Source organism: Coregonus lavaretus (genome assembly GCF_964263955.1).
Source record: "Coregonus lavaretus genome assembly, chromosome: 34".
NCBI classification, from domain to species: Eukaryota; Metazoa; Chordata; class Actinopteri; order Salmoniformes; family Salmonidae; genus Coregonus; species Coregonus lavaretus.
Window position 1 is genome coordinate 14,514,097 of NC_140021.1, and position 130,180 is coordinate 14,644,276.

The following is a 130,180-nucleotide window of genomic DNA, read 5'->3' on the forward strand; positions in this document are numbered from 1 at the left end:
CTCCAACCAGTCCAGATGTTACCCTGAGTAATGAACAGTGCAGGGAGGCCATTTTCCTAATGACACATTCTTCTGATCAGAGGTAGTAGGTGTGGTGAAGTTGTCGGAGCCAGAGACTTGCACCGAGGGTCAGGATAAAGATGAGTCTGTGGACCCTTGCCTTTTGGCTGATCCATTTGTAGTTTCAGGGTGGGTGAAAACAGAGTTGGGTGCTGTGGAATCGGTGAAGGTAACCAGAAGTGGTTTTGTGATAATTGTTTGTGTTTTTGCTGGTCATAGGGAGCAGGCGCTCCGCGTTAAACAAAATGGGGACAAGAGATGTGAATTGTTTTGCTTTCAAGAAAAGGGCATCATTGAAAGGAGTGATTAGTAGCGGTAAATGTGAAGGTGAGGATTCCCAGTGTTTGTGATGCTCGTCGTTTGGTGGGCCACAGACAGGGTGGCGTGAGTGGTGAAACAGAAAAAGAGTTGTTGTCTCTTTTGAGTTTTGATGTTGAGTCTTTGCCCGACAAAGTAATGTTAGGATATATAAGTTATCCCGTACAAGCTTTTTTGCCAAATACATTACGTTGTTACAGGTGTCAAGCTTATGGGCATGTGGCAGCAGTGTGTAGGAGGGAGGTTCCTAGGTGTGGGAAGTGTGCAGAAGGACATGAGACAAAGGAATGTGTAGCATTGGGGAAAGTAGTGGTATATGTTAATTGTAGGGGAGCCCATGAGGCTGGGGATCAGAAATGCCCGGTGCGAGAGAGGCAGGTTGAGGTTTCCAGGGTTAAAGTAGTGCAGAAGTTGTCATATGCTGAGGCAGTGAAGAAAGTAGAGGACGATGGGTCAAGATCCTGAGAGGAATGGTTTGAGTAGTAGATCTGTAGCAGTACAGAGGGATAGGCCAACAAGTTATATATGCTTCAGTAAGATTGGATTTTTAGCATTTATAGCAACGGTTATTAACTGTACTGCAGGGATGGTAGTAGGTGTGGTGCCACATTCTTTGCCACATTCTCCTCCCTGCTGAATCCCCCCCCCCTCTCTCTGTGGATGACTTCGTCAACCACTTTGAAAAGAAGGTTGACGACATCCGATCCTTGTTTGTTAAGTCTAATGACACTGCTGGTCCTGCTCACACTGCCCTACCCTATGCTTTGACTTCTTTCTCCCCTCTCTCTCCAGATAAAATCTTGCGACTTGTGACTGCAGGCCGCCCAACAACCTGCCCGCTTGACCCCATCCCCTCCTCTCTTCTCCAGACCATCTCCGGTGACCTTCTCCCCTACCTCACCTCGCTGATCAACTCATCCTTGACCGCTGGCTATGTCCCTTCCGTCTTCAAGAGAGCGAGAGTTGCACCCCTTCTCAAAAAACCAACACTCGATCCCACTGATGTCAACAACTACAGACCAGTATCCCTTCTTTCTTTTCTTTCCAAAACTATTGAGCGTGCCGTCTTTAGCCAACTCTCTTGCTATCTCTCTCAGAATAACCTTCTTGATCCAAACCAGTCAGGTTTCAGGACTGGTCATTCAACTGAGACTGCTCTTCTCTGTGTCACGGAGGCTCTCCGCACTGCTAAAGCTAACTCTCTCTCCTCTGCTCTTGTCCTTCTAGACCTGTCTGCTGCCTTTGATACTGTGAACCATCAGATCCTCCTCTCCACCCTCTCCGAGCTGGGCATCTCCGGCGCGGCTCACTCCTGGATTGCGTCCTACCTGACCGGTCGCTCCTACCAAGTGGCGTGGCGAGAAGCTGTCTCCGCACCACGTGCTCTCACCACTGGTGTCCCCCAGGGCTCAGTTCTAGGCCCTCTCCTATTCTCCCTATACACCAAGTCACTTGGCTCTGTCATATCCTCACATGGCCTCTCCTATCATTGCTACGCTGACGATACACAACTAATCTTCTCCTTTCCCCCTTCTGATAACCAGGTGGCGAATCGCATCTCTGCATGTCTGGCAGACATATCAGTATGGATGACGGATCACCACCTCAAGCTGAACCTTGGCAAGACGGAGCTGCTCTTCCTCCCGGGGAAGGACTGCCCGTTCCATGATCTCGCCATCACGGTTGACAACTCCGTTGTGTCCTCCTCCCAGAGTGCGAAGAGCCTTGGCGTGACCCTGGACAACACCCTGTCGTTCTCCGCTAACATCAAGGCGGTGACCCGATCCTGTAGGTTCATGCTCTACAACATTCGGAGAGTACGACCCTGCCTTACACAGGAAGCGGCACAGGTCCTAATCCAGGCACTTGTCATCTCCCGTCTGGATTACTGCAACTCGCTGTTGGCTGGGCTCCCTGCCTGTGCCATTAAACCCCTACAACTCATCCAGAATGCCGCAGCCCGTCTGGTGTTCAACCTTCCCAAGTTCTCTCACGTCACCCCACTCCTCCGCACACTCCACTGGCTTCCAGTTGAAGCTCGCATCTGTTACAAGACCATGGTGCTTGCCTATGGAGCTGTGAGGGGAACGGCACCTCTGTACCTTCAGGCTCTGATCAGTCCCTACACCCAAACAAGGGCATTGCGTTCATCCACCTCTGGCCTGCTGGCTCCCCTTCCTCTGCGGAAGCATAGTTCCCGCTCAGCCCAGTCAAAACTGTTCGCTGCTCTGGCACCCAATGGTGGAACAAGCTCCCTCACGACGCCAGGACAGCGGAGTCACTCACCACCTTCCGGAGACATTTGAAACCCCACCTCTTTAAGGAATACCTGGGATAGGATAAAGTAATCCTTCTACCCCCCCGCCTTAAAAAAAAAATTAAAAAAAATAAAATTGTAAAGTGGTTAACCCACTGGCTATAGGGTGAATGCACCAATTTGTAAGTCGCTCTGGATAAGAGCGTCTGCTAAATGACGTAAATGTAAATGTAAATGGATGGAACATAAGTTGCAGAAAATGGAGGTTGTGGTGGCAGCTGCAGAGGTATTTAGGTGTACGAGACTTCACGTCAGAAAAGTTACAGGGTGTGTTGAGTGGTGGTGTCCCGTCCTTTCAGGCTGTTGGCCTGAGGTAGGACTAGATAGATTTAAATAGTGGAGTAGGGTGGTGGATATTTAGTGAGTGTAGGGTTAGATGGTAGGGTATTTATTAATTATTCTGTTTATTTTTTTAAGCAAACATTTATTGGATGCCAACTGCCATGAAACCTCATTGAAGAAGACCCAAATAAAAGCTGTGATGTGCTGACCAAATTTCCATGGTTCATGGATGTGAAGGGTTTGGCAAGCTCTTCAAAGTCAACATTTGAATGTACAGTCATGGTCAAAAGTTTTGAGAATGACACAAGTATTGGTCTTCACAAAGTTCGCTGCTTCAGTGTTATGAGATATTTTTGTCAGATGTTACTATGGTATACTGAAGTATAATTACAAGCATTCTATAAGTGTCAAAGGCTTTTATTGACAATTACATTACGTTTATGCAAAGATTCAATATTTGCAGTGTTGACCCTTCTTTTTCAAGACATCTGCAATCCGCCCTGGCATGCTGTCTATTAACTTCTGGGCCACATCCTGACTGATGGCAGCCCATTCTTGCATAATCAATGCTTGGAGTTTGTCAGAATTAGTGGGTTTTTGTTTGTCACCCGCCTCTTGAGGATCGACCACAAATTCTCAATGGGATTAAGGTCTGGGGAGTTTCCTGGCCATGGACCCAAAATGTCAATGTTTTGTTCCCGAGCCACTTAGTTATCACTTTTGCATTATGGCAAGGTGCTCCATCATGCAGGAAAATACATTGGTCGTCACCAAACTGTTCTTGGATGGTTGGGAGAAGTTGCTCTCTGAGGATGTGTTGGTACCATTCTTTATTCATGACTGTGTTCTTAGGCACAATTGTGAATGAGCCCACTCCCTTGGCTGAGAAGCAACCCCACACATGAATGGTCTCAGGATGCTTTACTGTTGGCATGACACAGGACTGATGGTAGCGCTCACCTTGTCTTCTCCGGACAAGGTCTTTTCCGGATGCCCCAAACAATTGGAAAGGGGATTCATCAGAGAAAATGACTTTACCCCAGTCCTCAGCAGTCCAATCCCTGTACCTTTTGCAGAATATCAGTCTGTCCCTGATGTTTTCCTGGAGAGAAGTGGCTTCTTTGCTGCACTTCTTGATACCAGGCCATCCTCCAAAAGTCTTGATAAATAAATGTGTGAGTAAGATATGACTAAAATGTCACACCCTCAGTTAAACTAATAATGTATGACTAATTAGTAGACTAGAGCTTAGAGAGTTAATCAAAAGTGTTTATATAAGATGCATATTTGCCCAGCAACAGAGTATTTGTGTCTTGTATTTAGGCAAGCAGAAGTGCAAAACGATTGAAACCAATAACAGGAGACTGGTTCCCAAAACACACAGGGAAAGGGGACTGAAAAAAGGCTTGCAGGATATTGTGAGGACGGCGATAACTAAAAAATGCAGCCTGCCCGAGCAAGGAGTAGACTATGATAAGAACGTGTGTGTGTGTGTGTGTATGTGTGTGTGTGACCTGATGGTCAGGAGAGCAGAGGAAAATCACATGAGCTAAACCCAGGTGTGAGCTTACAAGATGTGTACGTTGGAAAAATACAGCCCGCCTAAAGCGGGGTGGGATTTTTCCTCTGACGTGTGTATATAAAAAGATTGTACGACCATTTTGTTGCAGAGCGCTCTCATGAATAAACATGCTGACCATTGCAGAATTGGGTCTTTGTTTAATTTATTCAAACTAAGAGATTTACAACCTTTTGGGAATTATTCAAAGATTTAAGAAGTAGTTGACTTCAACCATTGAGATAACAAAATTCTCATGACAGCTTGGTCCTTCGAGCTGGATATCAATATCCGTCTTCTGTCGTTCTGGGGGACACCGAAAACCGTGGAAGGGGCGGATGATACATCCGTATAGACAAAGACCTGCCCTCTGAGATTGGGGGATCAATACAGGCCGGTGACAACCTGGAAACGACAGAAACGGTGACTATATCCAACCAAAATTGAGCTGCAAGAATAAGGTCAGTAATCTTTATTCATTGGATTTTGGGGGAAGTGATCTGAACTTGCAATAATACTGCTGTGATTCTTGTAAAGGGCAGAGAATGATTACCAAAATCTAGTAAGTCTTGCCATCGTATTTGTAGACGCTTATCTAGAGAAAACCCAATGCGCCAGTATTCTAGATAAGTATAAAATACGAATGGTATAGCAAAAGGAAGCTATAGCAAAAGGAAGGGGGGTCCGAAATTGACTCCAGGTAGAGAGGCCATTACCGAACATAAATTAGCCTTGTGTTGAGTTCAATCTAGGATTGTCAAGAGTACACAAGAAGGAGGTAAACTTCGGCGTTTTTTAGATGTTTATCTAGAGAAAACCCATGCGCCAGTATTCTAGATAAATAAAAAAAACGGGGGTGAAACTTCAAGGGAGGAGAGTGTGATAGTGAGACGGTCAGGGACTGGTGAGACGGTCAGGGACTGTCAATAAATATCAAGGGAGGGAATTAAAATAGCATGTGTGAGATATAGAATATTTATAAGTCCTTATAAACAATCAGTAGATTAGCAGTAACTCCATCCGTTTCAGTGAAAACTGGAGCCTTACAAACTCCGGGTTACCGATAGTGTTAACCAATAATCTTGTAAGGTTGTATAAATGTGAGACTTAATATTTGCTCAAAAGTCACATCTAAGAATAAATAAAAAAAGACAGGGACTGAAATAGGTCGCGTGAGAAAGAAGGTTAATATAAGTGAGTAAATTTGGACGGTTAAGATCACTAGAAAAGAGGGAGAACCCATTCCTGTTGTATGAGACTGTCAGGAATTGTCAAGTGTCACGGTTTCGGCCGAGGCTGCTCCTCCTCCTGGTTCGGGCAGGCTTCGGCGGTCGTCGTCCCCGGAGTACTAGCTGCCACCGATCTATGTTTCATGTTCGTTTGGTTTGGTCTTAATGTTGTACACCTGTGTCTAGTTAGTCCTCGTTAGTGTTCTATTTAGTTCTCGTTGTGTGTGTCTGTGTTTGTGTGTGATTGCGCTTCTGTTACGTGTTGGAGCTACTATTTCCCTCCAGTGTTTTGGAGTGGTTACTTTGCACATGTTTTGTGCGCCGTTTATTTTGTCGCCTGTGTGCGCCTTGTATTCGCCTTCAGGCTTATTGTGCATTTGTTTTGTGTGAATATTGCACTAAAGCCTTTGGACTGAGCCTCTGCGTCCTGCGCCTGATTCATACACCACACCCACCTTCAGCACCCTATGACAGAATCACACACCATAATGGAATCAGCAGGATCGGCAGAGACGCCTGTGTCGCTCGAGGAGCATATCCGTGGGCAAGATGGCCAAATTAGACAACTGGAGACCGCTCTACAGGAGGTAATCTACACCTTGCACCGATGGGAGGCCAGCCGGGTACCCACACCTCCACCTACCCTGCCCACCCCATCGGTCGGTCCACCAGTCCTAGGTTCGGAACCCAGGGGGATTCGGCTCTCGCTCCCGAGGGCGTATGACGGAACAGCTGCCGGGTGTCAGGGGTTCCTCCTGCAGGTGGAGCTCTACCTGGCCACTGTACACCCGGTGCCCTCGGGACACGAGAGCGTTTCCGCCCTCATCTCCTGTCTCACGGGCAAGGCGTTGGAGTGGGCTAACGCTGAGTGGAGGAGAATGGACGCCAACACCATTACCTACGCAGAGTTCTCCCGCCGCTTCAAGGCCGTGTTCGACCATCCACCTGAGGGCAAAGCGGCGGGGGAGCGTCTAGTCCATTTGAGACAGGGGAGGAGGAGCGCGCAGGCGTTCGCTCTAGAGTACCGGACTCTAGCGGCGGATGCAGGGTGGAATGAACGGGCTCTCATCGACCATTTTCGATGTAACCTACGAGAGGACGTTCAACGTGAGTTGGCCTGCAGGGATACCCATCTTACCTTCGACCAGTTGGTCGATATGTCCATCCGTCTGGACACCCTGCTGGCCACCCGTGGACGTCCCGAGGGGAGTCCGTCCATTCCGCCCTCCGGCGCCTCCGAGCCGAGCCCTATGGAGCTCGGGGGTGCCGGCGCTAGAGAACGGAGTAGGAGGAGCCCGAGGGGGCCTGTCTCCTGCACCAAGTGCGGTCGTGGAGGGCACACTGCGGCCAGGTGCTGGGGAGGGTTCTCCGGGGGAGAAGACAACAGGCCACGCACTGGGGGGGCCTCCCAGGTGAGTAGACGTCCCACTTACCCAGAGCTTTCTGTTGCGCACTTTTGTATACCTGTTTGTTTTCCACAGGTTGCACCTCATTCCCAGCATAAGGCGCTCGTAGATTCAGGCGCAGCTGGGAATTTTGTTGATCGGAAGTTTTGTTTTGAGTTAGGGATCCCTCTCCTACCTGTTGACAAACCTTTTCCCGTTCATGCCTTAGATAGCCGCCCGTTGGGGTCGGGGTTGATCAGGGAGATCACAGCGCCACTTCGGATGTGTGTGCAGGGGGGTCATGAGGAGACTATACAGCTGTATCTGATCGACTCTCCTGCGTACCCAGTGGTGCTGGGGATTCCCTGGTTAAGCACCCACAACCCTGCTATTTCGTGGCAACAGAGGGCTCTCGATGGGTGGTCTGCTCAGTGCGAGGGGCGATGTCTGGGTGTTTCCGTGGGGGCGACTTCGGTGGAGAGTCCAAACCAAGTGCCCGCACTGCACATTCCGCCTGAATATGGGGATTTAGCTCTCGTGTTTAGCAAAACTAGGGCGACGCAGTTGCCTCCTCATAGACAGGGGGATTGTGCGATTGATCTCCAGGCAGGAGCAGCGCTCCCACGGAGCCATGTGTATCCTTTGTCTCAAGAGGAGAGAAAAGCTATGGAGACTTACATAGCCAAATATTTGAGACAGGGATACATTCGGCCCTCCACTTCTCCCGCATCCTCGAGCTTCTTTTTTGTGAAAAAGAAAGATGGAGGGTTGCGCCCGTGCATTGATTACCGTGGTCTCAATCAGATTACTGTGAAATACAGTTATCCACTCCCTCTGATTGCGACCATGACGGAGTCATTGCATGGAGCGCGGTTTTTCACAAAACTGGATCTCAGGAGCGCGTATAACTTGGTGCGCATTAGGGAGGGTGACGAATGGAAGACAGCGTTTAGTACCACGTCAGGTCATTTCGAATATCTCGTCATGCCATATGGGTTGATGAATGCTCCATCAGTCTTCCAATCCTTCGTAGATGAGATTTTCCGGGATATGCAGGGACAAGGGGTGGTCGTGTACATTGATGACATTCTGGTGTACTCGTCTACCCGAGCCGAGCATATAACCCTGGTGCGTCGTGTATTGAGGAGGCTGTTGGAACACGACCTATATGTCAAGGCAGAGAAATGTCTGTTTTTCCAGGAGTCGGTCTCCTTTTTGGGTTATCGGTTGTCTGCGTCAGGGGTGAGAATGGAGGTGGATCGTGTGTCCGCTGTGCGTAATTGGCAAACCCCAACTACTGTAAAAGAGGTGCAGCAGTTTTTGGGCTTTGCGAATTACTACCAGAGGTTTATCCGGGGTTTTGGACAGGTGGCAGCTCCCATCACGTCCCTTCTGAAGGGGGGTCCGGTGCGACTGCAGTGGTCAGCCGATGCGGACAGGGCCTTTAGGAGACTGAAGGACCTGTTTACGTCGGCTCCGGTGCTGGCGCATCCGGATCCCGCATTACCCTTTCAGGTTGAGGTAGACGCGTCTGAGGCTGGTATAGGGGCCGTTCTCTCTCAACGGTCCGGCACGCCACCTAAACTCCGCCCCTGTGCTTTTTACTCTAAGAAGCTCAGCCCGGCGGAGCGTAACTATGACGTTGGGGACAGGGAGCTGTTAGCTGTAGTTCAAGCACTTAAGGTGTGAAGGCATTGGCTTGAGGGGGCTCAACACCCTTTCCTCATTTTGACTGACCATCGGAACCTGGAGTACATCCGGGCAGCGAGGAGACTGAACCCTCGCCAGGCTCGATGGAGTATGTTTCTCACCAGGTTCGTATTTAAAATCACGTACATCCCTGGGTCCCAGAATGGTAAGGCAGATGCGCTGTCCCGGCGGTATGACACGGAGGAGAGGTCCGTTGAGCCCACTCCCATACTACCGGAGTCTTTCCTTGTGGCACCGGTGGTGTGGGAGGTCGATGCCGAAATCGAGCGAGCGTTGCGTACCGACCCCAGCCCTCCACAGTGTCCTGAGGGTCGGAAGTACGTTCCGCTCGAGATTCGGGATCGACTCATTTACTGGGCTCACACGTCACCCTCCTCTGGACATCCGGGTATCGGCCGGACAGTGCATTGCCTTAGCACTAAATACTGGTGGCCCACTTTGGCTAGGGATGTGAGGGTTTATGTCTCCTCCTGCTCGGTGTGCGCCCAGTGTAAGGCGCCCCGACATCTGCCCAGGGGTAAGTTACAGCCCCTACCCGTTCCACAACGACCATGGTCCCACCTCTCGGTGGATTTTGTAACAGACCTTCCCCTCTCTCAGGGGAATACCACCATCCTGGTCGTTGTGGACCGGTTCTCTAAGGCCTGTCGTCTTCTCCCTATGTCGGGTCTTCCTACTGCCCTACAGACTGCTGAGGCCCTATTTACCCACGTCTTCCGGCATTACGGGGTCCCCGAGGATATAGTGTCTGATCGAGGCCCCCAGTTTACCTCCCGGGTGTGGAGAGCGTTTATGGAGCGTTTGGGGGTCTCGGTTAGCCTTACCTCGGGGTACCACCCGGAGAGTAACGGGCAGGTAGAACGTGTCAACCAGGATGTGGGTAGGTTTCTGAGGTCGTATTGCCAGGACCGGCCTGAGGAGTGGGCGCGTTACATTCCCTGGGCCGAGATGGCCCAGAATTCTCTCCGCCACTCCTCTACCAACCTAACCCCTTTCCAATGTGCATTAGGTTACCAGCCGGTTCTGGCACCGTGGCAGCAGAGCCAGATCGAGGCCCCTGCGGTGGATGATTGGATGAGGCGCTCGGAAGAGACGTGGAACGCTGCCCACGTCTACCTGCAGCGGGCCGTCCGTCGTCACAAGGCGAGCGCCGATCTCCACCGCAGTGAGGGGCCGGTGTACGCACCCGGAGATCGAGTCTGGCTCTCTACCAGAAACCTACCCCTCCGCCTGCCCTGCCGGAAGCTGGGTCGGCGGTTTGTGGGGCCCTTTAAAGTCCTGAGAAGATTGAACGAGGTGTGTTATAAGTTACATCTACCTGTTGAATATAAGAATATTAACCCCTCGTTCCATGTGTCTCTTCTCAGGCCGGTGGTAGCTGGTCCACTCCAGGACAATGAGATAGGAGAGACTCCTCCGCCCCCATTGGACATCGAGGGGGCTCCGGCATACACCGTTCGGTCCATCTTGGACTCCAGACGCCGGATGGGGGGTCTCCAGTATCTCGTGGAGTGGGAGGGGTACGGCCCGGAGGAGCGGTGCTGGGTGCCGCGGAGGGACATCCTAGACCCATCTCTCCTGTCGGAGTTCCACCGGGACCATCCCGCGCGCCCTGCTCCGCGTCCTCCTGGTCGTCCCCGAGGCCGGGGTCGGCGCACGGCTGGAGCCGCGCGTCAAGGGGGGGGGTACTGTCACGGTTTCGGCCGAGGCTGCTCCTCCTCCTGGTTCGGGCAGGCTTCGGCGGTCGTCGTCCCCAGAGTACTAGCTGCCACGATCTATGTTTCATGTTCGTTTGGTTTGGTCTTAATGTTGTACACCTGTGTCTAGTTAGTCCTCGTTAGTGTTCTATTTAGTTCTCGTTGTGTGTGTCTGTGTTTGTGTGTGATTGCGCTTCTGTTACGTGTTGGAGCTACTATTTCCCTCCAGTGTTTTGGAGTGGTTACTTTGCACATGTTTTGTGCGCCGTTTATTTTGTCGCCTGTGTGCGCCTTGTATTCGCCTTCAGGCTTATTGTGCTTTTGTTTTGTGTGAATATTGCACTAAAGCCTTTGGACTGAGCCTCTGCGTCCTGCGCCTGATTCATACACCACACCCACCTTCAGCACCCTATGACAGAATCACACACCATAATGGAATCAGCAGGATCGGCAGAGACGCCTGTGTCGCTCGAGGAGCATATCCGTGGGCAAGATGGCCAGATTAGACAACTGGAGACCGCTCTACAGGAGGTAATCTACACCTTGCACCGATGGGAGGCCAGCCGGGTACCCACACCTCCACCTACCCTGCCCACCCCATCGGTCGGTCCACCAGTCCTAGGTTCGGAACCCAGGGGGATTCGGCTCTCGCTCCCGAGGGCGTATGACGGAACAGCTGCCGGGTGTCAGGGGTTCCTCCTGCAGGTGGAGCTCTACCTGGCCACTGTACACCCGGTGCCCTCGGGACACGAGAGCGTTTCCGCCCTCATCTCCTGTCTCACGGGCAAGGCGTTGGAGTGGGCTAACACTGAGTGGAGGAGAATGGACGCCAACACCATTACCTACGCAGAGTTCTCCCGCCGCTTCAAGGCCGTGTTCGACCATCCACCTGAGGGCAAAGCGGCGGGGGAGCGTCTAGTCCATTTGAGACAGGGGAGGAGGAGCGCGCAGGCGTTCGCTCTAGAGTACCGGACTCTAGCGGCGGATGCAGGGTGGAATGAACGGGCTCTCATCGACCATTTTCGATGTAACCTACGAGAGGACGTTCAACGTGAGTTGGCCTGCAGGGATACCCATCTTACCTTCGACCAGTTGGTCGATATGTCCATCCGTCTGGACACCCTGCTGGCCACCCGTGGACGTCCCGAGGGGAGTCCGTCCATTCCGCCCTCCGGCACCTCCGAGCCGAGCCCTATGGAGCTCGGGGGTGCCGGCGCTAGAGAACGGAGTAGGAGGAGCCCGAGGGGGCCTGTCTCCTGCACCAAGTGCGGTCGTGGAGGGCACACTGCGGCCAGGTGCTGGGGAGGGTTCTCCGGGGGAGAAGACAACAGGCCACGCACTGGGGGGGCCTCCCAGGTGAGTAGACGTCCCACTTACCCAGAGCTTTCTGTTGCGCACTTTTGTATACCTGTTTGTTTTCCACAGGTTGCACCTCATTCCCAGCATAAGGCGCTCGTAGATTCAGGCGCAGCTGGGAATTTTGTTGATCGGAAGTTTTGTTTTGAGTTAGGGATCCCTCTCCTACCTGTTGACAAACCTTTTCCCGTTCATGCCTTAGATAGCCGCCCGTTGGGGTCGGGGTTGATCAGGGAGATCACAGCGCCACTTCGGATGTGTGCGCAGGGGGGTCATGAGGAGACTATACAGCTGTATCTGATCGACTCTCCTGCGTACCCAGTGGTGCTGGGGATTCCCTGGTTAAGCACCCACAACCCTGCTATTTCGTGGCAACAGAGGGCTCTCGATGGGTGGTCTGCTCAGTGCGAGGGGCGATGTCTGGGTGTTTCCGTGGGGGCGACTTCGGTGGAGAGTCCAAACCAAGTGCCCGCACTGCACATTCCGCCTGAATATGGGGATTTAGCTCTCGTGTTTAGCAAAACTAGGGCGACGCAGTTGCCTCCTCATAGACAGGGGGATTGTGCGATTGATCTCCAGGCAGGAGCAGTGCTCCCACGGAGCCATGTGTATCCTTTGTCTCAAGAGGAGAGAAAAGCTATGGAGACTTACATAGCCGAATATTTGAGACAGGGATACATTCGGCCCTCCACTTCTCCCGCATCCTCGAGCTTCTTTTTTGTGAAAAAGAAAGATGGAGGGTTGCGCCCGTGCATTGATTACCGTGGTCTCAATCAGATTACTGTGAAATACAGTTATCCACTCCCTCTGATTGCGACCATGACGGAGTCATTGCATGGAGCGCGGTTTTTCACAAAACTGGATCTCAGGAGCGCGTATAACTTGGTGCGCATTAGGGAGGGTGACGAATGGAAGACAGCGTTTAGTACCACGTCAGGTCATTTCGAATATCTCGTCATGCCATATGGGTTGATGAATGCTCCATCAGTCTTCCAATCCTTCGTAGATGAGATTTTCCGGGATATGCAGGGACAAGGGGTGGTCGTGTACATTGATGACATTCTGGTGTACTCGTCTACCCGAGCCGAGCATATAACCCTGGTGCGTCGTGTATTGAGGAGGCTGTTGGAACACGACCTATATGTCAAGGCAGAGAAATGTCTGTTTTTCCAGGAGTCGGTCTCCTTTTTGGGTTATCGGTTGTCTGCGTCAGGGGTGAGAATGGAGGTGGATCGTGTGTCCGCTGTGCGTAATTGGCAAACCCCAACTACTGTAAAAGAGGTGCAGCAGTTTTTGGGCTTTGCGAATTACTACCAGAGGTTCATCTGGGGTTTTGGACAGGTGGCAGCTCCCATCACGTCCCTTCTGAAGGGGGGTCCGGTGCGACTGCAGTGGTCAGCCGATGCGGACAGGGCCTTTAGGAGACTGAAGGACCTGTTTACGTCGGCTCCGGTGCTGGCGCATCCGGATCCCGCATTACCCTTTCAGGTTGAGGTAGACGCGTCTGAGGCTGGTATAGGGGCCGTTCTCTCTCAACGGTCCGGCACGCCACCTAAACTCCGCCCCTGTGCTTTTTACTCTAAGAAGCTCAGCCCGGTGGAGCGTAACTTTGACGTTGGGGACAGGGAGCTGTAGTTCAAGCCCTTAAGGTGTGGAGGCATTGGCTTGAGGGGGCTCAACACCCTTTCCTCATTTTGACTGACCATCGGAACCTGGAGTACATCCGGGCAGCGAGGAGACTGAACCCTCGCCAGGCTCGATGGAGTATGTTTCTCACCAGGTTCGTATTTAAAATCACGTACATCCCTGGGTCCCAGAATGGTAAGGCAGATGCGCTGTCCCGGCGGTATGACACGGAGGAGAGGTCCGTTGAGCCCACTCCCATACTACCGGAGTCTTTCCTTGTGGCACCGGTGGTGTGGGAGGTCGATGCCGAAATCGAGCGAGCGTTGCGTACCGACCCCAGCCCTCCACAGTGTCCTGAGGGTCGGAAGTACGTTCCGCTCGAGATTCGGGATCGACTCATTTACTGGGCTCACACGTCACCCTCCTCTGGACATCCGGGTATCGGCCGGACAGTGCATTGCCTTAGCACTAAATACTGGTGGCCCACTTTGGCTAGGGATGTGAGGGTTTATGTCTCCTCCTGCTCGGTGTGCGCCCAGTGTAAGGCGCCCCGACATCTGCCCAGGGGTAAGTTACAGCCCCTACCCGTTCCACAACGACCATGGTCCCACCTCTCGGTGGATTTTGTAACAGACCTTCCCCTCTCTCAGGGGAATACCACCATCCTGGTCGTTGTGGACCGGTTCTCTAAGGCCTGTCGTCTTCTCCCTATGTCGGGTCTTCCTACTGCCCTACAGACTGCTGAGGCCCTATTTACCCACGTCTTCCGGCATTACGGGGTCCCCGAGGATATAGTGTCTGATCGAGGCCCCCAGTTTACCTCCCGGGTGTGGAGAGCGTTTATGGAGCGTTTGGGGGTCTCGGTTAGCCTTACCTCGGGGTACCACCCGGAGAGTAACGGGCAGGTAGAACGTGTCAACCAGGATGTGGGTAGGTTTCTGAGGTCGTATTGCCAGGACCGGCCTGAGGAGTGGGCGCGTTACATTCCCTGGGCCGAGATGGCCCAGAATTCTCTCCGCCACTCCTCTACCAACCTAACCCCTTTCCAATGTGCATTAGGTTACCAGCCGGTTCTGGCACCGTGGCAGCAGAGCCAGATCGAGGCCCCTGCGGTGGATGATTGGATGAGGCGCTCGGAAGAGACGTGGAACGCTGCCCACGTCTACCTGCAGCGGGCCGTCCGTCGTCACAAGGCGAGCGCCGATCTCCACCGCAGTGAGGGGCCGGTGTACGCACCCGGAGATCGAGTCTGGCTCTCTACCAGAAACCTACCCCTCCGCCTGCCCTGCCGGAAGCTGGGTCGGCGGTTTGTGGGGCCCTTTAAAGTCCTGAGAAGATTGAACGAGGTGTGTTATAAGTTACATCTACCTGTTGAATATAAGAATATTAACCCCTCGTTCCATGTGTCTCTTCTCAGGCCGGTGGTAGCTGGTCCACTCCAGGACAATGAGATAGGAGAGACTCCTCCGCCCCCATTGGACATCGAGGGGGCTCCGGCATACACCGTTCGGTCCATCTTGGACTCCAGACGCCGGATGGGGGGTCTCCAGTATCTCGTGGAGTGGGAGGGGTACGGCCCGGAGGAGCGGTGCTGGGTGCCGCGGAGGGACATCCTAGACCCATCTCTCCTGTCGGAGTTCCACCGGGACCATCCCGCGCGCCCTGCTCCGCGTCCTCCTGGTCGTCCCTGAGGCCGGGGTCGGCGCACGGCTGGAGCCGCGCGTCAAGGGGGGGGTACTGTCACGGTTTCGGCCGAGGCTGCTCCTCCTCCTGGTTCGGGCAGGCTTCGGCGGTCGTCGTCCCCAGAGTACTAGCTGCCACGATCTATGTTTCATGTTCGTTTGGTTTGGTCTTAATGTTGTACACCTGTGTCTAGTTAGTCCTCGTTAGTGTTCTATTTAGTTCTCGTTGTGTGTGTCTGTGTTTGTGTGTGATTGCGCTTCTGTTACGTGTTGGAGCTACTATTTCCCTCCAGTGTTTTGGAGTGGTTACTTTGCACATGTTTTGTGCGCCGTTTATTTTGTCGCCTGTGTGCGCCTTGTATTCACCTTCAGGCTTATTGTGCTTTTGTTTTGTGTGAATATTGCACTAAAGCCTTTGGACTGAGCCTCTGCGTCCTGCGCCTGATTCATACACCACACCCACCTTCAGCACCCTATGACAGAATCACACACCATAATGGAATCAGCAGGATCGGCAGAGACGCCTGTGTCGCTCGAGGAGCATATCCGTGGGCAAGATGGCCAGATTAGACAACTGGAGACCGCTCTACAGGAGGTAATCTACACCTTGCACCGATGGGAGGCCAGCCGGGTACCCACACCTCCACCTACCCTGCCCACCCCATCGGTCGGTCCACCAGTCCTAGGTTCGGAACCCAGGGGGATTCGGCTCTCGCTCCCGAGGGCGTATGACGGAACAGCTGCCGGGTGTCAGGGGTTCCTCCTGCAGGTGGAGCTCTACCTGGCCACTGTACACCCGGTGCCCTCGGGACACGAGAGCGTTTCCGCCCTCATCTCCTGTCTCACGGGCAAGGCGTTGGAGTGGGCTAACGCCGAGTGGAGGAGAATGGACGCCAACACCATTACCTACGCAGAGTTCTCCCGCCGCTTCAAGGCCGTGTTCGACCATCCACCTGAGGGCAAAGCGGCGGGGGAGCGTCTAGTCCATTTGAGACAGGGGAGGAGGAGCGCGCAGGCGTTCGCTCTAGAGTACCGGACTCTAGCGGCGGATGCAGGGTGGAATGAACGGGCTCTCATCGACCATTTTCGATGTAACCTACGAGAGGACGTTCAACGTGAGTTGGCCTGCAGGGATACCCATCTTACCTTCGACCAGTTGGTCGATATGTCCATCCGTCTGGACACCCTGCTGGCCACCCGTGGACGTCCCGAGGGGAGTCCGTCCATTCCGCCCTCCGGCGCCTCCGAGCCGAGCCCTATGGAGCTCGGGGGTGCCGGCACTAGAGAACGGAGTAGGAGGAGCCCGAGGGGGCCTGTCTCCTGCACCAAGTGCGGTCGTGGAGGGCACACTGCGGCCAGGTGCTGGGGAGGGTTCTCCGGGGGAGAAGACAACAGGCCACGCACTGGGGGGGCCTCCCAGGTGAGTAGACGTCCCACTTACCCAGAGCTTTCTGTTGCGCACTTTTGTATACCTGTTTGTTTTCCACAGGTTGCACCTCATTCCCAGCATAAGGCGCTCGTAGATTCAGGCGCAGCTGGGAATTTTGTTGATCGGAAGTTTTGTTTTGAGTTAGGGATCCCTCTCCTACCTGTTGACAAACCTTTTCCCGTTCATGCCTTAGATAGCCGCCCGTTGGGGTCGGGGTTGATCAGGGAGATCACAGCGCCACTTCGGATGTGTGCGCAGGGGGGTCATGAGGAGACTATACAGCTGTATCTGATCGACTCTCCTGCGTACCCAGTGGTGCTGGGGATTCCCTGGTTAAGCACCCACAACCCTGCTATTTCGTGGCAACAGAGGGCTCTCGATGGGTGGTCTGCTCAGTGCGAGGGGCGATGTCTGGGTGTTTCCGTGGGGGCGACTTCGGTGGAGAGTCCAAACCAAGTGCCCGCACTGCACATTCCGCCTGAATATGGGGATTTAGCTCTCGTGTTTAGCAAAACTAGGGCGACGCAGTTGCCTCCTCATAGACAGGGGGATCGTGCGATTGATCTCCAGGCAGGAGCAGCGCTCCCACGGAGCCATGTGTATCCTTTGTCTCAAGAGGAGAGAAAAGCTATGGAGACTTACATAGCCGAATATTTGAGACAGGGATACATTCGGCCCTCCACTTCTCCCGCATCCTCGAGCTTCTTTTTTGTGAAAAAGAAAGATGGAGGGTTGCGCCCGTGCATTGATTACCGTGGTCTCAATCAGATTACTGTGAAATACAGTTATCCACTCCCTCTGATTGCGACCATGACGGAGTCATTGCATGGAGCGCGGTTTTTCACAAAACTGGATCTCAGGAGCGCGTATAACTTGGTGCGCATTAGGGAGGGTGACGAATGGAAGACAGCGTTTAGTACCACGTCAGGTCATTTCGAATATCTCGTCATGCCATATGGGTTGATGAATGCTCCATCAGTCTTCCAATCCTTCGTAGATGAGATTTTCCGGGATATGCAGGGACAAGGGGTGGTCGTGTACATTGATGACATTCTGGTGTACTCGTCTACCCGAGCCGAGCATATAACCCTGGTGCGTCGTGTATTGAGGAGGCTGTTGGAACACGACCTATATGTCAAGGCAGAGAAATGTCTGTTTTTCCAGGAGTCGGTCTCCTTTTTGGGTTATCGGTTGTCTGCGTCAGGGGTGAGAATGGAGGTGGATCGTGTGTCCGCTGTGCGTAATTGGCAAACCCCAACTACTGTAAAAGAGGTGCAGCAGTTTTTGGGCTTTGCGAATTACTACCAGAGGTTTATCCGGGGTTTTGGACAGGTGGCAGCTCCCATCACGTCCCTTCTGAAGGGGGGTCCGGTGCGACTGCAGTGGTCAGCCGATGCGGACAGGGCCTTTAGGAGACTGAAGGACCTGTTTACGTCGGCTCCGGTGCTGGCGCATCCGGATCCCGCATTACCCTTTCAGGTTGAGGTAGACGCGTCTGAGGCTGGTATAGGGGCCGTTCTCTCTCAACGGTCCGGCACGCCACCTAAACTCCGCCCCTGTGCTTTTTACTCTAAGAAGCTCAGCCCGGCGGAGCGTAACTATGACGTTGGGGACAGGGAGCTGTTAGCTGTAGTTCAAGCCCTTAAGGTGTGGAGGCATTGGCTTGAGGGGGCTCAACACCCTTTCCTCATTTTGACTGACCATCGGAACCTGGAGTACATCCGGGCAGCGAGGAGACTGAACCCTCGCCAGGCTCGATGGAGTATGTTTCTCACCAGGTTCGTATTTAAAATCACGTACATCCCTGGGTCCCAGAATGGTAAGGCAGATGCGCTGTCCCGGCGGTATGACACGGAGGAGAGGTCCGTTGAGCCCACTCCCATACTACCGGAGTCTTTCCTTGTGGCACCGGTGGTGTGGGAGGTCGATGCCGAAATCGAGCGAGCGTTGCGTACCGACCCCAGCCCTCCACAGTGTCCTGAGGGTCGGAAGTACGTTCCGCTCGAGATTCGGGATCGACTCATTTACTGGGCTCACACGTCACCCTCCTCTGGACATCCGGGTATCGGCCGGACAGTGCATTGCCTTAGCACTAAATACTGGTGGCCCACTTTGGCTAGGGATGTGAGGGTTTATGTCTCCTCCTGCTCGGTGTGCGCCCAGTGTAAGGCGCCCCGACATCTGCCCAGGGGTAAGTTACAGCCCCTACCCGTTCCACAACGACCATGGTCCCACCTCTCGGTGGATTTTGTAACAGACCTTCCCCTCTCTCAGGGGAATACCACCATCCTGGTCGTTGTGGACCGGTTCTCTAAGGCCTGTCGTCTTCTCCCTATGTCGGGTCTTCCTACTGCCCTACAGACTGCTGAGGCCCTATTTACCCACGTCTTCCGGCATTACGGGGTCCCCGAGGATATAGTGTCTGATCGAGGCCCCCAGTTTACCCCCCGGGTGTGGAGAGCGTTTATGGAGCGTTTGGGGGTCTCGGTTAGCCTTACCTCGGGGTACCACCCGGAGAGTAACGGGCAGGTAGAACGTGTCAACCAGGATGTGGGTAGGTTTCTGAGGTCGTATTGCCAGGACCGGCCTGAGGAGTGGGCGCGTTACATTCCCTGGGCCGAGATGGCCCAGAATTCTCTCCGCCACTCCTCTACCAACCTAACCCCTTTCCAATGTGCATTAGGTTACCAGCCGGTTCTGGCACCGTGGCAGCAGAGCCAGATCGAGGCCCCTGCGGTGGATGATTGGATGAGGCGCTCGGAAGAGACGTGGAACGCTGCCCACGTCTACCTGCAGCGGGCCGTCCGTCGTCACAAGGCGAGCGCCGATCTCCACCGCAGTGAGGGGCCGGTGTACGCACCCGGAGATCGAGTCTGGCTCTCTACCAGAAACCTACCCCTCCGCCTGCCCTGCCGGAAGCTGGGTCGGCGGTTTGTGGGGCCCTTTAAAGTCCTGAGAAGATTGAACGAGGTGTGTTATAAGTTACATCTACCTGTTGAATATAAGAATATTAACCCCTCGTTCCATGTGTCTCTTCTCAGGCCGGTGGTAGCTGGTCCACTCCAGGACAATGAGATAGGAGAGACTCCTCCGCCCCCATTGGACATCGAGGGGGCTCCGGCATACACCGTTCGGTCCATCTTGGACTCCAGACGCCGGATGGGGGGTCTCCAGTATCTCGTGGAGTGGGAGGGGTACGGCCCGGAGGAGCGGTGCTGGGTGCCGCGGAGGGACATCCTAGACCCATCTCTCCTGTCGGAGTTCCACCGGGACCATCCCGCGCGCCCTGCTCCGCGTCCTCCTGGTCGTCCCCGAGGCCGGGGTCGGCGCACGGCTGGAGCCGCGCGTCAAGGGGGGGGTACTGTCACGGTTTCGGCCGAGGCTGCTCCTCCTCCTGGTTCGGGCAGGCTTCGGCGGTCGTCGTCCCCAGAGTACTAGCTGCCACGATCTATGTTTCATGTTCGTTTGGTTTGGTCTTAATGTTGTACACCTGTGTCTAGTTAGTCCTCGTTAGTGTTCTATTTAGTTCTCGTTGTGTGTGTCTGTGTTTGTGTGTGATTGCGCTTCTGTTACGTGTTGGAGCTACTATTTCCCTCCAGTGTTTTGGAGTGGTTACTTTGCACATGTTTTGTGCGCCGTTTATTTTGTCGCCTGTGTGCGCCTTGTATTCGCCTTCAGGCTTATTGTGCTTTTGTTTTGTGTGAATATTGCACTAAAGCCTTTGGACTGAGCCTCTGCGTCCTGCGCCTGATTCATACACCACACCCACCTTCAGCACCCTATGACATCAAGATTACATTGTGGGGATAAATTCCTCCGTAACAGTATGAGATAATTCTGGGGGACTAGTCAAGACTACTTAAACAGGAAGGGGTGATTCCAGGTGTTGTGTGAAACTGTTTTGAATTACATATAGAAAAGGAGTCAAGGGATAGGAGAAACCTCCATTATGTGACCAGGTGGAGGGAGAGGTATGGTTTTGAGGGACGTCTGGACGCAGACAAACTCGAATCCATGGTAAAACAGATGCACAAGGTGTGTAAAGGCAGAGCAGAGAGAGAGCGAGTGGAAGGGCTAGATACGGCCAGGGTGTGGCTCTCTGAGTTTCGAAAGAGAGAGGAGGGTCAGAGAAGGAAAAAGGAAGTTATGCAGAAGGAAAAAGTAAGTAAGAAAGGTTTAAGACAGAACCCACAGCTCCCCCTGTAGAACGGTTTGGATCCAGATTATACCCCTCCTTGGCAGATTAGGCCTGGAGGGAAGATCCAGACAATGAAGTAGTGGTGGTGAGGGGAAGGGTGCCACAGCAGGCTGCCGCTGTGGAGTCTCCACCCCCTTACCAGAACCAAGGGGAAGCTGAAGCAGAAAAGGAAGAAAGTACAGTTGAGGTTCTTAAGAAACTTTTGGAACAACAGCAGCAAACCCAATTGGAATTGCAGAAATTAGAGAGAGAGAGAGAGAGCGAGAGACGGAAAGAGAAGGCTAAGAAAGTAACTAGAGTACTAGGGTACAATAGGGGGGTCAAGGGACCGAAGGGTGGAAGACCCAGGTCACTGAGGAGACTTGAACCCCACAACAAAAGTCCAGTTAGGAGCTGAGCTCAGGAGGGAGTCAGTATGAGTCAGGAGATGAGAAAGTAGGAGGGGGCCAGTACCCAATGATAGCCTTACCTAATCTATTGGCAGGGAATGAAGGGGCCCCAGCAACCTTAGATGTATACAGGCCATGGACACAGAGGGACGTGGCCCGAGCGGTAGAAGGAATGACCCACCCCAAGAAAGGACTGGGCTGCCGTTAGAGGCCAGTGGGTTCCATGGGATGCCCAGAGGGCACTTTTGCCATGGGCTGATCAGGGAGAGTATGTTGGGAAAATAACTGAATTGTGTAATAGCCTCAGAAAACATTACCATCGTCACGCAGACTTCTCTAAAGTACATGAGTGTAAACAAGAGGATGGTGAGACTGTCAGCCAATACTTAGAGAGGCTTAAGGATGTGTTCAACGCAAACAGTGGCATACCCGAGCCAGACCTGGCACAGGGGAATGATACGCCCTACCATCAGCAACTAAAGATAGCGTTCCTCAGTGGAATGAGACCAGAGATAAGCAGAACCATTAAAAATATTTTGATAGGGTGGGGAGCTGCACCACTAGCTGAGGTTAAGATACATGCAATCCATCATGAGCAGAATAACAGACAGGACTTTAGGTGCTTTAAACAAGGGAGGGCACTTCGCCAAAAGAATGTGAGGCCCTGTGTAAATAGTAGTTATGTGTATGCAAGTTGAATTCGTTTTTGGTGGTGTGTGGATAGAATTTACTAATGCCAGGATTTAGTAAACGAAGCAGAGGGTAATGTGAAGCGGATGTCTGAATAGTTTGTTTATACAACAGTGAGTTATGCAGACAGTTCACATTGAACAATGGGAGATCGTTTTTACTATTAGGCTGATGGCGTAGTAAACATTTAAATGAGTAGACTATGATAAGAACGTGTGTGTGTGTGTGTGTGTGTGTGTGTGTGTGTGTGTGTGTATATATGTGTGTGTGTGTGTGACCTGACGATCAGGAGAGCAGAGGAAAATCACATGAGCTAAACCCAGGTGTGAGCTTACAAGATGTGTACGGTGGAAAAATACAGCCCGCCTAAAGCGGGGTGGGATTTTTCCTCTGACGTGTGTGTATAAAAAGATTGTACGACCATTTTGTTGCAGAGCGCTCTCATGAATAAACATGCTGACCATTGCAGAATTGGGTCTTTGTTTAATTTATTCAAACTAAGAGATTTACAACCTTTTGGGAATTATTCAAAGATTTAAGAAGTAGTTGACTTCAACCATTGAGATAACAAAATTCTCATGACAAGTCTTCGCCTCACTCTGCGTGCAGATGCACTCACACCTGCCTGCTGCCATTCCTGAGCAAGCTCTGCACAGGTGGTGCCCCGATCCCGCAGCTGAATCAACTTTAGGAGACGGTCCTGGTGCTTGCTGGACTTTCTTGGGCGCCCTGACGCCTTCTTCACAACAATTGAACCTCTCTCCTTGAAGTTCTTGATGATCCGATAAATGGTTGATTTAGGTGCAATCTTACTAGTAGCAATATCCTTGCCTGTGAAGCCCTTTTTGTGCAAAGCAATGATTACGGCACGTGTTTCCTTGCAGGTAACCATGGTTAACAGAGGAAGAACAATGATTTCAAGCACCACCCTACTTTTAAAGCTTCCAGTCTTTTATTCTAACTCAATCAGCATGACAGAGTGATCTCCAGCCTTGTCCTCATCAACACTCTCACCTGTGTTAAAGAGAGAATCACTGACATGATAGCAGCTGGTCCTTTTGTGGAAGGGCTGAAATGCAGTGGAAATGTTATTTGGGGAATAAGTTCATATTCATGGCAAAGAGGGACTTTGCAATTAATTGCAATTCATCTGATCACTCTTCATGACATTCTAGAGTGTATGCAAATTACCATCATTAGAACTGAGGCAGCAGACTTTGTGAAAATTAGTATTTGTGTCATTCTGACATGACAGAATTCCTTAGTTTTTTTATAATATGTGCTGAGATTTCAAAATATATCTAATTTTATGTTTGAAGCATAGCACTGAATAAATCTTTTTTTAGACATGATGCAACCGTTCTGTTTGGATTCATTGTTATTTTGTAATTCCAGGTGGCACTAGATTTGTACACCGGACAGAGTAGCCAGAAATGTGAATGTTAAATGTTTTGTTTAAAACTAGGAGTTAACTCTAGATGAACACTAGTGTTGAATAGAAATAAGTGTAAATTATCCCATAGTGTTAAATTTGAGTAACTCTGGCAAGTGTAATGCAGTGTTAATATATACTGTACATTAACACTCAAAATGTAACACTATAATCAGAGTACTTCTTACACTCTAGAGTGGGACCATATGTTATCTGAGGTTGTGCTAAAATGAACTCTTAAGTGTTGATTTAACACTGCAAAATGTACTGTGTATCATGCCCTGAATATCTTGAAACAAAACTCTCATGCCCTAAATATCTAAACTCTCGAGTAGCCATAGGCAAGACAAAATGTGCCACACCTCGGCTTTCTGACCATCTGTCCCTCATGAAAAAGTACTACTGAGTTACTACACAAAACCTATTTGTGCAGTAGTGACTATGTAGAGACGTGTAGGGGTTGTGTAGTGAATGTGTAATTTATGCCCTACTCAAGATACACAAGTAGAGTTTTGTAGTGTTCAGTAGGAAAACAGTGTTTACAGTAGTAATCAGGTAAAGATTTTTACTACTTGATGTTGGTATGAAATTAGTAGTCAAAACACTACAGCTTTACTACACAGGCTTGTCAATAGTAATCAGGTAGAGATTTTTACTACTTGATGTTGAAAGTAAATAAGTAGTCAAAATATTACGCCTTTACTACACAGGCTTTTTGCAAGCGCAGAAGAAGACAAAACAGGAAGTAGTTGGTTGTTGTTAGCTAGCTACTGTATTTGTCATCCTGTCTTTCATAGCCCTTATGCAGGCACCATCTGTAAGTTTAACTTTCCTTCATGTTTTATGAATACTTTTATGTCATTGAAAGTAGCTGTTTATATAACTTTTTACCACATCAAAAAGATTGCTAGCCAAAATGGTATTATGTTTAGCTTAGCTGTTTGCTAGCCCCATTGAAATGTAGCGACGTAGCCTATGTTTTCGTCATGCTAGCTAATAAGTATGTTTGTTTGTATGCAAATGTACAGTAGCCTATGTTCATATTGGTATACTTACCCATTCTACTTACAGTTGAAGTCGGAAGTTTACATACACTTAGGTTGTAGTCATTAAAACTCGTTTTTCAACCACTCCACAAATGTCTTGTTAACAAACTATAGTTTTGGCAAGTCGGTTAGGACATCTACTTTGTGCATGACACAAGTAATTTTTCCAACAATTGTTTACAGACAGATTATTTCACTTATAATTCACTGTATCACAATTCAAGTGGGTCAGAAGTTTACATACACTAAGTTGACTGTGCTTTCTAACAGCTTGGAAAATTCCAGAAAATGATGTCATGGCTTTAGAAGCTTCTGATAGGCTAATTGACATCATTTGAGTCAATTGAAGGTGTCCCTGTGGATGTATTTCAAGGCCTACCTTCAAACTCAGTGCCTCTTTTCTTGACATCATGGGAAAATCAAAAGAAATCAGCCAAGACCTCCACAAGTCTGGTTCATCTTTGGGAGCAATTTCCAAACGCCTGAAGGTACCACGTTAATCTGTACAAACAATAGTACGCAAGTATAAACACCATGGGACCATGCAGCTGTCATACCGCTCAGGAAGGAGACGCGTTCTGTCTCCTAGAGATGAATGTACCTTGGTGCGAAAAGTGAAAATCAATCCCAGAACAACAGCAAAGGACATTGTGAAGATGCTGGAGGAAACAGGTACAAAAGTATCTATATCCACAGTAAAATGAGTCCTATATCAACATAACCTGAAAGGCCGCTCAGCAAGGAAGAAGCCACTGCTCCAAAACCGCCATAAAAAAGCCAGACTACGGTTTGCAACTGCACATGGGGACAAAGATCGTACTTTCTGATGAAACAAAAATAGAACTGTTTGGCCATAATGACCATCGTTATGTTTGGAGGAAAAAGGGGGAACTTGCAAGCCGAAGAACACCATCCCAACCGTGAAGCACGGGGGTGGCAGCATCATGCTGTGGGGGTGCTTTGCTGCAGGAGGGACTGGTGCACTTCACAAAATAGATGGCATTATGAGGAAGGAAAATTATGTGGATAGATTGAAGCAACATCTCAAGACATCAGTCAGGAAGTTAAAGCTTGGGTCTTCCAAATGGACAATGACCCCAAGCATACTTCCAAAGTTGTGGCAAAATGGCTTAAGGACAACAAAGTCAAGGTATTGGAGTGGCCATCACAAAGCCCTGACCTCAATCCTATAGAAAATGTGTGGGCAGAACTGAAAAAGCGTGTGCGAGCAAGGAGGCCTACAAACCTGACTCAGTTACATTAACTCTGTCAGAAGGAATGGGCCAAAATTCACCCAATTTATTGTGGGAAGCTTGTGGAAGGCTACCCGAAATGTTTGACCCAAGTTAAACAATTTAAAGGCAATGCTACCAAATACTAATTGAGTGTATGTAAACTTCTGACCCACTGGGAATGTGATGAAATAAATAAAAGCTGAAATAAATCATTCTCTCTACTATTATTCTGACATTTCACATTCTTAAAATAAAGTGGTGATCCTAACTGACCTAAAATAGGGAAGTTTTACTAGGATTAAATGTCAGGAATTGTGAAAAACTGAGTTTAAATGTATTTGGCTAAGGTGTATGTAAACTTCAGACTTCAACTGTACCTTTTGACCTGTTACCAAGGAGGCCCTCGACATAAGAAGACTGGAGGCCACTGTTGATTAACATTGTTTAACATTGTTTATCAAATGTTTTTCTGTGTTGTCTTATGTGACCTCTGTTAGCAGATGATTGATAATGGCTTGTAATTGGTTGTCTCTTCAATGTTACATGGTGGAGAAATGTGGCTGCAACAAAAAATAGGATCTGAAGATGGTTAAGTCAAAGCTGAATGAAGACCAGGCCTAAATATATATATATATATATATATATTTTTTTAAATGTATAAATATAATTTAATATGTAAATAATTGAATAACAAAAAATGCTATTAAATTTGTATAAGCTTATTATTTATTGTTTGATGATATAACTACAGTTAGAAACTTGAGGAAATAACATGTGCACTAGTCTAGTAGTGACACAGTAGTGAAACAAGAAGTCAATAATGATTTTGAATAGGCAAACAGTAGTAAATGTGTCAGTGGTCAATAGTAATTCAAAAGGGTTTATGTAGGAAATGAAAAGGATCAGGAGCAATTCAGTAGTGACACAACACTACACACACAAATGGCAGTAATAATTCAATAGGGATTGAGTAGGCATACAGCACTAAATCTGTAGGCATTACGTAGTAATTCAATAGTGAACATGTAGGAATTGTCTAGGTATGTGTAGGCTTTAAGTAGTAGTTACCCAAAAGCTCAGTAGTTAGTCATTAAGGGAGAATTATGTAGTGATTTGAATAGGAAATATGTAGTGTTCACCAGTAGTGAAATTTCCCAATGTATCACTCATTACTACTTAAACTACTACTGGTTTACTACACATCTCAATAGCAATCAAGTAGTAAAACCAGTAGGTTTTGTGTAGATCTTGTGTAGTAGTAATTCAATAGTACTTTTTCATGAGGGGTTTCCTCTTAAGTCTACATAAACCTGAACTTCAAGCATTCATTTAGTAACACTGAAGAAGGCACTGTGTGCCCAAAGTTGTTTCATAGGAGCAGATAGTGTGCTATAGGCTATTATTTTTTCAAGCTCAAATGGCCAGAAAATGTCATCCTGGACCTGGACTCTTGTTCTACAGAATAGGCCTATCACATTTCTACAACTTTGTCTGTGTTACTTCCTTCAATAAGCCCAAAATAAGAACAAAGCTGGGTAGTAGAGACTTGCATGGGCTACAATGGAACTTTTGTAGGACTGGTGGTTGAACGCACTATAGTGTCACTGTGCCAATAATATTATGCGTTTGCGTGTCCCCCACGCCCGAGCGCGCTTTCATCCTCCTATCTGGGACAGGATAATCTTTTGTGAGCGCCTAAGAGTCCAGCCAAGGTCACCCTTGAAACAAGCTTCATTGCAATAAAAAGGGGACACTTTCCGCAGTCAAAGCATCTTTAGATACAGTGGGGAGAACAAGTGTTTGATACACTGCCGATTTTGCAGGTTTTCCTACTTACAAAGCATGTAGAGGTCTGTAATTTTTTATCATAGGTACACTTCAACTGTGAGAGACGGAATCTAAAACAAAAATCCAGAAAATCACATTGTATGATTTTTAAGTAATTAATTTGCATTTTATTGCATGACATAAGTATTTGATCACCTACCAACCAGTAAGAATTCCGGCTCTCACAGACCTGTTAGTTTTTCTTTAAGAAGCCCTCATGTTCACCACTCATTACCTGTATTAACTGCACCTGTTTGAACTCGTTACCTGTATAAAAGACACCTGTCCACACACTCAATCAAACAGACTCCAACCTCTCCACAATGGCCAAGACCAGAGAGCTGTGTAAGGACATCAGGGATAAAATTGTAGACCTGCACAAGGCTGGGATGGGCTACAGGACAATAGGCAAGCAGCTTGGTGAGAAGGCAACAACTGGAAGAAAATGGAAGATGTTCAAGATGACGGTCAATCAGCCTCGGTCTGGGGCTCCATGCAAGATCTCACCTCGTGGGGCATCAATGATCATGAGGAAGGTGAGGGATCAGCCCAGAACTACACAGCAGGACCTGGTCAATGACCTGAAGAGAGCTGGGACCACAGTCTCAAAGAAACCCATTAGTAACACACTACGCCGTCATGGATTAAAATCCTGCAGCGCACGCAAGGTCCCCCTGCTCAAACCAGCGCATGTCCAGGCCCGTCTGAAGTTTGCCAATGACCATCTGGATGATCCAGAGGAGGAATGGGAGAAGGTCATGTGGTCTGATGAGACAAAAATATAGCTTTTTGGTCTAAACTCCACTCGCCGTGTTTGGAGGAAGAAGAAGGATGAGTACAACCCCAAGAACACCATCCCAACCGTGAAGCATGGAGGTGGAAACATCATTCTTTGGGGATGCTTTTCTGCAAAGGGGACAGGACGACTGCACCGTATTGAGGTGAGGATGGATGGGGCCATGTATCGCGAGATCTTGGCCAACAACCTCCTTCCCTCAGTAAGAGCATTGAAGATGGGTTGTGGCTGGGTCTTCCAGCATGACAACGACCCGAAACACACAGCCAGGGCAACTAAGGAGTGGCTCCGTAAGAAGTATCTCAAGGTCCTGGAGTGGCCTAGCCAGTCTCCAGACCTGAACCCAATAGAAAATCTTTGGAGGGAGCTGAAAGTCCGTATTGCCCAGCAACAGCCTCGAAACCTGAAGGATCTGGAGAAGGTCTGTATGGAGGAATGGGCCAAAATCCCTGCTGCAGTGTGTGCAAACCTGGTCAAGACCTACAGGAAATGTATGATCTCTGTAATTGCAAACAAAGGTTTCTGTACCAAATATTAAGTTATGCTTTTCTGATGTATCAAATACTTATGTCATGCAATAAAATGCAAATGAATTACTTAAAAATCAGACAATGTGATTTTCTGGATTTTTGTTTTAGATTCCGTCTCTCACAGTTGAAGTGTACCTATGATAAAAATTACAGACCTCTACATGCTTTGTGAGTAGGAAAACCTGCAAAATCGGCAGTGTATCAAATACTTGTTCTCCCCACTGTAGGTTGTGACTAGAGGCAGTACAGCTATGAGCTCAGTCAGAACCCTTTAGATAGGACTCGGCTCTCTTTTAGAAATGTGCCACTAGCTCGCAGAGGTGGGACTAGTGGTCATGAACAGAGGTTGGACAGTGTGTGAGTGTGTGAATGAGTGACCTGTTGTACTCACTAACTGTAAGTCGCTCTGGATGAGAGCGTCTGCTAAATGACTAAAATGTAAAATGTAAGCACAAACACCATTGTAAATACAACTCATATTTATGTTTGTTTATTTTCCATTTTGTACTTTAACTATTTGCAGATCGTTACAACACTGTATATAGGCATAATATGACATCTGTAATGTCTCTATTCCTTTGGAACTTTTGTGAGTGTAATGTTTACTGTAAATTTTCTATTTATTTCACTTTTGTTTATTATCTATTTCACTTGCTTTGGCAATGTAAACATATGTTTCCCATGCCAATAAAGCCCTTTGAACGAACGAGCGAGAGAGAGACAGAGACAGAGACAGAGACAGAGACAGAGACAGAGACAGAGACAGAGACAGAGACAGAGACAGAGACAGAGAGAGAGAGAGAGAGAGAGAGAGTGTTGTTGGCATCATGTGGCCGAGAGCACGAGTGTTCTTGATGAAGCAAGCAATAAACAGCATCACCATCACCAACATTCCTTATAGTCAGTGGTGTAAAGTACTGAAGTAAACATACTTTAAAGTACAAGTTAAGTAGTTTTTTGAGGTATCTGTACTTTACTTTGCTATTTATATTTTTGACAACCATTACTTCACTACATTCCTAAAGAAAATGATGTACCTTTTACTCCATACATTTTACCCCTTACATATAGGAAAATAGTCAAATTCACGCACTTATCAAGAGAACATCCCTGGTCATCCCTACTGCCTCTGATCTGCCAGACTCACTAAACACAAATGCTTTGTTTGTAAATTATGTCTGAGTGTTGGAGTGTGCCCCTGGCTATCTGTAAAAAACAAAAAAACAAATATTTGTGCTGTCTGGTTTGCTTAATATAAGGAATTTGAAATGATTTATACTTGTACGTTTGATACTTAAGTATATTTCAGCAATTCCATTTACTTTTGATACTTAAGTATATTTAAAACCAAATACTTTTAGACTTTTACTCAAGTAGTATTTTACTGGGTGACTTTCACTTGAGTTATTTTTTATTAAGGTATCTTTACTTTTACTCAAGTATGACAATTTAGTACTTTTTCAACAAACGCTTTTAGTCCCGACACCAGCCCAGACTAATAAAGTGATGAAGACATTGCAAACATTACTGTAGGCTACATGGACTATGAAAGAACATCGCCATCAAGCGGACACTGGACCACATTGCCATGCCAAGATTCGAAACTCCAGCGATATTCTGACTGGCTGCTTTTTTTTGCGTCATTTCCTTCATATGACTTTCCCCGGGAATGAGCTTTGGCGCGGAATCTTCTATTGTGGTGAACTGTGTAGCTACCAAGAAAGAGCTGAAGGTTATCAATACATTTTGAATAAATAGCAATGTCTCCAGTTTCTAAGCCAGAGAAGGACGTGGATAACCCGGACGGGGGTGAGTCTGAACGGAAAGGTACTGCAAACAAGCAAGTTAGCTAGACAAGCGTGAACACGCAGACACGGCTTAGCCAACAAGCTGTCAGCCTACGTTACTGTTAACTAGCGCGCGCTAACAACAAAGCAAGCAACTACTAGAATGACTAAATGTAGGTAGCTACGTGCCATTACATTAACACCGAATGTTCATAAATTGCATAATTACCCACAGTTAGCTGGCCATTTAGCTACTGTGATGTTAACATTCTATAATTTAAGACGTACAGTTACTCCGCCGGTACTTTGGCGACTCAGAAATTATTTTTTAAACCTCCCGCTTTGGGCTGAATGTGTAGTTCATACATGCATAAGACATGAACAGAATTACTGTTTTATCTCGATTAGCCACGAAATCCCTATTTTGAAAGTAACTTTTCTCGAAGCTGTGCTGGGCGCCATTTTCTCTTAATCCCCCCCCCCCCCCAGCCTCCTAGCAATTCGAGTTGTAGCCAATGAGCTTCAGCCCCTCGCATTTGACATCTAGCAAGAGGCCTGCCCAGCGTAATCCAATGAGGATGCAGGGCGGGCCCAACACCTCAGTGGAAACAGCAGAGAGGAAGAGAGAGAGCGATGATGTGTTGCACATACTGTATCTGCAAATATGTGTAGGACACCATTTTCAGGAATCACTTATGGCTCCTGAGTGCTACATTCTACTGGCAAAAAATTATACAAAAGTATCAGAGAATCTCATTAAAAGCTGTCTGTCACATGCCTGTAGGAGATCAATGGGAACAACTGGGTTTTGAACTCTCTACTTTCTCTCCCTCTCTTCCCCTCTCTCTCTTCCGCTCCCTCCATCTCAATCTCACCCCTCTCTCCATCTCGCTCTCACCCCTCACTCTTTCCCACTCTCTCTTCTTTTCTCTCTCTCCAGAGGATGACTGTGGCCTGGCAGTGGGTCGTTCCAGGAGGGAGAAGAAGGAGAAGACAGGGAGGAAGTCAGCTCTGGAGCAACTCAAGAGAGCTAAGAAGGGAGAGAAGGTCAAATACGAGGTGAGAGAGTTGTGTTTGTTGTCCATGTCCTGATCTGACAGGTGTGTTTGTGTCCGCCCCTTTTAATCTGTGTGTAAGTTATAGTGTGGGTGTTATAGCCAAGCCTTGTTTTGAAGTGTGTGTTGAATCTGTGTGTGCTGTGTGTAGGTGGAGGATTTGACTAGTGTGTATGAGGAGGTGGACGAGGAGCAGTACTCTCGGATGGTGAGAGAGAGGCAGGACGATGACTGGATCATTGATGATGGTGAGTTGGTCTGAAATACTTTCAGACCCTTTCTGCTTCTCAGTCCCAAGTTATAGCAAGCTCTCTCTCTCTCTCTCAGATGGCACAGGATATGTGGAGGATGGGAGAGAAATCTTTGATGAGGATTTGGCAGATGATGTGTTGGAGAAAGGCGCCAAAGGTAGGAACCCTGTGTGTGTGTGAGAAAGTAAGCCTGTGTGTCTCCCCAGCCTATTTATCGTTTGTTTGTATGTGTGTAGGTAAAGCGGGCGCTAAGGGAGCAGACTCTAAGAAGAACATTAAGAAGGCAGCGGTGGCCAAACCCAACAGTATCAAAAACCTCTTCATGAACAGCAACGTCAAGAAACCTGCTGAGGTGAGTGTTTGTATTTGTGCACCTGTTTATCACAAATCCCTTCCCTTCGTGTGTTTCTCAGCCTCTGTGACCCTATACATGCAATCCAAAACACTACATAGTGTGTGTTTGTTCTAGTCCATTTAATGTCTCTATTTTGTAGTTGAACCAGGATTGTGTGTTTTGTGTCTCACAGAAAGATGTGGACCTGTCCAAAGACGACCTACTGGGGGACATTCTACAGGACCTGCACTCTGAGGTCAGTCTCTCCTGTCCTGTCAACCTCCATACCTTCTCACAGCGGGGAAAAACAGTGCATGTCGACTCACTCAAACATGAAGTTTACTCAGCTAGTGGTACAACAACGCTTCAGCTATAATGTTTTTTGTCAGGTTGCTTTGTATGGTTTAGTCCAGCTCCTGTAATTCCCCTCTCTTAAATGAAGTTCAGCTAGATCATTTGGTAGATGCTTAGATTTCAGCTTGTTTGATTCTTTTTCACTGAGACATGGACTCACTGGGGGAGAATACACTATCAGTATGTCTGAGAGTCTCCATCTGCCACCTCTTTCAGAGGCCGTCTCTCCTGACTCCTCCGGTCGTCACGCTGAAGAAGAAGAAGGCCCCCGGAACTCCCATGAACCCCTTCTCCATCAAAACCCAAACCCCTAAGGTACACTTATTCTCTTTCTCTCTCTCTCTCTCCATTGATCCCTGCCCCCTCTTATATTCCATTAAGGTCTAACGTTACTGAGTACACCCCTGGTCTTCTTCCTGTTGTAATGTGTCCCTTCCCTCCATCGCAGGAGTCTCCCTCTGCCCAGGGGACAAAGGTGAAACGCCCTCCTCCTGGTGAGCTGACTCCCCGGGTGCCGTCCCGCCCCCCGACCTCCAGACCCTCCGTCCTCGTGGAGAAGAAGAGAGTGAAGGTGGAAGAAATTGAGGAGGAGGGTAAGAGATCAGACTAGGAGTTAATCTAGCACTCGCTGGGCCAGTTTCCTGGACCCAGATTAAGCCTAGTTCTAGACTAAAAATATAAATTTAAAGTACTTTTTAGTCTAGGACTAGGCTTAAAGGGGCAATCAGTAGTTGACACAATGATAAAGCGGTTTCACATTTTTACATTTTAGTCATTTAGCAGACGCTCTTATCCAGAGCGACTTACAGTTAGTGAGTGCCTACATTTTCATACTGGCCCCCCGTGGGAAATGAACCCACAACCCTGGCGCAGCAAGCGCCATGCTCTACCAACTGAGCTACGGGGACTACACCCCTGTTTCGTTAAAAAGCTGATGGATGGGGCTTGAGAAATGTAACCACTCTCAACTCAAATGTCTTAACTCTAAACTTAAACGACTAAAACCAGGTATAAAGTATGTAGAAAAGATAATGGAGATATTTTAAAAATAAGATCATATTTGAGTCAGGGAAAATCTAAAATAAATGGCATGGCATGGCGCAGCCCGCCATTGACTTTATGTTTGAGTCACTTGGATAGCATAAGAAAACGGCATAAGCAATGCAAAATGTGTAGAATTGCAGGAAATTAGCTTTAAAGGAACTTTCCATTGTTTCCAGATTCCTATGAAATATGACCTATAATTACTTGCAATATGAGTGAAATAGTTTTCCCTCCAAAAAATTGTACACTGAACAAAAATATAAACGCAACATGTAAAGTGTTTGTCCCATGTTTCATGAGCTCAAATAAAATATCCCAGAAATGTTCCATACACACAAAGCTTATTTCTCTCACTTTTTTTGCACAAATGTATTTACACACCTGTTATTGAGCATTTCTCCTTTGCCAAGATAATCCATCCACCTGACAGGTGTGGCATATCAAGAAGCTGATTAAACCGCATGATCATTACACAGGTGTACAATAAAAGACCACTCTAAAATGTGCAGTTTGGCACACAACACAATGCCACAGATGTCTTGAGTTTTGAAGGAGCGTGCAATTGGCATGCTAACTGCAAGAATGTCCACCAGAGCTGTTGCCAGAGAATTTAATGTTAATTTCTCTACCACCTCCAACGTCGTTTAAGAGAATTTGGCAGTACGTCCAACCGACTACACAACCGCAGACCACGTGTAACCACGCCAGCCCAGGACCTCCACATCCGGCTTCTTTACCTGCAGGTAAAGGGTCGTCTGAGACCAGCCACCCGGACAGCTGATGAAACTGTGGGTTTGCACAACCGAATAATTTCTGCACGAACTGTCAGAAACTGTCTGAGGGAAGCTCATCGGCGTGCTCGTAGTCCTCACCGGGGTCTTGACCTGACTGCAGTTCTGCGTCGTAACCGGCTTCAGTGGGCAAATGCTCACCTTCAATGGCCAATGGCACGCTGGAGAAGTGTGCTCTTCACAGATGAATCCCGGTTTCAACTGTACTTGGCAGATGGCAGACAGTGTATAAAGCGTTGTGTGAGTGAGCAGTTTGCTGATGTCAACGTTGTGAACAGAGTGCCCCATGGTGGCGGTGGGGTTATGGTATGGACAGGCATAAGCTACGGACAACAAACACAATTGCATTCAAATCGGTCAATTTGAATGCACAGAGATACCGTGACGAGATCCTGCGGTCCATTGTCGTGCCATTCATCCGCTGCCATGTCGCAAGGATCTGTACACAATTCTTGGACGCAGAAACTGTCCCAGTTCTTCCATGGCCTGCATAATCACCATACATGTCACCCATTGAGCATGTTTGGGATGCTCTGGATTGATGTGTAAGACAGCGTGTTCCAGTTCCCGACAGTATCCAACAGCTTTGCACAGACATTGAAGAGGAGTGGGACAACATTCCACGGGCCACAATCAACAGCTTGATCAACTCTATACGAAGGAGATGTGTTGCGCTGCATGAGGCAAATGGTGGTCACACCATTACATTTACATTACATTTACGTCATTTAGCAGACGCTCTTATCCAGAGCGACTTACAAATTGGTGCATTCACCTTATAGCCAGTGGGATAACCACTTTACAATATGTTTATTTTTTTCTTTCTTTGGGGTGGGGTAAGGGGGGGTAGAAGGATTACTTTATCCTATCCCAGGTATTCCTTAAAGAGGTGGGGTTTCAAGTGTCTCCGGAAGGTGGTGAGTGACTCCGCTGTCCTGGCTTCGTGAGGGAGCTTGTTCCACCATTGGGGTGCCAGAGCAGCGAGCAGTTTTGACTGGGCTGAGCGGGAACTGTGCTTCCACAGAGGTAGGGGGGCCAGCAGGCCAGAGGTGGATGAACGCAATGCCCTCGTTTGGGTGTAGGGACTGATCAGAGCCTGAAGGTACGGAGGTGCCGTTCCCCTCACAGCTCCGTAGGCAAGCACCATGGTCTTGTAGCAGATGCGAGCTTCAACTAGAAGCCAGTGGAGTGTGCGGAGGAGCGGGGTGACGTGAGAGAACTTGGGAAGGTTGAACACCCGACGGGCTGCAGCGTTCTGGATGAGTTGTAGGGGTTTAATGGCACAGGCAGGGAGCCCAGCCAACAGCGAGTTACAGTAATCCAGAAGGGAGATGACAAGTGCCTGGATTAGGACCTGTGCCGCTTCCTGTGTAAGGCAGGGTCGTACTCTGCGAATGTTGTAGAGCATGAACCTACAGGATCGGGTCACCGCCTTGATGTTAGCGGAGAACGACAGGGTGTTGTCCAGGGTCATGCCAAGGCTCTTCGCACTCTGGGAGGAGGACACAATGGAGTTGTCAACCGTGATGGCGAGATCATGGAACGGGCAGTCCTTCCCCGGGAGGAAGAGCAGCTCTGTCTTGCCGAGGTTCAGCTTGAGGTGGTGATCCGTCATCCACACTGATATGTCTGCCAGACATGCAGAGATGCGATTCGCCACCTGGTTATCAGAAGGGGGAAAGGAGAAGATTAATTGTGTGTCGTCTGCGTAGCAATGATAGGAGAGGCCATGTGAGGATATGACAAAGCCAAGTGACTTGGTGTATAGCGAGTGACTTGGTGTATAGGTGTATAGCGTAGCGAGAATAGGAGAGGGCCTAGAACTGAGCCCTGGGGGACACCAGTGGTGAGAGCACGTGGTGCGGAGACAGATTCTCGCCACGCCACCTGGTAGGAGCAACCTGTCAGGTCAGATACTGACTGGTTTTCTGATCCACGCCCCTACCTTTAAAAAAAAAAAGTCTGTGACCAACCAATGCATATCTGTATTCCCAGTCATGTGAAATTCATAGATAAGGCCTAATTTATTTATTTCAATTGACTGATTTCCTTATATGAACTGTAACTCAGTAAAATATTTGAAATTGTTCCATGTTGCGTTTATATTTTTGTTCAGTTTAAGTATGTTAAAAAGCAGATTTTCTGTGTTTGAATGGTATGGGCGTACCCCTATAACAGAATACCGGTCATTGAAAATATTAATATGAGTATACCGCTTATTGGCCAGCTCATCCTCTTCTAGACCGCTGATTCGCCAGCTCATTCTCCTCAGGAATATGACATCATACTCTATAAGGAAATAGCAAGCATTGAAATGGTCTGTTTTAAGATACAAGTTTGAGGTGGGGTTTTTGAAGTGTTTTTTTTTTTCTCCAATTTATGCTTTGGCCACATACGAGTATAGGACGAGTCAACAACATTATTTGGGTTTGAGTTAACAGAATATGAACTTTTAAAAGTGAGATTTTCACTGGACAGTTACTTTAAAACTGCAAATTTTTTCTCAGCCCCATGGCAAAATGTGTAGAATTGTAGGAAAATAGCTTTAAACAGCAAAATTGTCTCTGCAGCCAAGAGGAGGGCCTCTAAAATGTTCAGTCGGAGAGTGCACCATTGGCCACGCAAACTATCCTAGGGGAAACACTGCCTTTTCCCCAATGGCTGTCAGTCTGACCAGCTAATTTCAATTTCAATTTAAGGGCTTTATTGGCATGGGAAACGTATGTAGATATTAAACAAAAGTGAAATAAACAATAAATATTAACAGTAAACATTACAAGTGTGCACATAGCCTGTCTTCTCTTGAGAGCCAGGTCTGCCTACGTTTCAAATGTAATTATGTATATATACAGTGTTTTATCAATGTGCAAATAGTTAAAGTACAAATGGGAAAATAAATAAACATAATTATGGGTTGTATTTACAATGGTGTTTGTTCTTCACTGGTTGCCCTTTTCTTGTGGCAACAGGTCACAAATCTTGCTGCTGTGATGGCACACTGGTTTTTCACCCAGTAGATAAGGGAGTTTATCAAAATTGGGTTTGTTTTCGAATTCTTTGTGGATCTGTGTAATCTGAGGGAAATATGTCTCTCTAATATGGTCATACATTTGACAGGAGGTTAGGAAGTGCAGCTCAGTTTCCACCTCAGTTTGTGGGCAGTGTGCACATAGCCGGTCTTTTCTTGAGAGCCATGTCTGCCTACAGCGGCCTTTCTCAATAGCAAGGCTATGCTCACTGAGTCTGTACATAGTCAAAGCTTTCCCTAAGTTTGGGTCAGTCACAGTGGTCAGGTATTCTGCCACTGTGTACTCTCTGTTTAGGGCCAAATAGCATTCCAGTTTGCTCTGTTTTTTTGTTAATTGTTTCCAATGTGTCAAGTAATTCTCTTTTTGTTTTCTCATGATTTGGTTGGGTCAATCTCCCATCCCCTCTCTTCCAGAGGACAACTCTCTGCAGTTTGACGGGGTGGACTTTGACGAACCCATGGAGGTGGGGCTTGAACAGGAAAAGGAGGGCCCTGTAAATGAAGAGGAGGAGCCAGAGACCAAACCGGCCATTAAAGTGGAACCCAAAGCAGAACCACAGGACCCGGTCCTACTGTGAGTGTGTGTCTGCTTGCTTGTCTTCTGTTAGTGGTTCTACCATAGACTTAGCTAGACATGGCATCATTGTATCTGTCCATTATGGTGTCTGTGAGAGCACAGGCAGTGCCATTGAGGCCATCTCCATTTTCAAGTAGTCCATTTTCTTCTACTACTTTTATGAGTTGGCAAACAATTTGAAAGGGTGCATACTGTTTGAACATGTATAAAGCCATCGTTGGTGATTCACTGTCACCTGCAGTTATGGAATGTTTGCTCACATATAATTAATTGGCTGATCCCTCCTGGTGACCTGGATGGAATTGTGTTATCCTTCCTTAAACCATAGGAAGTCCCACCAAGTTGACAACTTAAAAATGGTGAAAGTCCACAATGGCACTGCCAATGCTGAAATAGGCTTTTGGGCACTAGAGTTTTCTGTCTCTGTGGGTTATGCTATGAGTCATGGCCAAATACCTTTGTGTGTGTTTACATTAGCGACCGTTGGATCATGGGAACCTTTTTAACCCCTCTGTCCTGTTTCTCCAGGAGGGGCGTGCTGGGGGGGTCTTGGGGTCAGGAGGAGGGGGACAGTGAGGCCCCTGTGGAGGTGCAAGTCGACACCAGCCGTCTCCCATTGGTCGAGGGGCCAGAGGGAGAGCTCATGTTCCGCTTCTATTGGCTAGACGCCTTCGAGGAGCAGTACAGCCAACCAGGTGAGTTCTTACCAAACCAATAGACTAGTACAGCCAACCAGGTGAGTTCTTACCAAACCAATAGACTAGTACAGCCAACCAGGTGAGTTCTTACCAAACCAATAGACTAGTACAGCCAACCAGGTGAGTTCTTACCAAACCAATAGACTAGTACAGCCAACCAGGTGAGTTCTTACCAAACGAATAGACTAGTACAGCCAACCAGGTGTGTTCTTACCAAACCAATAGACTAGTACAGCCAACCAGGTGTGTTCTTACCAAACCAATAGACTAGTACAGCCAACCAGGTGAGTTCTTACCAAACCAATAGACTAGTACAGCCAACCAGGTGAGTTCTTACCAAACCAATAGACTAGTACAGCCAACAAGGTGAGTTCTTACCAAACCAATAGACTAGTACAGCCAACCAGGTGAGTTCTTACCAAACCAATAGACTAGTACAGCCAACCAGGTGAGTTCTTACCAAACCAATAGACTAGTACAGCCAACCAGGTGTGTTCTTACCAAACCAATAGACTAGTACAGCCAACCAGGTGAGTTCTTACCAAACCAATAGACTAGTACAGCCAACAAGGTGAGTTCTTACCAAACCAATAGACTAGTACAGCCAACCAGGTGAGTTCTTACCAAACCAATAGACTAGTACAGCCAACCAGGTGAGTTCTTACCAAACCAATAGACTAGTACAGCCAACCAGGTGAGTTCTTACCAAACCAATAGACTAGTACAGCCAACAAGGTGTGTTCTTACCAAACCAATAGACTAGTACAGCCAACCAGGTGTGTTCTTACCAAACCAATAGACTAGTACAGCCAAACAGGTGTGTTCTTACTAAACCCATAGACCAGTGCAGCCAACCGAGTTCGTATTACCAATCAGATGTCCAGGAATCCTCACTAAAACAGCCAAGCAAGTGAGCCCTTCCTAAACAAAGATGTGGCTAAACATGTTAAGATGTGTGCGTGTGGTAATTTTATGGTTATGTAATGTGTGTATTCCAGGTGTGGTGTACCTATTTGGTAAGGTGTGGATCGAGTCGGCCAAGGCCCACGTCAGCTGCTGTGTGTCAGTGAAGAACATCGAGAGGACCATGCACTTCCTGCCCCGCGAACGTGTGAGTCCTGTTTCCTGTCACATGATCATCTACTCCAGAATAGCCACATTTTCACACCATGTTAGACTATTGGGATCAACTGTGACCCAAACTGGCTCTGATGAGCTTTATTAGGGAAGGTTGAAGTTTCCACTTAATGCTGTCTTGAGTGTTTAGGGATTGCTCTCCTGATTGGTTGTGTGTTGTGATTGACAGAAGGTGAACCCAAAGACAGGCGAGGAGACAGACACTCCGGTGGGGATGATGGACGTCTACCAGGAGGTCAATAACCTCTCTGAGAAGTTCAAGATCATGAAGTTCAAGTCCAAGGTCTGTGTGCCGTCTCCCCTAGGACCAGATAGAGAAGGATTAGACTTACAGAATGTCATAGCAGAGACCAGGAAGTAGCCGACACATGGGAACCAATGGTTTCATTTCATGACGTCCTTAACATGTTTATTATAGACACATTGATTGATTGATTGATTGATTGATTAGTTGATAGACTGACTGCTCTCTGTTTCCCTCTGTAGAAAGTGGAGAAGAGCTACGCCTTTGAGATTGCTGACGTCCCTACAGAGTCCGAGTACCTGGAAGTCAGATACTCTGTGAGTATTCTCGCTCGGGCTCTCTCTCTCTCTCTCTCTCTCTCTCTCTCTCTCTCTCTCTCTCTCGTATATCTTATCCATTGTTATTATATTTTTTTGTGCAGGCTGAGTATCCGTCTCTGCCCTCGGACCTCAAGGGGGCGACTTTCTCCAAGGTGTTTGGAACCAACACCTCCAGCCTGGAACACTTCCTCCTCAGCAGGAAGATCAAAGGACCCTGCTGGCTGGACATCAAAACCCCACGTGAGACTACACACACACACAAACGCTCTCAGAGACACACAGATGCGCACACACCCACACTCACACAAACAAGCAACACACACACCTCTAACACACTAACCCTCTCTCCTGTCTCCCTGTAGAGTTGAGCAGCGTGCCTGTGAGCTGGTGTAAGGTGGAAGCGGTGGCGATGCGTAGTGACCTGGTCACCGTGGTCAAAGACCTGCCTCCTCCACCTCTCACGGTCATGTCCATCAGCCTGAAGACTGTACAGAACCCCAAGACACACCACAACGAGGTCTGTCTCTGTCTGTCATAGGTTTAGATCAGGGGTTTTAAACCTTCTCTTGCCCAGGGACCCCCTCCCCAGCAAACCGGCGAGCCATAGACCCCCATCATACCGTAACCAAAAAATAAATATAACATCTTATCAGGTGAATGATAATGGCAAGGACAAGTAATCAACATTTGAAAATGAATAGAGTTGGTAGATAGTTTTTCATTATATTGACCTCCCTACATTATAATTGGAAGAGGAAGTGTAAACTCTAGCATAGCCTGTTAGCTAGAAAGGTAACTCCAAACACATTTTCGCTAAGAGCAGCTGTTTAGCTGGTTAAACAAATGTCAGACGTTTTGAAAAAATGTATGTCCAAGTCAAGAAAGCTTACTTGCCGCACTGGTAGTCTATTCGCGGCTGCTTTTTCAAAGCCTGTCAGATACTCCAGTGAGTTTAATTGACTCAATATTTGGAGTTGAGAAATGAAGTTGACATCATTAGAAAGAAGATATTCTCTTATTTTCTACTGTAGCTACACTACCAGTCAAAAGGTTTAGAACACCTACTCATTCAAGGGTTTTTCTTTATTTTTTACGGTTTTCTACATTGTAGAATAATAGTGAAGACATCAAAACTATGAAATAACACTTATGGAATCATGTATTAACCAAAAAAGTGTTAAACAAATCAGAATATAGTTTATATTTGAGATTCTTCAAAGTAGCCACCCTTTGCCTTGATGACAGCTTTGCACACTCTAAAACTTTTGACCGGTAGTATATGTAATTCAAAATGTGTTTATTCTGTTAAATATATATTTTCGCGGACCCCCTACAGTACCTTGGGGCCGCGAACCCCCGGTTGAACACCCCTTATTTAGATAGGTTAACGGCAGCACAACACTCTCCCCAACCCCAGCACTCTGGATATTGCATCACAGCAGTTTTTAGTCCAGGTGGAACTAACAAGTGGAACAAGTACCCTTTAACTAACCCATAGAATTAAAATTCCAAGAACACATTCCCATTCAGACACTAGAACAGACATTCCCATTCTATGAGATTGACATGGTCTGAAGCGAGAATGTTCCCATTCAATGAGTTATATTGCTACACTCACTGTGAGTAATCTAGTAAATTACTAATTCTATGATTCCCTTGAACAATGGGCCCCATCTCTTATCAAATCAATCAGCCCATAGATAGATAATGCACATTCCAATCAAAATGGATAGTGGATGTTATGGCATGAAGTAAAACACACTGTAGGTCTGGTAGGGATTGTTTGTGATGGTGGTAGAAACTCTGTTACTGCAACGTTTTCTGTGATCTGATGGCCTGTTATGTTAGCTTTGGTTATACCCTCTCTGTGGCACCACAGCCATTACCTCTGTGTTTGCATGTTATTGTTCAAATTTTCCAGCCACTGAGCCGCAAATGGGCTGAAAAGCCACGGTTACACATTAACCCTTCATATCTGAAGAGTCTGGACAAAACAACAGGCCCTAGACTTTGACTTATCCCCCCCCCCCCCCCTCTCCAGGGTTCACATAAGGTGCTTAAAGTACTTGAATTTGACACTCTGAAATTCAAGTACTGGAATACCTTGAAAATCAGACATTTTCTCAAGTTAGTACTTGAATTAAAATGAGGAGAATTATCAAATATGTTTATGAAAAATATTAGAAAAATGTATTGGCCTTCCGAATTCATTTCCAGGCAGACAGACTAGAGTTTTATTTCCTCACGTGTTTCGTGCTGTGGTTGCCAGGCGAGCTCGCTCATTCCACCCACACTGCCACTCAGCCAGGCAGGTTCAGAACTGACTGATTAGGCGCCGCCAAACATCACATCGATGGCTAAAATGCCAGGCAAATGTAGATTCAACCTGCCTTTTGTGCGTATGAAACATTTCTGGGAACTTTTATTTCAGCTCATGAAACATGGGACACTTTACATGTTGCGTTTTATATTTTTGATGAGTATAGCTTACTCACCTTTTTTTACCACTACATCACTGGACCCAACCCATGCCCACACCGTGTAAGTTGCAAAAAATGCTTCAGAGTTTGACATTGCGAGCATGGGTGAATCGGCCCTGAAGAGCCACATGAAGGGGAAAGACACAACGCTGCATCCTGCGCTGGCGCCAGTTCTACATTTATGTGACTTTCTCTGCAACAACCTCCAGACCTTTTTTTTGCCAATTGTCTCATTCACGGGGCGCCCGCGATATTCCGCTTTATCAAGCGGCAACCGTGCTCCTGCCTTTCAGGTGGCCGTTCACGTGCCGTTTTCCTCACACATCCCACCCGCCCTTCTCCCGACCGACGACACTAAAGCTGCCAGTCAGAAGCAAGACACTTTTTCGTAGCTATTAAGTAGTCTATTCCCAAATGCCCAATAAAAACAGTAATTAAGCTGGAGTTGTATAGTAATGCGAATAGGAAATGTGTGTTCACCAGTAGGCATGTCCCAAAACTCTGCTCATCACTACTCAAATTACAAAATCATCATTACTGACTTACGACTCATGTATGTAGTAAATAAGTAGTGAAACAATATATTAGAGTAGAACTTGTAAGGTACTGATGAATATTACGTTTTTATTTCTCTGTCTCTGTCTGTGTGGTGTGATTGTGTGTGATACTGACTCGGACTCATTAGACGGCTATTCTTCTTAGATCGAAACAGTTCAAAATAATTACGGCGATGCAACTGGACTGAACCTTACCTATTATTTCCTGCTTCCTGTCCGTCCCTAGATTGTGTCCCTGGCTGCCCTGGTCCACCACAGGTTCCACCTGGACAAGGCCCCCCCTCGACCCCCCTACCAGACACACTTCTGTGGTGAGTTGGCATCAAAACCTGCAAGGGAGGAGAGGAAGGATGTTGTAGCTTTGTTCGCTGTCTCAAATGTTTGCTGACTCAGTGTTCTGTCCTGTGTGTGTGTGTGTGTGTGTGTGTGTGTGTTTTAGTGGTCAGTAAACCCAACGACTGTATCTTCCCATATGACTTCATGGATGCCGTGAAGAAGAAGGTGAGTGATGACAGAACAACAACACACTGGTTTCTCTGAAATCCTGTCCATTAGCAGGTGAAGAGTCAGAGCCCTGTTGAAATACTTAGAAATGCTTCCCCCTCCTCCTCTGACTTGATCACTGACCCCCCCCCTTTCTCTTCTCTATCTCACCCTCTTTGTCAGAATGGTAAGGTGGAGATAGCAGCCACTGAGAGAACTCTGCTGGGATTCTTCCTGGCCAAGATGCACAAGATCGACCCTGATGTTGTGGTGGTGAGTAGGACGGGAAACTACCGTATTTTCCGCACTATAAGGCGCACTTAAAAGCCTTTAATTTTCTCAAAAAACGACAGTGCGCCTTATAATCCGGAGCGCCTTATATATGGATCAATTGGTTAATTGGTTGATCCATACTGGTTGTACACGGCGCTCAAGGCGCTCTGTCAAAATGTTTCAGTATGAAAAACCAATAAAACCAATTTTAATAATAATTAAATGTTTCAGTACGACTGGTAAACTACAAAGCCGCACCGCTTGCAGCATTACGGCTACCGTAGTCAGTAAACACCGGTACTGTGCTTACTCACAGTCCCACACCACTTGTGTGTGTATAAAGACCCCAAAATGGCACCTTTCAAGAGACACGCCTACGCAGTAGAATATGGGAATAGAGCAACAGCGAGAGAATTCAACATTAATGAATCAATGGTACGGAAGTGGAGGAAGCAAGAAGATGACCTGCGCCAAGTAAAGAAGACTAAACAGAGTTTCCGTTCAATTCGGACACTGAAGAAGAAGAATTTGAGGGATTCGTGGACGGGGAAAGCTTTACGTGTTATACGTAACTGAACAATGTTGAGTTATGCACTAACGTTTGATTTAGTGGTATCAGACTGTTTCTTTTACTACGTGTTTACTGAATCAGGGAAAAGTTCCCCTCCACGTTTGGGAGAAGAGTGAGCAAGGCTGGGAGATATTGTTAATATGCACATTAACGTTTGAACAACGTTACCATGGGAGTGAACGGAGTTGTCAGAACGCTTAATAAAGTTTGACTTTATCTGACTGTTTTGTTGACATTCCCTTTAGCACAGCTCCATCTAGTGGATGCATAACGCAACCCCAGTCAAACGTTTGACTTCAGTATTTTCTATTCTATGTGCCTTATAATCCGGTGCGCCCTATATATGAAAACAGTTCTAAAATAGGCCATTCATTGAAGGTGCGCCTTATAATCCGGTGCGCCTTATAGTGCGGAAAATACGGTACATACCAGCTACTTATGAGTGACAAGCTACATAGCAGAACCATAAAGCTACAGACCAGCTTCATATGAGATTCTTATGAGTGACTTAATAAGCTAATTGAAAATATAAGCTGCGTAGGAGCTACTTTGATGTCATTTTCATACAGTGTATTCGGAAAGTATTCAGACCCCTTGATGTTTTCCAAATGTTGTAATGTTACAGCCTAAATAGTTTTCCCCCCTCATCAATCTACACACAATACCCCATAATGACAAAGCAAAAACATGTTTTTAGAATTTTTTGCAAATGTATCAAAAAATAAAAAACTGTAATCACTTTTACGTGAGTATTCAGACCCTTTACTCAGTACCTTGTTGAAGCACCTTTGGCAGCGATTACAGTCTCAAGTCTTCACACCTGTATTTGGGGAGTTTCTCCCATTCTTCTCTGCAAATCCTCTCATGCTCTGTCAGGTTGGAAGGGGAGTTTTGCTGCACAGCTATTGTCAGTTCTCTCCAGAGATGTTTGATCGGGTTCAAGTCCGGGCTCTAGCTGGGCCACTCAAGGACATTCAGAGACTTGTCCCGAAGCCACTCCTGCGTTGTCTTGGCTGTGTGCTTAGGGTCATTGTCCTATTGGAAGGTGAACCTTTGCCCCAGTCTGAGGTCCTGAGCGCTCTGGAGCAGGTTTTCATCAAGGATCTCTCTGTACTTTGCTTCGTTCATCTTTCTCTCAATCCTGACTAGTCTCCTAGTCCCTGCTGCTGAAACCATGCTTCACTGTAGGAATGGTGCCAGGTTTCCTCCAGACGTGACACTTGGCATTCAAGCCAAAGAGTTCAATCTTGGTTTCATCAGACCGGATAATCTTGCTTCTCATGGTCTGAGTCCTTTAAGTGCCTTTTGGCAAACTCCAAGCAGGCTGTCATGTGCCTTTTACTGAGGAGTGGCTTCCGTCTGGCCACTCTACCATAAAGGCCTGATTGGTGGAGTGATGCAGAGATGGTTGTCCTTCTGGAAGGTTCTCCCATCTCCACAGAGGAGCTCTGTCAGAGTGACCATTGGGTTCTTGGTCACCTCCCTGACCAAGGCGCTTCTCCCCCGATTGCACAGTTTGGCCGGGCGGCCAGCTCTAGGAAGAGTCTTGGTGGTTCCAATCTTCTTCCATTTAAGAACCATGAAGGCCACTGTGTTCTTGGGGAAATTCAATGCTGCAGAAATGTTTTGGTACCCTACCCCAGATCTGTGCCTCGACACAATCCTGTCTCGGAGATCTATGGACAAGTCCTTCGACCTCATGGCTTGGTTTTTGCTCTGACATGCTCTCTCAACTGTGGGACCTTATATAGACAGGTGTGTGCCTTTCCAAATAATGTCCAATCAATTGAGTTTACCACAGGTGGACTCCAATCAAGTTGTAGAAACATCTCAAGGATGATGAATGGAGCTCAATTTCGAGTCTCATAGCAAAGGGTCTGAATACTTATGTAAATAAGTTTATTTTTTATAAAATTGCAAAAATGTCAAAAACGGTTTTCGCTTTGTCATTATGGGGTATTGTGTGTAGATAGAGGGGGGGGAAATGATTTAATCCATTTTAGAATAAGGCTGTAACGTAACTGTGGAATGAATTATTTCCGAATGCACTGTATATTACGTCTATGTTTACACCTCAGCTGACCTCACTTCTCATCTACTTCCTGTAGGGTCATGATATCTTTGGCTTTGACCTGGAAGTGCTCCTCCAGAGGATCACTGTGTGTAAGGTCCCCCACTGGTCCAAGATCGGACGCCTCAAGAGGTCCAACATGCCCAAACTAGGGGTGAGTACCAGGGACTCGAATCCGGGTCCTCAGAGCTACTCAAGACCATGTTAGCCCACTGAGCTAAAGCCTCCTTCATTATGCTTGCACATGTCACACTCCTTTGCGTTGGCTTTGGTCTGTATCTAGGCCTAGAGCAAAGGATAATGGAGGTTAGAGTGGGTGTTAATGGTCTTCCTCTCTGGTTCCTGTGCTGCGTAGGGTCGCGGTGGCTTTGCAGAGAAGAGCGCCACCTGTGGTCGTCTGGTGTGTGACGTGGAGATCTCGGCCAAGGAGCTGATTCGCTGTAAGAGCTACCACCTGACTGAGCTGGCTGCTCAGGTGCTGAAGACTGAGAGAGCCACCATACCTGCTGAGAACATCAAAAACCTCTACAGGTGTGTGTGTGTGCGCCTCTCCATATGAGTGCTTGGTCCCACAAAAAAAAATCTTAAATTCAGTTGTAAAGGTCCTGGTGTGTGTCTGTCCCTCCCTTAGTGACTCCCCCCACCTGTTGTACCTGTTGGAGTTGACGTGGACGGATGCCAAGCTGATCCTCCAGATCATGTGTGAGCTCAACGTGCTTCCTCTCGCCCTGCAGATCACCAACATAGCAGGCAATGTACTGGTGAGAGAGACGCGCGCACCATTGAATGAAATGCAGAGTAATTCTTAACACATGCCCTCTCCCCTTTCCCTGTCTCTTACCTTTCCTCTCCTCCCTCTCTCTAGTCTCGTACTCTGATGGGGGGTCGTTCTGAGAGGAATGAGTATCTACTGCTCCATGCCTTCCATGACAAGAACTACATCGTACCTGACAAACCCTCCTTCAAGAAGGCCCAACAAGAACTGGTACACACACACACACACACACACTTACACTTGCATGAGGCCAATGCCAGACCCTTGATTTTGTTTCCTTTGTGTGGTAGCCAGAACCAGGGTAGAGAACTGCACTAAACTAAAGTCTAAACACACACACGGTTTTAGGGATTTTGAGGTCTGGCGTATTCAGGTTTTTGCACTAAAAGGAACAGGAAGCCTACCAATGTAATAAAATATTTAGATTTGCCTATCATCACTCACTCACTGTATGGACCTACTGCAAGATGGACATTCTACATTTCTCTCTTACGTTCACCTCTCCTTTTCTCACTTTCTCTGTTTCTCTCAAAATTTTTCTCGCTCCATCTCACTTTCTCCGTTTTACTTTCTCTCGTGTTCCCTCGCTCAGGCAGAGGGAGAGGAGGAGGTGGATTCGGGGAAAGGCAAGAGTAGAAGAAAGAAAGCAGCATACGCAGGTGGACTGGTACTGGACCCCAAAGTGGGTGAGTCTTGGGGGTTGAATATGCGCATTACAAAATCTCTCAAGTTTCTATTATGATTTTGTAACATTCTGTGTGAATTTCGCCCCAAAATGTCCATGCTGTAACATAAGTAATATGTGGGGAAGTTCTCCTGTCCCTACCTTAAGTGTTGTCTATACACGTCATCATTAGTACTGTAGCAGGGATTGGATTGTTTTGAATTGTTTTTGACATTCCCAGAAATGTAACCACCCTCCCAAATAAAATGGTATTTGTTTGAGGCTACTGTACTCGCTTCCTGCATACTGTCAGAAGTGTGTTTCATAAAACGGATAGTTCTGCTAGGTTTCACATTGAACAAAGTGTATGTAGTAACTATTGGTTTTTACACAGATTTTTTAAATATGAATCATACTATGTACAAAATATTTACAACAACAAAATAATGACAGACGTGTGTCTCTATGAAATACCCTGCTCATCAGAATGCACCCTAGAGTAAGACATTCACCGAAGCAAAGAATTCTGAGTGGCACCAAAATGTATTTTGATGAAATGGTCTGTGTGCAGTAACTCCTATTCACTCCCCATAGGTTTCTATGATAAGTTTGTGTTGCTGCTGGACTTCAACAGTCTGTACCCCTCCATCATCCAGGAGTTCAACATCTGCTTCACCACCGTACAGAGAGAGGCCCACAGCAGACGCAAGAAGACTGAGGTGTGTGTCTTTGTCAGAGAGAGACTCACTTTGTGTGTGTGTGTTATTTGAACAGTACCATTTCTTGTTTCCGTGCCAAAAGGAGGAGGACCCTGATGAGATTCCAGAGGTCCCGGACCCAGACCTGGAGATGGGAATTCTGCCCAAAGAGATCCGCAAACTGGTGGAACGACGTAAACAAGTGAAACAGCTGATGAAAGCACAAGACATCAACCCTGACCTTTACCTGCAGGTACATGCATAACGACTTCTGCAGTCAGGTTTCTCTGTTGTGATTTCAGTTTCAGAAACCCCTGACTTGTTACTCTTAACCCAGACCACACTTGCTTGAAGCTGAAATGTGTAGGTGGTGGCTTTTCTTGAATAACACAGGACTATTTGGGAACTTTTTTGCTTTTCTCTAAATCTCTCTCTCTCTCTCTGTGTGCAGTATGACATCCGTCAGAAGGCTCTGAAGCTGACAGCTAACAGTATGTATGGCTGTCTGGGCTTTAGCTTCAGCCGCTTCTACGCCAAGCCACTGGCCGCGCTCGTCACACACAAGGGCAGAGAGGTGAGTTACGTACTGCTGGGTATACTGTAGATGTGAACGACTGGTCAAGTATGAATGCTGGAGCAAATCCCACTAGAGGGCAGTCCAAGACCAGCCTCACACACACCACTACTCTTTCTTCCATGTTTTTTTCTTCTATTGATAATCCCTTTTTTATTTTTAGCCTTGACAAATGTAATGTATGATTCTGAATACATTTAGTAAATCTTGTTTGTTAGTCGTCTGTGGTTGGACTGTGAGGTAGCAACAGTGTCTGTACTTTTCCCTCTTAGCCTTAGGGACAGGAGGGGATGCTGAAGCATGACACAGTGACATAATGTTCTAATTTTAGTTAGGGGTTTACCTGTAGCTGAACGCCACACACACCACCTCAGCTCTAACAGTACCCACACCTACCTCAGTGGTGTTCCAGTGATCCTCAGGCAGCTGTTTATTGTGATTCTCTTACAGCGGCATTGTGTTCCCTAATAGAGGTCAGTGCTTGTGTGTGTGTGAGACTGTCTGTTTTTGGTGCAGCTCTGTGAGAGTGCGTGACTGATACCATCATTAACAGGTGTGCCATATCTGTAGCCCTGAGCCTTGGGTTTGGGCTTAGCCCAGCTTAATTTCAAACCTCATTCTGTGACAGTAGAATAGATAGGACCAGCCTTAGCCCACGGCTATCCTCTCCTATATAGTTCTGCTTCAGAGCTGAGCTGCCACTTAGTAAGTTATCAGTGATGTACACAGGATTCTCCCCTTCTATAGAATTAGAGTAAGTTCTAATTCTATGGTTAATTCAATCCCTACTCAATGGTATAAACTCCGGAATAGAACACTGAAAATAACCAGTTCTAAGAAGTCACTTTGAAAAGGAAAGACCTTGACTCAGATTAGACTTCTGACTGTTGAAAGCCAAATAGCTCCAAGTTAGTTTCCAGTGATTGGGAGCCAAAAAGGGCAGCTGGGTGTTTGTAGTGTGTTTTCTAGTATATTTATACTTGTCTGAAACCTCATAGCTGTCCTGTATCACACACACACCCATCATCAATTTAATCTTCCCGTTTATGCTTTCCTTTTATAATCAGATTTAGGGCTGTTTATAAATAAACAGTACACGACTCACCACTGACCCAGAATGCTTTGCTTATAAAGGCCTTTTCGCGGCTCCCTTTGTGGTCCCCTCATCGTTTGTGTGTGTGTGGTGTCTCGTCTTTCTCTCATTCTTGTCTAAGCCGAGGCCTAACCCCTCTGAGAATAGCGGGTCAGGCCTGGGGCCATGTTGAGTTCTCAGCCCAGGGAGGGGTTAAGATGCCTGGGCTTAGGAGGGGATGACAGCCCCCTGGCTCTGGATGTTCTTGTCTGATTTACCAGGTTGGAAGGGAAATCTCCCTCCTTCATCTCCAGACTTCTGCCAAGTCCCACCCGCATTAGTGTGTGTGTTTTGTGAGGCAGCGATACAACTCTACTGTCTGAACTCTGGCCTTTGTAGGGAAACATTTGTTGTGTCCCTGTCCCCCACTCCCCCCCCCCCCTCCCTGGTATGTGGGGGTATTAGGGGATAGGGAGCATTAAGTGGAAGGGGTTAAGGTTACACGACTCAGGTTCCAGCACAGATGTCCCCAATGTGTTATTTTTGGTTCCTTTGTGTGGTAGCCAGAGCCAGGGCTAGAGGGGAGGGCACACGCATACACCGTTGTTATGTACAATCGCATTTGACACTGGTTATTTTGGGTAGGTTAGTGTTAAGGGGGTAACAAAGTGTAGTAGTGAGGAGATAACAGGCGCAGGGTGTCGTGTGTGTGTGTGTGTGCTAATTGAGTGATGTTAACCACTTTAGTCTATGGGAGCTGTTGATGGTTGTGGAATGCTACTTAGTTTGAGCTCTGACCTGTGTGTGTGTGTCTCCATGTGTCAGGGATTCCGTTAGTCGGTAGTAGCTGGCTTTTGGCCGATTTAAAACTGGCACCGGCCAATTGACCGGGAGAAGGGAAAAAAATCCCATTGCAAAATAATGCTTTTTAGCCTATTAATTGATGGAAGTACCAGTTGATGGAAATACATTTGACTAGTCATGCTTATCTGTCTATAGGATAATTTAGTATAATTAAATTGGCACGTGTGTATTTTTCGTTAGTTGTTATGTTGATCACACGCGCATAGCATACAGATACAGAGCCTATGAGCGGAAAATATTTCAGACGGTGCGAGAGTTGCTGCTACAGCTTCTCAAACATCAACTAATTCGTTGCTGCTGGAGTGAAACGTGCTTTTAAAAGCCCAATCATTATGTAACAATTCTAAATGCAATCCTGTGTTAAAACAGTTTAATGGCCACTATTAAAAAGTGCTACTATTTTTATTTCTCAACTGGTGGCTAATTGAAGCGCCCTTCCCATTCGCCATTCAAGTGCATATAGGCAAAGGTAGGCAGGCTTCAGAGCGCCACACACCACTTTGCAATGAGCTGGAGGCAGTATGCATTTTGAAAACGTATACTTAATTGTTTGAAACCTGAACGTTTTACACTGAACAAAAATATAAATGCAACATGTAAAGTGTTGGTCCCATGTTTCATGAGCTGAAATAAAAAATCCCAGAAATGTTCCATACGCACAAAAAGCTTATTTCTTTCATTACATCCCTGTTAGTGAGCATTTCTTCTTTGCCAAGATAATCCATCCACCTGACAGGTGTGGCATATCAAGAAACTGGGGACAATAAAAGGCAACTCTAAAATGTGCAGTTTTGTCACACAACACGATGCCACAGATGTCTCAAGTTTTGAGGGAGCGTGCAGTTGGCATGCTGACTGCAGGAATGTCCACCAGAGCTGTTGCCAGAGAATTGAATGTTCATTTCTCTACCATAAGCCGTCTCCAATGTCGTTTTAGAGAATTTGGCAGTACGTCCAACCGGCCTTAGAACCGCAGACCACCTGTATGGCGCTGTGTGGGCGAGCAGTTTGCTGATGCCAACGTTGTGAACAGAGTGCCCCATGATGACGGTGGGGTTATGGAATGGCCAGGCATAAGCTACGGACAACGAATACAGTTGCATTTTATCGATGGCAATTTGAATGCACTGAGATGCCATTCATCCTCATGTTTCAGCATGATAATGCACTGCCCCATGTCACAAGGATCTGCACACAATTCCTGGAAGCTGAAAATGTCCCAGTTCTTCCATGGCCTGCATACTCACCAGACATGTCACCCATTGAGCATGTTTGGGATGCTCTGGATCGAGGTTTACGACAGCGTGTTCCAGGTCCCGCCAACATCCAGCAACTTTGCACAGCCATTGGAGAGGAGTGGGATAACATTCCACAGGCCACAATCAACAGCCTGATCAACTCTATACGAAGGAGATGTGTGACGCTGCATGAGGCAAATGGTGGTCACCTCAGATACTGACTGGTTTTCGTATCCACATCATCCTTTTTTTAATGTACCTGTGACCAACAGATGCATATCTGTATTCCCAGTCACGTGAAATCCATAGATTAGGGCCTAATGAATTCATTTCAATTGACTGATTTCCTTATATGAACTGTAACTCAGTAAAATCGTTGATATTATTGCGTTTATAGATATATATTTTTTCAGTATACTTCATCAATTTATTATGAGGCATGTCTTACCTTGCTTCAATGTAAAATCCGACGTGGAGGCAATTATGTTACTTCCACATGCCATTGAAACCAGTAACCTATTTCTCTCCTGTTCTATTGGTTTTCAAATCAATTTTCTTTCACTGTCCAGTAGCCAAAGGCACAATCCTAGTCGTATTTGCAACCCATGCTAATTGTTGCATCTTTAGATCTCCCCTCTTTCTATATATCTAATGGACATTTTCACCTCTGTCGCATGAAACCGCTCACGTGTGTGGTGCGCTTCTGACAAGTGTTTCACCGCTAATTGCATTATGAACGTACATTCGCGCATAGTCTACTGCCTTGATCTCATTGCAGCGCGTATAATGTGAATAAATAATTGTTTATAATTTTAAACTAAACTTTGTTGCTTAGGCCTACTGGTTGTAGGAATTTGGGATCTATCATCCCGCAACTGTCCCAGAGTCTGTTTGGAATAGGCTATTTCTTTCTCGCACAGAATGACAAGCTGACCAATAGAATAGGTAGGGTAGGTGTACCTATTAAGCCCACCAAAATTTAAGTTTAGACATTTATAACATATACTGCCCTAATTTTTGTAAGACAAGTGGATATAAAATAAATGAAAGATTAATCTCTCATATGAAGTTTTATGATTTGACTTGCATGTTTTAATAAGGCATAAAAATATTTGATGAAATATGTGAGAACCCTGGACTGGGCTTAATGGGTACAGAGTGTACCCTTTAAACCCATGGGTGTTCCAAATAAGCCCACCTCTTTAAATGTGGTCCTCTGTAGCTCAGCTGGTAGAGCACGGCGCTTGTAACGCCAAGGTTGTGGGTTCGATCCCCGGGACCACCCATACACAAATAAATGTATGCACGCATGACTGTAAGTCGCTTTGGATAAAAGCGTCTGCTAAATGGCATATTATTTATTATTATAAATAATAAATTGTAATTAATTTCCAAATGTTCAGAATTTACTAAATGACATTTCTTATGTAAAATGTGATTATATTAATCCCCCTTAAAGTTATTAAAATAAACTGATCATTGCTATACATCATGAAAGTAGCACTTTTAACAGGGGGGTGTCCAATCGTGTCCACAGAGATCCATGTGGACATAGGCTTTTTTTCTTGCCAACCAGTACACACCTGATTCAACTAATCATAGTCTTCAATCAAGACTATGATTAGTTGAGTCCGGTGTGTTATTGCTTGGTTAGAACACAAACCTGCACCCACACTGGTCCTCTGTGGATAAGAAGCCATGCAACAAAGACATAACACACAACTTTCAATGAATTTTCTGTACTGCTATTCCTGTTAAGTAGATTAACTTGTAGAGGTCTGTAATTTTTATCATAGGTACACTTCAACTGTGAGAGACGGAATCTAAAATCCAGAAAATCACATTGTATGATTTTTAAGTAATTAATTTGCATTTTATTGCATGACATAAGTATTTGATACATCAGAAAAGCATAACTTAATATTTGGTACAGAAACCTTTGTTTGCAATTACAGAGATCATACATTTCCTGTAGGTCTTGACCAGGTTTGCACACACTGCAGCAGGGATTTTGGCCCATTCCTCCATACAGACCTTCTCCAGATCCTTCAGGTTTCGAGGCTGTTGCTGGGCAATACGGACTTTCAGCTCCCTCCAAAGATTTTCTATTGGGTTCAGGTCTGGAGACTGGCTAGGCCACTCCAGGACCTTGAGATGCATATTTTAAATTGGGAATAAATAGTAATTGATGCTCATGAAATATGCTATCATGTCCATATATCAGCACATTATATAAAGTATGATCACTTAAGAGACAAATTATCTGAGAAGGTACAAAAAACATTTTAAATGTGTTTTTCTTGGGGTTAGCCTCAACGCCAATGTTTTTTTTGCAGCTTTGAAATTGGCCACTAGTGGGAACTTACACATAATTGTCAATAACTTAATAATAAAACATCTGATTTGGTTTATAATAAAATAATGAATATAACAACTAGATGAATTAGTTGAAACATTAAATAGAAGAACATTTTTGTTTTTTTTATTTCAATCCAAAGATGGAAGTGGGCTTAATGGGTAAGCTTACCCTAAACTTTTCTAGTATGGGGGATGTTAGATTGACATTGGCTAGTGATTTTGCTGTTCGTTACTCATCTTCTTGGCTGAGGTAAAGTAAATGTGGTAGTTATTCTAACATCTTCAGAGTGCACGTTGGAATTCGGTAAGAAGGACGCACGCAGTTGCATCCTCGAGTTGCATGTTCTGTTAAGACTAAGAACCGTAATCTAAATGTGATTTCTGTCATTCTGAGCACTGTGGGTGGACACCCTAATCAGGTCACGTACCCAATGCATATGGGTACGTTAAATTCAAATGCTGCCGGTCAAATGTCCGGCGCTGCATTTTCCTAACGGAAACCCTGCTGTGTAGGGCCATATTTCAGGACTGCGGAGGACACCTAAAACCCATTATGTTGTAATTGAGTCCCTGACTGTCCTTGTTTAAAAACAGAGAGACGCCTGTAACTTACATTAGGGAGGTCAGCGGGGAAGGTGGAAGGAATGGCCAGGGTCATAGGTGAGGACAAAGGGCGTCGAATGAAAGGAGAGGCATGGCGCTAAGGCTAGGGGATTGTTGTTATTAAGGGTGTGCACGTTTTAAACTTCAAAAAGTTTGGGATCCTTAACGTTAAGAAAAATGCCTAACAAATGTTTTTGTTTTTTTAAATGTACAAAATTCAAATCACAGTGCAGTTATCACGGAACATGTTATTTTCCGTGTTATAGCCTAACTAGATGATAGGCTATAAAGGCCTGGGGAAAGTTGTGCAATTTTAATAAAACCTGAGAAAAAGATGAACTTTAGGCTACCTTTGAATTTGCGGAGCAAGACATTGCGAGATTCAGATTACCAAGACACATGCTTACCATGGTTTTTTTCTCCCTCGCTCTGGCTCGCCTGGGGGCATATTCATATGTGACCGACCGGCTCGATTCGGTCTTATGTAGAAAAATTGGATAAAAGTAGAGACTCAGATAGAAAATGGTATATCATACACTACAGTTGAGGAACAATGGGAAAGTAATTCTGCTTTGAAAGTTGATAAACTTGTAACCCCACTTTTGAGAAAATTTCCCTTGAATGTTTTGGTACACCTACTGGAGAGATTTTCATGCAGCATCGTTCACACACACTCAAGCCTTAGCCCCACCCATCTCTTTAAGGATTCCCATGTGAGGTCTTGTGCTAAACAGTGATTACGGTAGTGTACTAGACAACCAAAGATTTCAAGACTAATGGCTGGTTTATACTACGTCTATCGACATGTCTGTAGACAGTTGTCGAAGTGACATCATGAAAATTCTATTGTCGTCCAACATCAAACTTGTCGTTATGAAAAAGTATAAACACAAAAATAGCATACCTTCTGTATTTTAACACCGATAAACTCATCTGTTTAGTATATGTCAATCTAGCAAACCAGGCAACTAAAAGCAACTTTCTAAACAATGTTTGGGTTGGTTTCTAGCTTGTTAGCTAGCTAGCTAACGTTAAATTAGATGGCTAGCCAGTTCAAATAATTACCATATCAAAGCTGACAACGTCTTAACTTTAGCAAATATTTATTCATTATTACAGGAAAATAAACTCACAAGATCATTATTTACAAGTTAATGGCGAGCTAATTACAGAAAATAGCTTACGGTTGTGAGTGTGACGAAATAAAAGCAGGACATTCTACCAGAGAATTAAAAAACTTGGACACTGTCTCGTTGGCCTAACGTTATATCCTAATTTGACTTTGGTGCAGGTCATTTTGTTCTTTACATTACTGTCTCTGGGAAACACACTATATCAAATAAAATCAAAGTTTATTTGTCACAGACAAAGGATACATATGGTGTAAACGGTGAAGTGAAATGGTTACTTGCATAGTGGAGTCTTTTGTTTAGACATGTACAGTGCATTCTGAAAGTATTCAGACCCCTTTACTACTTCCACATTTTGTTACGTTACAGCCTTATTCTAAAATTGATTAAATTGTTTTGTTTTTCCCTCATCAATCTACACTCAATACCCCATAATGACAAAGCAAAAACAGGTTTTTAGAAATGTTTGCAAATTTATTAAAAGATAAATAACTGATATTACATTTACATAAGTATTCAGACCCTTTACTCAGTACTTTGTTGAAGCATCTTTGGCAGCGATTACAGCCTTGCGTCTTCTTGGGTATGACGCTACAAGCTTGGCACACCTGTATTTGGGGAGTTTCTCCCATTCTTCTCTGCAGATCCTCTCAAGCTCTGTCAGGTTGGATGGGGAGTGTCGCTGCACAGCTATTTTCAGGTCTCTCAAAAGATGTTAGATCGGTTTCATGTCCGGGCTCTGGCTGGGCCACTCAAGGACATTCAGAGACTTGTCCCGAAGCCACTCCTGCGTTGTCTTGGCTGTGTGCTTAGGGTCATTGTCCTGTTGGAAGGTGAACCTTCACCCCAGTCTGAGGTCCTGAACACTCTGGAGCAGGTTTCATCAAGGATCTCTCTGTACTTTGCTTCGTTCATCTTTCTCTCGATCCCGACTAGTCTCCCAGTCCCTGCCACTGAAAAAAACAAACATGCTTCACCGTAGGGATGGTGCCAGGTTTCCTCCAGACGTGATGCTTGGCATTCAGGCCAAAGAGTTCAATCTTGGTTTCATCAGACCAGAGAATCCCGTTTCTCATGGTCTGAGTCCTTAAAGAGCCTTTTGGCAAACTCCAAGCGGGCTGTCATGTGCCTTTTACTGAGGAGTAGCTTCCGTCTGGCAACTCTACCATAAAGGCCTGATTGGTGGAGTGATGCAGAGATGGTTGTGCTTCTGGAAGGTTCTCCCATCTCCACAGAGGAACTCTGGAGCTCTGTCAGAGTGACCATCGGGTTCTTGGTCACCTCTCTGACCCAAGGCCCTTCTCCCCCGATTGCTCAGCTGGCCAGGCGGCTAGATCTAGGAAGAGTCTTGGTGGTTCCAAACTTCTTCCATTTAAGAATGGCGGCCTCTCTGTTCTTGGGGACCTTCAATGTTTTGGTACCCTTCCCCAGATCTGTGCCTCGACACAATCCTGTCTCTGAGCTCTACGGACAATTCCTTTGACCGCATGGCATGGTTTTTGCTCTGACATGCACTGTCAACTGTGGGCCCTTATATAGACAGGTGTGTGCCCCTTTCCAAATAATGTCCAGTCAATTGAATAAAGCACAGGTGGACTCCAAGTTGTAGAAACATTTCAAGGATGATCAATGGAAACAGGATGCACCTGAGCTAAATTTAGAGTCTCATAGCGAAAGGTCTGAATACTTATGTAATAAGGTATTTCTGTTTTATTTTTTTATAAGATTACTGTTATACTATTCCAGATATTCCTTAAAGAGGTAGGGTTTCAAGTGTCTCCGAAAGGTGGTCAGTGACTCCGCTGTCCTGGCGTCGTGGGGGAGCTTGTTCCACCATTGGGGTGTCAGAGCAGCGAATAGCTTTGACTGGGCTGATCGGGAACTGTGCTTCCGTAGAGGTAGGGGGGCTAGCAGGCCAGAGGTGGATGAACGTAGTGCTCTCGTTTGGGTGTAGGGTCTGATCAGCCTGATGGTAAGGTGCCGTTCCCCTCACAGCTCCGTAGGCAAGCACCATGGTTTTGTAGTAGATGCAAGCTTCAACTGGAAGCCAGTGGAGTATGCTGAGGTGCGGGGTGACATGAGAGAACTTGGGAAGGTTGAACACCAGACGTGCTGCATCGTTCTGGATAAGATGTAGGGGTTTAATGGCACAGGCAGGGAGGCCAGCCAACAGCGAGTTGCAGTAATCCAGACGGGAGATGACAAGTGCCTGGATTAGGACCTGTGCCGCTTTCTGTGTAAGGTAGGTTCGTACTCTGCGAATGTTGTAGAGCATGAACCTGCAGGATCGGGTCACCGCTTTGATGTTAGCGGAGAATGACAGGGTGTTGTCCAGGGTCACGCCAAGGTTCTTTGCACTCTGGGAGGAGGACACAATGGAGTTGTCAACCGTGATGGCGAGATTCCCGGGAGGAAGAGCAGCTCCGTATTGCTGAGGTTCAGCTTCAGGTGGTGATCCGACATCCACACTGATATGTCTGCCAGACGTGCAGAGATGCAATTCGCAACCTGGTTATCAGAAGGGGGAAAGGAGAAAATTAATTATGTGTCGTCTGCGTAGCAATGATAGGAGAGACCATGTGAGGATATGACAGAGCCAAGTAACTTGGTGTATAGAGAGACTAGGAGAGGGCCTAGAACTGAGCCCTGGGGGACACCAGTGGTGAGAGCACGTGGTGCGGAGACAGATTCTCGACACGCCACCTGGTAGGAGCGACCTGTCAGGTAGGACGCAATCCAAGAGTGAGCAGCGCCGGAGATGCCCAACTCGGAGAGGGTGGAGAGGAGGATCTGATGGTTCACAGTATCAAAGGCAGCAGATAGGTCTATAAGGATAAGAGCAGAGGAGAGAGAGTTAGCTTTAGCAGTGCGGAGAGCCTCCGTGACACAGAGAAGCGCAGTCTCAGTTGAATGACCAGTCTTGAAACCTGACTGGTTTGGATCAAGAAGGTCATTCTGAGAGAGGTAGCAGGAGAGTTGGCTAGAGACGGCACGCTCAAGAGTTTTGGAGAGAAAAGAAAGAAGGGATACTGGTCTGTAGTTGTTGACATCGGAGGGATCGAGTGTAGGTTTTTTGAGGAGGGGTGCAACTCTCGCTCTCTTGAAGACGGAAGGGACATAGCCAGCGGTCAAGGATGAGTTGATGAGCAAGGTGAGGTAAGGGAGAAGGTCTCCGGAAATGGTCTCGAGAAGAGAGGAGGGGATAGGGTCAAGCGGGCAGGTTGTTGGGCGGCCGGCCGTCACAAGTCGCAAGATTTCAAGTCAAAGCATAGGGTAGGGCAGTGTGAGCAGGACCAGTGGTGTCATTTGACTTAATAAATGAGGATCAGATGTCGTCAACCTTCTTTTCAAAATGGTTGACGAAGTCATCCACAGAGGGGGAGGAGGAGGAGGATTCGGCAGGGAGGAGAAGGTGGCAAAGAGCTTCCTAGGGTTAGAGGCAGAGGCTTGAAATTTAGTAGTAGAAAGTGGCTTTAGCAGCAGAAACAGAGGAAGAAAATGTAGAGGGAGTGAAAAGATGACAGGTCCGCAGGGAGTCTAGTTTTCCTCCATTTCTGCTTGGCTGCCCAGAGCCCTGTTCTGTGAGCTCGCAATGAGTCGTCAAGCCACGGAGCAGGAGGGGAGGACCGAGCCGGCCGGGAGGATAGTGGACATAGAGAGTCAAAAGATGCAGAAAGGGAGGAGAGGGGGGTTGAGGAGGCAGAATCAGGAGATCGGAGGGAGAAGGATTTAGCAGAGGGAAGAGATGATAGGATGGAAGAGGAGAGAGTAGCGGGAGAGAGAGAGCGAAGGTTGCGACGGCACATTACCATCTGAGTAGGGGCAGAGTGAGTAGTGTTGGAGGAGAGCGAGAGAGAAAAGGATACAAAGTAGTGGACGGAGACTTGGAGGGGAGTTGCAGTGAGATTAGTAGAAGAACAGCATCTAGTAAAGATGAGGTCAAGCGTATTGCCTGCCTTGTGAGTAGGGGGGGACGGTGAGAGGGTGAGGTCAAAAGAGGAAAGGAGTGGAAAGGAGGAGGCAGAGAGAAATTAGTCAAAGGCAGACGTAGGGAGGTTAAAGTCACCCAGAACTGTGAGGGGTGAGCCATCCTCAGGAAAGGATATATCAAGGCGTCAGGTTCATTGAAGGGAACCTGGAGGGTGATAAATGATAAGGATGTTAAGCTTGAATGGGCTAGTGACTGTGACAGCATGGAATTCAAATGAGGAGATAGACAGATGGGTCAGGGGGAAAAGAGAGAATGTACACTTGGGAGAGATGAGGATTCCTGTGCCACCGCCGCGCTGACCAGATGCTCTTGGGGTATGCGAGAACACATGATCAGACGAGGAAAGAGCAGTAGGAGTAGCAGTGTTTTCAGTGGTAATCCATGGTTCCGTCAGCGCCAAGAAGTCGAGGGACTTATTTTTCTAAACTGCATTGTTGGTTAAGGGCTTGTAAGTAAGCATTTCACTGTAAGGTCTACACCTGTTGTATTCGGCGCATGTTGCAAATAAGATTTGATTTGTTTTTCCATGGCTAAACCAACTAGGCTCGTAATTTAACAATTTTATTCCTATTTACAGATGGCATACAAGTTTGTTCTTATGGCACATAAAAGTTCACATGTTCCAGAACACATTTCGGCCAAAAAAACACATTTTGATAAATAATGTTTACGTTCAAATGCCTCTCCTGTGAAGTAGTGACATGCGACATACATGCCTAGTTTCCTGAAACGAGTCACGTATTACGCCGATTCTGTTGCAAAAATGTTTCGGAACAGAAACAAATGGAATGAAACGAGGGGCCTACCTGAATTTGTCCGATAGAAACTCTCATTTTAGTTACAAACTGTTTGGACTAATGATTACACCCCTGCTGTTTCTCTTCGCTAATAATGCGGGTGTGTGTTCAGTCTTCGGTCTGTTGCATATCCTATCCTATTCATTGATGATGGGCCCTGCTTTACTGAAGTTGCGAGACATTGCAAGCCAAGAAATTGCGAGTTTTTGATTGCTGATAGATTCAATTAATTTAATGTAGCCAGGCATAAAATAAATGCCTGAAACTAGATCCTCCACATTCTGGTCTTTACGAGAATAAAAAAAAACAGTTTGGAGGTTGTCTTCTGTAGTGTTCAACCAATCCAGTAAAATTATAGGAGGAGTTAAGTTAATGTCGCCTTGTTAACCCTTTAGACCCCAATAGAACTCTAGAATGCTGCTGTAGATTACTGAGAATTTTCAAGATAAAGTTAATTTTCTCACACATTTTAAACAGACATAGCTCAAAAACAAAGAACAAATGACAATTACAAGGTAACTTAGATTTAAAGAGCACAACCTCTTCTTTAACCCCCTAGAGTCGATGTCCACTCCCCTGCGGACACATTTATTTATTCAGTTTAAGCAAGAGAAATATCCACCGCATCTGCCGATGTCGCACGTCCTCATCTGCAGTGAAAGGTGACAGAGCTAGAGCGGTGTTTGTCAGACCATGAGACATCCAGAAAATCTGTCTTCTCATACAATCGTCTGTAGCGTCCGAACGGTTTGGCCTACAAAACTAGTATGGCCCCTCTATGGAAAGATGAGACTCTCACGAACACGATGGTGTTATCCGTTTTGCTCCACGACCCCCACATGCGCCTTGGGACTCTGTACAGACAATCTGCCAACTTCTGTCTGTAGCGTCCGAACAGTTTGGCCTACACACTAATTTGACCCTCTGTGGAAAGGTGAACACGTACACTACCGGTCAAAAGTTTATTACATCTACCCATTCAAGGGTTTTTCTTTATTTTTACTATTTTCTACATTGTAGAATAGTAGTGAAGACATCAAAACTATGAAATAACACATATGGAATCATGTAGTAACCAAAAAAGTGTTAAACAAATCAAAATATATTTTATATTCGAGATTCTTCAAATAGCCACCCTTTGCCTTGACAGCTTTGCACATTCTTGGCATTCTCTCAACCAGCTTCACCTGGAATGCTTTTCCAACAGTCTTGAAGGAGTTTCCACATATGCTGAGCACTTGTTGGCTGCTTTTCCTTCTCTCTGCGGTCCGACTCATCCCAAACCATCTCAATTGGGTTGAGGGCAGGGGATTGTGGAGGCCAGGTCATCTGATGCAGCACCATCACACTCCTTCTTGGTCCAATAGCCCTTACACAGCCTGGGGGTGTGTTTTGGGTCATTGTCCTGTTGAAAAACACATGATAGTCCCACTAAGCGCAAACCAGATGGGATGGCGTATCGCTGTAGAATGCTGTGGTAGCCATGCTGGTTAAGTGTGCCTTGAATTCTAAATAAATCACATACATTGTCACCAGCAAAGCACCATCACACCACCACCTCCATGCTTCATGGTGGGAACCACACATGCAGAGATCATCCGTTCACCTACTGTGCGTCTCACAAAGACACGGCAGTTGGAACCAAAAATCTCAAATTTGGACTCATCAGAGATTTCCACCGGTCTAATGTCCATTGCTCGTGTTTCTTGGCCCAAGCAAGTCTCTTCTTCTTATTGGTGTCCTTTAGAAGTGGTTTCTTCGCAGCAATTTGACCATGAAGGCCTGATTCACACAGTCTCCTCTGAACAGATGTGTCTGTTACTTGAACTCTGAAGCATTTATCTGGGCTGCAATCTGAGGTGCAGTTAACTCTAATTAACTTATCCTCTGCAGCAGAGTTAACTCTGGGTCTTCCTTTCCTGTGGTGGTCCTCACGAGAGCCAGTTTCATAGCGCTTGATGGTTTTTGAGACTGCACTTGAAGAAACTTTCACAGTTCTTGAAATGTTCCGTATTGACTGACTTTCATGTCTTAAAGTAATGATGGACTGTCGTTTCTCTTTGCTTATTTGAGCTGTTCTTGCCATAATATGGACTTGGTCTTTTACCAAATAGGGCTATCTTCTGTATACCACCCCTACCTTGTCACAACACAACTGATTGGCTCAAACGCATTAAGAAGGAAAGAAATTCCACAAATTAACTTTTAAGAAGGCACACCTGTTAATTGAAATGCATTCCAGGTGACTATCTCATTAAGCTGGTTGAGAGAATGCCAAGAGTATGCAAAGCTGTCATCAAGGCAAAGGGTGGCTACTTTGAAGAATCTCAAATAAAAATATATTTTGATTTGTTGAACACCTTTTTGGTTACTACATGATTCCATATGTGTTATTTCATAGTTTTGAAGTCTTCACTATTATTCTACAATGTAGAAAATAGTTTTAAAAAATAAAAACCCTGGAATGTGTAGGTGTGTACAAACTTTTGACTGGTAGTGTATGTGTGTAATGTGTATATATATGTGTGTGTGTGTGTATGTGTATATATATTGATGTCCTAGCCTACCCCACGGGGGGCCAGTATGAAAAAATGTATGCACTCACTAGCTGTAAGTCGCTCTGGATAAGAGTGTCTGCTAAATGTAAATGTAAATGAGTAAAATGTACTGTGTATGGAGACTGTTTAGTGCCAACAATAAGAGGTTAAATACATGTGAAATTTTTTTCCCCCTGATCTTTCTTATCTCTCAGCTATAGGACAGACACTTCAGAACAAACTTCCTTTAGATTTTTTTGGGGGGGCTATCTTTTGTTCCTTGTAGTGAATCTGTTATTCAGTACGTTTGTATGGGGTAATAGCAGGAAGGCCCAAAAATATTTTTAATCAAATCATTTTTATATATTTTTGGGATACTAAAAGGGGTCTTAAAATTCCAAATTAAATAGCTAAATGATCCTTGGTATGACCTTCTTAAAACAATTTCATATAGCTTTGTAGAACCCCACCCCCTTCCCCCGGCTTAGACAGGGTTTCCAGGTGACCCTAATTTAGATGTTACATTACATGTTGTAGGGCCCCGTGTAGCTCAGTTGTTAGAGCATGGCGCTTGCAACGCCAGGGTTGTGGGTTCGATTCCCACGGGGGGCCAGTATAAAACAATTATAACAATTGTAAAAAATGTATGCACTCACTTAACTGTAAGTCGCTCTGGATAAGAGCGTCTGCTAAATGACTAAAATTTAAATGTAAAATGTAAATGTTTTCTTACTTCATCTAGGTAGCTAGCTAGCCAACATATTCATGCTTCACCTATTCCTCTCTGATAAGATCTCTTTGCACAAACATGCTTATCTAGGTCTACACCAGCACTGGTACCAGGCAGTATTAGCTACCTAGCTACGTTTGCTCTGACTTAGTACATTTAGCAAGCTAGCTAGCCAGCTACGAGCGATTATCATTAGTGGCTAACACTAATTACAGTGGGGGAAAAAAGTATTTAGTCAGCCACCAATTGTGCAAGTTCTCCCACTTAAAAAAGATGAGAGGCCTGTAATTTTCATCATAGGTACACGTCAACTATGACAGACAAAATGAGAAAAAAAATGATTTTATTTGCAAATTATGGTGGAAAATAAGTATTTGGTCAATAACAATAGTTTCTCAATACTTTGTTATATACCCTTTGTTGGCAATGACACAGGTCAAACGTTTTCTGTAAGTCTTCACAAGGTTTTCACACACTTGCTGGTATTTTGGCCCATTCCTCCATGCAGATCTCCTCTAGAGCAGTGATGTTTTGGGGCTGTCGCTGGGCAACACGGACTTTCAACTCCCTCCAAAGATTTTCTATGGGGTTGAGATCTGGAGACTGGCTAGGCCACTCCAGGACCTTGAAATGCTTCTTACGAAGCCACTCCTTCGTTGCCCGGGCGGTGTGTTTGGGATCATTGTCATGCTGAAAGACCCAGCCACGTTTCATCTTCAATGCCCTTGCTGATGGAAGGATGTTTTCACTCAAAATCTCACGATACATGGCCCCATTCATTCTTTCCTTTACACGGATCAGTCGTCCTGGTCCCTTTGCAGAAAACCAGCCCCAAAGCATGATGTTTCCACCCCCATGCTTCACAGTAGGTATGGTGTTCTTTGGATGCAACTCACAATTCTTTGTCCTCCAAACACGACGAGTTGAGTTTTTACCAAAAAGTTATATTTTGGTTTCATCTGACCATATGACATTCTCCCAATCCTCTTCTGGATCATCCAAATGCACTCTAGCAAACTTCAGACGGGCCTGGACTTGTACTGGCTTTAGCAGGGGGACACGTCTGGCACTGCAGGATTTGAGTCCCTGGCGGCGTAGTGTGTTACTGATGGTAGGCTTTGTTACTTTGGTCCCAGCTCTCTGCAGGTCATTCACTAGGTCCCCCCGTGTGGTTCTGGGATTTTTGCTCACCGATCTTGTGATCATTTTGACCCCACGGGGTGAGATCTTGCGTGGAGCCCCAGATCGAGGGAGATTATCAGTGGTCTTGTATGTCTTCCATTTCCTAATAATTGCTCCCACAGTTGATTTCTTCAAACCAAGCTGCTTACCTATTGCAGATTCAGTCTTCCCAGCCTGGTGCAGGTCTACGATTTTGTTTCTGGTGTCCTTTGACAGCTCTTTGGTCTTGGCCATAGTGGAGTTTTGAGTGTGACTGTTTGAGGTTGTGGACAGGTGTATTTTATACTGATAACAAGTTCAAACAGGTGCCATTAATACAGGTAACGAGTGGAGGACAGAGGAGCCTCTTAAAGAAGTTACAGGTCTGTGAGAGCCAGAAATCTTGCTTGTTTGTAGGTGACCAAATACTTATTTTCCACCATAATTTGCAAATAAATTCATAAAAAATCCTACAATGTGAATTTCTGGAATTTTTTCTCTCAATTTGTCTGTCATAGTTGACGTGTACCTATGATGAAAATTACAGGCCTCTCATCTTTTTAAGTGGGAGAACTTGCACAATTGGTGGCTGACTAAATACTTTTTTTCCCCACTGTATCTTAGCAACAGAAAATACAAACTAGCAGATACTAGTTTGCAAACAGTAAGATACACAAACTAATCATGTATAGAACGCTTGCATAAAGCAGCATGTCACCAACATTGTTGCATCCATCTGACCATGCAGAATGAATGGCAAGAAAGTGCTCGTGACTCCATGGTCGAGCAACTGCTCTCTCCTTGAGTGACGTGACAGGGCTTGGTGTGGTTAGAGGCATGCAGCAGCAGGAGAGGGAGGGAGACGACTCAAGTAGCAAACGGATTAAACTATAAAAACTGACATAAGCGCCGGAGTTGCGGATCACATTTAACAAACCAAACATTGAAATACTGTTATAGAAGGTAAAGTAAAAACTCAAACCGGTCCGTGCATCAATACCAGTATATAGTAAAATACGGTATACCGCCCAGCCTTAGAGCACACAAAAATACCTTAATAAATATGTTCGTAGAGGACCCGCAAGGTTAGATTATAAGCGTAAAGGCTATATATGGTACACACACTTCAGGACCCAGGGTCAGACTTAGTTAGCTGGTTGTATTTGTAGGGGGGGAGTGAGACGATCAAGTGGCAGCGTCGCGAGCAAAGCACAATGTTGCCACAACTCTTGTTTTCTTGTCTGACAGACAACTACAGTTAGATCTTGTTAGCTGATTAGATACGAAGCTGGGACTAGCTATAGCAATCAGCTTGGGTCTTTTCCATATGAATTACTTAGGAAGAAACAAAACAACCAACTATATAGTTATCTGACTATACAGGACCTATAGCTAAACACGGCTTCACCGCTGATGTGCTCGCCTGTATCAACCTGGTGATCATGACATGACTGGCTAATCTGAGAGCTATTCCCGAAGTTTCCACAAAGCCACACAAATAAGACAACGGGTTCATTTTGCAATATAATGTATTGTTGCACACTCCTCCATCTTCCTAAATAGAGGGATTTGCTGCTAATATGCCTGTATTTAACAAATAGTCACGTTGGGAGAGGTATACTTCATGGCAGTCCGATAGACAAATCTGTGTTTGGCGGATGCCAGGAGAACGCTACCTGCCCCAATGCATAGTTCAAACTGTAAAGTTTGGAGGAGGAGGAATAATGGTCTCGGGCTGTTTTTCATGGTTCGGGCTAGGCCCCTTAGTTCCAGTGAAGGGTAATCTAAACGCTACAGCATACAACGATATTCTAGACGATTCTGTGCTTCCAACTTTGTGGCAACAGTTTGGGGAAGGCCCTTTCCTGTTTTAGCATGACAATGCCCTCGTCCACAAAGCGAGGTCCATACAGAAATGGTTTGTCAAGATGGGTGTGCAAGAACTTGACTGGCCTGCGCAGAGCCCTGACCTCAACTCCATAGAACAGCTTTGGGATGAATTGGAACACTGACTGCGAGCCAGGCCTAATCACCCAACATCAGTGCCTGACCTCACTAATGCTCTTGTGGCTGAATGGAAGCAAGTCCCCGCAGCAATGTTCCAACATCTAGTGGAAAGCCTTCCCAGAACAGTGGAGGCTGTTATAACAGCAAAGGGGGGGACCAACTCCTAATTAATGCCCATGGTTATAAGAAATCCGTCTACATCCGATGAACCATCAAACAGGCAAAGCGGCAATACAGGACTAAGATCAAATCCTACTACACCGGCTCTGACGCTCGTCAGATGTGTCAGGGCTTGTACTCCATGTTAGTTTGCAAAGTGAAACCCAGCCGCAAGCTTCCCAGTGACATAAGTCTACCAGATGAGCTAAATGCCATTATGCTCGCTTCGAGGCAAGCAACGCTGACCCACGCAGGAGAGCACCAGCTGTTCCGGACGACTGTGATCACGCTCTCTGTAGCCGATATGAGTAAGACCTTTAAACAGGTTAAGTTTGCTGACGACACGACGGTGTTAGGCCTGCTGACCGATAACTATGAGAAAGCCTATAGGGAGGAGATCAGAGACCTGGCAGTGTGGTGCCAGTACCACTACCTCTCCCTCAACATCATCAAGACAAAGGAGCTGATCGTGGAATACAGGAGAAGGAGGGCCGAGCACACCCCCATTCACACCGAAGGGGCTGTAGTGGAGGGTGTCGAGAGCTTCAAGTTCCTTGGTGTCCACATCACTAAGGAGTTATCATGGTCCACACACACCAACACAGCCGTGAAGAGGGCACGACAACGCCTCTTCACCCTCAGGAGGCTGAAAAGATTTGGCATTGGCCCTCGGCTCCTCAAAGTTCTACAGATGCACCATTAAGAGCATCTTGACTGGCTGCATCACTGCTTCGTATGGCAACTGCTTGGCATCCGACCACAAGGCGCTACCGAGGGTAGTGCGTGCAGGCCATTACATCACTGGGGCCAAGCTCCCTGCCGTCCAAGACCTCTATACCAGGTGGTGTCAGAGGAAGGCCCTAAATGTTCAGACTCCAGCCACCCAAATCATAAACTGTTCTCTCTGCTGCCGCACGTCAAGCGGTACCGATGCACAAAGTCTGGAATCAACAGGACCCTGAAAAGCTTCTACCCCCAAACCATAAGACTGCTAAATAGTTAGTCCGGGTAGCTATATGGTTAACTATTTAACTATCTGCTTTGACTCTTTTTGCACAAACTTTTTTGACTCGTCACATACGCTGCTGCTACTTTTTTATTATGTCACTTAATTCCTAGTTATATGTACATATCTACCTCGACTACCTCGTACCCCTACACATTGACTCGGTACTGGTACCCTGTGTATATAGCCAAGTTATCATTATTCATTGTGTATTTATTATTACGTGTTTTACTTTTCTATTATTTCTGTATTTTCTTTGTCTGCATTGTTGGGAAGGGCTCTTAAGTAAGCATTGCACTGTTAGTCTACAACCTGTTGTTTACAAAGCATGACAAATAACATTTGATTTGATGTGAGGTGGTTGTATTAAATCAGACCTGGATTTACAACAGATTTACTCTTGAGATTACACATGACCGCACTGCCAAGGCATCCACTAGGACAGGTGTGTGTGTGTCACTTGTGTAGTGTGTGTGCTTGTTTGTGTGTGTGTCTGCTCTTTGACAGGGCTTAACATACCTCCTCTGATCTGGGCGGGCTGTGTGTGCTGGGGTAGGGGGCGCATAATTCAGGTTGACTGAGCAAATGACTCTTTGGTGTCTTGGGTGAGGAAATGTGTTAAGGGGACATGCATATTTTGACTGCCAGTGCCTTGACTGTTGATCGATTAGGGCATAGGCTTTATCCATCAGTTACTTCCTATCCTACCTTCCATACATTTTCTCCTCCTTTCATTGCACTCCTTTCTTCCTTCCCTTTGCATCTCTTCTTCTTTCCCTCTTCTTGCCATTTATTCTCTCTCCCTTCCCTGCCACCTCCACCCTCTCCATATCTACCTTTTCGCAGTCTGAACAACTCAAGTCTTTCCCTGGGTGTATCTGTATAATCCTCTGTGATGGTTTGAACTCTGACCTCCCATTTAGTGACAGCCTGTAAAACCCAGCCTGACCCTGTGTACGTCATTCGTTACCAAGAGGTTTCAAGTCTGTGCTCCTGCCCCTGGCACCGCAGGAGGGCCCGTCAGCCAGCTGCTAATTTACTGACCAGACTAATTATACACTGACAGGAGGGGAGCGGGGAGGGATGGGGGAGAGGTAGAGTGAAGTGGAGAAGGGAGGTGAGAGAGGGAGTATAGCGGGTTAGAGAGCAATGGATACTGCAGTTTAGGGGAAGACACAATGAAAATAGATATATATAGTCGATCTTCACAAAACTACACTATCATAATGAATCTGTCTCTGTGGCACCACTACTAGTTGTTTATCTGTAACATGAGTGGCGTTGTTCAGTTGTGTGTGTGGACTACAGTGCCTTCAAAAAGTATTCATACCCCTTCACTTATTCCACATTTTGTTACACCCTGAATTCAAAATGGATTAAATAAATACAAAATCTCACCCATCTACACTACGGCTGAACCCATTTAGTCGACTGGTCTATAGGCTGTTGGTCGACTGAGATTTCTTTAGTCGAGCAGTCGCATTATTTTTTCCATGGTGCACAAGACACCTGTCTGATTCGAGCCTGTATCAGTGGACTAATCCATTGCAGAGGCCACGGGGATGGCACAGTCCATCACTCTAAAATTGTAAATGGTTATATTATGTAAAAATAATGGTGCAACACTAATAAATCTAATATTCTATAACATGCGCTTTCTCCCGCGTTGGATACGGTCACTGTACGTGGTTCTGAAACAATCTTCAGTGCGCCGTAGAATTGCGCCTTTCCCTGTATTGCTATGTGCATAAGAGCAAAGTTATCCAGCATATTGGGATTGAGAACTACAGTGGGGAAAAAATGTATTTAGTCAGCCACCAATTGTGCAAGTTCTCCCACTTAAAAAGATGAGAGAGGCCTGTAATTTTCATCATAGGTACACGTCAACTATGACAGACAAAATGAGAAAAAAAAATCCAGAAAATCACATTGTAGGATTTGTAATGAATTGATTGGCATATGATGGTGGAAAATAAGTATTTGGTCAATAACAAAAGTTTCTCAATACTTTGTTATATACCCTTTGTTGGCAATGACACAGGTCAAACGTTTTCTGTAAGTCTTCACAAGGTTTTCACACACTGTTGCTGGTATTTTGGCCCATTCCTCCATGCAGATCTCCTCTAGAGCAGTGATGTTTTGGGGCTGTCGCTGGGCAACACGGACTTTCAACTCCCTCCAAAGATTTTCTATGGGGTTGAGATCTGGAGACTGGCTAGGCCACTCCAGGACCTTGAAATGCTTCTTACGAAGCCACTCCTTCGTTGCCCGGGCGGTGTGTTTGGGATCATTGTCATGCTGAAAGACCCAGCCACGTTTCATCTTCAATGCCCTTGCTGATGGAAGGAGGGTTTCACTCAAAATCTCACGATACATGGCCCCATTCATTCTTTCCTTTACACGGATCAGTCGTCCTGGTCCCTTTGCAGAAAAACAGCCCCAAAGCATGATGTTTCCAACCCCATGCTTCACAGTAGGTATGGTGTTCTTTGGATGCAACTCAGCATTCTTTGTCCTCCAAACATGACGAGTTGAGTTTTTACCAAAAAGTTATATTTTGGTTTCATCTGACCATATGACATTCTCCCAATCCTCTTCTGGATCATCCAAATGCACTTCAGACGGGCCTGGACATGTACTGGCTTAAGCAGGGGGACACGTCTCGCACTGCAGGATTTGAGTCCCTGGCGGCGTAGTGTGTTACTGATGGTAGGCTTTGTTACTTTGGTCCCAGCTCTCTGCAGGTCATTCACTAGGTCCCCCCGTGTGGTTCTGGGATTTTTGCTCACCGTTCTTGTGATCATTTTGACCCCACGGGGTGAGATCTTGCGTGGAGCCCCAGATCGAGGGAGATTATCAGTGGTCTTGTATGTCTTCCATTTCCTAATAATTGCTCCCACAGTTGATTTCTTCAAACCAAGCTGCTTACCTATTGCAGATTCAGTCTTCCCAGCCTGGTGCAGGTCTACAATTTTGTTTTTGGTGTCCTTTGACAGCTCTTTGGTCTTGGCCATTGTGAAGTTTGGAGTGTGACTGTTTGAGGTTGTGGACAGGTGTATTTTATACTGATAACAAGTTCAAACAGGTGCCATTAATACAGGTAACGAGTGGAGGACAGAGGAGCCTCTGAAAGAAGAAGTTACAGGTCTGTGAGAGCCAGAAATCTTGCTTGTTTGTAGGTGACCAAATACTTATTTTCCACCATAATTTGCAAATAAATTCATTAAAAATCCTACAATTTGATTTTCTGGATTTTTTTTCCTCAATTTGTCTGTCATAGTTGACGTGTACCTATGATGAAAATTACAGGCCTCTCTCATCTTTTTAAGTGGGAGAACTTGCACAATTGGTGGCTGACTAAATACTTTTTTTCCCCACTGTATGCGGCGGAGGCAGCAGCAGCAGACACGAGGAAACAGCACTTGCCTTAGCCTAATTGTCTAAGAACATTGAGGAGAGGGGAGACTCCAACTTAATTAGGTCTATAATCAATAGCCTAACTGTTAAATGTGCCTGGCTTTATAAATCATCCATATATACAGTACCAGTCAAAAGTTTGTACACACCTACTCATTCAAGGGTTTTTCTCTATTTTTACTATTTTCTAAATTGTAGAATAATAGTAAAGACATCAAAACTATGAAATAACACATATGGAATCATGTAGTAACCAAAAAAGTGTTCAACAAATCAAAATACATTTTAGATTCTTCAAAGTAGCCACCCTTTGCCTCGATGACTGCTTTGCATACTCTAGGCATTCTCTCAACCAGCTCCATGAGGTAGTCACCTGGAATGCATTTCAATTAACAGGTGTGCCATGTTAATCTGTGGAATTTCTTTCCTTAATGCGTTTGAGCCACACAGTTGTGTTGTGACAAGGTAGGGGTGGTATAGAGAAGATAGCCCTATTTGGTAAAAGACCAAGTCCATATTATGGCAAGAACAGCTCAAATAAGCAAAGAGAAACGACAGTCCATCATTACTTTAAGACATGAAGGTCAGTCAATATGGAACATTTAAGAACTTTGAAAGTTTCTTCAAGTGCAGTCGCAAAAACCATCAATCGCTATGATGAAACTGGCTCTCATGAGGACCACCACAGGAATGGAAGACCCAGAGTTACCTCTGCTGCAGAGGATAAGTTCATTAGAGTTACCAGCCTCAGAAATTGCAGCCCAAATAAATGCTTCACGGAGTTCAAGTAACAGACACAGCTCAACATCAACTGTTCAGAGGAGACTGCATGAATCAGGCCTTCATGGTCGAATTGCTGCAAAGAAATCACTACTAAAGGACACCAATAAGAATAAGAGATTTGCTTGGGCCAAGAAACACAAGCAATGGACGTTAGACCGGTGGAAATCTGTCGTTTGGTCTGATTAGTCCAAATTTGAGATTTTGGGTTCCAACCGCCATGTCTTTGTGAGACCCAGAGTATGTGAACGGATGATCTCCGCATGTGTGGCTCCCACCGTGAAGCATGGAGGAGGAGGTGTGATGGTATGGGGGTGCTTTGCCTTTCTAGGGAGTTTTTCCTATCCACTGTGCTTCTACATCTGCATTACTTGCTGTTTGGGGTTTTAGGCTGGGTTTCTGTACAGCACTTTGTGACATCTGCTGATGTAAAAAGGGCTTTATAAATAACATTTGATTTGACACTGTGATTTATTTAAAATTCAAGGCACACTTAACCAGCATGGCTACCACAGCATTCTGCAGCGATACACCATCCCATCTGGTTTGGGCTTAGTGGGACTATCATTTGTTTTTCAACAGGACAATGACCCAAAACACACCTCCAGGCTGTGTAAGGGCTATTTGACCAAGAAGGAGAGTGATGGAGTGCTGCATCAGATGACCTGGCCTCCACAATACCCCGACCTCAACCCAATTGAGGTGGTTTGGGATGAGTCGGACCGCAGAGTGAAGGAAAAGCAGCCAACAAGTGTTCAGCATATGTGGGAACTCTTTCAAGACTGTTGGAAAAGCATTCCTCATGAAGCTGGTTGAGAGAATGCCAAGAGTGTGCAAAGCTGTCATCAAGGCAAATGGTGGCTACTTTAAAGAATCTAAAATCTAAAATATATTTTGATTTGTTGAACACTTTTTTTTTTGGTTACTACATTATTCCATATGTGTTATTTCATAATTTTGATGTCTTCACTATTACAGTAATCCCTCGTTTATCGCGGGGGTTACGTTCCGAAAATGACCCGCGATAAGTGAAATCCGCGAAATAGAAAACTTTTTTTTTTTTACAATTAGCAACTATTACATGTATACAAATACAGTGACTCACGTGTAGGCCGTTTCGTCGACATTATGGGTTTAGAAGATGTTCGAAATTACAAGATAATTTGGCCAACTTAATGTAAATTTGCCAAGCTGTTTTATGTACGTACACATAACTGCACGAGACGACAAAATGATAGCACAATTCGTAGCATGTTTTGATACAAGAAGCGGGAGTGAGTTTTTAGCGAATCAGAATGCAGAGCACAATGCACCAAAAAAAAAAAAAAAATGCATTATGAAAATCCGCGAAATAGCGAATCCGCGATAAGTGAACCGCGAAGTGGCGAGTGATCACTGTATTCTACAATGTAGAAAATAGTAAAAATAAATAAAAACCCTTGAATGAGTAGGTGTGTCCAAACTTTTGACTGGTACTGTAAGTATTCACACCCCTGAGTCAATACATGTTAGAATCACCTTTGGCACGGATTACAGCTGTGAGTCTTTCTGGGTAAGTCTCTAAGCGCTTTGCACACCTAGATTGTACAATATTTGCACATTATTATTATTTTTAATTCTTCAATCTCTGTCAAGTTGGTTGTTGATCATTGGTAGACAGCCATTTTAAAGTCTTGCCAGAGATTTTCAAGCTGATTTTTAAGTCAAAACTGTAACTAGGCCACTCAGGAACATTCAATGTCGTCTTGGTAAGCAACTCCAGTGTATATTTGGCCTTGTGTTTTAGGGTATTGTCCTACTGAAAGGGGAATTTGTCTCCCATTGTCTGTTGGAAAGCAGACTGAACCAGTTTTTCCTCTAGGATTTTGCCTGTGCTTAGCTCTATTCCGTTTCTTTTTATCCTATAAAACTCCATAGTCCTTGCCGATGACAAGCATACCCATAACATGATGCAGCCGCCACCATGCTTGAAAATATGAAGAGTGGTACTCAGTGATGTGTTGGATTTGCCCCAAACATAACATAAAGCTTTGTATTCAGGACATAAAGCAAATTTCTTTGCCACATTTTCTGCTGTTTTACTTTAGTGCCTTATTCTAAACAGGAGGGCTGTTTTGTAATAGTTTTATTCTGTACAGGCTTCCTTTTCACACTGTCACTTAGGTTAGTATTGTGGAGTAACTACAATGTTGTTGATCCATCCTCAAGTTTTTTCCTATCACAGCCATTAAACTCTAACTGTTTTAAAGTCACCATTGGCCTCAAGACACCTGTATCCTTGTAGTGACTGGGTGTATTGATATACTATCCAAAGTGTAATCAATACCAAATCATATATAATCAAATTCACCATGCTCAAAGGTATATTCAATGTCTGCTTTTTTAAAAATTCTACCAATGGTTGCCTTTGCGAGGCATTGGAAAACCTCCCAGGTCTTTGTGGTTGAATCTGTGTTTGAAATTCACTGCTCGACTGAGGGACCTTACAGATAATTATATGTGTGGGGTACAGAGATGAGGCAGTTATTCAAAATCATGTTAAACACTATTGCACACAGAGTGAGTCCATGCAACTTATGTGACTCGTTAAGCAGATTTTTACTCCTGATCTTATTTAGGCTTGCCATAACAAAGGGGTTGAATACTTGTTGACGCAAGACGTTTCAGCTTTTCATTTTTAATTAATTGTTAAACATTTCTAAAAACATAATTCCACTTTGACATTGGCGTGTTGTGTGTAGGTCAGTGACACAAAATCTAAATGTAATCTATTTTAAATTCAGGCTGTAACACAACAAATTGAAGAAAAAGTCAAGGGGTGTGAATATTTTCACACTGTGTGTGTGCTATGTGCGGTGGTTAGTACAGTACAGTCGTCGGTTTGGATACCACACACAAATTCCGGAGTCATGGTCAAATGACTAGTCTTTTAGTGGGGTGCCTCCTTGAGCGGTCCATCCTGTCGTCACTGACAGCAGATGGAAAACTGGCTAAATACGACCAGACCACGCATCATTTACATCAATACTGCCTCACCACCTCTCCCTCGCTCCACCTCTTTCTTTAATCTCAGCTGCTTTATTCCTACCACTACTTTCTTTCCCTTCCTCTTTTCATCCGTCTGCCTTTCTTTCTTCCCTGTTTTGACATTTTTAGGCACAATATTACCTTCTTAGGCATGTGTCTGCACGTCCATGTGCATGTGATGTAGGATGACCTTGGTGGTAGTCTCTAATGGACGAGGCTGTGCTGTAATTACTCAAACCCCCCCCCCCTCCCCCCCTCCCCCCCTCTCCACATCTCCCTCCTTCCTGTATCGGAGGTATGTAGCAGCCCATAAAGCTTAAGTCCCACTCTAGTTTCAGGGAGGGGAAACCCCTCGTAACCTCTCCTCTCCCCACGCTGTTGGTCTCAAATAGCCATGTCCTTGTCCCTGCGGAGGGTTGAGTGTGTGTGTCAGGGTTTCCGTTAGAAGTGTGTGTGTCAGGGTTTCCGTTAGGAAAATGTGGCACCTGACATTTGACCTGCAGCATTTTAATTTACCGGACGCATATGCATTGGGTGCCTGATTAGGGCGTCCACCCACGGTGCTCAGAATGACAGAAATCATATTTTAGATTATGGTAATTCATCTTAACAGAACATGCAAATTGAGGAAGCAACTGCATGCGTGCTCCTTACTGAAATCCGATGCGAATTTGAAGATGTTAGAGTATCTGTCCACGTTTACTTTTCCTCAGCCAACAAGACGAGTAACGAACAGCAAAATCACTACTCTGTCAATCTTTTATCACCTATAATAGAAAAGTTGACCTATTCTATTGGTCAGCTTGTCGTTCTGTGCGAGAAAGAAATAGCCTATTCCAAACAAATTCGGGGACCGTTGTGGGACGATGGATCCCAAATTCATACAACCAGTAGGCGTAGGCTACATAAAATATACAATAAAAACAGCAATGAGGCTGATGCAACCAATATGAACGTTTAGCTTACAATGTTGAAAACTATTTTCTTCACATAAGCACAGCAATACGCACAAGGCAGTAGGCTATGCGTGAATGTTAATTCCATAATGCAATTATCAGGAAAACACCGTTGTCAAAAGCGCTCCTCACTTGAGCGGTTTCATGAGACTGAGATGAAAATATTTGTTAGAAATGTAGAAAGAGGGGAGATCTAAAAATGCAACAACTAGCATGGGTTGTTAATATGACTAGCATTGTGCGTTTGGCTACAGGACAATGAAATAAAGTTAATTTGAAAACCAATAGAACATAAGAGAAATAGGCTATTGGTTTCAATGGCATATGGAAGTCTTTATAAAATAATTGCCTCCATGTTTGGTCGTATTTTGGCTAGGCTACTTTGAAGCAAATTAAACATGCCTCATGTACTAAAATGTTCACGTTTCAAACAATTAAGTACCGTATATGTTTTCAAAATTCATACTGCCTCCAGCTCATTGCAAAGTGGTGTGACGCTCTGATGCCTGCCTACCGTTATATGCACTTCAATGGCGAATGGAAAGTGCGCTTCGATTACCAGTTGAGAAAAAATACAAATAGTAGCTTTTTTAAATCGTGGCTTTCAAAACAGTTTTTAACGTGATTTAATTTAGAATTGTTCCTTAATGATTGGGCTTGTAAAACACATTTCACTCCAGCAGCAAGCTGTAGCAGCAATTCAAGCGCTGTCTGACAGATTCTAAACTGAAACTAGGCTGTGTATCTGTATGCCAATTTAATTCCACTAACTTATGCAAATTAACCCATCGACCGATAAGCATGTATTTACATCGACTGGTATTTTCAGAATTGAATAGGTTAAAAAGCATTATTTTGTGATGTAATTTTTGTCTCCCGGACAAATGGCCAGTGGAAATGTTATTTATCACCTTTCGGTTTTTTTATCAGCCAAAAGCAGGCTACTACTGGCTAACAGAAACCCTGGGGTGTGTGTGTGAATTGACAGATTGCTGATGTCAGGTCACACTGCACCCAGTCACTCTTACTCTTACCCCCAGATTAGCATCCCTCATCCTTGCACCGTACACACACACACACACACACTCAACCCCCACCTGTTAGGATCCCTCTGCTACAGAGGACACAGGCACTCATAAACGTACATACTGTGCCTTAATGTCTCTCTTAAGACTATGTCCATCTATCCCTCAAGCTCTCTTTTCCTTTTTCTGTCCATCTTTCTCTTACACCTTTCCTTGATGCATTTGAACAGACACTTCTTCACTCTTGGTTTCACTCTGTTCTCTTTTTCTCTATGCTCGTCCCCATTTGAGCACAGCTCCATTCGTTCTCTCGCTCGCTTCATCTGTTTTCTCATTCCCACACTCTGGTCCGTCACTCACTCTGTTGGCTATTGAAGCCATTAGGAGTCATTAGGCTCGCTGTCTGGGTTTGAAGGCCCGTTGCAGCATGACTAATAGCCCTATTAGCCAATTATCCGCCATTTAATAGCAAATCACCAAGGCTTTACACACACACACACACACACACACAAAGATGCAATAACAGGGATTTTTCTGACATTGAAATCATTGGGCACACACAGTGCATTCGGAAAGTATGCAGACCCCTTCAGTTTTTCCACATTTTGTTACGTTACAGCATTATTCTAATATGGATTAAATAAATAAATACAAAATCATCAATCTACACACAATACCCCATAATGACAAAGCAAAAACAGGTTTTGAGATTCCGATACCTTATTTACAAAAGTATTCAGACCCTTTGCTATGAGACTCAACATTTAGCTCAGGTGCATCCTGTTTCCATTGATCATCCTTGAGATGTTGCTACAACTTCATTGGAATCCACTGTCACGACTTCCGCCGAGGCTGCCTCCCCTCCTTGTTCGGGCAGGTTTCGGCGTTCGTCGTCACTGGTTTACTAGCTACTGCCGATCCCATTCTCACCACTCCACTTGTCATGTCTTGTCTTGTCAATCACACACACCTGGTGCTCATTCCCCTAATTAGTATGTGTATAAGTGTTCCCCTTGTCTTTGTGAGTGATTGTTTCATTGTGAGAGCGAGTAGCTCGGTTGAGCTGTTATTGCCAAGGTGGAATATTTCCTTTGTGATAGTTTCGTTTTGACGCTGGGTGCGTTTTATTTATGTAAACTGAATAAACTCTGGACTTCGGTGTTTTACCTCCTGCGCCTGACTCCTTCATTCACACCTCGTCACATCCACCTGTTGTAAATTCAATTGATTGAACATGATTTGGAAAGGCACACACCTGTCTATATAAGGTCCCACAGTTGACAGTGCATGTCAGAGCATCCAAGCCATGGGGTTGAAGGAATTTTCCGTAGAGCTCCGAGACAGGATTGTGTCGAGGCACAGATCTGGGGAAGGGTACCAAAACATTTCTGCAGCATTGAAGGTCCCCAAGAACACAGTGGCCTCCATCATTCTTAAATGGAAGAAGTTTGGAACCACCAGGACTCTTCCTAGAGCTGGCCACATGGCCAAACTGAGCAATCGGGGGAGAAGGGCCTTGGTCAGGGAGGTGACCAAGAACCTGATGGTCACTCTGACAGAGCTCCAGAATTCCTCTGTGGAGATGGGAGAACCTTCCAGAAGGACAACCATCTCTGCAGCACTCCACCAATCAGGTCTTTATGGTAGAGTGGCCAGACGGAAGCCACTCCTCAGTAAAAGGCACATGACCGCCGCTTGGAGTTTGCCAAAAGGCACCTAAAGGACTCAGACCATGAGAAACAAGATTCTCTGGTCTGATGAAACCAAGATTGACCCTTTTGGCCTGAATGCCAAGTGTCATGTCTGGAGGAAACCTGGCACTATCCCCACGGTGAAGCATGGTGGTGGCAGCATCATGCTGTGGGGATGTTTTTCAGCTGCAGGGACTAGGAGACTAGTCAGGATCGAGCGAAATATGAACGGAGCAAAGTACAGAGAGATCGTTGATGAAAACCTGCTCCAAGAGCGCTCAGGACCTCAGACTGGGGCGAAGGTTCACCTTCCAACAGGACAACGACCCGAAGCACACAGCCAACACAACGCAGGAGTGGCTTCGGGACAAGTCTCTGAATGTCCTTGAGTGGCCCAGCTAGAGCCCGGACTTGAACCCGATCAAACATCTCTGGAGAGAACTGACAATAGCTGTGCAGCGACGCTCCCCATCCAACCTGACAGAGCTTGAGAGGATCTGCAGAGAAGAATGGGAGAAACTCCCCAAATACAGGTGTGCCAAGCTTGTAGCGTCATACCCAAGAAGACGCAAGGCTGTAATCGCTGCCAAAGTTGCTTCAACAAAGTACTGAGTAAATGGTCTGAATAATTATGTAAATATTTCAGCTTTTTATTTTTTATAAATGTGCAAACATTTCTAAAAAGCTGTTTTTGCTTTGTCATTATGGGGTATTGTGTGTAGATTGAGATTTTAAAATAAATCCATTTTAGAATAAGGCTGTAACGTAACAATGTGGAATAAGTAAAGGGGTCTGAATACTTTGCGAATGCGCCGTATATTTCCACATGAGGTTGGAATAATACTGTGAAATTTTGAAAGTTATGATAATGCTCTGTTAATGTTTGTTTTTTAATGGATTAAAAAGACAGCCTGAAATTTCTGCTTGTTTTGGTGGGATGGAGTTTTGTTCGCCTGGGGACATCACATAGTTAATAGACAAATAAGAAAAAGTTCCTAAACTCTCTGCCAAGAACAGCTAGTTTTCAGTTTTCTCCTCCCAATTCAGACCACTCCCAGAGTCCTAGCAGAGTTCTTGCTTGAGAAATTGCTCTTTGCTAAGAAGCTATTTTTGTTTCTTTTTTGACCATTTTAATAAAAAACAATCACAGTAAGGTACTTAATTGTTCCCCAAAATTATTTGATATCAATATAAAAACGGCTGCGTTGGATATTTAAAACTATAACATTTTCTCTCAGCTCCATGGAAAATGGGTAGAAATAATACAATAATTCTCTACACCCCCAAGATGGGGGTCCTCAAATCTTCTCTAAAATTCAGTCGTGCCCATTGTCACACCCCCTGACATGCCCACCACCTAAGCCCCTTTTTGATACAGAAAAAACCCTGAACAATGTGAATGATTAATAATATGCGGCAGGTAGCTTAGTGGTTAAGAGCGTTGTGCCAGTAACCGAAAGGTCGCTGGTTCTAATCCCTGAGCCAACTAGGTGAAAAATCTGTTGATGTGCCCTTGAGCAAGGCACTTAACCATAATTGCTCCTGTAAATCGCTCTGGATAAGAGCGTCTGCTAAATGACTTAAATGTAAATTGATTTCCTAATTGGCCTCCTTTTGTTGTGTGTGTGTGTGAGAGAAGTGCATGATTTTGTTTATTGGCAGTAGGGCTTTGGCGGTCGTGAAATTTTGTCAGCCGGTTAGTGTTATGCAAGTGACTGCCGGTCTCACGGTAATTGACGGTTAATTAACATAAACATGTGTAGCATCTCCAGGCCTCCACGCTGCTTATGCGTGCCTTTGGAACGTCTACATTTTAAAAGTCTAATAAATCCATTCAATATACACCATCACAATAAATCCATTATTTATTTTAGGCAGGTCTAAAGAAACATGGTATGAAGAAAATGTATTTCAGAAGAACTGAATGAGTCGACCTGTACTGTATGCTATCTGGCTATGCGCCTTGCCAAAGGCTGTCGGCTAGTTCATTTAGCTGACAGGATATGCTTATAAGTCCTGTGCCATTATTTTATATTCTGATTTTATTGTAAGAATAAGATAATAGAAACTGAATAAAATAGAAATAATATTTTTCCTGTTTCTGAGTGAGTTCGTATATGAAGTGGCTAAGTGATCATTAGAAATAGGTCCTATACGCTAGATTTAGTTATTTGGCCAATTTAGTTGTGAATGATACAAATCTTAAAATGTCTTAGAAATCAAAACCTATATGGGTTGCATGATGCGACTATTGACTATTTGGAAAAAGTCTAATGAAAAGCTTGCGCTCTGTTGCTTGACCCAGGCTGTATTCTCTCATGAGGTAATCATATTTTCACTCATCAGACTATTTTCAATTTACTCTCATCTACTAATATGTGAAATTTGTTTCAATTTAGAATGGCCCATTATCAAAATGGTAGGGGCAGGGGGAAAAAGACGTCATCCGTATGCACTCCAATAGCGAATGGAGGCCGCTTTCCTGCAGTTTAAATCATGCTGGGTAGGCTACTCCGGTTTTAAAGTGGAGCAGCTGAGAAAGAGGCCTAAATAGCAGCTGGGATCCTCCTCTTTTTAGTGGCAACCATCAAAACTCTGCTTGTACACGTGATTGCATATAGAAATGTTTTGGCTTATAAGAACACTTATTTCCCTTCATGCATCAACCACTGTTTGAGGAGCATGCAGCCTCTCGCTGCTCGACAGGTGATATTCCGCCCAAACTCTGAACTTCAACCATGTACCTGCAGCTACCCAGTGCTTAATTTGGGAAACCAAGTGAAGTATTTTTGGGAACATTGATAGTAACATGTTTTCACAACAAAAACATATTTAATTAAACTGTTGACAACCCCTATCTCTGCGCGTTTGAGAAAGGAATGAAGAGAGGAAGAGATGGAAACTCACTGTGGTGAGATATTCTGTAGCTAAAGGTAATGTCAGCCTGTTCATTATTAAAATATAAAAAATGCCCTATTCCTAGGCTATTCAAAATCAAATACAAATTCACTGTAATTGTAGACTAACTCTGTAAGCCGCCCTACACAATTAATGAACCAACAGCATTGCCTAGGCCTATGCGTTCTCTCCCAGACTCATGCATAGAAAGTTTGGAGCATAGCATAGGGTAACCAGTCCATCCAGTATGCATAATAATACAGTCACACTCAAAGGTGATTATAATGTTTTATTTTAGAGTATAGGCTAGACATATGCGGTATAACGGCACAATCATTATTTCAATTCCGTTTTGTTTTTTTAAGGCTTGAGCTCATATATAGGTATGTGTATGCGTAAGCTCTAATATGCGTATGGATGTTCTACATGCAACGTCTTAAATGCTTTGAATTAATCATCACCTTAGAAAGCGCTGTCCATTAGTGTTGTTTTGGCTTTGAAACAACATCCACAACAACCATGTTTTCTACTGAATTTCAACCTATTGTTGAACTTCTTTCTTGAAATGTATCAACACAGTTAGGTAAAAAAAAAAAAAATTTGCGTAATGGTGAGTTTTTTAAATGTTTGTGATATTCAATTTAATTTGCATTGATGTCAGAGGGGTTAGAGGGACAATAGAGCACTGAGTACCGGGCCATTAGCGACCTGATGATCGTTAGTGAGTTGGGTACTACCAACTCATGTCCAGAGTGCATACTAGGAGTTTACCGTGACTCCAACGGTCATGTGGAATTTGACAGCGGTCATAACTCATGACTGCCAGTGTGGCGGTAATACGGCCACCGCAACAGCCCTACTTGACAGTTCATTATGCTATTTGAGTGCTTTTGTATTTAATGATGTTCTGTCCTGTGTTTCCCTTAGATCCTGATGCACACCAAAGACATGGTTCAGAAGGTGAGTGCTGTTGTACTCTAAACCTAACTGATCAATGGAATACCGCCACCAGTAGTCACCACATGGCCATGTTGGAAAGAACAATGTAACAATATCCTTACTGATGACCAAGAGCTAGGTGCGCACGAAATGTCACCCTATTTTCTATATAGTGCACTTCTTTTAACCAGGGCCAAGTAGTGCACTAAATAGGGAATAGCGTACCATTTCGAACCCAGTCCTACTTTAGAACCCAGTCCTCACCTCTGACCCCTGACTTCCTGTGTGTGTCAGATGAACCTGGAAGTGATCTACGGTGACACAGACTCCATCATGATCAACACCAACAGCTCCAGTCTGGAGGAGGTCTACAAACTAGGAAACAAGGTAAGGAAAGGGAGGCGGGAGGGAAGGAGAAATAGAGGGGTCTAGAGCAAGAGACTCCATCGTAATCAAACTCCAAGAGTTAGATTGTCTGGGTGGGTGGGTTGATGGTGAGATAAAGGCATGGAAAGTGGAATAGAGAGAAAACACAAGGCCAGATGGATAAAGAGATATTGATATTGCCTGTGTCTTCCCCCAGGTGAAAGCTGAGGTGAACAAGCTCTACAAGCTCCTGGAGATTGACATCGACGGGGTGTTCAAGTCTCTGCTGCTGCTGAAGAAGAAGAAGTACGCCGCCCTGGTGGTGGAGCCGCAGGGGGACGGCCGCTACAGCACCAAGCAGGAACTCAAGGGGCTGGACATCGTAAGAAGGGACTGGTGTGACCTCGCCAAGGAGTGTGGCAAGTAGGTGGACTCGTCAACTGGAGTACGCTATATACTGTATTTCCACTCATCCCCTTTTTCCTCTTGGATTATGCCAAGAGGTCTCAACCATTTTGGCACAGGAGGTTGTGTGTTTGCTGTAGCTGCAGGGTTGCTGGTTCAGACCTTGCTCTGGCTGCTTCCCCTCAGTCATTGCAATGTTAATCAATGACCTGATTCTTAAAGATGCTAACCTTCCTCCTCCTACCCATCTTCCTCCTCCACCTCTTTCTCAGCTATGTGATTGGTCAGATCCTGTCGGACCAGAACCGTGATGTCATCGTGGAGAACATCCAGCGTCACCTTTTGGAGTTGGGAGAGAAGGTTGCTAACGGAACCATCCCACTCAACCAGTATGAGATACACAAGGTGTGTGTGTGTTTTTTCAACGTTCTTTGTGTTGGTATGTGTGTCTACAGTGTGAGTTTGTATCAATGCCCACTCTCCCCTTGCTCTCTATCTCTCCCTATTTTTCTCTCCCTCGTCTCCCCTCCCGTTTCCCAGGCCCTGACTAAGGACCCCCAGGACTACCCAGACAAGAAGTCTCTTCCTCACGTTCACGTGGCTCTCTGGATCAACTCTCAGAGCGGACGAAGGGTTAAAGCTGGAGACACAGTTTCCTACATCATCTGCCAGGTAGGGATGGGGGAGTGTGTGTGTATGGGACGGCAAGTGTATTATGAGTTTACAGGTGTCTTTTTGGAGAGGGACTTTGAGTTAGTAGTCAGTGTATCTGTGGATATGGATGAAAGTGTGTCAGTGTCGTATAACAGAAGTGTTTTGACCCTCTCTCCTCTCCCCCAGGATGGCTCTACGTTGGCAGCCAGTCAGAGGGCCTATGCGTTGGAGCAGCTCCAGAAGCAGGCCGGGCTGAGCCTGGACACCCAGTACTACCTTGCCCAGCAGGTGCACCCCGTGGTGGGCAGGATCTGTGAGCCCATCGAAGGCATCGACGGGGTCCTCATCGCTACATGGCTGGGTGGGTCTCAGTTCTCAGCACTGTTTCACTGTTATTAGAGTAGTTATGAATTGTAGATGCTTTCCTGGCCTGGGGCCTGAAGTTTTCACTGGTAAAGTCACATGGTCTGGAAAAAATCCTGGCCTTAGAGATGAGAGCTAATAGATATTTAGTTCTTAACAGAAACCAGTGTCGTTGGTCTTCACATTCTGTCTGTAGATGGCGCTGTGTGTGTTGCTGTAGGGGGGGAGTGGGGAGGAGGGGGCGTTCTGTGGCCTAGTCCTCAACACTGATTTACTAACACATTATTCACTTAGTCACGGAAGGTGTGTGTTTTTGTGTGTGTGTGTGTCAGTGTTTGGGTTCACCTGGGAATACTAAATGGGTGTTCAGCTGCTCAGCTTCTAATGATATGATTATCTCAGCTGCTTTCACACACACAGTGATTTGATTGTTTTGGCATCCTTACAAAAATATGATATTTCCGGTTTATTTTTATCACACCTCCCTCACTATCTGAGCTCTGTCTGTCCTTCCTCTCTACCGCCTCAGTCTGTGTCTTCCTCTCTAACTTTTCCACTACAGTCTCCACCATTCCATATGTTAAGGTGTCTGTCCCCAGAGTGGGTGAAAATGCGCTTTGGTGATGAAATTTCACTTCCTTATGTTATAAAATACATTTTACCAAGATAAATATGATTATTAATGTTCTGAGTCGTTCAGTAGGGTTTTTCTCTAACAACAGTATATCAAAAAAGTTGGATTTCGTAACCTAATACATCCGATAAGCACCGAGCTCTGTTTACAGCCGTGCAACTTTCTCGCAGCAACTTTGAGGTTTTTACATATTGTGGTGGTCATCTTCAAAGTTATTTCTGCGGTTCGGAAAAAGCTAAATTGGCATGACACAAGCAGAATTAAATGTAAATTAATTGCCCTTATCACTCTATTGAGGCAAAAAAAACGGACTTTCAATATAAATGTGGTCCTCTGTAGCTCAGCTGGTAGAGCACGGCGCTTGTAACGCCAAGGTAGTGGGTTCGATCCCCGGGACCACCCATACACAAAAAAATGTATGCACGCATGACTGTAAGTCGCTTTGGATAAAAGCGTCTGCTAAATGGCATATTATTATTATTATAAAATGCAGATGAAATAGCCACTCCACAGTAAAAGGCACATGACAGCCTGCTTGAAGTTTGCCAAAAGGCACCTGAAGGACTCTCAGGCCATGAGAAACAAGATTGACCCTTTTGGCCTGAATGCCAAGTATCATGTCTGGAGGAAACCTGGCACTATCCCTACGGTGAAGCATGGTGGTGGCAGCATCATGCAGTGGGGATGTTTTTCAGCTGCAGGGACTAGGAGACTAGTCAGGATCGAGGGAAAGATGAATGGAGCAAAGTACAGAGAGATCCTTGATGAAAACCTGCTCCAGAGCGCTCAGGACATCCGACTGGGGCAAAGGTTCACCTTCCAACAGGACAACGACCCGAAGCACATAGCCAAGACAACGCAGGAGTGGCTTTGGGACAAGTCTCTGAATGTCCATGAGTGGCCCAGCCAGAGCCCGGACTTGAACCCGATCTAACATCTCTGGAGAGACCTGACAATAGCTGTGCAGCGACACTCCCCATCCAACCTGACAGAGCTTGAGAGGATCTGCAGAGAAGGGGAGAAACTCCCCAAATACAGGTGTGCCAAGCTTGTAGCGTCATACCCAAGAACACTCGAGGCTGTAATCACTGCCAAAGGTGCTTCGACAAAGTACTAAGTAAAGGGTCTGAATACTTATGTAAATGTGATATTTCAGTTTTTTATTTCTAATACATTTGCAAAAATTTATTAAAACCTGTTTTTGCTCTGTCGTTATGGGGTATTGTGTAGATTGATGAGGGGGGGGGGGACAATTTAATCAATTTTAGAATTAGGCTGTAACGTAACAAAATGTGGAAAAAGTCAAGGAGTCTGAATACTTTCCAAATGCACTATATGTCAACTTCACCCTTGTGAATTGCCACTTGACACACATTCACACAAAGTAGTCTTAATTGTTTCTGTCTCAGACTGGTTTTGTGTGTCTGTTCTGTAGCAGTGTGTTTATAACTGGCGCAAATAGTGTCTGTGTAGATATTGTGATTGTTTGTGTGTTCCCCAGGTCTGGACCCCAGTCAGTTCCGGGCCCAGCAGCAGGCACAGAGAGAGGAGGAGGGAGATGGGTTCCTAGGAGCTCCGGTCCAACTCACTGATGAGGAGAAATATAAAGACTGTGAACGCTTCACATTCACCTGCCCTCTCTGTAACACTGATAACGTCTACGACAACGTGTTTGAGGGAGCGGTACGTACACGCGCGTGCGCATACACACACACACACACACACACACACACACACACACACACACACACACACACACACACAAGCATGCAGACACACACACACACACACGTTTGGTACTTCCTGTGTTAAGTATGCTATAGTCTTTCAGTGTTGTACCTCATCTCTTATTTTTAGACAGGACAGACTCATACACAGTATGTTTTCATTGGCATAGTTTACACTCCTGCACTTAAAGGCTTTCCTAAACCCCTACACATACATACTCTCACTCTTTATCTCTCTATCTCTCTTTGTGTCTTTCTCTCTGTTTCTCTCTTTCTGTCTTGTGCTTTCTCTCTCTCTCACTCACTCGCTCACTCTCTCAATTCAATTTCAATTTAAGGGCTTTATTGGCATGGGAAATGTATGTTAACATTGCCAAAGCAAGTGAAGTAGATAGTAAACAATGAAATAGTGAAATGAACAATAAATATTAACAGTAAACATTACACTCAGAAGTTCCAAAAGAATAAAGACATTTCAAATGTCATTATGTATATATACAGTGTTGTAACAATGTGCAAATAGTTAAAGTACAAATGGGAAAATAAATAAACATAAATATGGGTTGTATTTACAATGGTGTTTGTTCTTCACTGGTTGCCCTTTTCTTGCAACAGGTCACAAATCTTGCTGCTGTGATGGAACACTGGTTTTTCACCCAGTAGATAAGGGAGTTTATCAAAATTGGGTTTGTTTTCGAATTCTTTGTGGATCTGTGTAATCTGAGGGAAATATGTCTCTCTAATATGGTCATACATTTGGCAGGAGGTTAGGAAGTGCAGCTCAGTTTCCACCTCATTTTGTGGGAAGAGTGCACATAGCCTGTCTTCTCTTGAGAGACAGGTCTGCCTTTCTCAATAGCAAGGCTATGCTCACTGAGTCTGTACATAGTCAAAGCTTTCCTCCCTCACACACCACACTCCTACCCCCCTACTACAGCCATTCCTACAACCGAGGTCACTGGAGAAGTGAGATGTGTGTTTTCTTATCAGTCAGTAATGAGTTAGACAGACGCAGCTTTCTCTTGTCGCAGAGAAACTCATGAAGCTGACACTTTCCCCTCTGTTTGTCCTCCCATGGTTCTGACATCACACACACTGATAAGATGGTAAGTTAATTAGTGGTGACATGGTCTAACAAATCAGACGGGCCTTGACTTGAGATACAGGGGGAGTGAAGGAAAGAGGCCAGGGAGATTGAAAGGGGGTGGCAAGAGATTGCAAGAGAGGAGAACAGCGTGAGGGAATGGGAAAGACAGACTGGGGAGAGGAAGAGAACATCAAATAGAGCGAGGTAGACTGCTGTTATCAAAACCAGAGAAGAGAAGAAACAGCGAGGGAGGGAAAGGAGGAAAATCAATTGATGTTCTTTAGTCATCTCGTGAGGATGAGAACCCAACTTCAAACTTTTGCTGTGTGGGTACGTCCGGCTGTCCAACTCCCCATCCACCACTGCTGTAAAAGCAGGTAAATGTGAAACCCTGTAGGAATACCATTACTCCTGTGTGGATATGTATGTACAGTAAGGGGGAAAAAGTATTTGATCCCCTGCTGATTTTGTACGTTTGCCCACTGACAAAGACATGATCAGTCTATAATTTTAATGGTAGGTTTAATTGAACAGTGAGAGACAGAATAACAACAAAAAAATCCAGAGAAACGCATGTCAAAAATGTTATAAATTGATTTCATTTTAATGAGGGAAATAAGTATTTGACCCCTCTGCAAAACATGACTTAGTACTTGGTGGCAAAACCCTTGTTGGCAATCACAGAGGTCAGACATTTCTTGTAGTTGGCCACCAGGTTTGCACACATCTCAGGAGGGATTTTGTTCTACTCCTCTTTGCAGATGTTCTCCAAGTCATTAAGGTTTCGAGGCTGACGTTTGGCAACTCGAACCTTCAGCTCCCTCCACAGATTTTCTATGGGATTAAGGTCTGGAGATTGGCTAGGCCACTCCAGGACCTTAATGTGCTTCTTCTTGAGCCACTCCTTTGTTGCCTTGGCCGTGTGTTTTGGGTCATTGTCATGCTGGAATACCCATCCACGACCCATTTTCAATGCCCTGGCTGAGGGAAGGAGGTTCTCACACAAGATTTGACGGTACATGGCCCTGTCCATCGTCCCTTTGATGCGGTGAAGTTGTCCTGTCACCCCCAAAGCATAATGTTTCCACCTCCATGTTTGACGTGAGGATTGTGTTCTTGGGGTCATAGGCAGCATTCCTCCTCCTCCAAACACGGCGAGTTGAGTTGATGCCAAAGAGCTCGATTTTGGTCTCATCTGACCACAACACTTTCACCCAGATCTCCTCTGAATCATTCAGATGTTCAATGGCAAACTTCAGACGGCCCTGTATATGTGCTTTCTTAAGCAGGGGGATCTTGCGGGCGCTGCAGGATTTCAGTCCTTCACGGCGTAGTGTGTTACCAATTGTTTTCTTGGTGACTATGGTCCCAGCTGCCTTGAGATCATTGACAAGATCCTCCCGTGTAGTTCTGGTCTGATTCCTCACCATGCTCATGATCATTGCAACTCCACGAGGTGAGATCTTGCATGGAGCCCCAGGCCGAGGGAGATTGACAGTTCTTTTGTGTTTCTTCCATTTGCGAATAATCGCACCAACTCTTCTCACCAAGCTGCTTGGCGATGGTCTTGTAGCCCATTCCAGCCTTGTGTAGGTCTACAATCTTGTCCCTGACATCCTTGGAGAGCTCTTTGGTCTTGGCCATGGTGGAGAGTTTGGAATCGGATTGATTGCTTCTGTGGACAGGTGTCTTTTATACAGGTAACAAGCTGAGATTAGGAGCACTCCCTTTAAGAGTGTGCTCCTAATCTCAGCTCGTTACCTATATAAAAGACACCTGGGAGCCAGAAATCTTTCTGATTGAGAGTGGGTCAAATACTTATTTCCCTCATTTAAAATGCAAATCAATTTATAACATTTCTGACATGCGTTTTCTGGATTTTGTTGTTGTTATTCTGTCTCTCACTGTTCAAATAAACCGATCATTAAAATTATAGACTGATCATTTATTTGTCAGTGGGCAAATGTACAAAATCAGCAGGGGATCAAATACTTTTTTCCCTCACTGTACCACTGTGTAGAAATGTGTGTACCAGTGCAGTAAATGCATAGCCCTGTTGAGACACTCCCCAGTCCTGTCACTGACTGATGGATAAATTTTTTTAGGCCTTGGCAGTTAGGAAGTAGTTAGCTACTAGTTGTGGAATTTCCATTGTGTTAGCAGTCCAGTTAGGTGCCTATGAAAGCCTGGTCTGACAGGTGAATGAGGGGGTGATTGACTGGAGCTTGGGGATCTGCAGGCTGAGGAGATTGGCTGGGGGTCTGCAGGCTGGGGGTCTGTCTGATCTGCCTATATGTGGCGCAGCATGATTCCTACAGTCCAGAGTTCTCCACTGCTAAACCTGGAGAGCAGGCTTTTGTTGGTTGTGTGTGTATGTGTGTACTCTGTGCTGACAAAGTCCCATCCTGTTTGTGTGTAGGGTGTGATGGTGGAGGCGGCGATGATGCGTTGCTGCAACCTGTCCTGTGGGGGGCGTCCTCTGGACTATCCCACACACATCAGCAACAAGCTGCTACTGGACATCCGCAAGCACATCAGGAAATACTACAGCGTGAGTACCGACGAGGGTGTGTGTGTGTGTGTGTGTGTGTGTGTGTGTGTGTGGTTTATTGCAGGCAGTTTTGTCCTGCTCAGATTTACTGTTACTATTTATTCCTACTCTCTACTGAATGCCAAACACTTGCCTTTCCCTCTGCTACACACACACACCACTCGCCCACCTGCATTACTGCAAATTGACTTAATTTAGTTTTCTTTCAGGCTTTAATGCTTTCCTTGAATACACTACACTGTACTCACTGTAGTAGTCAGGCTCTGACTGGAGCATATTTTTGGAGGTCTTTAGTTGGAGAAATAGTGTGGAGGATTTTAGAACTGTTCCGGAACTCTTTTAGAACTTTTTGTTTTGTAAAACTTGTATGATTTCTAGAACTAGCACTGATGCTGTCTTCAGGGTTGTGGAATGCAGTGGAAGATTGGAGTGGGGCTGCCTGCTAGTCTTTTAGGTTGAGCATTGTGTGGAGGTAGGGGAGGGGGTGTTACACTCCCACAGTGCTGAGCAGAAATCAATTAGTGGGGCGAATGTGCCTACCACCCCCCACCCCCCAAACACACACACACACACACACACTCTCTCAGGGAACGAGCCCCTCACCCCCTTTGTAATGTGTGAAACAGCTGCTGTCACGGAATACTAACACCACACATACTCTGTAGGAACACACGTATATACACACACAGAGGGGGCGATGAAGAGTGGTAATTAAGGATTTATTTCAGACCAAGGGAGAGCTCAAATAGAGCTGTTTGTCTGGCCAGATAGACTGAAAGACATGGCCTGCACCTCTGCGCGTGTGTTCCTTCAGAGACATTACCCCCCCCCCCCCCCCCCCTCATTATCAACTGACCTGCTCTGCTAGACTGGCCAAACACCCATCCCTCTCTCTTCTGCCCTCTCTCTCTCCATCTATCTTCATCTCTCTCCATCTATCTTCCTCTCTCTCCATCTATCTTCCTCTCTCTCTCTCATCTATCTTCCTCTCTCTCTCTCCATCTATCTTCCTCTCTCTCTCTCCATCTATCTTCCTCTCTCTCTCTCTCTCTCTCATCTATCTTCCTCTCTCTCTCATCTATCTTCCTCTCTCTCTCTCTCATCTATCTTCCTCTCTCTCTCTCTCTCATCTATCTTCCTCTCTCTCTCTCTCTCTCATCTATCTTCCTCTCTCTCTCTCTCATCTATCTTCCTCTCTCTCTCTCTCATCTATCTTCCTCTCTCTCTCTCATCTATCTTCCTCTCTCTCTCTCTCTCTCATCTATCTTCCTCTCTCTCTCTCTCTCTCATCTATCTTCCTCTCTCTCTCTCTCTCATCTATCTTCCTCTCTCTCTCTCTCATCTATCTTCCTCTCTCTCTCTCTCTCATCTATCTTCCTCTCTCTCTCTCTCATCTATCTTCCTCTCTCTCTCTCTCTCATCTATCTTCCTCTCTCTCTCTCTCTCATCTATCTTCCTCTCTCTCTCTCTCTCATCTATCTTCCTCTCTCTCTCTCTCTCATCTATCTTCCTCTCTCTCATCTATCTTCCTCTCTCTCTCTCTCCCATCTATCTTCCTCTCTCTCTCTCTCCCATCTATCTTCCTCTCTCTCTCATCTATCTTCCTCTCTCTCTCATCTATCTTCCTCTCTCTCTCATCTGTCTTCCTCTCTCTCTCATCTGTCTTCCTCTCTCATCTATCTTCCTCTCTCTCTCATCTATCTTCCTCTCTCTCTCTCTCTCTCTCATCTATCGTCCTCTCTCTCTCTCTCTCTCATCTATCTTCCTCTCTCTCTCTCATCTATCTTCCTCTCTCTCTCTCATCTATCTTCCTCTCTCTCTCTCTCATCTATCTTCCTCTCTCTCTCTCATCTATCTTCCTCTCTCTCTCTCATCTATCTTCCTCTCTCTCTCTCATCTATCTTCCTCTCTCTCTCTCATCTATCTTCCTCTCTCTCTCTCTCTCTCATCTATCTTCCTCTCTCTCTCGCTCTCTCTCATCTATCGTCCTCTCTCTCTCGCTCTCTCTCATCTATCGTCCTCTCTCTCTCGCTCTCTCTCATCTATCGTCCTCTCTCTCTCTCTCATCTATCTTCCTCTCTCTCTCTCTCTCATCTATCTTCCTCTCTCTCTCATCTATCTTCCTCTCTCTCTCATCTATCTTCCTCTCTCTCTCTCTCATCTATCTTCCTCTCTCTCTCTCTCTCTCTCTCTCTCATCTATCTTCCTCTCTCTCTCTCTCTCTCTCATCTATCTTCCTCTCTCTCTCTCTCTCTCATCTATCTTCCTCTCTCTCTCTCTCTCTCTCATCTATCTTTCTCTCTCTCTCTCTCATCTTCCTCTCTCTCTCTCTCTCTCTCTCTCTCTCTCTCTCTCATATATCTCCCTCTCTCTCTCTCTCTCATCTATCTCCCTCTCTCTCTCTCTCTCTCATCTATCTTCCTCTTTCTCTCTCTCTCTCATCTATCTTCCTCTCTCTCTCTCTCTCTCATCTATCTTCCTCTCTCTCTCTCTCTCTCATCTATCTTCCCCTCTCTCTCTCTCTCATCTATCTTCCTCTCTCTCTCATCTATCTTCCTCTCTCTCTCTCTCTCTCTCTCTCATCTATCTTCCTCTCTCTCTCTCATCTATCTTCATCTCTCTCTCTCTCTCTCTCTCTCATCTATCTTCCTCTCTCTCTCTCTCTCTCTCTCTCATCTATCTTCCTCTCTCTCTCTCTCTCTCATCTATCTTCCTCTCTCTCTCTCCATCCATCTTCCTCTCTCTCTCCATCTGTCTTCCGAGTGTCGTTGGTTCGTTTTGTCGATCCGCCCCCCCCTCTTATTTACCCCATTCAAACACCCGTTGCCATGGCGTTTAACAAATTATTGCAATTACGCTCGTCATGTGGGTCACCCCTGGAAACTGGCTGAGGGAGGTAGGGAATAAATAGAGAAGAAGGTGCTAATCCTATTTTGAACAAAAGGTCAAATTGCTGAATGGAGCCGCTTTGATTAAGCGGAGGATGTACAAAGTGGACTTGTTTCAGCTCTATTCAGAGAGTGAGAGGTGAGTGTGTGTGCGTGTTTGTCTGCGTGCGTGTCCCTGCCTGTGTGGTTGCATGCTTTGTCTACAAAAGTGGACTGGTTTCAGGCCTATTCAACTCTAGAGCTGGCAGGATTGATTACTTTTCAAGCTAGAACCTCTGTCTCTTCTCTCTCTCTAGTCCTTTTATCCTGAGAACCACCAGTCAAAATAGTGTGTATGTGCGCGTACCTGGTTGATTCCTGTGTGTTGAGTTCCACTGGTCTGAGATCACTGTGTGAAACAGAAACCCTCCACAGAGTCAACTATCTGCTTCATAGTCACAGACCCTGGATGTAGGGAGAAAAGGAGGTAGAGAGTTGGACAGAGGAAGAAAGAAAGGGGAGTGTGTTAGAAAAGAGAACAGAGGAGAGGGTGAAAGGAGAACAGAAAGGAGGAGAGAGGACTAGGGATGGAGAGGCAGGGAGTGTAGGCTAGTTTTTGTGTCTTGTCTCACTGCAGTTTAATCTGTTTAGTTAAATGGTGTGGAAGTCATCTGAAGTCTGGATTCAGTGTGTCAGGTAGCGACTGCTGTAATTATGTCATTATCAGCCCCCCCCATCTCCCTCTCGCTCTCTCTCTGGCTTAATGTTTTTCTCTCTGTTTTTCTCTTGCTCAGTTTCACTCAAAGACCCACATGACTTTATCAGTTAATATGCCCTTTCTCGTGTGTGTGTGTGTTCGCAAATCTCCAGCCCATGGGAACAGTGCTGTGTGTTTAGGCTTGTGTCCTCAGGAGACTCTGGGATCAGACAGTCAGGCAATAACATCCCTAATGAACACACACACAGCGTCCTGCCAATCTCCTCTAAATGAAAACCAAACACACACATATGTCCCAATTCAATTACAATCTCCCAGAGTTCACAGCGTTACCCACAACCCCCTGGGCCAAAGCCGGTTATCTAAACATTGCCAACTGCCACACATACAGACACGAGGATCATGGGACATTACACCGCTCTGTTGGCTCTGATAATATTCACCACAATGCTGTGTGTGTGGTTAGAGCCAGGTTAATGAGATTGATAACAGTACAATAGACCCTTCAGTTTCTGTCTACTGTATGATTTGAATTGAGACAGGGAAAAAGAGACCTCCATATTTCCTCCTTTTCCCTGTGGCCTAGTATATCTGGGAGTGTGGCTGACCCTTAGAGCGCTCGACTGGGTCGTTGTGTGTGTGGTTTGGTATGTGAGGTGGTAGGACAGGTGCAGTATGTAGTAAGGGGTTGGGGATGTCTTGGGAACTGTTATTAGTTGGGTAATACCCCCAACACACACACACACACCAAAGCCCCCCCTATGTAATGAAAGGGCAGGCCAGGGAGAGATAGGGTATTAGATTAGGGATGAAGAGGAGGGGAACAGAGGGGGGTAGGGTCTGCACCTGTCCAAGGCCACTGACTCACCCCAGGGGTCCTAACCACCTGCTGCCCTCTGCGCTGCTTGTCTGAAAAGGGAAGGACCCCCAGGCTCAGGCAGATGTGCCTACTTCACACAGAGGGGTTGACTTAGAAAATTAGAGAATATACAATTTAGAGAGGAGGCAGAGAGAAATAGGGAGAACGTTTATCTATGTGTGTTTTGGCAGGTAATTATGTAATTGTTTTCAGCAGTTTCCAGCAAGTTAGCCTCATTTTAAAAGTGTCCTTGATATGAATACGCCATCTCTCAATACCCTCCCCCCCCATCTCTCTCTCTGCATCTCAGGGTTGGTTGGTGTGTGAGGACCAAGCCTGCCAGAACCGGACCAGGAGGCTGCCCATCTCCTTCTCCAGATCTGGACCCATCTGTCCTGCCTGCTCCCGCTCTGCACTCAGACCAGAGGTAACACACACACTAACACACCGCACACATGAACACACCACACACACATAATCCACACGCACAAACACACTGGACGCATACACACCCACACGCTCGCTGTATCGATGTTGGATGGTTTGTCCAGGTGATGGTGCTGTAGAGTCATTTTAAAAGCTACTGAGCTCTCATCCTCTTCTCTCATCCTCGTCTCGTCTCATCCTTGTCTCATCCTCTTCTCGTCTCTCATCATCCTCTCCACCATTCACATGGTCTAAATTATCTCTTCTCACTCCCATCTCACATTCCCTTGTTTTTGCGCTCTTCTTTTTTATTTAACTCCCCTCCATATTTCTCCTCTTTCACTCTCCCACCCTGTCCTTGCCTCAACTGTTGTGTTCATACTTTAATGAGATTCTTACACAGGCCTTCCCAACACACACACACTTGTAATTAATGTTGAAGTACAACATGCACACAGACTGATAAGGGTATCCTCTGTTCTCTACACAGGACTCTTACGGCCTTGAGTGTGTGCACTTGTGTGTGTGTGTCTGTAGGAGGGTCACTGGTAGTTTAAAACTGTCTCTCCTTTATGAAGACCAAGTTAGCCTGAAGGGTAGATTTTTTTCTTTCTTTCTGTGTTTCTTTGCCTTCACTTGATCTGACGTTTCTTTCCCTCTCATTTTATCCCTGACGTTTCAATTTATTTTTCTCCTGTAGTTCTCTCCCTTTCTCCGCTCTTTTTCACTCCCTCTCCACTTTCTGCCTCCTTTTCCGCTCTCTCGATCCTCCCCCTCTTCCTCTCCTTTCTCCCTCTTCTTCTCTCCCCCCCTTCTTCCCCCTCTCCTCTCTCCCCCTCTCTCTCCCCCTCTCTCTCCCCCCTCTTCTCTCTCCCCCTCTTCTCTCTCCTCTTCTCTCTCCCCCCTCTTCTCTCTCCTCTCTCTCCCCCCTCATCCTCTCTCTCCCCCCCCATCCTCTCTCTCCCCCCTCATCCTCTCTCCCTCTATCTCTCTCTAGCAGTGTCTAGGTTTGTGTGGCGACAGGTTGAAACCCAAAAGGCCAATTTGTCTTGTCACCACGGCCACTTAGGCGTCCTTCTCTGTGCCTGAGGGCCCTGCCACTTTAAACTGCTGGCTGAATAAAACATTTAACTCACCCCTCTGCCCTTAACCCACCTCTTCTCTCCTCCGCTCCCTCATCCCTCCTGTTCTCCCCTGCTCCCGCCATTCCTCCTTCAGCCTTCCTCCCTTTCGCTCCTCACCCACTCACTCACACCTCTCTGTTCTCTCCATCTCTTTCTTCCCGCTTGTACTTTCATACCTCACTTGTCTCGTTCTCTATCTCATTATCCGTCATCCCCTCTTTCTCCCCTTTGCCTCCACCACTCTTCTCCTTTATCATCTTATCCCTCTATTCTCTTCTTACTCTTCATTCCACAGCCTCGTTCCTGTCTCTGTCAGTGATGTGTTTTCTGCTTGCTCTCTCTCTCCCTCCCTCCTGCTACCTCCCCCTCTCTCTCTCCTCATTTTCCCTCCCTTGCTCCCCCCCTTATCTGTCTCTCTCTCGCCCTACGCTCTCCCTCACTCTCTCTGATCTCCATGTAATAGAGGAGTAATAGCCACTCTTGTTGATTGGTTGGTAATTTGAGGGAGTTATGCACAGGTGCAATTTGTAATATTTTCAGTAAATTAAATTTCTCTCTTTCTCTCTCCCTCTTTAACAATCTCCCCCTCCCTCGCTTTCGTTTTTTATCTGATGCGCTGTTTCACTCTCCCTTTCTCTCTCATTTTCTGTTTCTCTACCCTTTTTTCCCCTTCGTTTTCTGTTTAGCAATGCGCTCAGTCCCCTCCCACTCTTTTTCTCTCTCCCTGTCCCTCCCTCCTTCCTCCCTCTTTCTCCCTCCCTCCCTCTTTCTCCCTTCCTCTCTCACTCACTCCCTACCTCTTTCTCCCTCCCTATCTTTCTCCCTATATATCTCTCTCTCCCTCCTTACATCCCTCCCTCTCTCTTTCTCCCTCCGTTTTATTGATGTATGTTCAGGCGCCCATTAAAGCTCTTTTTTCCTCTAGTGGAAATTGCAGCATGTTAATTTTCACACAAATTACGGCAATAGCAGGTATCTCTATTTGATACATTATTGCTGGAGCAATCAGAGATAATTGAGTGCCTTTCAGAGGGAGACGGCTGCATTCACTCCCGGCTCAAAGCCGCCCCATTATCGCCTAATCGCTCTTTAAACACTGAAATTCACCGAACAAAAATTCTTGTCATAATTTCGCTTAAGTGTATTTGGAAATCACAGGGCCTTTGAGCGAGGATAATTGAAATCAAATCCCTTTCACTGAAGCTGACATTTCTACATTTCCCCCCAATTGAAATTAATTTCAAAAATTGAGCATGAATATCTTCAAATAGCAGGCAATTATGCCTTGTGAATGGGGAGAAATTACCCATTGGTGCAGGGCTGCGCTAGTGAGCGGGAGCGCCAGTTAAATGTCTTTGTTTCCTGCAGTGTTTGGCTAGTAAAGATTTACATATATTGACTCATTATGGAGGCTTGTGAAGCCGATCGCTAGGACTCAACCCAACGCTACAACATCTGAGTTAAACCCTATCAAATATCACAACACACAGCTACACAGGGATTTCTCTCTCTTCTGTCTCTCGCAGCTGCAGTGGTGTGTGTGTGTGTGTTGTAAGGGGTCAACTGGATCTGTAGGTTAACAGTGTCTAGGGGGAATATACACTGAGTGTACAAAACATTAAGAACACGTTCCTAATATTGAGTTGCACCTCCACCCCACCTTTTGCCCTCAGAACAGCCTCAATTTGTTGGGGCATGGACTCTTGATACACATGGGAAACCGTTGAGCATGCAAAACCCAGCAGCGTTGCAGTTCTTGATGCTAGCCGGTGCGCCTCGCACCCACTACCATCTACCAGTCTCTGAATGGCACACAAACACAATCCATGTCTCAATTATCTCAAGGCTTAAAAATCCTTCTTTAACCTGACACTAACTGAAGTGGATTTAACAAGTGGTATCAATAAGGGATCATAGCTTTCACCTGGTCAGTCTATGTCATGGAAAGAGTTTGTACACTCAGTATATGGCATGGAACCTTTAGATGTAGCTCCAGTGTTTATGGATTAGTACTAGTGATGGCTGACTGTGCAGTATTTACTGTATGAATCTCATACTGAGAAGGAGACTGTCACAGTCACACTTATTTAGTCATGTAGTTATCCATGTAGTCATTGACCTCTTAGTACCTGTCTGAATAGAATACTAATTGTTGTTGTTCTTTTTTTTTGGGGGGGGTGGGATTTTAGCATGTTCAGTCGATTGTGTGCGCTTTTGTGGCCCATTTTAGACTGTTGGCTGTGGTTTAGCGATTTAGACCCATTTGTATGCTCTCTTTTTCTTTCATCCTCTTTCACTCTCCACTCCCTCTCTCTTTGCTCCCCCCCCCCCCCTCTCTCTCCCTCTCACCTTGTTTCTATCTCCCTCTCACCCCATACTTTACAGGTTCACTTGTATGAGAAAGGGAAGTGCACCTACTCTATGTGTGTGTGTGTGTCTGTGTGTGCAAATTGAGTGAGGGGGGTAGTTAGCAAGGTTGTGGGGGGGGGGGGGGGGGGGGGGTGTTCGCTCCCAAGAGAGGCAATTTCACAGCTGGTTTGCTCTTTGGGCAGCCAGGCTGAAAATGCAGCAGACTTGTGGTGCAAACTGAAATGGTGTCAGTACAAGAACAAAGCACTGAGCCGAATGACGAGGCGTTTGTGGTTGTGTGTGCTCTAAATTCAATAACGACCTGTAACACCTTTAGCCACGCCTCTTCGACACCTGTCAGTCAAGTCCAGTGCGACTTTGTGTTTATGGCTAGGTTGTGTGAGAGAGGAAGTGTGTGTGCTCAGCTCTGCATTGGCAACGGTAACCAAGGGTCCATTATGGGATTCATTGTTGGTTGTTGACCAGGCAGTGCATCGTGGGTCAACTGCTGTGTGTCTCGCATGGCCATAGACGACCATTATATATATATATATAAATAAATAAATGCACACACACACACACTTGTCAAACACTATACACACTCATTCATAGACATTGAAGACACAATCCATACGCAGACACAGGCATTACGGATGCTAACACTGTCATACACGCATCATAATAATAACATACTACATACCCTTGATGCCAGTTGTTGGGTGTCCTGTAGTTGAATGTAACAGTCAGTGTAATTAGCGTTGTGATAATGGCTTCATGCAGTATAATGACTAATCACATTGACAGCGTCTGTTGTTCAGCTGCCTCTTCTCTCTCTCTCAAAGATCTTATCACAACAAACTATTATCAACCAGGTGATTTGCACATTATCTTATTGCTCTTTCTCTCTCTACCTCTTTCTCTCTTTTTACTTCCCTCTCCTCTCTCCCTCTTTACTACCCTCCTTTCCCTCTCTACCTCCCTCCCTCTCTCACCCACTACCTCATTATCTCTCTCTCTCGCTCTCAGGCGTGTGACCAGAGTTAATTGTTGCTGAAATTAACAAACCAAACACATTTGTCTACTGCTTTATTGGTCATGCTCCCTGAGAGGAGGCTGGCGAGATGGAAATAGGATGATCAGGGATGTGAGAGCATGGTCTGAGATGAGGGGAGGAAAGAGTTGGAGGAGGAGACTGTATATTTTATGACAGCTCATTAAATACAGGTAACTGCCGAAATAATATGAAATGCAAACATTTAGTGTCTTAATAGGATGTTGGGCCACCACGAGTCAGAACAGAATCAATGCACCTTGGCATAAATTCTACAAGTGTCTGGAACTCTATTGGAGGGATGTGGCACCCTTGTTCCACGAGAAATTCCATCATTTGGTGTTTTGTTGATGGTGGTGGAAAACGCTTTTCTCAGGCGCCGCTCCAGAATCTCCCATAAGTGTTCAATTGGGTTGAGATCTGGTGACTGAGATGGCTGTGGCATATGGTTGACATCGTTTTCATGCTCATCAAACCATTCAGTGACCACTCGTGCCCTGTGGATGGGGGGTATTGTCATCCTATGGGGGCATAGCCATGGTAGCCAAAATAATGGGCTGCCCAGCATTTTTATACATGACCCTAAGCATGATGGGATGTTAACTTAATTAACTCAGGAACCACACCTGTATGGAAGCACCTGCTTTCAAAACAATTCATATCCCTCATTTACTTGTTTCCATTATTTTGGCAGTTACCTGTATATTATCAGAGCACCTTGGGTTTTAGTGACACTGGGGTTGGATTAAAGGGCTTGGAACAGTCTTTTTTTCTCATTTGACGAACTACAAGTTTGACTGCTACAGTACCTGTTGAAGAGTGTGTAATAATGTGTGTGTTCTCTCCACAGTACTCTGAGAAAGCCCTGTACACCCAGCTGTGCTACTACAGGTTCATCTTCGACTGGGAGTACGCTGTCACCAAAATACTACAGAGCGACGAGAGAGGTAAAACTGCACACACACACACACTAGCATTCAATCAATATTTCAATTGACACCCACTTACTGTACATACATCTTACATAGGCCTATGTATTAAGACACACATACAGTTTGTCGTAACTGTCACACTCATGTGTAGACACTAGTGATGCGCGGGTTCACTCATAACCAACACTTCCCGCGGTTATATCCGCCTGGCTGGCTGGTTTAGGGGCATTAAGTATTTTGTGGATGACGGGCGGGTTGAATAGAGCAAACAATGCATAAAAAATCCATATATAATTATTATCTATAGGCTACATTGTTTTTTTTATTGTTATTTTATATTAGTGCGTAGCCTAAGCCTACCCTTTAGGGCCTAACTGTACGCTCGCCAAATACAGACCAATTGCCAAATGCTTTGGGAATTTGAGCAGAAAAGGTTAACTTTGATCCACTAATGCAAAAAAATACTATCAGAGTTTAATTCAATAAGAGAAAAGCTGCAAAATGGACAGTTGAAAATAAATAGAAGGGAGGAACAGTAGCCTAATGTTTCGGAAAGATTTGGTGAAGTGGTAAAAGAGGATAATAGCAGTGCCGGCTATGTGAAATGTGATGGTTGTGAGGCGCTATACAAATTTAATAGTCACATGACGGGGACTTCAAAATTGCATGTCAAGGGAACTGTAGGCTTCTGTTCAGATGGTTAAATGGAACAGTAGCCTGAAATCTGGACACTGACTGTAGGTCTATAACCTCTCACATAGCCTAAAATAATATGAACTCCTGCAGAATGATTTCTTTCTTTCAGCATCTTGAGAGAATTAATGCGAGGTTAGGGACTGTCTGTAAAGGTGCTATCTTTATCAGCATCATAAAATATGCATCCAAGTCAAACTGAAATCAGAAACATGTTAGGTAGTTTTCACAGCTTTTAATTTCCTTAAAACCGGTCAAACTGTCATTTGGAAATTTTGCACAGATAATCTTTTTTGTTGTTGCATTTTCTCCCCGGTCCCTAGACGTCTTTGCTGCGCGAGTGAAGCAGCAGAAAAAAATTACTTTACCGATGTCAACTAGATTGAAGCATTCATTCTATCGATTTGACATTATTCTGGTGAGCAAGGGTTTATTTAGTATTCTAAGGCAACAAGTAATGACCGAAGAAAAGCTACATGTATCTAATTATAGACAAGTTGACTGACAAATAGCCTACCAAAATCTCGGAAATTATAAGCAGAAACATAGGCCTATCTAAAAGGTCTGTCAAAAAATTGGTCCGCCTCACTGACTGTACAGCACATTTTCTATATTTGCGGGTTAGGTTCGGATGCGGGCCTCAGATTTTAACTATCACATAGTCATGCGGTTGGGGGTGGGTTATTAGCAATTGCGGGCGGGGGTGGATGAACAAACAGCTGACCAACGCATCACTAGTAGACACACACCCAGGCGTTGGTGGATGGGCGTGGGCTATGAGGGGGTTGGGTTAAGGACGCTCAGCTCCTCAAGTCGACAGCCCTAATTTCATAGACGGATTCAATCTCTCTCTCTCACACACACACACACACACACACACACAGAGAGAGAGAGAGAATCTCACACAATCATACACACACCGAATGCAAAACGGTCCAATCACGGAGAGAAAGAGGGAAAGAGCTCTCCATCTCTCTCTCTCTCTCTTTCCTGCTCTCCTTCCTTTTCTCCGACAGCCACTCTGTTGCCAGTGTTGATTGAAAACAGGTTTTAGATTTGGGGAAATGATAGGGGGAGTAATAGGCAAGCGGATGAAAGGATAGCCCTTCTGCCTTAATAGGACATGGAGCGTATATTTCCACCCGGACCCATTTAGCCGCGACGCACCGCGCTCTGGGCTCGCTCAGTAGGCCCCTTACCCACAGTCCTCTGATTGATGTCACTTGATTAGAAAGGGTCACTCTGCGAATAGATTTATTTATTTGATTAAATATTTATGTATGTATGTGTAAGGACGTGTGTGTGTGTGGATGCATGTGTGTAAGCGAGGGCCGGAGAGAGGGAGAGAAAGAGCGAGGCAGCGGAGGTAAATATAAGTTGTAATCAATAGATGACCACTCTGGAGACGGATAGCGCAGGAATGGCTGGATAGGGATGGAGGAGAGGTGGCGGCGGTGAGGAGGGATAACATGATTATAGCCTCTTTCTTTTGTGTTTTTCCCCCTCTTTCTTTGATGTGAGAAATCAACGCCAATCCTTTATTTCCCGCCCCTTTTCTGCCTTGCTTTCTTTACTTGCTTTTTATTATTTCCTTCTTTTGCTTCTGGCCTTGTCAGGTTCTTTGTTTGGTCAACTGTAAAAAGAACCGTTTCACCCTTTTCACTCATGGGAATTGGCCTATATGGATAGGGCTAAAATGAAAGGTTTTTTACAGAAGAAATATGGAAAGCATATGCATAACCATGTTAGCAATTAAAAGGAAACAGTTTGGATATAATGGGGAAATTATTAGATTAAAGGTGAGTACACAACAGTTCACCTGAATCCAAACATTACACTGTTGATTTTATGAGCATTTTACATTTACTGTACTTTCGCTGCATTTGTTAACGAAATCTGAAAATACTCTTGATACATTCAGTAACATGATAAGAATATGGGGAAGGTGCAACATAAGACAACAAAAATGACAAGGTTTTGAGTGAGAGGACTAACTGGTGTCTCCAAGTGGCCACACACCTCTCCAAAGTGTGCACAGGTCCTAAGTAATTTCAATGCACTTTTATGACTCAAAGAAGAGTCTTCATCTATTAGCTCTCCTAGCTGTGCCTTTGAGGAACTAGATCAAGCACACTTGTAGTTGTTTTGTTTGGAACACAGCACTGCATCCCCGCCATCACACAATTACTGTTTGCGCAATCCAAAAATGGCCCATTTGAAAGCTTGTTCTATTGCCAACATGACTAGTTAAATTATAAGATACGATGTTAGTGTTAGGCTTTCACAAGGCAATTCAGAGAAGCAGATCGTAATTTTGGTGCGCATAGAAAGAAGTCATGAGTGCATTCAGATGTGCGTCCGTGGCAAACTTTCTTCACAATACAACAAACAGGCTCATTCTGTTCAGGACAACCCAGGGTATAACGCCATGTCATCTTGTAACTGTACATCAAACATAGTGATCATAAACATTGACACTATATTACATGAGTGTTATGATATGGAAATGTGAAGTGCACATTTGGACTCTCACGGGTATTTGGCTTGCTTGTATGACATCAAAGCGGTATTTATTATATAATCCTCAATGTCTCATCTTTCAAAATACATTGAGTCCTCATAATTTACAGCATTTCCCTCACTCAGACAACAAAAAAGTTGCAAAATATACCCAATTAGCAGGAGGGATGGGGGCGGCAACTTGTCGTGCGCGGTGCTCAAGTTCAGAACGTCTGTCAGTCAAAACCAATACAGCGCTGTGACGTGCAGAGCCTGAGCTCTGACGTCATGTATAGCATGTTACTGGACAGCCACTGCGTCACAGTTTAGGCCCTTATCAGTGTGCAAATCTGCCATAAAGGGCTATACTTTTATTGTATAGTTTTCAACTACACACTATGTATATTTCATCTCCCAGGCTTAAACACACAAGACTGTATAGGACTACTCTCACTCGCCCTCACAACACACACACGTCCTGGATTCGCTCAGACTGGGATAACTCTAGGTGTGACTGGATTAGTGGACTGACTGGGCCGACACGCACACCCACACACACAGACCCGTGCAGCTGTAAAGTATATGTTGTGTGTGTTATCCCCTGGTCCCGGGGCAGTAATACCACATATTACTGTATTACACTCCCTGGGGAAGCTCTGCTAGGATTACAGGGCCAGACAACACAGTGGTCCTACACACTCCTTACCTGCTGGGGGGGGGGTGTTGGGTTACCAAACTTTTAACCTAGTTTAGTTTCCTTAACCTTTTGCTTTCACGGTTTCACTTTATTTGGATAGTCCGGCTAGTCCATCTATAGATGCTCTGCAGATGTTCATACTATCTGTTGATATGCAATTGCTTGCTAAATTTGTGGTTAGGGTTAGTAGATAGTTGAAAAGTAGGTAGTTGAAATGTTACTGATAGTCTGTAGAGCGTCTACAAATCATATCAAATTGTATTTGTCACATGCGCCGAATACAACCGGTGTAGACCTTACAGTGAAATACTTACTTACAAGCCCTTAACCAACAATGCAGTTTTTTAAGAAAAAAATCGATTACTAAAATCTAAAAATAACAAATAATTAAAGAGCAGCTGTAAAACAACAGTAGCAAGGCTATATACAGGGGGTACCGGTACTGAGTCAATGTGCGGAGGCACAGGTTAAATGACTAAAATGTAATATGTAAATGTAGGTAGAGTTAAAATGACTATGCACAGATAATAAACAGCAGCAGCGAAAAGGGGGAGGGGGGGGGGGGGGGGGTGCAAATAGTCCGGGTAGCCATTTGATTAGCTGTTCAGTCTTATGGCTTGGGGGTAGAAGCTGTTAAGAAGCCTTTTGGACCTAGACTTGGCGCTCCGGTACCGCTTGCCGTGCGGTAGCAGAGGGAACAGTCTATGACTAGGGTGGCTGGAGTCTTTGACAATTTTTAGGGCCTTACTCTGACACCGCCTGGTATAGAGGTCCTGGATGGCAGGAAGCTTGGCCCCAGTGATGTACTGGGGCGTACGGACTACCCCCTGTAGTGCCTTGCGGTCAGAGGCCGAGCAGTTACCATACCAGGCAGTGATGCAACCAGTCAGGATGCTCTTGATGGTGCAGCTGTATAACTTCTTGAGGATCTGAGGACCCATGCCAAATCTTTTCAGTCTCCTGATGGGTAATAGGCTTTGTCGTGCCCTCTTCACGACTGTCTTGGTGTGTTTGGACCATGATAGTTTGTTGGTGATGTGGACACCAAGGAACTTGAAGCTCTCAACCTGTTCCACTACAGGCCCGTCGATGAGAATGGGGGCATGCTCAGTCCTCTTTTCTTTCATGTAATCGACAATCATCTCCTTTTGTCTTGATCACGTTCAGGGAGAGGTTGTTATCCTGGCACCACATGGCCAGGTCTCTGAACTCCTCCCTATAGGATGTCTCATCGTTGTTGGTGATCAGGCCTACCACTGTTGTGTCGTCGGCAAACTTAATGATGGTGTTGGAGTCATGCCTGGCCATGCAGTCATGGGTGAACAGGGAGTACAGGAGGGGACTGAGCACACACCCCTGAGGGGCCCCCGTGTTGAGGATCAGCGTAGCAGATTAGTTACCTACCCTTACCACCTGGGGGCGGCCCGTCCGGAAGTCCAGGATCCAGTTGCAGAGGGAGGTGTATAGTCCCAGGGTCCTTAGCTTTGTGATTAGTTTTGAGGGCACTATGGTGTTGAACGCTGAGCTGTAGTCAATGAATAGCATTCTCACGTAGGTGTTCCTTTTGTCCAGGTGGGAAAGGGCAGTGTGGAGTGCAATAGAGATTGCATAATCTGTGGATCTGTTGGGGCGGTATGCAAATTGGAGTTGGTCTAGGGTTTCTGGCACTTCATGGCTACAGACGTGAGTGCTACAGGTCGGTAGTCATTTAGGCAGGTTACGTTAGTGTTCTTGAGCACAGGGACTATGGTGGTCTGCTTGAAACATGTTGGTATTACAGACTCAGTCAGGGACATGTTGAAAATGTCAGTGAAGACACTTGCCAGTTGGTCAGCGCATGCTCGGAGTACAAGTCCTGGTAATCCGTCTGGCCCTGCGGCCTTGTGAATGTTGATCTGTTTATAAGTCTTACTCACATCGGCTACGGAGAGCGTGATCAAATTGTCGTCCGGAACAGCTGATGCTCTCATGCATGCTTCAGTGTTGCTTGCCTCGAAGCGAGCATAAAAGTAATGCAGCTCGTCTGGTAGGCTCGTGTCACTGGGCAGCTCGCGGCTGTGCTTCCCTTTGTGGTCTGTAATAGTTTGCAAGCCCTGCCACATCCGACGACCGTCGGAGCCGATGTAGTACGATTCAATTTTAGTCCTGTATTGACGCTTTGCCTGTTTGATGGTTCGTTAGAAGGCATAGCGGGATTTCTTATAAGCGTCCGGGTTGGAGTCCCGCTCCTTGAAAGCGGCAGCTCTACCCTTTAGCTCAGTGCGGATATTGCCTGTAATCCATGGCTTCTGGTTGGGGTATGTACGTACGGTCACTGTGGGGACGACGTCATCGATGCACTAATTGATGAAGGCACTCCTCAATGCCATCAGAAGAATCCCAGAACATATTCAAGTCTGTGCTAGCATAACAGTCCTGTAGTTTAGCATCGGCATCATCTGACCACTTTATTGACCGAGTCACTGGTGCTTCCTGCTTTAGTTTTTGCTTGTAAGCAGGAATCAGTAGGATAGAGTTATGGTCAGATTTGCCAAATGGAGGACGAGGGAGAGCTTTGTACGCGTCTCTGTGTGGAGTAAAGGTGGTCTATAGGACTGATGGTAGAGGCAGATTACCCACTCTCTGTCGGATCCTTACAAGGCACCCTGACCTACGTCCCCGATATCTTTGTCTCTTTCTCATGCGAATGACAGGGATTTGGGCCTTGTCTGGTGTCTGAAGAAAATCCTTTGCATCCGACTCGTTAAAGATAAAATCTTCATCCAGTACGAAGTGAGTCATCGCTGTCCTGATATCCAGAAGATCTTTTCGGTCATAAGAGATGGTGGCAGAAACATAATGTACAAAATAAGTTTCAAATAACCCGAAAAAACACACACAAAAGCACAATTGGTTAGGAGCCCGTAAAACGGCAACCATCTCCTCTGGCGCCAAAATGGACATTTACATTTACGTCATTTAGCAGACGCTCTTATCCAGAGCGACTTACAAATAGGTGCATTCACCTTACAGCCAACTATCCATATAGCATTCACTAATATTTCTTAAATCTTTACCTTAATAGGCCTATATGACTTGTGTTTGCTGCAGGGACTACTTTTCTGTTATCGGAGAGGAGACAGAGAAGGTGTCTGTCTGTCTGATCTACATTATTGTGCCCGATTGCTGTGACTGAGTTAAACATGGAAGTAATTTCCTCCCCAGCAGGAGATCTCTAATAGAATACACAGACACATGCACACACCTAGCTGCCAGCAGTGTTCCCCCATGATAAAACAATCTCATTCTTGGCAATAATTAAATGATTTCCACAGCATTTTGTGGCACGCTTCAGCTTTCTCTCCTCCCTCCTTCACTCCCTCTCTCTGTTCTCCTCTCTGTCTCGCTCGCTCTCTGTCTGTTGTGTAGAGAATATGATTGTGTGTGTGAACCATAATTTAATTTCTCTGCATTGATCAGATATAAATTGTCCTCTCCTGATGCCTCAATCACACACAGCTCCTCTGCCCCTCTTCACAGCACTACACCTTTACCCCCTCCTTTCACTCACTTTTTCTCCCTCTCTCCCCCTCTGCTTTTCCTCCCTCCTCTCTCTCCTGCTCCCCTCTCCTCTTGTATCCTCCCTCCCCTCTCTCTCCTGCCCCCCTCTCTCCTCTTGTATCCTCCCTCTCTCCTCTCTCCCTCCGCCTCCCTCAGTCTTCTCTCTTCTGCTCGCTCTCCCTCTTCTCCCTTCTCCCTCCCTCCCTACCAGTCCATATAAGGACGGTAAGTCTGTGGGTGCGATTGTCAAATCAATTATTCCTTCTGTGCAATTACCTTCACACAAAGACGTTTCCCCGTGCTAACCGTGCTCCACCATGCTCCGACAGGTGATTTAAATGTACTGCTGTCCCAGTTGGCCGCTACGCTAGCTGCTAACAGCCATCTGCTAATAGAATATTCATGTTAGCATTAGCAAACGGTATGGCCCGGCTCCATTATTTTTCATCACGTTAGTGTTGGCGCCAGGATCGTTTTGGCCCATCTCCATTAACTTCATCATGCACACTTAATTATACCCTTGTTATTGTATACCTAGTTAGAGCGGCGCGCCGCACAGCCCTGTTACACTGCAGACAGGCCCGGCAGTGTGTCTGTGTGGTGTCTCCCTCTCTGTCATGCCTTTTTCTCTCTAGTCTTTTCTCCCTTTCTCCTGACTGTTCCTTCCTTTTCTTTCATTCTGTTTCTCCTTTTGTTTGTCTGTCTTCCTCTCCTCATTCCTCCCTTTCTCTCCTTCCTATCTTTTTTATTTTATTTTTCTCCTTCCCACTCTTTTAAAGGGAGGCCATTTATTTGAACTGCAACCCCTACTGAGAACTGGGCTTGATCTTTCTCTACTGCCCTCTCCCTCTTTCTCTCCCTCCCTCCCTCTTTCTCACTCTGACTCTTAAATCATTCTTTTATCCATTCCACACACAGTGATTGAGGGGGAAAAGAGAAAGAATGAAGAAATGCAGGAGGAGGACGAGAGAAAAAATTATTTTCTCCTACCTTTCAGAAATGATGACATGATTGCGTTCGCTTGATCATACATAATCTTCTTTCTTCTCCCCCCCCTCTCTATTCCTCAGATAAATAGTCCCCCCTCCTCTCCCCTCTACCATTCTGCTTTAACTTTCTCACCCTCTCTCTCCCCCTTTCTTCATTTTTTCCTCCCTCCTGTTCTCTCCCTTTCTCCTTCCGCTGAGGTGAGGATTATCTAGTAATGGTTGCTTGTGGCGGCTGGGTCAGCCTCACCAACCTCTGTCGTGTGTGTAAGCGAGGAAGCGAGCGCATCATCCTTTTTCCATCTGTTCCCTTCTCGGTTCCTGAGCATGCCATCTTCTGTCATGTGTGTGTTCAACCTTTGTTCCCTCTGGGCAGCTTGTCCCTGTGTATTTATACAACACCCACTAATGCACCACACAGAGAAGAAAATGAGAGCGCGAAAGAAGGGATGACAGAGAGCGAGGAGGATGGATAATAGGAGTGTAGCAGAGAGGAGAGTGGAATCGGATAGAGGAATTAATACATGTGCATATTTAGAATATATACTATATATGTTTTGTATGAAAGGGGTAGAAAGAAAGGCTTTATTGGAGATTATAAACTGGGTTGTTCGAGCCCTGAATGCTGATTGGCTGAAAGCCGTGGTCTACCACGGGTATGACAAAACATTTATTTTTACTGTTCTAATTACGTTTGTAACCAGTTTATAATAGCAGTAAGGCACCTTGGAGGTTGGTGGTGTCGTGCATATGAACAGCCCTTAGCCGTGGTATATTGGCCATATACCAAACCCCCTCGGCCTTACTGCTTAATTATAAACCGGGTAGTTCGAGCCCTGAATGCTGATTGGCTGAAAGCCGTGGTATATCAGACCCTATTCCGGGGGGGGGGGGGGGGGGGGCTACTTTGAAGCAAAGCTGTCATCAAGGCAAAGGGTGGCTACTTTGAAGAATCTCAAATGAATACGTTCGCAAGCCACTGTGTATATATATGAACCATAGACAATTAATGAACATGCACCTGTGGAACGGTCGTTAAGACACTAACAGCTTACAGATGGTAGGCAATTAAGGTCACAGTTATGAAAACTTAGGACACTAAAGAGGCCTTTCTACTGACTGTGAAAAACACCAAAAGAAAGATGCCCAGGGTCCCTACTCATCTGCGTGAACGTGCCTTAGGCATACTGCAAGGAGGCATGAGGACTGCAGATGCGGCCAGGGCAATAAATTGGACTGAGGGCTTGTAGGCCTGTTGTAAGGCAGGTCCTCACCAGACATCACCAGCAACAATGTCGCCTATGGGCACAAACCCACCATCGCTGGACCAGACAGGACTGGCAAAATGTGCTCTTCACTGGTTTTGTCTCACCAGGGGTGATGGTCAGACTCGCTTTTATCGTTGAAGGAATGAGCGTTACACCGAGGCCTGTACTCTGGAACGGGATCGATTTGGAGGTGGAGGGTCCGTCATGGTCTGGGGCGGTGTGTCACAGCATCATCGGACTGAGCTTGTTGTCATTGCAGGCAATCTCAACGCTGTGCGTTACAGGGAAGACATCCTCCTCCCTCATGTGGTACCCTTCCTGCAGGCTCATCCTGACATGACCCTCCAGCATGACAATGCCACCAGCCATACTGCTCGTTCTGTGCGTGATTTCCTGAAAGACAGGAATGTCAGTGTTCTGCCATGGCCAGCGAAGAGCCCGGATCTCAATCTCATTTGAGCACGTCTGGGACCTGTTGGATCGGAGGGTGTGGGCTAGGACCATTCCCCCCAGAAATGTCCGGGAACTTGCAGGTGCCTTGGTGGAAGAGTGGGTAACATCTCACAGCAAGAACTGGCAAATCTGGTGCAGTCCATGAGGAGGAGATGCACTGCAGTAATTATTGCAGCTGGTGGCTACACCAGATACTGACTCTTACTTTTGATTCCCCCCCCCCCCCCTTTGTTCAGGGACACATTATTACATTTCTGTTAGTCACATGTCTGTGGAACTTGTTCAGTTTCTCATTTGTTGAATCTTGTTATGTTCATACAAATATTTACACATGTTAAGTTTGCTGAAAATAAACTATTTTATATACTACCAGTCAAAAGTTTACACACACCTACTCATTCAAGGGTTTTTCTTTATTTTGACTATTTTGTTACATTGTAGAATAATAGTGAAGACATCAAAACTATGAAATAGCATTTATGGAATCATGTAGTAACCAAAAAATGTTAAACAAATCAAAATATATTTTATATTTGAGATTCTTCAAATAGCCACCCTTTGCCTTGATGACAGCTTTGCACACTCTTGGCTTAGTTTTGCCAGTTTGCGCTGTTCTGTGAAGAGAGTATTACACAGCGTTGTACGAGATCTTCGGTTTCTTGGCAATTTCTTGCATGGAATAGCCTTCATTTCTCAGAACAAGAATAGACTGACGAGTTTCAGAAGAAAGTTATTTGTTTCTTGCCATTTTGATTCTGTAATTGAACCCACAATTGCTGATGCTCCAGATACTCAACTAGTCTCAAGAAGGCCAGTTTTATTGCTTCTGTAATCAGCACAACAGTTTTCAGCTGTGCTAAGGGGTTTTCTAATGATCAATTAGCCTTTTAAAATGATAAACTTGGATTAGCAAACACACAACGTGCCATTGGAACACTGGACTGATGGTTGCTGATAATGGGCCTCTGTACGCCTATGTAGATATTCCATTAAAAATCAGCTACAATAGCCATTTACAACATTAACAATGTCTACACTGTATTTCTGATCAATTTGATGTTATTTTAATGGACAAAAAAATTGCATTTTTTTTTTGAAAACAAGGTAATTTCTAAGTGACCCCAAACTTTTGAAAGGTAGTGTACACACACAGTGCATTCGGAAAGTATTCAGACCCCTTGACTTTTCCACATTTTGTTACATTACAGCCTTATTCTAAAATGGATTAAATAGTTTTTCCCCCCCTCATCAATCTACACACAATACCCCATAATGACAAGGCAAAAACAGGTTTGTAGAGATTTTTGCAGATGTATATAAAAATAATAATAATAATGATTACAAGTATTCAGACACTTTACTCTGTACTACTACTTTACTTTACGTTGTTGAAGTACCTTTGGCAGCGATTACAGCCTCGAGTCTTCTTGGGTATGACGCTACAAGCTTGGCACACCTGTATCTGGGGAGTTTCTCCCATTCTTCTCTGCAGATCCTCTCAAGCTCTGTCATTGTTGAATGGGGAGCGTTGCTGCACAGCTGTTTTCAGGTCTCTAGAGATGTTTGATCGGGTTCAAGTCCGTGCTCTGGCTGGGCCACTCAAGGGCATTCAGAGACGTGTCCCAAAGCCACTCCTGCGTTGTCTTGGCTGTGTGCTTAGGGTCGTTGTCCTGTTGGAAGGTGAACCTTCGCCACAGTCTGAGGTACTGAGCAGGTTTTCATCAAGGATCTCTCTGTACTTTGCTCCGTTCATATTTCCCTCGATTCTGACTAGTCTCACAGTCCTTGCCGCTGAAAAACATCCCCATAGCATGATGCTGCCACCACCATGCTTCACCGTAGGAATGGTGCCAGGTTTCCTCCAGACGTGATGCTTGGCATTCAGAATCTTGTTTCTCATGGTCTGAGTCCTTTAGGTCCCTTTTGGCAACCTCCAAGCGGGCTGTCATGTGCCTTTTACTGAGGAGTGGCTTCCGTCTGGCCACTCTACCATAAAGGCCTGATTGGTGGAGTGCTGCCGAGATGGTTGTCCTTCTGGAAGGTTCTCCCATTTCCACATAGGAACTCTGGAGCTCTGTCAAAGTGACCATCGGGTTGTTGGTCACCTCCCTGACCAAGAAGGCCCTTCTCCCCCGATTGCTCAGTTTGGCCGGGGGCTGCCAGCTCTAGGAAGAGTCTTGGCGGTTCTAAACTTCTTCCAATTAAGAATGATGGAGGCCACTGTGTTCTTGGGGACCTTCAATGCTGAAGAAATGTTTTGGTACCCTTCCCCAGATCTGTGCTTCGACACAATCCTGTCTCGGAGCTCTACGGACAGTTCCTTCGACCTCATGGCTTGGTTTTTGCTCTGACATGCACTGTCAACTGTGGGACCTTATATAGACAGGTGTGTGCCTTTCCAAATCATGTCCAATCAATTGAATTTACCACAGGTGGACTCCAATCAAGTGTAGAAACATCTCAAGGATGATCAATGGAAACAGGATGCACCTGGGCTCAATTTCTAGTCTAATAGCAAAGGGTCTGAATACTTATGTAAATAAGGTATTTCTGTTTTTTATGTTTAATACATTTGCAAAAATGTCTAAACCTGTCTTCAGTTTTGAATTGGGCATCCAATGTATGGGACATTGCAACTCAATAGATGCTAGTCAGCCTTTAAAGTAAACACTTTTAAGGTAGCGGGGACCCTAACCAGCGACCTATCGGCCACCGGCCCAAGCTCCCAACCACCAGGCCACCAACCCTCCAAGATCCCCCCCCCCCCCCCACACACACACACACACACACAATTCCCTGAGAGCTGTTCCTCAACCATCTGTTCCCCCCCCGAAAGAATATACATCATAATAAAATGCCTCTTCCTCCATTCCCCCCACCAAGCCTCCGTCTCCCAATGCACCAACGAAATGAAAAAATAAATTGAAATACTAAGGAGAACAACAATGCAAAAAACAAAAGACATCAAGGACAACAAAAATCTAAACATCACGGCCAACTGTATACATTTGAGTGCATGTCTGGCACTATTGTTTGAATGAGAGCGTGTGTATATGCATGTGTACACGCATACAAGCACCTGCGCGGCATCAGTCTCAGGCAAACAGGCTTTGGATGTAACAACATTGTCATTCAAACTTTGTGTTTTTTTTACTTTTATCTTTGACGTCATTCTATCCCCCGCCCAGCAACTCCACTTCCACTTGTCTCCAGTTCCACATCCCAACCCTCAGCTTCCCTCAGCCCATCCCACCTATCTCTGCTGGCCACCCTCTTCGGATTTCTAATCGCCAGATATCTTTCAACTATGCTGTGATGTTTAACATACAATTTGTATCTATCTAATCGAATAGAATCCACAGATTGCGAGTTGAAGATAAATACAGTGGGGAAAAAAAGTATTTGGTCAGCCACCAATTGTGCAAGTTCTCCCACTTAAAAAGATGAGAGAGGCCTGTAATTTTCATCATAGGTACACGTCAACTATGACAGACAAAATGAGGGGAAAAAAATCCAGAAAATCACATTGTAGGATTTTTTATGAATTTATTTGCAAATTATGGTGGAAAATAAGTATTTGGTCAATAACAAAAGTTTCTCAATACTTTGTTATATACCCTTTGTTGGCAATGACACAGGTCAAACGTTTTCTGTAAGTCTTCACAAGGTTTTCACACACTGTTGCTGGTATTTTGGCCCATTCCTCCATGCAGGTCTCCTCTAGAGCAGTGATGTTTTGGGGCTGTCGCTGGGCAACACGGACTTTCAACTCCCTCCAAAGATTTTCTATGGGGTTGAGATCTGGAGACTGGCTAGGCCACTCCAGGACCTTGAAATGCTTCTTACGAAGCCACTCCTTCGTTGCCCGGGCGGTGCGTTTGGGATCATTGTCATGCTGAAAGACCCAGCCACGTTTCATCTTCAATGCCCTTGCTGATGGAAGGAGGTTTTCACTCAAAATCTCACGATACATGGCCCCATTCATTCTTTCCTTTACACGGATCAGTCGTCCTGGTCCCTTTGCAGAAAAACAGCCCCAAAGCATGATATTTCCACCCCCATGCTTCACAGTAGGTATGGTGTTCTTTGGATGCAACTCAGCATTCTTTGTCCTCCAAACACGACGAGTTGAGTTTTTACCCAAAAGTTATATTTTGGTTTCATCTGACCATATGACATTCTCCCAATCCTCTTCTGGATCATCCAAATGCACTCTAGCAAACTTCAGACGGGCCTGGACATGTACTGGCTTAAGCAGGGGGACACGTCTGGCACTGCAGGATTTGAGTCCCTGGCGGCGTAGTGTGTTACTGATGGTAGGCTTTGTTACTTTGGTCCCAGCTCTCTGCAGGTCATTCACTAGGTCCCCCCGTGTGGTTCTGGGATTTTTGCTCACCGTTCTTGTGATCATTTTGACCCCACGGGGTGAGATCTTGCGTGGAGCCCCAGATCGAGGGAGATTATCAGTGGTCTTGTATGTCTTCCATTTCCTAATAATTGCTCCCACAGTTGATTTCTTCAAACCAAGCTGCTTACCTATTGCAGATTCAGTCTTCCCAGCCTGGTGCAGGTCTACAATTTTGTTTCTGGTGTCCTTTGACAGCTCTTTGGTCTTGGCCATAGTGGAGTTTGGAGTGTGACTGTTTGAGGTTGTGGACAGGTGTCTTTTATACTGATAACAAGTTCAAACAGGTGTCATTAATACAGGTAACGAGTGGAGGACAGAGGAGCCTCTTAAAGAAGCAGTTACAGGTCTGTGAGAGCCAGAAATCTTGCTTGTTTGTAGGTGACCAAATACTTATTTTCCACCATAATTTGCAAATAAATTTATTAAAAATCCTATAATGTGATTTTCTGGATATTTTTTTCTCATTTTGTCTGTCATAGTTGACGTGTACCTATGATGAAAATTACAGGCCTCTCTCATCTTTTTAAGTGGGAGAACTTGCACAATTGGTGGCTGACTAAATACTTTTTTCCCCCACTGTACTTTTACTAAGAATATTAGTATATTAGTAATTGACTGACCAGGTCTCTCTAGATCTCCCAACAATGCTATTTCTAGGGTCAATTTCAGATTGCTATGCATTTTCAGCCATTCCTGAACCTGAGACCAGAAACAGGCTTCATGAGGGCAATACCATAACAAATGGTCTATTGATTCTGTATCCTCACAATAAAATCTGCAGAGCTGCGATGATTGTATGCCACCAAATATTCAACATTGTGTTGGTGGCAAGAATTCTATACAATAATTTTAGCTGAAAAGCACGTAGTCTTGAATCTTGCGTCGTTTTATATATCAACTCATACACCCTGTGCCATAGAATCGGTACATCAAAAATCTCTTCCCAGCTATTTTGCAATCTGTGTGGCACAGCTGTCAACATCCTGGTCCTTTCCTATTTATGCTATTTTTATTCCTCTGCCAGTTTTGATCCTTTTATATTGGGCAGACAGACCAGTTCCCTACCTCCTCCCGCTGCCACCTGTCTCCTCCATTTTTGGGGCAATCTTTTGATATATTGAATAAGCAAATTATTTCAGAAGACATCAAATGTATTTGGTTGCAATGTTATACATCAAGGGTGGTCAACCATCCTCCAGGAGAGCTAATACCCTTGTGCAGGCTTTTATTCCAGTCCCCCCTCAAACAAACCACATTTTAGAAATTAACTGCTCAACCGGACCTTGATAAACTGGCTCTGATGTGTTTGAGCAGGGCTTGATCAAAAGCCTGCACACCCAGTAGCTCTCCAGACTGAGGGTTGACCATATGTGTTTTATACAGTTGCCTAACAGGTATTCCACTTTGTCAGGGGTTAAGTGCCTTGCACAACGACAGCTAAGAGTGATATAAACACCAAATCTTGTATTTCTACCAGAGAGAATATTGTCATACAGTGCAATATTTGACACTGTTGTGCTTCTGAACGCTGTCTTAAAGACTGACCATGTTCTTCAATCATTTCTCTCTTCTCCCTTCCTCCTCTCCAGGGAGGGTTAAGAAATTATGGAAGGCAGAGATGGAGGTCTACAGGAAGTTAAAAGATGTTCCTGACCGCTCCCTCCTTGCCAGTGGTTACTCTGAGGTCAACCTCTCCAAACTCTTCCAAGCCTTCACTACCCTCAAGTAAATCCTGCCTCAACTCCTCCATCACAGTCCTCATTGATTTAATGACTTTACTGACAGCTAAGGAGTCCTATCAGCATTGAAGTTTGGGCAGTGAAGGCCCACCTCCTCTGGATTTGACTATCATTATGGATGTGACTTGGTTTACCTAAAATAAAATAAAATTCTCAGACAATATATTTCTCAGTGACTGTCAGCCCTGATGTTGGTATGGGTGTTAAGGCACAGAATGATTCTGGTAATGCTTGTACATGATGCTTGTGTGTTTGTTAAAGTTGCATTGACCCTTGGCTCTTGATGCCTTTTCTTTATATGCATTATCATTTTACTACATTTGAGTGAGATTAGGAGGATGGCGTGTATAGGGTCTTTGTATGAAATGAGGCCTTGATTTACATAATGATGTGTGTGAAAGATTACAGGCAGTCGGTGTGACCCTTGCTCTCATATCAGCACATCTCTCTCTTATCAACCCATTATGATTGGCTGCTGAGATGGGGCTAAATACCCTCTCTACTCCCCCCACACACTGTCAAACACACACTCTGTGACCTAGTCACACTTTTTTTAGGGAGGTGGTGGTGGGTGACAATCAGAGCTAAATGAGACACCAGAGGATGGCTGGCTGAGGGGGGCAGATGACTTCTCACCACTCTCACTCACACACACACACACACACATACTCTCTCACACATGCAATTAGCCAATGATACAAGCCCTGGCCAAAGAGTCTACTGGACTCCTGCCTCGAATGGACACTTGTTAGCATTACCCCCATTCATTGTGTGTGGGTGTGAGAGAGAGAGATGGACAGCGAGAGAGAGGATGGGTGGTGAAATAGATGGGGTGAGGGAGGGCAGGTGTTGTGTTCCCTCGTTCTTTAGTGTTCGTATTGAACAGGTGACGTCGCTGTCTAACCTTCCTCTGTTTAAGTGATGTCTTTGGAATGGCCTCCTTCACACTTTCCTTTTCTGTTGCTATGAAAATTGGCTTTTTAATGTGTGTAATTTTCCACTTTCTCGTTCTAAATGTTGTGTATTTTTGTAGAGATTCATAATCTTATATTTTGATACGGAAAGTGTTTTGTACAACATTTGATACTGAAGCTTAAATAAAAGTGAAATAACTAAATGAAAATCTCCTTGGTACTGTATGTTGATACATGTTTGTATGGACTGGCCTTTTCAATTAGCTGCTTGGTGGCTTAGAGATGTCTATAATTTGTGTGTGACAGTAGGAAGGTGTGTGTGTTCTAGCGTGTCTAAGGGCCTCTTAAGTTAGTATATTAGGGAATATCCGCTGTGTTCTCCATCCTTCACTAGTTGTGTATGTATAATGACAGACATATCATTTTTACTAGGTCTCATCATCATTGGCAGGGACCATTTCCATAAATGCCGCTTCAGAAATCACTTTACATGCCAGCCTCAGACTCTTAGAACAGACCTTAAGTAGGCTCAACACTTAAACCACCATTCCCTATTGTGTGTGTGTCTGCATATAGTGGCATTACATTTTTATATATACTGAAGAAAAATATCAACGCAACATGTAAAGTGTTGGTCCCATGTTTCATGAGCTGAAATAAAAGATCCCAGAATTTTTCCATATGAACAAAAAGCTAATTTCTCACAGATTTTTTGCAAAAATGTGTTTACATCCCTGTTAGTGAGCATTTCTCCTTAGCCAAGATAATCTATCTACTTTTACAAGATTAAATCATCAGTGGCGCGTGAGCCTGTTGTGGTTTGGCTTTTGTATTTGCATTCTATTCCTCGAGCTCTGGGGAAGGAAAAAGCATCATCGCATCATAACACCAGCAGCAGCCATGTGCAAGTCAGTCCATGGGCGAAGAACTGGGTTTTTCAATAAGGCTGTGATCCCCGAATCACCTCCCAAACAAGACTTCGCATTAATTCGACCTCGTCCTAAACTAATAAAGAGCGAACGAGTCGTTGTATTGTGTGCGTGATGTTAAGCTTTATTACTTGTCCTCTTTGACCAGAATGGCGGCGTTGAGCAAAGCGTCTGAAAAGGCCTTCTTTGATGAGGTAATTAGTGGCCTATTCTATCCCTATTATTCATAGCGCGGTGGAACGTGTAAGTACCAGGAAGGGTGTCAAAGGGAGAGCCGGTCCTATTGCAGTGTCCTGCTTATTCGGCCTGAAAGGGCGGCAATGAGACGATAAACCGCTTAATACAGCCAGCTAATTGGATGAGAGCGGAGGGGATTAAAGGGGTGAAGGAAAAAAGAACCAGAGTGCCAGAGGCCTACCTATTCACTCCTTTTATTCACCTCCATCTCCTCTCTCTCCCCAACTCCTCTCATCAGCCTGCGTCGCTAGTCCGAGGGGAGGCGAGATGGCCCCTCATCAAAACAGCTTTTAGAGCGCCGAACGGGAACGGGGTGAGGAGTGAACTGGGTGAGGAGTGATTGGGGCTATTCTGTTGGGAGAGAGGGGGTCCTGGAGAATCGGAAATCAGCGGTCAAATCAGTCTCGCGCAGACCAGGGATGTAAGCTATATGATGAAATGCAGAGCAATTTTAGACATCTCTAATAGGCAACCTTTATAAGAAGATTGTGGTCGTGTTGGCCATAGGTCCATATAGTCTCATTTTTACTCAAATAAATGTCCCCTATTTGAAAATGTTATTTTATTATATTCAGTCCCTATTCATAGATCTATCTTAAAAAGGAACTTTCATTATTCGATGTATAGACCTACATTATGGTCTTTTCAAAGTCGTTTGAATCCTAATCTACAGGCCATTGTCTGTCAAAGAATGTTCAATATTCTCTAATGTGCGCGCACCCAACAAATGAGAATTAATAGAACCATGAACAAGCGCCCCAGTGGCCACGACAACTCATTTCAATCTTCTCGTCTTTTTCTCGCTCTGGAAAGAAAGTTTAAGCCTCGAGCGCAGCGGGTCACCTGCCTCCTGCGAAGTCCCAGGCATTCCCCAGATATTAGGGGCAAATTGGTTTGCTGTTCATTAGTAATGTTCACAATAAGATCTCATATACAATCCTATACATAAAAACACGCTCTATTGGTCATTTTTTCCCATAGAATGAGAATTTGTAAAACACTCTCAGAGTTCACATAGAAGGGGAGGGTTTAGGTAGAAGAGAAAATTGGTTTCTTCGTTTTTTTGTGTCTTTATTTTGCGTAATAGTCATTTGAGCGCAGAGGGCGAGTGTGAAGTTGTCATGTGTGCATGGCATGTCAGACTGGCGCATAATGCAGGCTCGAAGTGGGTGCCAAGGGGGGTCTTTAGCACGCGGAATTTATGGAAATATTAAGTGTCAAATTAGGACCGATCCAGCTGGAGAAAGTTTAGTTTGCCACCCCCACCTTTCCCCCCCCCTCTCTCTCTCTCTCTCTCTCTTGGACACACACACACACCATTTCCATCTTTCATTGCGTTATCATTCCCATCCATCTGATCTGATGTCATTCTGTCTTGGATTAGCAGGTGTATAAAACAAGGCCGGTGAAAGAAAAGGGTTTCCACCAGAGCGAGACTATAAAAACGGACTAAATTAATCCGAAAGGTAATTTCACGCGGTTTGGTCCGAGACCATGGACGGGTCAAACGGGCGAGAATGACTTCGCTGAAAGGAAGCGCATTGATGGCGCGTAATAGAACCGCTTCTTAGGGAGTTGGGAGAATTAAGTCGTGGGTAGAGGGATGGATGAAAGCAGGGAGGGGAGAAGAGGGGGACTCGAGAGAAAGACGTTTTGATAAAGTGGTTTGTTACTTCATTAATGACAAAGGGACTCGCTTCCATCGACATGGCATTACCGATGTTAACACCAATTTAGCGCCTTTAAAAGTTTTTAAAGCGCGTTTTGTAAAGAGAGCCCGAATAAAGTGGGCGATCTAATTGAAAACCCCTCGCCTTTGTCGCCCGTTTCACATGTGGGGATTTAGCTCATGAATGTAGAGGTCTGTATTTTGTCAACTCTGCTGGAGAGACCAGACGCACACAGCGGCCTAGAATTATATCTGTCATTACTGAACTAATCTATTTTCTCTTTCAGTTAGCCTATCCAAGGAGACCAGTCACCATAGTGCCTAAGAAAATAGGACTATACTCCCTTTCTCAGCTCCTCACACTCACAACTTAATTATTTTTCTTTCTGGTGAGCCTCTCCTTTTAAATTAATCTCGAAAACAATTTAGATCCGTTTTGGACCTAATTCCAAACGACTTTTCAAATGTTACATTAATGTTAAAGAATATTACCAGAATTCAAGTCCTGCAATTTAATAAGCAATTACTTATAATAAAGGTTATTTCGATATAGACCTATATTATATGAAATGCTATGATAGTGGGTCTGAATATTTCTCATAATAAAAGAAAATGTGATTAATGTAATTCCACGTTTAATCATCAAAACAACCTCATTAGAATAGGACTAACTCTTTATGCTATAATTGTACTATTCATTTTCAAACATAGAATGGATTCACAAAATAATTTGGTTTTGAGGCATTCGTTATAATATTATTCATAAATATGCAAGACAACATCATTTTATTCATAACAATTTTATTAATAGTTCTATAATTCTATTTAATTTTTTTTTGTTCCTGGGCATTTGTCAGTTCTATAAGGGATTGAAATAATAATCTAACTGATATTTCATTTCACCACTTTCATTTATTATTAAACAAGGAAATGTAGACAATCACTTTAACAATTAAAAACAAATCCTGCCCTGCACTCAATCTGTTGGGGAACAGTTTCGACATAAATAATAATCTAAAAACCTATGATATTCCATAAACACTGGGGAATTTTACACAGGGACACATTCATACTCATAAAACACTACACCAAGTGCAACTTCTCAAAACATGGTCTCTTTCAAATATACAAGGCTCTGTTTTGAAAATCATCCTTTTTTGTTTTGTTTTTCATTTTTACAATAATATTTACAGCAGTTTACTTTTCTTTCTCACACAGTTCAGACATAAGAGACACTGGATATAATCTAAACTTCACTTCATTTGTCCTTTAGTCAAACTCAATTAGCTGAAAATGTGTAGATTTTTTCCCCTTAACTCTTCCAGATGATAATGTAAGTATCAATCAAGACAAAATAACAAACTTGATGCAGGTTATTGAGCCAGCAGCAGGTTGGGTTGCAGAGTAGGCCAGAAAGGTCTATGGACAGGTTGGTTGCTTTGGCTTGGATGGAGACCTCCTCAGACTGCTTTGGCACTGGGTTCATGGGGTCCAGACAAATGCCACAGTCTCCACTGTTTCTAGTTCTGGTTAATTCTCTCTCTCTCCCCGGAGTCGAGTGAGCGTGTGTGTGTGTGTGTGTGTCCAACCAGCAGGTGTCATGTAGTTGACCCCCCTGAGTTCGTAGTTTATATCTGTCACAGAAAATAAAGTGGACTTTGTGAAGCACGAAGCATGAGCTAGAGATGGGTTAACACAATATGGAGGTGTGTATGTGTGTCAGGGGGATTCTGGACCAAAGGGCTCTACAGCTAAAGGTTAAGTTCATTCAGGAGACCTGGAAGAGTGGTGGTGGTGGTGGTGGTGGGGGGGGGGGGGGGGGGGGTGATGATGCTCTCACACACACACAGTGCTCCGGTTTGCCAGTGCTCTTTGAATTTGGTCGTGCTTTTTGTTTGAGGATAAGAGGTATGGGGAAGGGGTGGGGCGGGGCAGTTGGGAAAGGGGTCATCAGCCCAGAGAGGATCAGGGTTTAGGGGACAGAGATCAGCGGTCAGGGTTGGATCCATCCACCACTCCTTTCCCAGATCTGCAGAGGTATGAGAGATGGAAAGGGGAGACAGGTGAGGGACAGAAGCCTAGGAAAGAAAGTGCTGGGTGGGGTAACAGCTGTTCAGCACACCTCCTTCCCTGGAGCTCCGCTGGGCAGGATGTTGAGCTGGGTGATCTGAGCAGAGTGCTCTTTAGCCTTCAGCCTCAGAGCTGCAATACTGGAGGCCCTGCGATCCGCTGCAGCTAAGGAGGAGGGAGAGGAGGAAGGTTTGGAGAGGACCGGCGGAGGGATGGAGGGAGTCTCGACGGGCGGGGCAGGCTGGCGGAGGAGAGTGGCGGCGGTGGAAGCACTGGTCAGAGGGCCCGTACTGGAGAAGAGCCTGAAAGAGAAGAAGGGATGAGAGATGAAGGGATGGGAGAGAGAAGAGAGTGTTAGACCAGAATGTCAATGGCTTCTCCAGGTATTTGCAATCACCAGCTTAATAGTACTGATGATGGTGGATGCTGATGGTCACAGGTGTTAGGTGGTGCTTTAGGGTACGGTACAGGTGTGAGATGGTGTTATAGGGTACAGTACAGGTGTGAGGTGGTGTTATAGGGTACATTACAGGTGTGAGGTGGTGTGTTATAGGGTACAGTACAGGTGTGATATGGTGTTATAGGGTACAGTACAGGTGTGAGGTGGTGTTATAGGGTACAGTACAGGTGTTAAGTATACAACTTTATGTAAGTAGAGGTACCTATTGTCTCACCTGCCGAAGGTGGGTCCCATGAAGGCAGGGTGACGGAACATGGCGGCTGTACCCAGGAATGTTCCGAGGCCCAGCGGTGTCCCTAGGTGCTGGCCTGAGTGGCTGCTATGGGGATGAGCCAGACCAGGAAATGCAGCGGCAGCAGCAGCTGTCCAGGCAGACTCTAGGATGGGGTGAGGGTGTGGGGGAAAGGGACCCCCATCCAGGTAGTGGCTGAGGGGGTGGGCGGCTGACAGGGGGCCGGGGAAAGGGAGTCCAGAGGGGTGCGTCTGGACACCTGCCTTCTCACGCTTACGCCACTTAGCACGACGATTCTGAAACCATACCTAGAGAGAGAGAGTGGGAGAGAGGTCAGAGGTTAGCCAACATAGATATAGGTAGGCTACATTTAATTTTGTACAGGTTCATCAGATTGAGTGAATAGAATACAATAGAACAGAATAAAACAAAGTTGTCTGCCCATGCTGGCTACCTACAAATTGATATTGAGAAACATGAACAACTTTGGAGCGATATAAGGTGACATAAGGCTGTTTAGGCAGCGGCCTACATTTGGAATATCGGGAAACCCTTGCTATGCCACACCGAACCTGCTCGAGCGCAAGCTCCTGTGTAAACGGAAGATCCCATCGCTCTGGTTCATGAGGTGACAAACAGGCGGAAAGTCAGCGGTAATTACACACGCACTAAAACCCGCGCTCCCTCATGGTCCGTTAGTCTAAAGTTAGCTAATTAAAATCAGTTCCCCCTGCAGTCTGACTGATATACTGAGATTGATGTGGCGCGCGGTAATTAAGAACCGTGTTAACAAAAGATGGGGAGAATAACAGCTGAACAGAGTCCAATAACAATTAATGCGCTTTAAATTAAATTCTTCAAAATGTTGAACAAGTCATTTCCAAAGGGTATTTAACTTTCCCACGCCCGCCCACCTTGCCTATTGCGCTGCTGAAACAGGGGCTCTAACAATGGAAGAAAATGTCAACAGTAAGAGAAAGTGAACGATATTAGCCCTGCACACACACACACACACACACACACACACACATTCACACACTATTCCCGTTGGAAGCTGTTTAGCATTACACGGCCCCTCGGGAATTTACGAGTTTTTATCACCTCCCGATGGCGCCCGTTAAGTGATTTGTTCACCTACGGTCCCGCGAGGGGACATCTGTTGTTTTATACCGGCCGTAACCCCAGACGGAGCATCGCTGTGTTTGAACTGTCTCTTTGGTTATGAGCCCTGGGCTAATACATGCAAGCCACGCTCTCTATGGAGAGATGGGAGAGGAGCGGGAGAGGAGAGGAGATGGGGAGGGGTGGGGGGGGGGTGGGGGGGAGCAAACACCTTTAATGGTCTCTCATTCGCTCCAAGTGCAAAGCATCGGATCAATGCGGCTCTATTGCAATCACAAAATGAGAAATCAAATAGCATTATCCTGCAGCCACCCCTCTCCCCCCTCCCCTCTCCTCTCTCTCTCTCCATCTCCCCCCTCCCTCTCTTCCTCCTCTCTCCCTTTCTCGTTCCGGCGATGGTAATTCAAATACCATTTTCTCCCTGAGAATAGCTCGTGTTTGCTCTTGGGCTAAGTGCGCTTTTATGAATCGTCCGCGTCCGCTTAATTACCGTTAAAACGTCCCTCAGTGCATGTAATAACTTCCAATAACAGGATGGAGCTTCGCTACGCAGCAATTGGGGTCATTTAACACATCTCAGGGTAGTAAATCACTCAGACCCTCATAAAGACTTTTATCCATAGGCTACTGCTAAAGGCCTGAACTTGTGGCTACTTTAGTGTATGCGTCATGTCAACAAAAAACCAGCAAATAACATAGGCATATTGGAAAACACAAATAATTATACTTAGTAAAATTATGATTCTATGAAGGTGTAAATCTGAAGATGCTTGGAAATTATGTTAGGCCTACATTGTATAAATATGCATTTGATGTTTTTGATTATTATAATATAACAAGACATAGGCCTAATAATAATAAAATAGGAATTGTTTCATTACATAATCTAAGCCTAAGTGATACTGGCTTTTATATTCGTTTCTAATTTGGTAGCCTATTTCAATAACCTATTTGAAATGTTTAAGTGTTATTATATAAGCATTTTAGTTGAAAGCGACAGTCAGCCATAATTGCAGCAATAAAACGTTAAAAAGCCACTTACTTGGACTCGCGCCTCGGTGAGATCCAGCCGCATCGCAAGCTCCTCTCTGAAAAGGCAAGGAAAGAGGTTACCGTTTTTGACCGAGAACTCAACTGTTTTTTTTTCTATCCCGCACCGGTAACAATACAAGAAAATTGTTATTTTTCAGACACCGAAAACCCACAGCGAAACGACGGTCATTTATGCTATTTTCCTTACGATGGTTTGAGAGAAATTGTCAGGGTGATTGTATTGTAATCTGTCTTTTTTTGCCCATAATAGCTGCCTTATACAACCGCTTTTCTTTAGAGTCAGTCGAACAACATAATGGTGGAATTTGGAAATAATGACACCCAAACTATTACAAAGACATCGAGCGCTTGGCTGAAAGAGAAGTCTATACCTGCACAAATTGATTACCACAATTTCGCCTAAGAAATAATAAACGCACATCGATACAAAAACATCGATCAACAATAGCATATTTATTATTTGGCTCATGTTGCCATTGTTAAATAATATTTTCCAAATAAATTACCCCGTTTAAAACATTATATTTTCTATTCCTTATCTTGAACGTGTCCTATAGATGATTTACCTTGCTGAAAGCGATAGGCTAACACAAGCCACTGTCTGTCTGCTGCATGCATGGAAAATAATTATGACATTCTGAAGCCTGTTGTAAATTTCATTATGCATAATAATATTCCATTCTGTAATAGTAAAATTACAATAAGATAATAGGCTAATAAGAGAAATCTCATCTCAAATCGAAATATTCAACTCTACATGTGGGGTCCTGAAAACACATATAGGCCTAGCTAGAATACATTTGTTTTTAGAATAATATTAGGTTTTCATGTTTGGTTGAAAAAAAATACATTTGAAATTCCCTTCTAGGCCTACATTTTGTAGTCTATTGCATCAAAAATAAGTAGGAGCAACTCGTGTATAAAAAATGTCCACAAAAAACACCAGCCTTAGCAGTGACTTACTCTCAATTCATCAGTAAGAAGAAGAAAAACAATTCATGACGTGGTTGAGGAGCAAAACATAATGAGTCTGAAATAGAATTATATGCCAGTAGCCTATGTGGAGCCTAAACAAAAAATGAAAAAATAGACACGATTTAATATGATTAAATTAATTTGCCACTGCCAAAAATCAGTGTTCACAAACATTATTTGCCTTTATTTGTCAGTAACAGGTGGATTTGTGTAAAATGCTGTTTTCACTTCCTCTCTTCTCTCGAGATGCGTAGCCTAGACCGTCAGCTAATGAATGAATCAAGAAAGAATGAGGTGCGCGTCACCGTGTGTGTGGGTGGGTGAGTGTATGTGTGTGTGTGCGTGTTATACCCTTGAGCTTGGGCAGGCCCAGAAACCTAAATTGCGTTGAAAAGATCAGCATTACGCACGGACAAGCTGCCACCAGCTCATTTTCCATATGAGAATAATATCCATATCGCCGATAACAATGAGATGAGGTAAATGTGACAAAACGGATTGGTGCTCCCACTTTAAGCTATTGTTCTGCCTTATGTAAGGCACTGGTTCGGCTACACGGTAGGTGTCAACGCACCAGTGTCGAATTATAGACGGGTTGAATTACCTAAGTGGATAAAAAGTGGACTGTTTTCTAGGCCTACTATTTTTTTAAACATAAATAGTGACAATAAAGGGTTTTAATGTTGTTACCACAGACATCAAAATTAAAACATAGGCATCACACATTACAAGGCTTGTGCATGTTTGACCTCATGTTATAAAAGTTAATACACCATGGTATGATATAGCAGATTTGTGACATTCTTTCACATTTTTCTGAGTTATATGTTTGCCTCTGGTAGTTGTATCTCAGGCTCTGTAAAGATAAAATAATGTTATATTTTCCAACTTGAACTATTCCGTTATTATTATTATTATTATTATTATTATTATTATTATTACTACAGTAGGCATACTGCTACTTGTTGTTCGTTATGTAGCATGCAATTAATGTAGCTTAGTCGAAAAATTGTAACGTGAAATAGAAACGTCTATCCAAAACGTATTTTAAACGATGTTATGAGACTTGGTTGGGTGACATTATTGTAGATGTTGCATCAATGATGGTGTTCATGTTAGAGATGTTGCATATGAATGAATACCTGAGTTTGTGCTGTAACTGTAGCCTATACTGTACCTGGTGAAGACATCCGGGTAGTGTGTCTTCTGGAAAGCCCTCTCCAGCTCCTCCAGCTGATAGCTGGTGAATGTAGTCCTGTATCTTCTTTGCTTGCGTTTTAGCATCCCTTCCTCCGAGTCACTGCCTGCCGACAGACACACGCTGTCCTCGCCGTCCCTCACGTCTCCATCCCCGGCGTGGAGGCTCTCCCTCTCGTCGTCCTTCGGGGAGAGACCCATCGCCTCCCCGCAGCTCTCCTCCTCTTTCCCCGCGTCCTCCTCAAACTTCATCGACCCTAACTCGCCCAGCCTTAGCCCAGGCCCATCTTCCGGCCCTTCAACGGGACTCTGGCCTCCCTCTCCCCGGATCAGGACGCGTTCTCCCGGTACGATTTGCTCCGGCTGATGCTCACCTGTGGAGCCTGGATGATTTTGAGGCTCTCGCAGGCTTGGTCCACCAGGAGCCTCTCCTTGTCCAATTTCTCCCCTAGGTCGTGAACTAAACCCCGGCCGTGGTCCAGGTACTTCCCCCCTGGTCCGTAGAGCCGGCGCAGCTTTGGTGGAAGGTGCATGTCTGTGTCTAGGGATAGGGGGTCTTTAGTCGAGCCTATAGGGAGGGTGACAAAGGTATGGAGAGGTTGACGAGACATGTGTAAGTGAAGGAAAAGCAAATGGAGCCTGGAGGGCGCAACAAGGCGCATAGTTCAATGCAAATTTATGCAGAAGGCATTACAGTGATAATGTTTGAATAAACTTGAAAATGTATTATTTCTGTCTACAGTTGCATGCACATTAGAGTAGCCTATGTATCGTATTGACGATAAAGTTGACAAATATCTTATTTTCAACTGTCACACAAACTCAAGACACTTTTAATCGGATGGATCATTATTATCAAATTTTTACTACCATTCTGCAGTCAGCTGTAGCCAATGCTTTATGTTGATGGTTTATTATCATGTTATAAACACACACCGTTATATTGCCTATATTCAACAACCAAAACATGTCCTTGGAGCAT

At 45.3% G+C, this 130,180-nt stretch overlaps 2 protein-coding genes across 2 annotated transcripts; one reads left to right on the forward strand and one right to left on the reverse strand.

Annotated features, from left to right (window-relative positions):
• The first annotated feature begins 30,479 nt into the window (after positions 1-30,479).
• pola1 (polymerase (DNA directed), alpha 1) lies at positions 30,480-119,454 on the forward strand. The gene is made up of 37 exons (XM_084152248.1): positions 30,480-30,601; positions 31,520-31,638; positions 31,786-31,882; positions 31,962-32,042; positions 32,122-32,237; positions 32,413-32,475; positions 32,790-32,888; positions 33,022-33,166; positions 37,851-38,010; positions 38,542-38,708; positions 39,710-39,822; positions 40,018-40,131; positions 40,335-40,409; positions 40,514-40,652; positions 40,775-40,929; positions 43,676-43,760; positions 43,889-43,950; positions 44,116-44,205; positions 46,885-47,001; positions 47,203-47,378; positions 47,479-47,608; positions 47,713-47,832; positions 48,215-48,308; positions 48,881-49,005; positions 49,088-49,237; positions 49,436-49,558; positions 83,933-83,965; positions 84,239-84,331; positions 84,528-84,733; positions 84,988-85,120; positions 85,256-85,387; positions 85,556-85,730; positions 87,868-88,049; positions 91,600-91,731; positions 96,486-96,602; positions 101,976-102,072; positions 118,191-119,454. The coding sequence occupies exons 1-37, from the start codon at positions 30,553-30,555 to the stop codon at positions 118,328-118,330; spliced, it is 4,404 nt and encodes a 1,467-aa protein (XP_084008374.1). The 5' UTR covers positions 30,480-30,552; the 3' UTR covers positions 118,331-119,454.
• A 4,748-nt stretch (positions 119,455-124,202) lies between these two features.
• LOC311109296 (aristaless-related homeobox protein-like) lies at positions 124,203-129,809 on the reverse strand (the record flags this gene model as incomplete). The annotated part of the gene is given in 5 exon segments (XM_084152127.1): positions 124,203-124,461; positions 124,834-125,159; positions 127,016-127,061; positions 129,179-129,533; positions 129,536-129,809. Coding segments are annotated over 5 exon segments (1,260 nt in total).
• Between the last annotated feature and the right edge of the window lie 371 nt (positions 129,810-130,180).

Excerpts from the sequence above, each read along its gene's own strand:
- pola1 (XM_084152248.1), top strand. The coding sequence starts at position 30,553 with ATGTCTCCAGTTTCTAAGCCAGAGAAGGACGTGGATAACCCGGACGGG. Across the intron at positions 30,602-31,519 it reads CGTGGATAACCCGGACGGGG|AGGATGACTGTGGCCTGGCA; the intron begins GTGAGTCTGAAC and ends CTCTCTCTCCAG. Across the intron at positions 84,734-84,987 it reads CTCGCCAAGGAGTGTGGCAA|CTATGTGATTGGTCAGATCC; the intron begins GTAGGTGGACTC and ends CCTCTTTCTCAG.